The sequence below is a fragment of the Lepus europaeus genome (genome assembly GCF_033115175.1).
Source record: "Lepus europaeus isolate LE1 chromosome 23 unlocalized genomic scaffold, mLepTim1.pri SUPER_23_unloc_1, whole genome shotgun sequence".
Taxonomy (NCBI): Eukaryota; Metazoa; Chordata; class Mammalia; order Lagomorpha; family Leporidae; genus Lepus; species Lepus europaeus.
This window is the reverse complement of record NW_026909015.1, coordinates 453,781-597,959: the sequence shown is the minus strand read 5'-3', so window position 1 is coordinate 597,959 and position 144,179 is coordinate 453,781. Positions and strand designations below refer to the sequence as shown.

The 144,179-nt window shown below is 40.4% G+C and overlaps 1 protein-coding gene and 1 pseudogene across 4 annotated transcripts; one reads left to right on the top strand and one right to left on the bottom strand.

The window, feature by feature from the left end:
• The first annotated feature begins 59,894 nt into the window (after positions 1-59,894).
• LOC133754364 (zinc finger protein 260-like) lies at positions 59,895-125,078 on the top strand. 4 transcript variants are annotated; one of them, XR_009865226.1, is made up of 6 exons: positions 59,895-60,110; positions 86,147-86,273; positions 86,516-86,608; positions 87,818-89,566; positions 118,164-118,369; positions 118,459-125,078. XR_009865226.1 is itself a non-coding variant. In XM_062184853.1 (6 exons), the coding sequence occupies exons 2-5, from the start codon at positions 86,150-86,152 to the stop codon at positions 118,196-118,198; spliced, it is 2,001 nt and encodes a 666-aa protein (XP_062040837.1). In that variant the 5' UTR covers positions 59,895-60,110; positions 86,147-86,149; the 3' UTR covers positions 118,199-118,246; positions 118,459-125,078. The 4 variants fall into 4 exon arrangements, 3 of the variants coding, with proteins under 3 accessions (XP_062040837.1, XP_062040836.1, XP_062040838.1); XM_062184853.1 differs by having other exon boundaries at positions 118,164-118,246; XM_062184852.1 differs by lacking the exons at positions 118,164-118,369; positions 118,459-125,078 and adding an exon at positions 105,535-106,168.
• LOC133754365 (vasculin-like protein 1) lies at positions 79,454-81,395 on the bottom strand (annotated as a pseudogene).
• Positions 125,079-144,179: the final 19,101 nt, after the last annotated feature.

The window sequence follows — 144,179 nt, the reverse complement described above, 5'->3', positions numbered from 1 at the left end:
TGACTCCACATTGGATCCAGCTCTCTGCTATAGCTTGGGAAAGCAATGGAAGATGGTTCAAGTCATTGGGCCCCTCTACCCATGTGGGAGAGCTGGAGGAAGCTCTTGCCTCCTGGCTTCCAATTGGTGCAGCTCTGGGCATTGTGGCCATCTGGAATGAAACAGCAGATGGATGACCTCTCTCTCTCTCTGCCTCTGCTTTTCAAATAAATAAATAAACCTTTGAAAAATGTTTGATATAACTCATTAGTGAAACCATCAATCACTGAGCTTATTTTTGTGGGAAGACTTTACTGGTGACTTCATCTCAACCTTGTTCATTGGTCTACTCAGATTTTCAACGTGTTCATGCATCAGTTTTGGTGTATATTTTATAAGGAACTGAAGGAGAGAGGCTACTATTGTAAGTAAAGTGATGGGGAGGTAGGGAGGCTGATTGCTTGCTTTGATCAATTCACACTGTGTTTATGCATAGAAATATTGCACTGTATCTATAAAGGTTTTTGATTCAATAAAAACTTTTGCTAAAAAAGAGTTTTTATTGAGGTTTTAATGAGAAGCAGTGGAAACACCAGGATAAACATGCTATGGAGGTTTAGGATTGGCTCTTTATATTAACTCTCATGTAAGGCTAGAATATAGAGGCTAGGTGTTCCAGGTTTTCTGTCACGTGCTTTGGAGGTATTTAGCAGAGGAATGGTGGACTGAAATTTGAAAGTCCTATATAGAAGGAAAGTGGTGCTTTGGACTCTGAATTGTTGAGTTTACCAACAAAGCTGCACTCACAGAGAAGCCCGTTGCCATCTCAATGAATCAGCTAACTGTGAGAACAGTTCCTTCCTGAGCAACACAGTCTCACATACTAATTTATGTGTTCAGTTTGTCTATTTCATGTAAGTTGTCACTTTTGCAGAAATATGTTCATCATATTACCTTATATTATGCCTCTCCCTATCTGTAGGGGTGATATCTGTTTTACTTCCTGACACATTGAAATTATGTCAACCATGTCCTTTCTTCATGTACAGTGTCACTGTTCAGTGATCCAATTTGTTGATGTTCTTAAGGACAGATTTCCATATCTTTAGATTTCTATATCATTTTCTGTCTTCTATTTCATTAGTTTCCAAAGTGATTCATATGATTTCCTTTCTCATATTTACATTTTATTTAATTTGTTTTCCTCTTTATATTTTAAGATTGATGGACACTTTTTCAATTTTAAAACATTGATTTTTCAAATGATTGAATTGAAAATTTTATCTTTAGTCAAAGATCCTCTCAACAAAGTGACTATTTTATTGTTTTTACCCAGAAGCCTTTTATTTAAGGAATACAAACTTCATTTCATAAATCCAACTTTAGGAACATAGTGATTCTTACCACCCTGCAAGCCGCAAGCCCTCTCACCCATTTTTTACCCATCTTTTTCCTCCTCCTTCTCCTATTTCCATTCTTACTGTTTTAATAACATTCATTTTCAATTAACTTAGTGCACATAAGATTAAATCTGTACTAAGTAAGGAGTTCAATAAATAGTATGAAGAAAAAACTCTTCCTCAACAGTCGAGACAAGGGCTCTTCAAAGTCATCACATCTTAAAGTGTAAATTTCACTTCTAAAGATTAACTTTTAGGTTCTCTACTAGTTGCCACAAATCAGGGAAATCATATGCTATTTGTCCTTTTGAGAGTGGCTTATTTCATTAAGTATAATGTTTTCCAGTTTCATCCATTGTTGCAAATGACAGGATTTCATTTTTTACTGCTCTGTAATACTCTGTGGTGTACATATTGAATGGGTAAAAGTCAGAAGCATTCCCACTAAGATCTGGAACCAGACAAGGATGCTCACTCTCACCATTGCTCTTCAGGATGAGGGTCAAGGTGAGTGTAAAGAGTTTGTTCTGGGATTAATGTAAAGACTAGGATTAGTGCTAGGGTGAAAGCTAGGATTAGGAAGAGGGTAAGGATTTGTTTTAGAATAAAAGTTATGAATTTGGTTATGGTTAGGGATAGGGACAGAGCAGGCTCAGGGTTAAAATTGGATTTTGGTCTGTGGTTAGAACAGATGTTAAAGTTAGGATTAAATTTAGGGTGAGTGTTAGTGCTAGGTTTTTAGTTTTAGCCTTATGGGTTAGATTTATAATTGTGGTAGCCTGGGCCAGGTTTGAATGAGATTTTTGTTTCTAGTTAGATCTAGGGCAGGTTCTATGGTTTGGATTAGGGTTAAACCTGACACTAACACTAGGGCTTGCTTATATTTAGGGTTAGGATTATAAGTAGGACTAGATTTATGCATAATACTGGGGTTGGGGTTAGAGCTGGGTTTAGGTTGAATATGAGGGTTAGGGCTAGAACTAGGTTTTGTCGGAGGCTAGGGATATGACTGCCTTTAGTGTTAGGGTTAGTGTTAGTATCAAGTTAGGTATATATTTAGATTTGGACTTAATGCTATGGCTATGGCTAGACCTAGTACTAAGTTTAGAGTCATTGTGAAAGCTAGGTCTAAGGTTAGGTCTAGGCTTTGGGATGAGGATTATTACTGGAAATAGGGTAGACTTTAGAGTTGGGTATAGGGCTAGAACTGAGGTAAAGCTTAGGGATCAAGATAGGGTTAGCATTACTCCTAGGATTAGATTTACAACTATGGTTAGGACTGGTGATAGTTGTAGGCATCAAGCTAGAGTCAGAGGACTAGGGTTAGTTTTAATAGCATTGTGAGTAGAGTGAGGGTAAATGCTACTATGGGGTTTAGGATTTTGTTTAGTGTGGCATTATGGCTAAGGTTAGGATTATGCCTAGTATAACCCTATGAGTAGGCTTAGTGGTTGGGTTGAAGCCACTGATAAGGTTAGGTTAATGCATTGCAACAGGTATAGCATCAAAACTGAATCTATGATTATAATTAGGGCTAAGGCTACAGTTAGGGTTGGGGTTACTGTTCAGGCTATTGTAAATTCAAAACTAATGATCAGAGTAAGGGTTAGGGTTAGAATTAGCACTATGCTATGTCTTTGGTGAGGTTCCAGGCTAGAGACAGTATTATGATTATGGTTAGAATTATAGTTAGGGTCATTATTTGAACTACAATTCAGATTATGTTTTGGGTCAGTGTTAAGGCTGTGGTTAGGGGGCTGGTGCTGTGGCATAGCAGGTAAAGCCATCACCTGCAGTGCCAATGTCCCATATGGGCACTGGTTCTAGTCTTGACTGCTCCATTTCTGATCCAGCTCTCTGCTCTGGCCTGGGAAAGCAGTAGTAATGGCCCAAGTACTTGGGCCCCTGAACCCACATAGAAGACTTGAAAGAAACTCCTTGCTCCTGGCTTCCGTTTGGCACAGCTCTGGCCATTGCAGCCAATTTGGAGGTGAGCCAGTGGATGGAAGACCTCTCTCTCTCTTTCTCTCTGCCTCTCCTTCTCCTCTGTGTAATTCTGACTTTCAAATTAGTAAATAAATTTTTTTAAAAAGGCTGTGGTTAGGGTTTGAGTAAAGGTTAAGTCTAGATTTAGGGTTAGAGCTAGAGATCTGATTACAGCTAGAGTTGAGGTTACAATTCAAATACAATTTGAAATACATTTAATTTTACAGTTAGGAATAGGTTAATACTGTGGGTTTTTTTTTTTTTTGACAAGCAGAGTGGACAGTGAGAGAGAGACAGAGAGAAAGGTCTTCCTTTGCCGTTGGTTCACCCTCCAATGGCTGCTGCGGCTGGCACGCTGCGGCCGCCACAGCACGCTGATCCAATGGCAGGAGCCAGGTGCTTCTCCTGGTCTCCCATTGGGTGCTGGGCCCAAGCACTTGGGCCATCCTCCCCTGCACTCCCGGGCCATAGCAGAGAGCTGGCCTGGAAGAGGGGCAACCGGGACAGAATCCGGTGCCCCAACCGGGACTAGAACATGGTGTGCCAGCACCGCAAGGTGGAGGATTAGCCTAGTGAGCCATGGTGCCGGCCTAATACTGTGGTTATTAATAAGATTATAGTTGCAATTAGGTTAAGGTAGGGCTAGTGTTAGGTTAATGACTAGTGCTAGGGTTAGGTTAAGGAGTAAGTTTAATTTTATGGATAGTGGGTTGGGTAGAGTTCTGTTACATATTATAACCTTTTGTTATTGCTAGGATTTGGCCTACAACTAGGATTAGATCTAATGTTATGGTGGTGTTAGAGTTAGTATTAGATTTGGAGCTAGGATTGGAGTTAAGATTAGAGTTGGGTGGCAACACTGTGGTGTAGCAGGTAAAAGCTGCTGCCTGCAGTGCTGGCATCCCATATGGGCACTGGTTCGAGTCCCAGCTGCTCCACTTCTGATCCAGCTCTCTATTGTGGCCTAGGAAAGCAGTAGAAAATGTCCCAGGTCCTTTGACCCCTGCACCCACATGGAAGACCCAGAATTGAAAGAAGCTCATGGCTCCTGGTTTCAGATCGGCCCAGCTCTGCCCATTGCAGCCATTTGGGGAGTGAGCCAGCATATGGAAGATCTCTCTCTCTCTCTCTCTCTCTCTCCCCCTGCCTCTGCTTCCCTGTAACTCTGCCTTTCAAATACATAGATAATTTTTAAAAAGATTAGAGTGGGGCTGGCGCCATGGCTCACTTGGTTAATCCTCTGCCTGCAGTGCCAGCATCCCATATGGGCACCAGGTTCTAGTCCCAGTTGCTCTTCTTCCAGTCCAACTCCCTGCTGTGTCCTGGGAAGGCAGTGGAGATGGCGCAAGTGCTTGAGCCCCTGCACCACGTGGGAGACCAGGAAGAAGCACCTGGCTCCTGGCTTCAGATTGGTGTAGCTCTGGCCATAGCGGCCATTTGGGGGATGAACCAACAGAAAGAAGACCTTACTCTCTGTATCTCTCACTATCTAACTCTATCTATCAAATAAATAAATAAATAGAAGGTTAGAGTTAGTATTTGGGTTAAGGCTAGGTTTGGGACTAGGGATAGGCTTTGGCTTAGTGTTGTTGCTAGTGGTAGAGTTAGGGCCATGATTAATGTCAAGGCTAGGGTAATGTCTAGGATAGAACTATTATTAACAATACCAGTGAGACTTGTGTTACTATTATTTATGGTTAGGGTTTTCAATACCTCAAACACCATTTAATGCACCATTTTGGAAAAAACTGTTGTGCCTTAAGTAATTTCAAAAAGTAGAGTTAGTTTCTCAATTAGATCAGCAATACAACAATGAATTTTCTGTTGATTGATTGCTTTATGTACTGAGGCCTTCATACACAACACTGTGCTTAGTATGTAGACATTTAATGTTTCAAATGTCATGTACATGAGCCACATTACAAAACCTGTTGTGCATGATGTCACTTCAAAGAATATTATTACTCAATAAGAACATTGTTGCTACACTGAGATTTCTCTATATGTTCATGGTTGCTTTAGATATATAGGTTGCACTTAAAAATAAATATATCAAATAAGTATATGAATGTTTCCATAAAATGCTGATTTTGTTGAAGATCTCTCTAGCTCTGGAGTTTATATCTAGTCTATTACAGGATTACAATCAGCTTTCATTTTGTCTTAACACTAGATGCACTGAGTAAGCAATGTGATTCCAGTGCTTCAAATAGCATAAACATAAATTATAGAAATAGCTATTGTGCCTGAAGTTATTTCGAGGAATAGAATTAAGTACTCACATATACTTTGATTGCTCCATTGATTTCTGTCTGTATTTCTGCTGATTACTTTAGTTACACAGACCCTCAAATGCAATAAGTTTATACACTTGACAGTAGAGGAGAATTGAATGCTATAGGAAAGGAGTGTTTTCCATCAATTTTTTGTCAAGGAATAGAATTTATGCCAGTGTAGTGGAAGGGTTCATTAATTTTCCTTGCCAACTCATGAGAAAGCTCAACAATAAATGTCCTTAGTCAGCATTGTGCTGTCCAGTAAAGAAATGTACTGTACATGTGTTATACCAGGAAGATATGCTAAGTTTAAAGGTACTACAAAGAAGGCAGTTGAAATATACATTATCCCAGGCTTACAATTTTTGTTTTCCTAAAAATGTTAAGTGAATCCCCTGCTTTAAGTGCATAGGCATCAATAATACATTTCCAATGGTTCAAATGCAGAGTAGTTGAATCATACTTGAAAGAGTAGTGGTACCTGAAGCTACCAGAATTTGTGTCTCAATTGGAACCCACTAGCAACCTTGAGATTTCTTTACGGGTTCTTTGATCGATCTCTCTTTCTCTCTTTACTTTCTCTCTATATATAATCATAAGCAATGATTGTACAAATGTCAGAATGCAGTTTATGTGAGTGTTGATTCAAAAGACTGTTTTGCCTGAACTTCTCTCAAGAAGTGGAGTTTATACTCTGTTTAAACCTTGTTTAATATGAGCTTAAAAGGTTAGGTTTCAATGCCAATTTAAGAGAATGCTTGCCTTAACCATATGAACACTTCAAATATAAAGACACACATACATGTGGAATACTTGAAATATGTGATGTGGGGGGTGGAGACAAGATGGCGGATAGTGAGGATGTGCACCGTAGTTTGGGAAAATAAAGTTTCATAAAAGTGGAATTACTGTAGCCTCAGGAAAAGACTCAAGAAAAAAACTGCAGAGGAAACGCTTCCGGTTCTAGTGGATGTGACACAGAGGACCTACAGGGAGCCCACCACGTGGAAACTCAACCGCGGGAGAGGAGCCACAGAATCTAGCCAGCACGAGAACGGGAGGGAGGTAAGAAAAAGACAGCAGACCCGAGACATGGGGGGGGGGGGAAGCAGAGGCCTCTCTTGTCACTCAACCAGCAAAACAAAGAGCAGGAGCCATTTTACATATCTAAAGCGCAGCCACAAACTCAGTAACTTTGGAATTTGGTGAATCTTGAACACATTGAGGGCTGCATAAACTCTTTGTGTGGTCCCAGGGGTAGATCAAAGCGATAGTGACAAAAAACCACAATGAAATGAAGAACTCAATAGATCAAATGACAAACGCATTAGAGAGCCTTAAAAACAGAATGGGTGAAACAGAAGAGAGAATATCGGAATTAGAAGACAGAGAACAGGAAAGGAAACAGTCAAATCAAAGAAAAGAAGAAGAAATCAGAAATCTAAAAAATACTGTCAGGAATCTACAGGATACTCTTAAAAACCTAACATTCGGGTTCTAGGAGTTCCTGAAGGCATGGAGAGGGAGAAAGGATTAGAAGGCCTTTTTAGTGAGATACTAGCAGAAAATTTCCCAGGTTTGGAGAAGGACAGAGACATCCTAGTACAGGAAGCTCATAGAACCCCTAATAAACATGATCAAAAGAGATCCTCACCACGACACGTCGTAATCAAACTCACCACAGTGAAACATAAAGAAAAGATCCTAAAATGTGCAAGAGAGAAACGTCAGATTACTCTCAGAGGATCTCCAATTAGACTCACAGCTGACTTCTCATCACCCTACAAGCTAGGAGAGAATGGCGAGATATAGCCCAGGTACTAAGAGAGAAAAACTGCCAGCCCAGAATAGTATATCCTGCAAAGCTCTCATTTGTGAATGAAGGTGAAATAAAGACCTTTCACAGCAAACAGAAATTGAAACAATTTGTCGCCACTCGTCCAGCCCTGCAAAAGATGCTTAAAGATGTGTTACATACAGAAACACAGAAACACAGTCACCAATATGAAAGAAGGTAAAGGAAGGAAACCTCACAGCAAAAGATCACAGGAGTCTCAAACCATATATTAGAAAAAATCTTTGGCAAATGACAGGGCAAAGTTACTCCTTCTCAATAGTCACATTGAATGTTAATGGCCTGAACTGTCCAGTTAAAAGACACCGATTGGCTGATTGGGTTAAGGAACAAAACCCATCTTTTTGCTGCTTACAAGAAACTCATCTTTCCAACAATGATGCATACAGACTGAAAGTGAAAGGCTGGAAAAAGATATACCATGCCAACAGAAATGAAAAAAGAGCGGGCGTAGCCATCTTAATATCGGACAACATAAACTTCACCACAAAAACTGTTAGGAGAGACAAAGAGGGGCACTATTTAATGATTAAGGGATCCATTCAACAGGAAGATATAACGGTTATCAATGTATATGCACCTAATTACAGGGCACCAGCTTATTTAAAAGACTTGTTAAGGGACTTAAAGGGAGACTTAGACACCAATACAATAGTACTGGGGGACTTCAATACTCCACTCTCAGAGATAGACAAATCAACAGGACAGAATATCAACAGGAGACAGTAGATTTAAATGACACTATAGCCCAAATGGATCTAACAGATATCTACAGAACATTTCATCCTACATCTAAGGACTTTACATTCTTCTCAGCAGTACATGGAACCTTCTCTAGGATTGACCACATACTAGGCCATAAAGCAAGTCTCAGCAAAGTCAAAAGAATTAGAATCATACCATGCAGCTTCTCAGACCACAAAGGAATGAAATTGGAAATTAGCAACTCGGGAATCCCTAGAACATGTGCAAACACATGGAGACTGAACAACATGCTCCTGAATGAACAATGGGTCATAGAAGAAATTAAAAGAGAAATCAAAAATGTTCTGGAAGTAAATGAGGATAACAGCACAACATACCAAAACCTATGGGATACAACAAAAGCAGTGTTAAGAGGAAAGTTTATATCAATAGGTGCCTATATCAAGAAATTAGAAAGGCACCAAATAGATGAGCTTTCAAGTCATCTCAAGGATCTAGAAAATCTGCAGCAAACCAAACCCAAACCCAGTAGAAGAAGAGAAATAATTAAAATCAAAGAAGAAATAAACAGGATTGAATCCAAAAAAAATTACAAAAAATCAGCCAAACAAGAAGCTGGTTTTTTGAAAAAATAAACAAAATTGACACCCCATTGGCCCAACTCACTAAAAAAAGAAGAGAAAAGACCCAAATCAATAGGATCAGAGATGAAAAGGGAAACATAACAACAGACGCCACAGAAATAAAAAGAATCATCAGAAATTACTACAAGGACTTGTATGCCAGCAAACAGGGAAATCTATCAGAAATGGACAGATTCTTGGACACATACAACCTACCTAAATTGAGCCAGGAAGGCATAGAAAACCTAAACAGACCCATAACTGACACAGAAATTGAAACAGTAATAAAGGCCCTCCCAACAAAGAAAGGCCCAGGACCAGATGGATTCACTGCTGAGTTCTACCAGTCATTTAGAGAAGAACTAACTCCAATTCTTCTCAAACTATTCAAAACAATAGAAAAAGACGGAATCCTCCCAAATTCTTTCTATGAAGCCAGCATCACCTTAATTCCTAAGCCGGAAAAAGATGCAGCATTGAAAGAGAATTACAGACCAATATCCCTGATGAACATAGATGCAAAAATCCTCAATAAAATTCTGGCCAATAGAATGCAACATCACATTAGAAAGATCATCCACCCAGACCAAGTGGGATTTATCCCTGGTATGCAGGGATGGTTCAACGTTCGCAAAACAATCAACGTGATACACCACATTAACAGACTGCAGAAGAAAAACCATATGATTCTCTCAATAGATGCAGAGAAAGCATTTGATAAAATACAACACCCTTTCATGATGAAAACTCTAAGCAAACTGGGTATGGAAGGAACATTCCTCAATTAAATCAAAGCAATATATGAAAAGCCCACGGCCAACATCCTATTGAATGGGGAAAAGCTGGAAGCATTTCCGCTGAGATCTGGTACCAGACAGGGATGCCCACTCTCACCACTGCTCTTCAATATAGTTCTGGAAGTTCTAGCCAGAGCTGTTAGGAAAGAAAAAGAAATTAAAGGGATACAAATTGGGAAGGAAGAACTCAAACTATCCCTTTTTGTGGATGATATGATTCTTTATTTAGAGGACCCAAAGAACTCTACTAAGAGACTACTGGAACTCATCGAAGAGTTTGGCAAAGTAGCAGGATATAAAATCAATGCACAAAAATCAACAGCCTTTGTATACACAGGCAATGCCACGGCTGAGGAAGAACTTCTAAGATCAATCCCATTCACAATAGCTACAAAAACAATCAAATACCTTGGAATAAACTTAACCAAGGACATTAAAGATCTCTACGATGAAAACTACAAAACCTTACAGAAAGAAATAGAAGAGGATACCAAAAAATGGAGAAATCTTCCATGCTCATGGATTGGAAGAATCAATATCATCAAAATGTCTATTCTCCCAAAAGCAATTTATACATTCAATGCAATACCAATCAAGATACCGAAGACCTTCTTCTCAGATCTGGAAAAAATGATGCTGAAATTCATATGGAGACACAGAAGACCTCCAATAGCCAAAGCAATCTTGTACAACAAAAACAAAGCTGGAGGCATCACAATACCAGATTTCAGGACATACTACAGGGCAGTTGTTATCAAAACAGCATGGCACTGGTACAGAAACAGAAGGATAGACCAATGGAACAGAAAGGAAACACCAGAAATCAATCCAAACATCTACAGCCAACTTATATTTGATCAAAGAGCCAAAACTAATCCCTGGAATAAGGACAGCCTATTCAATAAATGGTGCTGGGAAAATTGGATTTCCATGTGCAGAAGCTTGAAGCAAGACCCCTACCTTTCACCTTACACAAAAATTCACTCAACATGGATTAAAGACTTAAATCTACGACCCAAAACCATCAAATTATTAGAGAGCATGGGAGAAACCCTGCAAGATATAGGTACTGGCTAAGACTTCTTGGAAAAGACCCCAGGAGCACAGGCAGTCAAAACCAAAATTAACATTTGGGATTGCATCAAATTGAGAAGTTTCTGTACTTCAAAAGAAACAGTCAGGAAAGTGAAGAGGCAACCGACAGAATGGGAAAAAATATTTGCAAACTATACTACACATAAAGGGTTGATAACCAGAATCTACAAAGAAATCAAGAAAATCCACAACAACAGAACAAACAACCCACTTAAGAGATGGGCCAAGGACCTCAAGAGACATTTTTCAAAAGAGGAAAATCAAATGGCCAACAGACACATGAAAAAATGTTCAAGATCACTAGCCATCAGAGAAATGCAAATCAAAACCACAATGAGGTTTCACCTCACCCCGGTGAGAATGGCTCACATTCAGAAATCTACCAACAACAGATGCTGGAGAGGATGTGGGGAAAAAGGGACACTAACGCACTGTTGGTGGGAATGCAAACTGGTTAAGCCACTATGGAAGTCAGTCTGGAGATTCCTCAGAAACCTGAACATAACCCTACCATACAACCCAGCCATCCCACTCCTTGGAATTTACCCAAAGGAAATTAATTTGGCTAATAAAAAAGCCATCTGCACATTAATGTTTATTGCAGCTCAATTCACAATAGCTAAGACCTGGAACCAACCCAAATGCCCATCAACAGTAGACTGGATAAAGAAATTATGGGACATGTACTCCATAGAATACTATACAGCAGTAAGGAACAATGAAACCCAGTCATTTGCAACAAGATGGAGGAATCTGGAAAACATCATGCTGAGTGAATTAAGCCAGTCCCAAAGAGACAAATATCATTTGTTTTCCCTGATCGGTGACAACTAACTGAGCACCAAAGGGGAAACCTGTGTAAGTGAAATGGACACTATAAGAAACAATGACCTGATCAGCTCTTGTCCTGACTCTAGATGTACAATGTAATACTTTATCCTTTTTAGTATTTGTTGTTGTTGTTGTTGTTGTTCTAGTACTAGTGGTTGAACTCTGTAATTAACACACAATTATTCTTAGGTGTTTAAATTTTAACTGAAAAGTGATCCATGTTAAATTTGAGAGTGGAAAAAGAGAGGGAGGAGATGCACAGTTTGGGACATGCACAATCAGTCTTGCCCCAAATGGTGGAGTTAGAAATGTGCCAGGGGATTCCAATACAATCCCATCAAGGTGGCATGTACCAATGCCATCTCACTATTCCAAGTGATCAATATCAGTTCATATTCGATGGCTCTGATAGGTCTAAGAATCAAAGGGATCACACAAACAAGACAAGTGTCTGCTAATACTAACTGATAGAATCAAAAAGGGAGAAAAAGTTCCAACATGGGAAATGGGATACATAGCAGACTCATAGAATGGCAGACGTCCTAAACAACACTCTGGCCTCAGAATCAGCCCTTAAGGCATTCGGATCTGGCTGAAGAGCCCATGAGAGTATTGTAGGCATGGAAAGCCAAGATACCATGGAAAAGAAAAAAAAGAAGAAGACCTAAATGAAAGATCTCTGTGAGTGAGATCCCAGTGGAAAGAACGGGGCCATCAAAGAAGGAGGTACCTTTCTCTGAAGGGAGGAGAGAACTTCCACTTTGACTATGACCCTATTGGAATAAGATCAAAGTCAGCGAACTCTAAAGGCTTCCATAGCCTTGGCAACTCATGACTAGAGCCTAGGGAGAATACTGACGCCATGAACAAGAGTGTCAAATTGTTAAGTCAGCAACAGAAGTCACTGTGTACTTACATCCCATGTGGGATCTGTCCTTAATGTGTTGTCTAATGTGCAGTGATGCTATAACTAGTACTGAAACAGTATTTTTACACTTTGTGTTTCTGCGTGGGTACAAACTGATGAGATCTTTACTAATTATATACTGAATCGATCTTCTGTATATCAAGATAATTGGAAATGAAAAAAACAACAACCTGGTGTTAAATTGGAAATGGCATAGAAAATTAATTTTTAAAAAAAAATATTATGTAGGATCTCTGTCTTTAATGTGCTGTACACTCTTATTTAATGCTATAACTAGTGCTCCAACAGTATTTTTTTTCACTATGTGTTGCTATATGGGGGCAAACTTTTGAAATCTTTACCTAATATATACTAAACTGATCTTCTGTATATAAAGAGAATTGAAAATGAATCTTGATGTGAATGGAAAGAGAGAGGGAGTGGGAAAGGGCAGGGTTGTGGGTGGGAGGGAAGTTATGGGAGGGGGGAAGCCATTGTAACCCATGAGCTGTACTTTGGAAATTTATATTCATTAAATAAAAGTTTAATAAATGAAAAAAAAAGAATTGCTATAATCCAAAAGCTGTACCTATGAAATTTATATTAAATAAAAGCTTTATTAAAACAAACAAAAATATATCATACTTCCATGGTAAGCTCCTAATCAATTGTGTCATCAATTTACCATTGTGCTATCATTAAAATTGTGATGTCATAATCCAACCATTGTAATTTCATAATAAATTTTGATGTCATGAATCAACATTGTAGTGCCATTTAATGCATTGTGATGTTGTAACTAATAGGTTTACTTTACATCACAATTCTAATGTCACATACTACAAATATTGTGCTGCTATAATCAATGTTGATGTCATAAACCACATTTTTTAAAAAAAGATTTATTTTTTTTAAAGTCAGAGTTACACAGAAAGAGTAGGAGAGGCAGAAAGAGAAAGAGAAAGAGGTCTTCCATCCTCTGGTTCACTCCCCCAACTGGCTGCAACAGCTGGAGATGTACAGATCTGAAGCAAGGAGCCAGGAGCATTTTCCAGGTCTCCCACATGGGTGCAGGGGCCCAAGGACTGGACCATCCTCTGCTGTTTCCAGGCCTTAACAGAAAGCTGGATTGGAAGTGGAGTAGCTGGGTCTCAATTCGGCACCCACATGGTGCAGCTTTACCTGCTATGCCACGACACTGGCCCCATAAACCACCTTTGTATTGCCATAACATTATGGTATCAAATAATTTGTTAATAATAAATCTTTCTTTTAATATCATAAGCATATTTTCATAATGTCATTTTCATAGTGTCATAAACTAATGATTGGCCATCATAATCATTTTTGATGTCATATGCCATGGTTGTGTAGTCATAAAAAACATTCTGAAGACATAATCTATTAGATTGTGATAAACCACCATTCTAATATACTAAATCTACCATTATGATGTCATCAGCAGTTCCTATGTCAAGAATCTATCATTGTGCCATCCAAAAATAATGATAAATATAATAGTCATAAACAAACCACAGTGGCTTCACAATTTTGATGTCATACAACTCTCATTGTATTGACATTTAACACATCAAGATGTCATAACCACTTGGTTTGTTTTAGTCCCCCTTTCTGATTTAAGCTTGCCACTGTGCTGTCATAATCAATTATGATATCAAACATCAAAATATGCTATCATAATCAATTATATTGTCATAATACAACATTGTACTATCATAATTACACAGCAATGCCATTTTGGTATCACAAGCCATCTATTGTGATATCACAGTCAAGTATGTTGTCATAAACCATCTATTATGCCATCCTAACCACCTGTCCTATCAGAAACCACCATAAAATATTTCAGAAATGTGATGTCCTAATCAATTATTATATGATATGCACTATTATGATATAATAAACTTACTGGTGCGCCATCACAAATAGTTATGATGACATAAAACTACTGTTGTGCTATCATAATCAATTTTGATGTCATAAACCAAGATTTAATATCATAATATTGAGGTATCATAATCTATTATCTTCTTATAAACCACATTTTTATATCATAAACATACCATTGCGATGTCATTATCAATAGTGATGTCATACATAAACTATTGTGCCATCGTAATCAATTGGATAAACATACACAATCATTGTATTGTGTCACTGTGTACTTACATCCCATGTGGGATCTGTCCTTAATGTGTTGTCTAATGTGCAGTGATGCTATAACTAGTACTGAAACAGTATTTTTACACTTTGTGTTTCTGCGTGGGTACAAACTGATGTGATCTTTACTAATTATATACTGAATCGATCTTCTGTATATAAAGATAATTGGAAATGAAAAAAAAAACCCTGGTGTTAAATTGGAAATGGCATAGAAAATTAATTAATTAATTTAAAAAAATATTATGTAGGACCTCTGTCTTTAATGTGCTGTACACTCTTATTTAATGCTATAACTAGTACTCCAACAGTATTTTTTTTCACTATGTGTTGCTATATGGCGGCAAACTGTTGAAATCGTTACCTAATATATACTAAACTGATCTTCTGTATATAAAGAGAATTGAAAATGAATCCATGATGTGATTGGAAGGGGAGAGGGAGCAGGAAATGGGAGGGTTGTGGGTGGGAGGGAAGTTTTGGGAGGGGGAAGCCATTGTAACCCATGAGCTGTACTTTGGAAATTTATATTCATTAAATAAAAGTTTAATTTAAAAAAAAACATGATATAATCTATGTTCTGTGATAAACTGCCATTCTGTTACTTTAGTGCTATAACTGTGATGTCCAACTAATTCTGATGTCATATACCAATTGTTAAGATGTCATCATAGGGACCGGCACTGTGGTGTAGCAGGTAAAGCTGGTGTCTACAGTGCCAGCATTCCATGTGGGCACCAGTTCAAGTCCTGGCTGCTCCATTTCTCATCCAGCTCTAAGCTATGGCCTGGGAAAGCAGTGGAAGTTGACCCAAGTCCTCAAGCCCCTGCACCCAATGGGAGACCTGGAAAAAGCTCCTGGCTTCAGATCAGTGCAGTTCTGGCCATTGTGGCCAATTGGGAAGTGAGCCAGAGGATGGAAGACCTCTCTCTCTCTCTCCCTCTCTTCATCTCCTTCTTTCTCTGTGTAACTCTGACTTTCAAATAAATCTATAAATAAATAAATAAATAACCAAACAAACAAATCTTTAAAAACAGATGTCATCATAAATTTTGGTACTATAAATCTACCAAGGTGATATCATAATCAATTGTGATATCAAAAATTAACTTTCTTTTGTCATAGAAATTGTGATATACTCAATTGGTATCTGACAGTTATTCTGTAATTATAAATCTATCAATCTGATACCCTATAGTTTGTGACATCACAAACTAAACATTGTTCCATCATAATCAATTTTAATAAAATAAAACATAATTATAAAACTGTTGTGAAAAGCATTTTGTGGGGCTAGCACTGTGGTGCAGTAGGTAAATTTGCTTCTTAAAGTGTTGGCATTCCATATGGGTGCCAGTTTGAGTCCTGGTTGCTCCATTTCTGATCCAGCTCTCTGTTATGGCCTTGGAAAACAGAAAAAGTTGACCCAAGTCCTTGGACCCCTGCACCTGTGTCAGAGACTCAGAAGAAACTCCTGGTTCCTTGCTTTGGATCAGCCCAGCTCCAGCTGTTGCAGCCATTTGGGGAGTGAACCAGTGGATGGAAGATCCCTCCTGTAACTCTGCCTTTCAAATAATAAATAACTGAATCTTTTTATAAAAAGCAATTGATCAGCCTTTGTCCTGTCGAGGAACAACTCAATACTTTATTCTTTTTATTATTTTTTGTTCTACTTAATACCATTGGTTGAACTCTTTAATGAACACAAAATGATTCTTAGGTGTTTTAATTTAACTGAAAAGTGATCCCTGATAAATATAAGAGTGGGAAAAAGAGAGGGAGGAGATGTACAGTTTGGCACATGCTCAACTGGACTTACCCATAATGGTAGAGTTAGAAACGTGCCAGGGGATTCCAATTCAATCCGATCAAGGTGGCATGTACCAATTCCATATCACTAGTCAAAGTGATCAATTTCAGTTCATAATATATCATCATAATGATAGGATTAAGTGTCAAAGGGACCACATAATCAAGACTGGTGTCTGCTAATACTGACAGAATTAAAAAGGAGAGAAAAATCCAACATGGGAAGTGGGATACACAGCAGACTCATAGAATGGCAGATGTCCTAAACAGCACTCTGAGCTCAGAATCAGCCCTTAAGGCATTCGAAGCTGGCTAAAAAGCCCATGAGAGTATTTTATGCTGGAAAGTCAAGACACTGTGGCAAAAGAAATGATCCCAGTGGAAAGAACGGGGCCATCAAAGAAGGAGGTACCTTTCTCTGAAGAGAGGAGAGAGCTTCCACTTTGATTATGGCCTTGTCTAAATGAAATCGGAGTTGGCAAACTCAAGAGGCTTCCATAGCCTTGGCAGCTCATGACAAGATCCTCGGTAATTACTGACATCATAAATAGGAGTGTCAATTGTTAAATCAACAACAGGAGTAACTGCAATTACTCCCCATGTCGGATCTCTGTCCTTACTGTGTTGTACTATGTGAATTAATGGTATAACTAGTACTCAAACAGTACTTTATACTTTGTGTGTCTGTGTGAGTGCAAACTGTTGAAATCTTAGTATATACTAAATTGATCTTCTGTACATAAAGATAATTGAAAATGAATCTTGATGTGAATGAGATGGGAGAGGGAGTGGGAGATGGGATGGTTGCTGGTGGGAGGGTGGTTATTGGGGAGGAAAGCTGCTATAACCCAAAAGTTGCACTTTGGAAATTTATATTTATTAAATAAAAGTTAAAAAAGCAATTGGTATGTGATAAATCATCATTCTGGTATCATAGATGAGCATTGTGCTGTCATAATCAATTGTGATATCATAGTCCTACCATTGTGCCATCATAACCCATCATCATACTGTTATAAAACACACTGTGATATCCTAATGAATTTTCAAATGATGAACCACTATTCTAAGAATCCCCTTTTGCCAATATAATCAGTTCTGATGTCAAAATCCTGCTGTTGTGCTGTCATAAAGTAATGTGATGTAATCAGCCAGAGCATTATGCCATCATAACTAATTTTGATGCTGTAAATCACCATTGTATTTTCATAAGAAATTTTGATGTTATAATCAATTGCTATGTGGTAAACCATCATTCTGATATAAAATACCATTGTGATGTCAGTCAATTGCTATGTCATTAACCTACCATTGTGTCATCATAAAAGTTCCAATGTTATAAAACAATCATTTTACTACATCTAACAATTTTAATGTCATAAACAACTGTTGTATTGTCATTTAACATGTTTTAAGATTACAATGTTTGTTGTGTTAAACCTCATTTCTGTTATCATGAGCCTGGCATTGATATCATAATTAATTATGTTATCATAATGAAAAAATATGTGACCATAATAAATTGTTATGTCACAGATCAACATTATACTGTCATAAAAACATTGCAGTATAATCAAATGGTATGAATAAAAAACTATTCTGATATCATAAACCTACATTTGTGATATCATTACCAAAAGTGATATCATCCTTTCTGTCTTCATAACCAATTTTGATGTCATGTACCACCTTTATTGTCATAAAACATCATGATATAATGTATTGGTTTGTGATAAGCTATCATTCTGATACCATAATTTTACATTTTTGATTGTGATGTCAACAAATCTGATGTCATATCTCATACTTTGTGATGTCATAATTAATGAATTCATGAATCTGCCACTGTGATATACCAATTCTGATATGTTTGTGATGTCATAATAAATTTTGATATTAGAAACTTACCATTTTGGTGTTCTAATTGATTGTGATGTGATAATCCAAATTGTAAAATCATAGTTAATTTTGATGTCAGAAATCAATGATATCATAATTGTTTGGTTTCTGATAAACATTCATTCTGATATCATAAACCTACCATTGTGAAGTTCTAATAATTTGTGATGTCATAATCCAAATTTTATGACATCATAATGAGTTTTGAAATCATAAAATGCCATTGTATTATCATAAAAAAAATTATGTTGTCATAACCAGTTGATACATGATCAATTATAGTTCTCATGTCATATACATACCAGTGTGCTATTATAACAAATTGTGATATCATAAACCTACCATTGTTCTTTCATAAACAACTTTGGTGTCATCATGATATTGTCATAAGACACATTGTGAAATTGTTATCACTTTTTATGTTTTAATCTATTGTTCTGATATCAACCTAACATTCTGCCATAATATTCAATTCTGATATTATAAATTTTTCTGACGTCATAATTAGTTGTGATGTCATAAACAAACATTATGCCATATAATCAATTTGGATGTAATAAACCCCCTTTATATTGCCATAATAACATACTATCATACAGTCTGATATCAGAAACATATCCTTAATATGTCAATGTCATAATAAACATTGTTCTATCATAATCAATTTGGATATAATAAAGCTACAATTTTGCTTCTATAAACTTTTTTATTAAATCATCAAACATTGTGTCATAATAAAATTTGATGTCACAACTACCATTGCTTTGTCAAAAAAAATAATGTTGAAATCAAATGTTAAGTGATAAAACACCATGCTGGGGGCTGGCACTGTGGCACAGTAGGTTAATCCTCTTCCTATGGTGCCGGCATCCCATCTGGGTGCCCATCAGAGTCCTGGCTGCTCCTCTTCTAATTTATCTCTCTGCTATGGCCTGGAAAGGCAGTGGAAGATGGCTCAAGTCCTTTGGACCCTGTACCTGCATGGGAGATGGGAAGAAGCTCCTGGCTCCTGGCTTCAGATCAGTGCAGCGCCGGCCATTTGGGAGTGAACCAATGGAAGGAAGACTTTTCTCTCTGTCTGTCTCACACTGTCTATAACTCTACCTCTCAAATAAAAAATTATTTAAAAAATCCACCATTCTGCTATCATAAAACTGTCTTTATGATCTCATAATCAGTTGTGATTTTATAAACCATGTGCCATAATAACTAATTTTGATGGCATATACTTTCTTTCATTGTCATAGAAAAAATCATGGAGGCATGCATTGTAGCATAATGGATTAAATTGCCATGTGCCAAGCAAAACATCCCATATGGGCACTGGTTCAAGCCCCAGCTGTCCCAGTTCCAATCTGTCTCCCTGCTAATGAGCTTGGGAAAGCAGCAGAGGACAGTCCAAGTCCTTGGTCCCTGTTCCCATGTGAGAGACCTGGATAAAGCTCCTGGCTCCTGTCTTTGAACTGGCACAGCTTTGGCCATTTTAGCCACTTGGGGAATGAACCAGTGGATAGAATATCCCTCTCTATGTCTGCCTTTCAAAAAATTACATAAATCTTTTTTCTAAGTTGTGATATCAGTCTATTAGTTTGGATAAGCCACCCTTCTAATATCATAAACTTACCTTTTTGTTGCCATATTCAAATTGTGATGACATAAAAATACTACATGCCATCATAATCAATGTTGATGTCATAAACGACCATTATATTGTCATAAAACACTGTAATGTGATTTTTTCCAACCTTAGCCTCCCTCACACCCACATTCCCACACTTCTTCCTCTTCTCTCTGCTATTCCTATTCTGATTTTTTACAAAGATCTATTTTCAATTAACTTTATTTTTTAAAAAATTTATTTATTTGAGAAGTAGAGTTACAAACAGTGAGAGGGAGAGACAGAAAGGACTTCCATTCACTGGTTCACTCCTCAAATGGCTGCAATGATCAGAAGTGAGCCAATCTGAAGCCTCATGTCATAGCCATAGAGGAAAGCTGGATTGGAAAAAGGAGCAGCTGGGACTGTAACTGGTGCCCATATGGAATGCTGGTGCTGCAGGTAGAGGATTAGCATACTGCACCACAGAACCAGCCCCTCAACTTTATACTCATAAGATTAACCCTACAATATAAAAGAGTTCTACAAATAGTATAAAAAAAACTATCTCTCAACAATTGTGACAAGAGCTGTTTAAAATCATTGCATCTAAAAGTGGCAATTTCACTTCTATAGATTACCTTTTAGGTACTCTATTAGTTTCCACAGATCAGGGAGAAAATATGGCATTTGTCCTCTTGGGGATGGCTTATTTCATTAAGTATAATGGTTTCCAGTTCCATCTGTTTTGTCGTAGGTGTTTTTTTTTTTAATCACTGTGTAGTATTCCATAGTGCATATATAAAATAATGTATTTATCTCGTCTTTAGTTGATGGACATCTGTGTCCATCTTAGCTATTATGAGCTACGATGACCAAACATTTTGCCATCACAATCAATGTGGATGTCATAAACCATGATAGTCTGTCAGAAAAAAACATTGTGTAGCCATAATCAATTGTTATATGATAAAACAACATTATCATATCATAAACCATTGTGCAATCTTTGTCAATTGTGCTGCCATAAAAATACTACCATGCCCTATTGTGCATTCACAATATATTGTAATGTCAAAAACCAAGGAACCATCATGAAATCATCATGTCATTAAACACCACTGGATTATAATAAAAAATTTTGTCAAATCAGTTTGTGATAAACCACCATTCTGATAACATAAAACTACCTCTGCAGGCCGGCGCCGTGGCTTAACAGGCTAATCCTCCACCTTGCGGCACTGGCACACTGGTTCTAGTCCCAGTTGGGGCACCAGATTCTATCCCGGTTGCCCCTCTTCCAGGCCAGCTCTCTGCTATGGCCCGGGAAGGCAGTGGAGGATGGCCCAAGTTCTTGGGCCCTGCACCCACATGGGAGACCAGGAGAAGCACCTGGCTCCTGGCTTCGGATCAGTGAGATGCGCCAGCCACAGTGGCCATTGGAGAGTGAACCAATGGCAAAAAGGAAGACCTTTCTCTCTGTCTCTCCTCTCTCTCTCACTATCCACTCTGCCTGTCAAAAAAAAAAACTACCTCTGCGACATCATAATGTATTGTGTTGTCATAAAAACCACTTTGTCATCATAATCAATTTTGATACCATAACCATCACTGTAATATCAAAGTCAACTGTGGCGCCATAATACCATTGTGATGCCCTAATCAATTGTGATGTCATAGAAGATTGTTGTCATAAACTAATGTTGAGATGCCACAAGTTATCATTGTCATAAACCAACCATTGTAATGTCATAATCAAATTTGAAATTAAAAAGTTGACATAATCAATTTTGGTGTGTTAACCATCATTGTGAAGTTTTAGCCGATTGCGATGACATAAAAACCATGGTGATGTCATAATCAATGTGAAGTCATAAAAACAATTTTGATGTCACACACTAATATTTAGATGCAATATGCAACACTTTGTCATATAATAAACCAACTGTTTATTGTGAACACACAAAAACACTGACATCATAAACTTCCAATTGACATCATAAACTGAGCATTGTGATGACCTAAACCAATGATTATATTTCAAAATGAATTTTAAGTCCATAAAACCATTGTAATTTAACATACCATTGTGATACCATAATCAATTAGGTGTTACTCATTGTGACATCAAAAAATTCCCATTGCAGTTTTACAATAAATTATGATGTCATAAATTATCCCTTTCAATGTATAAAAGGAGTATTGTGATGCCATAATACAATGTGATGTCATAAAGCCATTACAAGGCCAGCGCTGTGGCTCACTAGGCTAATCCTCCGCCTTGCAGCGCCAGCACACCGGGTTCTAGTCCCAGTCGGGGCACCGATATTGTCCCGGTTGCCCCTCTTCCAGGCCAGCTCTCTGCTGTGGCCAGGGAGTGCAGTGGAGGATGGCCCAAGTGCTTGGGCCCTGCACCCCATGGGAGACCAGGAGAAGCACCTGGCTCCTGCCATCGGATCAGCGCGGTGCGCCGGCTGCAGCACGCCTACCGCGGCGGCCATTGGAGGGTGAACCAACGGCAAAAGGAAGACCTCTCTCCCTGTCTCTCTCTCACTGTCCAGTCTGCCTGTCAAAATAAATAAATAAATAAGGCATTACAATCCATAAATCAGTGTGATATTATGATTAACTGTTGTCACAAATCATAATTTTGAAGTCATAAAGCACAATTGTGATTTTTTACAGCTAATTGTTGTGTCAAAAACCATAGTAATGTCTTCCTGGTTCAATTTAGGTAGGTTGTATGTGTCCAAGAATCTGTCCATTTCTGATAGATTTCCCTGTTTGCTGGCATACAAGTCCTTGTAGTAATTTCTGATGATTCTTTTTATTTCTGTGGTGTCTGTTGTTATGTTTCCCTTTTCATCTCTGATCCTATTGAATTGGGTCTTTTTCTTATTTTTTTAGTTAGTTGGGCCAATGGGGTGTCAATTTTGTTTATTTTTTCAAAAAACCAGCTCCTCATTTGGCTGATTTTTTGTAATTTTTTTTTGGATTCAATCCTGTTGATTTCTTCTTTGATTTTAATTATTTCTCTTCTCCTACTAGCTTTGGGTCTGGTTTGCTGCTGATTTTCTAGATCCTTGAGATGACTTGAAAGTTCATCTATTTGGTGCCTTTCCAATTTCTTGATGTAGGCACCTATTGATATAAATTTTCCTCTTAACACTGCTTTTGTTGTATCCCAGAGGTTTTGGTATGATGTGCTGTTATCCTCATTTACTTCCAGAAAATTTTTGATTTCTCTTTTAATTTCTTCTATGACCCATTGTTCATTCAGGAGCATGTTGTTCAGTCTCCATGTGTTTGTACGTGCTCTAGGGATTCCTGAGTTGCTAATTTCCAACTTCATTCCTTTGTGGTCTGAGAAGCTGCATGGTATGATTCTAATTCTTTTGAATTTGCTGAGACTTGCTTTATGGCCTAGCATGTGGTCAATCCTAGAGAAGGTTCCATGTACTGCTGAGAAGAATGTAAAATCATTCTGTGTAGGATAAAAAGTTCTGTAGATATCTGTTAGGTCCATTTGAGCTATAGTGTCATTTAAATCTACTGTCTCCTTGTTGGTCTTCTGTCCTGTTGATCTGTCTATCTCTGAGAGTGGAGTATTGAAGTCCCCCAGTACTATTGTATTGGGGTCTAAGTCTCCCTTTAAGTCCCTTAACAAGTCTTTTAAATAAACCGGTACCTTGTAATTAGGTGCATATACATTGATAATCGTTATATCTTCCTGTTGAATGGATCCCTTAATCATTATATAGTGTCCCTCTTTGTCTCTCCTAATAGTTTTTGTAGTAAAATTTATGGTATCTGATATTAAGATGGCTACTCCCGCTCTTTTTTCATTTCTGTTGGCATGGTATATCTTTTTCCAGCCTTTCACTTTCAGTCTGTGTGCATCTTTGTTAGAAAGATGTGTTTCTTGTATGCAGCAGATAGATGGGTTTTGTTTTTTTACCCAATCAGCCAATCGGTGTCTTTTAACTGCATTGTTCAAGCCTTTAACGTTTAATGTGACTACAAATAAGTAGTAACTTTGCACTATCATTTTTGGGTTTCCTGTGATCTTTTGCTGTGAGGTTTCCTTCCCTTACCTTCTTTCATATTGGTGACTGCGTTTCTGTGTTTCTGCATGTATCACATCTTTAAGGATCTTTTGCAGGGCTGGACGAGTGGCGATGAATTCTTTCAGTTTCTGTTTGCTGTGAAAGGTCCTTCTTTCACCTTCATTCACAAATGAGAGCTTTGCAGGATATAATATTCTGGGCTGGCAGTTTTTCTCTCTTAGTACCTGGGCTATATCTCGCCATTCTCTCCTAGCTTGTAGGGTTTCTGATGAGAAGTCAGCTGTGAGTCTAATTGAGGATCCTCTGAGAGTGGTCTGATGTTTCTCTCTTGCGCATTTTAAGATCTTTTCTTTATGTTTCACTGTGGTGAGTTTAATTACAATGTGTCATGGTGAGGATCTCTTTTGATCATGTTTATTAGGGGTTCTATAAGCTTCCTGTACTAGGATGTCTCTGTCCTTCTCCAAACTTATGGGAAATTTTCTGCTAGTATCTCACTAAAAAGGCCTTCTAATCCTTTCTCCCTCTCCATGCCTTCAGGAACTCCTAGGACCCGAATGTTAGGTTTTTTAATAGTATCCTGTAGATTCCCAACAACATTTTTTAGGTTTCTAATTTCCTCTTCTTTTCTTTGGTTTGCCTGTTTCCTTTCCTGTTCTCTGTCTTCCAAGTCCGATATTCTCTCTTCTGCTTCACCCATTCTGTTTTTAAGGTTCTTTAATGTGTTTGTCATTTGATCTATTGAATTCTTCATTTCATTATGGTTTCTCGTCACTATCACTGTTTCTTGTTCTACTAATTGTTTCATTTCATTTTGATTCCTCCTTAATATTTCATTTTCACGAGAGAGATTTTCTATCTTGTCCATTAATGATTTCTGTAGTTCAAGAATTTGTTTTTGAGAGCTTCTTAATGATCTTACCAATTTTTTGAGATCTGCTTCTTGCATTTCTTCTATCTCATCATCTTCATAATCAAGAATTGGGGTGTCTTTTTCATTTGGGGGCTTTATAGTGTCTTGCCTGCTCTTGTTACCTTGGTTTCTATGTTTGTTTGGCATCTTGGAGAGTGCAGAGAGAGGCTAGTGTCCCAGCTGGTTCCCCCTTTTTTTTTTCTTCCAGTAAGCCTGGTGTAGTTCCCCTCCCCCCCCCCCCTGCGTGAGCTCAGACCAGGATCTAACCTTCGCGGCCAATTCTCTGGTTACCTGTGCTTCCAGCGCCGGGGCTCAAGTTCTGTGGGTGGGCTTCTGTAGCTGGGCTCGTTGTTTTCCCAACTCTAGTGGCCCCCGTGTACGTGGTGCGACTCAGTGCGGGTCGGGTCGGGTTGGCGCGGCATGGCTGGGCGCTGCTAGGTGCGGCTCAGCGCGCGGCTCCGTGCGGCTCGGCAGGGCTGGGTGCGGCGCGGCAGTGGGTCACCTTACTCCCCCCGTAGGTCCTCCGTGTCACATCCACTCGATCCGGAAGAGTTTCCTCTGCAGTTTTATCCCCTGAGTCTCTTCTTAAGGGTGCTGTAACTCCACCCTTGTTAAAATTTCTTTTCCCAAACTGTTGTGTGCGCCCTCACTCTTCCACCACTTCAGGGATGCCCACTCTCACCACTGCTATTCAATAGAGTTCTTGTGGTTTTAGCCAGAGCCATTAGGCAAAAAATAAAAAGAAATTAAAGGGTTACAAATTGGGAAGGAAGAACTCAAACAATTCCTCTTTGCAGATGATATGATTCTTTGTTTAGGGGATCCAAAGAGCTCTACTCTGAGACTATCGGAACCCATAGAAGAGTTTGGCTTATAATTTATTAAGACTTGACCATAGTTTATGATTTCATAATGGTATTAGCAACTCACACTTAATTATGACATAATTGATTGAATTATGACATAACATTGGTTGATTTAATGCATCTCAATATGTGTCTCTGACATCACAGTTCATGATATCACAATTGTAACTTATGGCTTGATAGCATATTATGACATACACAATGGTGAGTTTATGACATTTCAATTGTTTCTGTGACATCACAATTTATAATAGTATCACAATTGTAGGTATATGACATGAAAATTATGGTTTACACACTGAGTTGAACATGATGTCACAAGGGTATGTTTATCGCATCACAATTTTAGTTTATGACATTACTATGATTTTTTTTATTTAGTGAATATAAATTTCCAAAGTACAGCTTATGAATTACAAAGGCTTCCCCCCCACAACCCCCCCTGCAACCCTCCCCCTTCCCACTCGCTCTCCCCTTCCATTCCCATCAAGATTCATTTTCAATTCTCTTTATATATAGAAAATCACTTTAGTATATATATATATAGATTTCAACAGTTTGCCCTCCCATAGCAACACAAAGTGAAAAAAAATACTGTTGGAGTAGTAGTTATAGCATTAAATAACAGTTTACATCACATTAATGACCGAGATTCTGCAAAATAATTTAAAAAAAAAAGATTGATTATTTTTCTATGTAATTTCCAATTTAAAAAACCAAGGTTTTGTTGGTTTTTTTTTTCATTTTCAATTATCTTTATATACAGGAGATCGCTTCAGTATATTCTAAGTAAAAATTTCATCAGTTTGCACTCACACATAACCACAACGTGTAAGAATATTGTTTCAGTACTAGCTATATCATTACTTCACCTTGGACAACCTATTAAGGACAGATCCCACATGGGACGTAAGTACACAGTGACTCCTGATGTTGTTTTAACAATTTAACACTTTTGTTTATGGCATCAGTAATCTCCCTAGGCTCTAGCCATGAGTTGCTGAGGCTATGGAAGCCTTTAGGATTCGCCGTCTTCGATCCCATTCCGACAAGGCCATAGTCAAAGTGGAAGTTCTCTCCTCCCTTCAGAGAAAGGTACCTCCTACTTTGATGGCCCCATTCTTTCCACTGGGATCACACTCGCTGAGATCCTTCATTTAGGTCTTCTTCTTCTTCTTCATATTTTTTCCCCAGTGTGTCTTGGCTTTCCATGCCTAAAATACTGTCATAGGTTCTTCAGCCAGATCCAATTGCCTTAAGGGCTGATTCTGAGGCCAGAGTGCTATTTAGGACATCTGCCATTCTATGAGTATGCTGTGTCTCCCACTTCCCATGTTGGATCCTTCTCTCCCCTTTTTTTTTAATCAGTTAGTATTAGCAGACATTAATCTTGCTTGTGTGATCCCTTTGACTCTTAGGCCTATCAGTGTGATCAGTTGTGAACTGAAATTGATCACTTGGACTAGTGAGATGGCATTGGTACATGCCACCTTGATGGGATTGTATTGGAATCCCCTGGGACTTTTCTAACTCCATCATTTGGGGCAAATCCAATTGAGCATGTCCCCTATTATACATCTCCTCCCTCTCCTTTTCTCATTCTTATATTTAACCGGGATCGCTTTTCAGTTAAGATTTAGACACCTGAGAATAATTGTGTGTTAATTACAGAGTTTGCAAAAAAATACTAAAATGGATAAAGTGTTACATTGTACATCGTCAGCACCATAGCTTATCAAGTCACTATTTCTCATAGTGTCCATTACACTTCAACAGGTTACCCTTTGGTGCTCAGTTAGTTGTCGCCGATCAGGAGAAACAAATGATATTTGTTTCTTTGGGACTGGCTTAATTCTCTTAGCATGATGCTTTCCAGATTGCTCCATCTTGTTGCAAATGACTGGGTTTCATTATTTTTGATTGCTGTATAGTATTCCATAGAGTACATGTCCCATAGTTTCTTTATCCAGTCTACTGTTGATGGGCATTTGGGTTGGTTCCAGGTCTTAGCTATTGTGAATTGAGCTGCAATAAACATTAATGTGCAGATGGCTTTTTTGTTTGCCAATTTAATTTCTTTTGGGTAAATTCCAAGGAGTGGGATGGCTGGGTTGTATGGTAGGGTTATGTTCAGGTTTCTGAGGAATCTCCAGACTGACTTCCATAGTGGCTTAACCAGTTTACATTCCCACCAACAGTGGGTTAGTGTCCCTTTTTCCCCACATCCTCTCCAGCATCTATTTTTGGTAAATTTCTGAATGTGGGCCTTTCTAACCGAGGTGAGGTGAAACCTCATTGTGGTTTTGATTTGCATTTCCTGATTGCTAGTGATCTTGAACATTTTATCATGTGTCTGTTGGCCATTTGGATTTCCTCTTTGAAAAGATGTCTGTAGAGGTCTTTGGCCCATCTCTTAAGTGGATTGTTTGTTTTGATGTTGTAGAGTTTCTTGATTTCTTTGTAGATTCTGGTTATCAACCCTTTATGTGTAGTATAGTTTGCAAATATTTTTTCCCATTCTGTTGGTTTCCTATTCACTTTCCTGACTGTTTCTTTTGAAGTACAGAAACTTCTCAGTTTGATGCAATCCCAATAGTTAATTTTGGCTTTGACTGCCTGTGCTCCTGGGGTATTTTCCAAGAAGTCTTTCCCTGTGCCTATATCTTGAAGGGTTTCTCCAATGCTCTCTAATAATTTGATGGTGTCTGGTCGTAGATTTAAGTTTTTGATCCATGTTGAGTGGATTTTTGTGTAAGGTGAAAGGTAGGGATCTTGCTTCATGATTCTGCATGGGGAAATCCAATTTTCCCAGCACCATTTATTGAATAGACTGTCTTTACTCTAGGGATTGGTTTTGGATCCTTGATCAAATATGAGTTGGCTGTAGATGTTTGGGTTGATTTCTGGTATTTCTATTCTGTTCCATTGGTCTATCCATCTGTTTCTGTACCAGGACCATGCTGTTTTGATAACTACTGCCCTGTAGTATGTCCTGAAATCTGGTATTGTGATGCCTCCGGTTTTGTTATTGTTCTACAAGATTGCTTTAGCTATTCAAGGTCTCCTGTGTCTCCATATGAATTTCAGCATCATTTTTTCCAGATCTGAGAAGAATGTCTTTGGTATTTTGATTGGTATTGCATTGAATGTATAAATTGCTTTTGGGAGAATGGACATTTTGATGATATTGATTCTTCCAATCCATGAGCATGGAAGATTCCTCCATTTTTTGGTATCCTCTTCTATTTCTTTCATTAAGGTTTGTAATTTTCATCGTAGAGATCTTTAACATCCTTGGTTAAGTTTATTCCAAGGTATTTGTTTCTTTTTGTAGCTATTGAGAATGGGATTGAACTTACAAGTTCTTTCTCAGCCGTGGCATTGTCTGTGTATACAAAGGCTGTTGATTTTTGTGCATTGATTTTATATCCTGCTACTTTGCCAAACTCATCTATGAGTTCCAATAGTCTCTTAGTAGAGTTCTTTGGATCCCCTAAATAAAGAATCATATCGTCTGCAAAGAGGGATAGTTTGAGTTCTTCCTTCCCAATTTGTATCCCTTTAATTTCTTTTTCTTGCCTAATAGCTCTGGCTAAGACTTCCAGAACTATATCGAAGAGCAGTGGTGAGAGTGGGCATCCCTGTCTGGTACCAGATCTCACTGGAAATGCTTCCAGCTTTTCCCCATTCAATAGGATACTGGCCATGGGTTTTTCATAAATTGCTTTGATTGTATTGAGGAATGTTCCTTTTATACCCAGTTTGCTTAGAGTTTTCATCATGAAAGGGTGTTGTATTTTATCAAATGCTTTCTCTGCATCTATTGAGAGAATCATATGGTTTTTCTTCTGCAGTCTGTTAATGTGGTGTATCACGTTGATTGTTTTGCGAACATTGAACCATCCCTGCATACCAGGGATAAATCCCACTTGGTCTGGGTGGATGATCTTTCTAATGTGATGTTGCATTCTATTGGCCAGAATTTTATTGAGGATTTTTGCATCTATTTTCATCAGGGATATTGGTCTGTAATTCTCTTTCAATGCTGCATCTTTTTCTGGTTTAGGGATTAAGGTGATGCTGGCTTCATAGAAAGAGTTTGGGAGGATTCCCTCTTTTTAGATTGCCCTGAATAGTTTGAGGAGAATTGGGGTTAATTCTTCTCTAAATGTCTGGTAGAATTCAGCAGTGAATCCATCTGGTCCTGGGCTTTTCTTTGTTGAGAGCGCCTTTATCACTGTTTCAATTTCTGTCTCAGTTATGGGTCTGTTTAGGTTTTCTATGTCTTCCTGGTTCAATTTAGGTAGGTTGTATGTGTCCAAGAATCTATCCATTTCTGATAGATTTCCCTGTTTGCTGGCATACAAGTCCTTATAGTAATTTCTGATGATTTTTTTTATTTCTGTGTTGTCTGTTGTTATCTTTCCTTTTTCAAAAAGCCACCTCTTCAATTGGCTGATTTTTTGTAATGTTTTTTTGGATTCAGTCCTGTTGATTTCTTCTCTGATTTTAATTATTTCTCTTCTCCTACTAGATTTGGGTTTGGTTTGCTGTAGTCTTTCTAGATCCTTGAGATGCATTGAAAGCTCATTTATTTGGTGCCTTTCCAATTTCTTGATGTAGGCACCTATTGCTATAAACTTTCCTCTCAACACTGCTTTTGCTGTATCCCATAAGTTTTGATACGTTGTGCTTTTATCCTCATTTACTTCCAGAAATTTGATTTCTCTTTTAATTTCTTCTATGACCCATTGTTCATTAAGGAGCATGTTGTTCAGTCTCAATCTGTTTGTATATGCTCTAGGGATTCCTGAGTTGCTAATTTCCAGCTTCATTCCACTGTGGTCTGAGAAAATGCATCGTATGATTCCTATTCTTTTGAATTTTTTGAAACTTGCTTTATGGCCTCATATGTAGTCAATCCTAGAGTAGTTTACATGTACTGCTGAGAAGAATGTAAATTCTTTATGTAGGATGAAAAGTTCTGTAGATATCTGTTAGATCCATTTCAGCTATAGTGTCGATTAAATCTGCTGTTTCCTTGTTGATCTGTCTGGTTGATCTGTCTATTTCTGAAAGTGGAGTATTGAAGTCCCCCAATGCTATTGTATTGGAGTCTAAGTCTCCCTTTATATCCCTTAACATATCTTTTAAATAAACCGGTGCCCTCATCAAAGTAGGAGGTACCTTTCTCTGAAGGGAGGAGAGAACTTCCACTATGACTATGGCCCTGTCGGAATAGGATCGAAGTCAGCGAACCCTAAAGGTTTCCATAGCCTCGGCAACTCATGGCTAGAGCCTAGGGAGATTACTGATGCCATAAACAAAAGTGTTAAATTGTTAAATCAACATCAGGAGTCACTGTGTACTTACGTCCCATGTGGGATCTGTCCTTAATAGGTTGTCCAAGGTGAAGTAATGATATAGCTAGTACTGAAACAGTATTTTTACACTTTGTGGTTATGTGTGGGTGCAAACTGATGAAATTTTTACTTAGTATATACTGAAGCAATCTTCTGTATATAAAGATAATTGAAAATGAAAAAAAACACTTGGTGTTAAATTGGAAATTACATAGAAAAGTAATCAATCTTTTTAAAAATATATCATGCAGGATCTCTGTCATTAATGTGATGTACACTGTTATTTAATGCTCTAACTAGCACTCCAACAGTATTTTTTCACTTTGTGAGGGCAAACTGTTGAAATCTTTATATATACTACACTTATTTTTCTGTATATAAAGAGAATTGAAAATGAATCTTGATGGGAATGGAAGGGGAGAGCGAGTGCGAAAGGGGAGGGTTGTAGGTGGAGGGGAAGTTGTGAGGGGGAAGCCTTTGTAATCCATAAGCTGTACTTTGGAAATTTATATTCATTAAATACAAAAATAATATAAAAGAGAAAAAAAATGAAAAATAAATAAATAAACCGGTGCCCTGTAATTAGGTTCATATACATTGATAATAGTTACATATCCCTGTTGAATTAATCCCTGAATCATTATATAGTGCCCCTCTTTGTCTCTCATAATAGTTTTTGTATAAAGTTTATTTTGTCTGATATTAAGATGGCTACACCCAATCTTTTTTTCATTTCTGTTGGCATGGTATATCTTTTTCCAACCTTTCACTTTCAATCTGCATGCATCATTGTTGGAAAGATGAGTTTCTTGTAAGCAGCAAAAAGATGGGTTTTGTTCCTTAACCCAATCAGTCAGCCTGTGACTTTTAACTGGAGACTTGAGACCATTAACATTCAATGTGACTACTGGTATGTAGTAACTTTGCCCTGCCATTTTCCCAAAGATATTTTTAATATATGCTTTGAATTTTATGTGATCTTTTACAAGGAGGTTTTCTTCTTTTTTTTCATTTATTAAACTTTTATTTAATGAATATAAATTTCCAAAGTACAGCTTATGGGTTACAATGGCTTCCCCCCTCCCATAACTTCCCTCCCACCCACAACCCTCCCCTTTCCCACTGCCTCTCCCATTCCATTCACATCAAGATTCATTTTCAATTCTCTTTATATACAGAAGATCAGTTTAGTATATATTAGGTAAAGATTTCAACAGTTTGCCCCATAAAGCAACACAAAGTGAAAAAACTACCGTTGGAGTACTAGTTATAGCATTAAATAACAGTGTACAGCACATTAAAGACAGAGAACCTACATAATATTTTTTAAAATTAATTAATTTTCTATGCCATTTCCAATTTAACACCAGGTTGTTGTTTTTTTCATTTCCAATTATCTTGATATACAGAAGATCAATTCGGTATATAATTAGTAAAGACCTCATCAGTTTGTACCCTCGCAGAAACACAAAGTATAAAAATACTGTTCCAGTACTAGTTATAGCATCACTGCACATTAGACAACACATTAAGGACAGATCCCATATGGGATGTAAGTACACAGTGACTCCTGTTGCTGACTTAACAATTTGACACTCCTGTTCATGGCATCAGTAATCTCCCTAGGCTCTAGTCATGAGTTGCCAGGGCTATGGAAGCCTTTAGAGTTCACTGACTTTGATCTTATCCCGATAGGGTCATAGTCAAAGTGGAAGTTCTCTCCTCCCTTCGGAGAAAGGTACCTCTTTCTTTGATGGCCCCGGTCTTTCCACTGGGATCTCACTCACAGAGATCTTTCATTTAGGTCTTTTTTTTTTTCATGGTATCTTGGCTTTCCATACCTACAATACTCTCATGGGCTCTTCAGCCAGATCCGAATGCCTTAAGGGCTGATTCTGAGGCCAGAGTGTTGTTTAGAACATCTGCCATTCTATGAGTCTGCTGTGTATCCCATTTCCCATGTTGGATCCTTCCCTCCCTTTTTGATTCTATCAGTTAGTATTAGCAGACACTTGTCTTGTGTGATCCCTTTGACTCTTAGACCTATCCAAGTCATCGAATGTGAACTGAAATTGACCACTTGGACTAGTGAGATGGCATTGGTACATGCCACCTTGATGGGATTGTGTTGGAATCCTCTGGCACATTTCTAACTCCACCATTTGGGGCAAGTCCGATTGAGCATGTCCCAAATTGTACATCAGCTCCCTCTCTTTTTCCACTCTTAAATTTAACCGGGATCACTTTTCAGTTACAATTTAAACACCTAAGAATAATTGTGTGTTAATTACAGAGTTCAACCACTAGTACTAGAACAACAACAACAACAAATATTAAAAAGGATAAAGTATTACATTGTACATCTAGAGTCAGGACAAGAGCTGATCAGGTCATTGTTTCTTATAGTGTCCATTTCACTTAGCAGGTTTCCCCTTTGGTGCTCAGTTGTCGCCAATCAGGGAAAACAAATGATATTTGTCTCTTTGGGACTGGCTTAATTCACTCAGCATGATGTTTTCCAGATCCCTCCATCTTGTTGTAAATGACTGGGTTTCAGTGTTCCTTACTGCTGTATAGTATTCTATGGAGTACATGTTCCATAATTTCTTCATCCAGTTTACTGTTGATGGGCATTTGGGTTGGTTCCAGGTCTTAGCTATTGTGAATTGAGCTGCAATAAACATTAATGTGCAGATGGCTTTTTTATTTGCCAAACTTCTTACATATTGATGACCGCGTTTCTGTGTTTCTGTGTGTAACACATCTTTAAGCATCTTTTGCAGGGCTGGACCAGTGGTGACAAATTCTTTCAATTTCTGTTTGCTATGAAAGGTCTTTATTTCACCTTCATTCACAAATGAGAGCTTTGCAGGATATAATATTCTGGGCTGGAAGTTTTTTTTTCTCTAAGTACTTGGGCTATATCTCACCATTCCCTCCTAGACTGAGGGTTTCTGATGAGAAGTCTTCTGTTAGTCTAATTGGAGATCCTCTGAGTGTAATCTGATGTTTCTCTCTTGCACATTTTAGAATCTCTTCTTTATGTGTCACTGTGGTGAGTTTGATTACAACGTGTCATGTTGAGGATCACTTTTGGTCATGTTTATTGGAGATTCTATGTGCTTCCTGCACTTGGATGTCTCTTTCTTTCTCCAAACCTCGGAAGTTTTATACTAGTATCTCATTAAAAAGGACTTATAGCCGGCGCCGTGGCTCAACAGGCTAATCCTCTGCCTTGCGGCGCCGGCACACCGGGTTCTAGCCCCGGTCGGGGCACCGGATCCTGTCCTGGTTGCCCCTCTTCCAGGCCAGCTCTCTGCTGTGGCCAGGGAGTGCAGTGGAGGATGGCCCAAGTGCTTGGGCTCTGCATCCCATGGGAGACCAGAATAAGCACCTGGCTCCTGCCATCAGAACAGCACGGTGCGCCGGCCGCAGCGCGCTACCGCAGCGGCCATTGGAGGGTGAACCAATGGCAAAAGGAAGACCTTTCTCTCTGTCTCTCTCTCACTGTCCACTCTGCCTGTCAAAAAAAAATGGACTTATAATCCTTTCTCTCTCCATGCCCTCAGGAACACCTAGAACCCAAATGTTGGTTTTTTTTAATAATATCCTGTAGATTCCCAACAATATTTTTTAGATTTCTAATTTCCTCTTCTTTTCTTTGGTTTGACTGTATACTTTCCTGTGCTTTCTCTTCTAAGTCTGATATTCTCTCTCCTGCTTCACTGATTCTGTTTTTAAGGCTCTCAAATGTGTTTGTCATTTGTTCCATTAAATTCTTCATTTCATTTCAATTTCTCTTCAATATCACAATTTCATGTCCTACTAAATTCCTCATTTCATTTTGATTCTTCCTTAAGGTTTCATTTTCATGAGAGAGATTTTCTATCCTGTCCAGTAAGGATTTCTGTAGTTCATGAATTTATTTTTGATAACTTCTAAATGTTCTTATCATAAATTTTTTTATATCCATATCTTGCATTTCTTCCATCTCATCATCTTCATAATCTTGTATTGGAGTGTCATGTTCATTTTGGGGGTGTCATAATGTCCTCCTTGTTCCTGTTTCCTCAGTTTCTGCATTTGTTGTTTGGAATTGTGGAGATATTCTTTGGTTTCTTCTTTTTTTCCTCACTGTGGTGGCTTTTCTCATTATACTATGACTCTAGATTAAGTGGACTGCCCGCTTTTGGTGAATCTCTAGAGGCTTGTGGTGGGTGTGGCCAGAGAGCTCTGTTCAGTTCTGTTCATCAGGGTCATAGGTGTGCCAAAGGTGACACACCCAGGTTTGGTGTGGTAAATCTTCCATTTTTTTATTCAGAAGGGAAGTAATTCCACCAAGCTGAGCTATTCTCCTTGAAGGCAATCGGTGCCTGAGTGCTAGCCCCAGTGGGTATAATATTCATCTGCTCTGTCCCAAGGACCACACAAAGGATCTGTACAGTCCTCAGTGTAAGCTCAGATTCCTCTGCAATGTCTCTCCCCATGTTGCCAAGGTTACTAAGTTTGTGGCATCTCCCACCAAGAGTACTCACATCTCAGGCACTCCATCAGTTCTCCCCTATACCCTCAGTTTTTTTTCACAGTCCCAGCTTATAAGCTCCACTCATAGAAGAGTTTGGCAAAGTAGCAGGATATAAAATCAATGCACAAAAATCAACAGCCTTTGATACACAGGCAATGCCACTGCTAGGAAAGAACTTTTAGATCAATCCCATTCACAATAGCCACAAAAACAATCAAATACCTTGGAATAAACTTAGCCAAGGACATTAAAGATCTCTTTGATGAGAATTAAAAAATCTTAAAGAAAGAAATAGAAGAGGATGCCAAAAAGTGGAAAAATCTTCCAGGCTCATGGATTGGAAGAATCAATATCATCAAAATGTCCATTCTCCCAAAAGCAATTTCTAGATTCAATGTGATACCAATCAAGATACCGAAGACCTTCTTCTCAGATCTGGAAAAAAATGATGCTGAAATTCATATGGAGGCATAGAAGACCTCAAATAGTTAAAGCAATCTTGTACAACAAAAACAAAGCCGGAGGCATCACAATACCAGATTTCAGGACATACTACAGGACAGTTGTAATCAAAACAGCATGGCACTGGTACAGATGGATAGACCAATGGAACAGAATAGAAATACCAGAAATCAACCCAAACATCTATAGCCAACTTATATTTGATCAAGGATCTAAAACCAATTCCTGGAGCAAGGCCAATCTATTCAATAAATGGTGCTGGGAAAACTGGATTTCCACATGCAGAAGCTTGAAGCAAGACCCCTACCTAACACCTTACACAAAAATCCCCATGTAGGATCTCTGTCCTTAATGTGTTGTACAATGTGAATCAATGGTATAACTAGTACTCAAACAATACTTTACACTTTTTGTTTCGTGTGGGTGCAAACTGTTGAAATCTTTACTTAATATACACTAAATTGATGTTTTGTATATAAAAATAATTGAAAATAAATCTTGATGTGAATGTAATGGGAGAGGTTGTGGGAGATGGGAGGGTTATGGGTGTGAGGGAAGTTATGGGGGGGAGAAAGCCACTGTAATCCAAAAGCTGTACTTTGGAAATTTATATTTATTAAATAAAAGTTTTTAAAAAAGAGTCAAAGGGATCACACAAACAAGACAAGTGTTTCCTAATACTCACTGATAGAATTAAAAAGGAACGAATGATCCAACGTGGGAAGTGGGATACACAGCAGACTCATGGTATGGCAGATGTCCTAAACAGCACTCTGGCCTCAGAATCAGTCCTTAAGGCATTCAGATCCGGATGAAAAGCCCATGAGAGTATTTCAGGCATGGAAAGCCAAGATACCATGGAAAAGAAAAACCTAAATGAAAGATCTCTGCAAGTGAGATCCCAGTGGAAAGAAAAGGTCATCAAAGAAGGAGGTACCTTTATCTGAAGGCAGGAGAGAACTTCCACTTTGACTATGACCTTGTCTAAATGAGATCAAAGTTGGTAAACTCAAAAGGTTTCCCTAGCCTTGGCAACTCATGACAAGAGCCTTGGGTGATTACTGATGCCATAAACAAGAATATCAATTTGTTTTGTCAACAACTTGAGTCACTGTGCAATTACTCCTATGTAGGATCTCTGTCCTTAATGTGTTGTACAGTGTGAATTAATGCTGTAACTAGTACTCAAAAAGTATTTTACACTTTGTGTTTCTGTGTGTGGGCACAAACTGTTGAAATCTTTACTTAATAAATACTAAATTAATCTTCTGTATATAAAGATAATTGAAAATGAATCTTTATGTGAATGGAATGGGAGGAGTGGGAGATGGGAGGGTTGTGGTTGGGAGGGAAGTTAAGGGGGGAAAAAGCCATTGTAATCCATAAACTGTACTTTGGAAATTTATATTTATGAAATAAAAGTTTAAAAAATAACTATCTTAAATGTAAATGGCTTAAATTAATAAATATTAATATTATTAAATTTATTATTAATAGAGTGACTGGATGAATAAAAAAAAACTGCCTATAAGAAAATCACCTTGAAGCACATGCACAAACTGAAAGTGAAGGAAGAGATGGAAAATTCCATGTAAATTCAATGAAAGTTGGCTTAGTCATACTTAGGTCAGATGAAATAAATTTAAAATTAAAGGTAATACAAATACAGAAAAGGTCATTTCATAATAATGTAAAGGTCTGTCCAGCAGGAGGAAATAATACTTGAAAAATATATATACACCCTGGGGCAGGCATTGTGGTACAGTTGATTAAGCTTCCAATTGGGATGACTGCATCCCATGTTAGTGCTTGTTCTAGTCTCCACTACTGAGATTTTGACTTCACATAAAAGGAAACAATCATCCAGTAAAGAGATAATCAAAATAGTAGAAAAAATATTTGCAAGCTATTTGTAAGGTATTCATCTGACAAAGGAATAAAATCTACAATACTGTAGGAACTCAAGGAATTTTTTTTTAAATTAAGGAATGAGAAAAGGATATGAATATGCATGTCTCAAAATAATAAATATAAGTGATGAAAATATGTATAAAAGTCTCTATCACTATCCATCATCAAAATTCAAGTCAAAAGTACAATGGGACATTTTACATCAGCTAAAATGGACAATACCAACAAGACAAAACAAAGTCTAGTGAAGATGTAGAGAACAATGAACCTTTATACACTGTGGGTTTGATTTCAAATTTGTACAGACATTAGGAGGATGGTATGGAGGTTCCTCAAAGAAACAAAAAACAAATCTATTATGTGACCCAGCTATCCTGCTTGTCTTTATATGTAATCCAGAGGTAATGAATTCAGGATTTGGAAAAGACATGTGCACTCCCATATTCACTATAGCACTATTAGCAACAGCCAAGATTTGAAATCAATCTAGGGGTCCATCAGTGGATGACTAGGTAATGTGGTATATACACACAATAGAGTTTTGTTCAGCTACAGATACGAAAGAAATTCATGGGGGCCAGCACCGTGGCTCCCTTGGTTAATCCTCCGCCTGCGGTGCTGGCATCCCATATGGGTGCCAGGTTCTAGTCCCAGTTGCACCTCTTCCAGTCCAGCTTTCTGCTCTGGCCCATGAAGGCAGTGAAGGATGGCCCAAGTACGTGGGCCCCTGTACCCACATGGGAGACCAGGAAGGAGCACCTGGCTACTGGCTTCGGATCGGCATAGCTCCAGCCATAGTGGCCATTTGGGGGCTTAACCAATGGAAGGAAGACCTTTCTCTCTGCTCTGTCTCCCTCTCTCACTAACTCTGTCACATATAGAAAAAAGAAAGAAATCCTGATATGTGTAGCAAATGTATAGAACTGGAGGTCATTAGGTTATATGAAATAAGTCAGACACAGAAGGCAAATAAAATACATTCTGCCTCATATATGGATGCTTAAAAATGATGATCTGGCCAGTGCATGGCTCACTTGGCTAATCCTCAACCTTCGGCTCTGGCACACCAGGTTCTAGTCCCGGTCGGGGCACCAGATTCTGTCCTGGTTGCTCCTCTTCCAGTCCAGCTCTCTGCTGTGGCCCGGAAATGCAGTGGAGGATGGCCCAAGACCTTGGGCCCTGCACCCACGTGGGAGACCAGGAGAAGCACCTGGGAGCTGCACCAATACAAAGCCAGGAGCCAGGTGCCTTTCCTGGTCTCCCATGTGGGTGCAGGCACCCAAGCACCTGAGCCATCCTCCACTGACTTCCCGTGCCACAGCAGAGAGCTGGACTGGAAGAGCAGCAGCCAGGACTAGAACCCAGTGCCCATATGGGATGCCAGCACCACAGGCAGAGGATTAACCAAGTAAGCCATGGCGCTCGCCCCAGAAAATATACTACAAACAACTGCAAAGATTTTCAAAAAAAAATTTGTGCTAAAACTTTAAATTTAGGCTTTTTTATTTGAAAGACAGAGGTAGAGGGAGTAGGGAAGAGGGAGGGAAAGAAGGAAGGAGAGACCGAGATCTTCTATTTACTGGTTCACACCCCCAAATGCTCAAAACAGCTGAGACTGGGCTTGGTCATAACCAAGAGCCAGGAACTGTATCTGGGTCTCCCATGTTGGTGGCAAGGAACCATGTACTTGGGCTATCGCCTGCTGCCTCCCAGGATGTGCATTAACAGGAAGAGGGGTTGGAAACAAAGGCAAGACTCAAATCTAGGCACTCCAATATGAGATATGGGAGTCATAGTGATGTCCTAATTGCTTTGGCACAATGTCCATCCCTAACATTATCTTTTAATTCCATTTCCATAAACTTTTTTAAATTATCTCATACACCTTAGGAACAGAATAGAGGGCCTAAAGGTAAATTCAAACATCTCTAGCTAACTGACTTTCAACAAAAGTGCTAAGAATATGCATTGCAGAAAGGACAGTCTTCTCAAAAAACAGTGCTTGGAATATTGAATATCCACATGTAGAAGAATGAAACTAGACCTTACTTCTCACTGTGTACAAAAAAATAACTCAGGGATATTTATTTATCCTAGCGATTAAGATGCTGGTACTTCATATTAGAGTACCTCAGATGTTTCACCTCAACCCAGTTAGAATAGCTTTCATATAGAAATCAAAAAGTAACAAATGCTCTCTTTGTGCCCTTCCTACTCCACTCCTCCTTCCTCTCCTCTCCCTCCTTCTTCCTCTTACTTCCCCTCCTCCTTCCTCTCCTTTCCCTTTCCTCCTTCCTCTCCCCTCCCCCTTTCCCTCCCTACCCCTCTCTCCCCCTCCTTCTATCTGTAATTCTCTGTCACTCTGTGTTTCTGCCTTTCAAATAAATAAATACTTTTTTTAAAAAAGAACAAAATAGAAATATTGGAGATGAAATTGTCAATCAGTGAAATAAAAAATGAAGGAGAGCATTTTTTAAAAATGTATTTGAAAATTAGAATTGCAGAAAGAGAGAGAGAAAGAAAGAGAGAGAGAATCTTCCACCTGTTAGTTCACTCTCCAAAGGGCTGCAATTTCCGGTGCTGGGCTGGGCCATAGCCAGGAGCCTGAAGCTTCATTCAGGTGTGCTGTGTGGGTTAAGGGCACAAGGACTGGTGTCATCTCCTGCTCTTTTCCCAGGCACATTAGTAAAGAGCTAGATCAGATGTGGAGCAGCCAGGATTCCCACTGTTGCCCATATGAGATGCTGGCACTGCAGATGTAGTTTAACCCATGTGAGTACAACTCTGGCTCCTGATTGAGAACTTTAACAGTAGAATAGGCCAAGTGGAAGAAAGAGTTTTTGAACTTGAGGACAAGAATTTTGAAACAATGCAATCAGACAAAAATAAACAGAAAAGAAATAAAAAGAATGAAGTCTATGTGAAATAAGGGATCCCATAAATGACTAAATATTCATATTATATGTACTCCTGAAGGAGGAGCAAAGAAAAAAGGTGTTGAGAACCTTCTAAATGAAATAGTTGAAGATTTTCCATGTCTTGAAATAGACATGGACCTCCAGTTATAAGAAGCTCAAAGAACCCCAAGCAGATACAAACAATAAAGGTCTTCTCCACAGCATATTGTTACCAAACTGTCAAAAGCTAAAGACAGGAGAAAGTTCTAAAGACAGTAAGAGAAAAGCATCATTACAGATAAAGGAAAATGCATTAGATTGACATCAAACTCCTCAGCAGAAACCCTACAGGCCAGAAGAGAGTGATATGATTTATTCAAAGTCTTAAAAGAAAGAAAACATTTCAACCCAAGAATATTATATCCAGTGAAGCTATACTTTAAAAGTGAAGGAGAAATAAAGTATTTTCCAGATAAGCAAAAACAGAGAATTCACCACCCCAGACCAGACTTACAAGAAATTCTGAAGGGTGCCCTTGCCTTAGAAGTAACCATGTAAACACATGACACCACCTAATTCACCAACAGAGCAGATAAAATAATTATCTAATCAACAAATAACAGCTATTAGTTCTTATTTATCAATACTAACTTGGAATGTAAATGTTAAATTAAATTCACCAACAAAAGACGTAGTTTGGTTAAACAGATAAAAACCACAACCCCACTATATGCTGCCTACAAGAAAATCACTTCACAAAGATACACACAGACTGAAAGTGAAGGGTTGGAAAAAGATATACTAGGCAAATGGAAATCAAAAGCGAGCTTGTTTAGCTATCCTGGTATCAGGTAAAACATACTTTAAATCAAAAAATAAATAAAGAAGGACATTATATTTTGATTAAAGGCTCAATTCAGCAAGAAAACATATCATATATATATATATATATATATATACATATATATACCTGACACAAGACCATCCATATATATATGAAAAATACCATTAGATCTAAAGGGAGTGATACATTCCAGTGTAATAATATATGTTGATAGACAATAAAGGAATAAGACCAGAAAGAAACAATAGAACACTCACAATATTTGGAAATCAAACATTTTCTAGGATATCATATTGAGTGAAATAAGCTGGACCTAGAAAGACAAAATTCCAGATGTTCTGCCTTACATGTGGGAGCTAAAATTTTTTTAAAAAGAAATTTCTATGTGTTACCAGTATTGCAGCAAATATAGTTTTCTAAAACTTTGTCCTATACCTTTGTCAAACCAATGGTTAGGAATGTTATACTACTGTAGTCTTAAGGATCTGTGATTACTTTAAGCTTTACTGTATATGGGTGAAATGGTCATTTTTCTGTTCAAGTATTATTTATAGCCATTGTCTATATTACCATTAAGTTAGGGTCTTTTTGCTTTTTACTTGTTAAATTTCATATTGGTGAAGTATTAAGCCTTTTTATTGTAAAGTTTAAAATATGTTATCTCAAAAACTAAAAAAAAGGTGGTGAAGGAAGGTGGTAGAAAGAATGGTGAGAGGGATGAAAGGAGGTAGAAAGGAAGAGAATATCTTTTTGTTATTAGAATTGTGTCTATGAATCATTGAATGTGTTAAAAGCTAACTAAAAATTAAAATTAAACAATTAAAAAGAAGATGAAACAGGGGCTGATGTTGTGGCACTGCAGGTTAAGCCATGACCTGTGACACCAGCATTCCATATTGTAGTGGAATGAGAAGGCCATGCGAAGGTGGCCACTGGCAAGCGAGCATCAGTTACTCAGGAATGGCTTTGAAACCCACCTGGCTTTGGAAACTGCCTGGCGACAGGCTGTGATTGGATGGCTCTGGAAACTGCCTGGCGACAGGCTGTGATTGGATGGATCTGAAACTGCCTGGCGACAGGCTGTGATTGGATGGCTATGGAAACTGCCTGGCAACAGGCTGTGATTGGTTGGGGTATAGACCGCCCTTGACCAGATTGGCTGGTCTTGGCTATATAAGCTGTTGTACCAACTGTAATAAACGAGTCTGCTGGCTGCTCGCCTCGAGCCTGCTTTCACCTGACTCCCGGGGTCTGTGTGTTGACTCCGCGCCTCTTGCCCCCACCACGCTGCTCCTCTCAGAAATGAACCCACTGCAACATTGTGGAGAAATCAACTGCAACACCATATGAGCACCAGTTCAAGTCCCAACTGGTCTACTTTCCATCCAGCTCCATGCTATTTTGCCTTGGAAAGCAGCAACATATTGTCCAAGTTCTTGGGCTCCTGCCACCCATGTGGGATCTTGTTGGATGTCCAGGCTCTGGCTTCAGCCTGACTACAGGGACCATGTAGGAAATGAACCAGAAAATGGAAGATTTCTCTCTTTCTCTCTTTTTTAACTCTGCCTTTCATATAAATAAATCTTTTTAAGGAATTGCATGCAAATTTTACAAAGAGCTTGTAAAATTCAATAAAAGAAGGAAATTCCCCAATTTAAATACTGATAGAATACACAGACACTTTAAACATATATATGTTTAGATGTATACACATATTAAAAATAAGCAAATAAAGCATTCTGAATATTAAGAGAATTATTAGAAAGTTAAATGCACTGTACATTAAGGACAAGCATATTTGAATAGCAATAAGATGGACACATCATGTATTAGGATGGTTTTATTTAAAAAGTCAACATGATAACAAAATTTTTGCAAGAATATAGAATAGCAGTATAGCTCATTCATTACTGGTGAGAATGCATAGTGGGACAGCCATTTTATCAGACATCTTGATGTGTTATTAGAAATCCAACCATAGTGTCACCATATCATACAGCATACAGGTTCCAATATCTTTAAAATGAGTAGATAAAAACTGATGTGAGGGGCCAGTGCTGCAACAAGTCCTGGCCTGAAGTGCCAGCATCCCATATGGATGCCAGTTCTAGTCCCAGCTGCTCCTCTTTGATCCAGCTCTCTGCTGTGGCCTGGGAAAACAGTAGAAGATGGCCCAAGTCCTTGGGCCTCTGCATCCGTGTGGGAGACCCATAAAAACTTTCTGTCTCCTGACTTTGGATCAGCTCAGCTCCATCCTTTGCAGCCATCTGGGGAGTGAACCAGTGGGTGGAATACCTCTTTCTCTTTCTTTACCTCTACCTCTCTCTGTAACTCTGTCTTTCAAATAAATAAAATAAATCTTTAAAAAAATAAAAACTGATGGGAAATAATATATAGCAACTTTATTCACAATGGCTAAAACTCATATAGAATCAATTTGTTCTTCAGTAGTTAACCAGAAAACCAAATATTCAAAGTGGGTAGAGACCCTGGGAGAAAAGCAGGAGATACAGACATATGGGATGCTTAAGTTATGGTTATTGGGTGTGGGGACATAGAGAAAAACCTGGCTGCAATCAGAGGCATTCCAGAAGCCTAAGCATGACAGGGGTTCAAGCAAAGAGCAGAGAGGTGCATAAAGGTTACAATGAGCTGGAAGCACAGGCAATGAAGTTACTCCAGGGTAGTAGAAAGATTACTCCGGAGAAGGAAAGCAGACAGTTGAGGGAAGATCTTGGCTTCATGTAAGAGGAGCTGAAGGACATGATGATTTGCATGGTACAGGGAGACACTCAAGGAAAGATGTGCTGGAGATGCAGGGAATGGAGACTCATGCAGTTGGCATATGCTGCAGGCACAAGAACTAGGGAATGTTGAAAGCTGACATGAAAGTCAGAGATTTTATAAATGGCAACATACCAAGGGTGAATAGTGGTCACAGTTAAATAAGAGATAGACACTGGAGAAAATACATGGGTTTCAGACATAGGACTGGAGACATATGGAGACTGATATGGCTGCAGGCACAGTGGGGATGGAGATAGTTGGGCAGACAGGATCTGCACATACAGGGTTTGGAAATGTGAGAAAATTAAGGGATTGCAGAAAAATCAGTGCTGAGAGAAAATCCGCATCCTTAAGTGAATGTATTAGGACACACAAATCATCCCAGCTTCCTTCTTAAGAAATAAAAAAGAAAAATATTTGAAGAATATTTAAATAAAGTCAAGGAAAAGGTAATAGCAACCATCAATAAAATGCTGGTTTCACAAAAGTACTACAGAAACATATAAGCAAGGAAAAACATTTTTAAAAATATTAAGAAAATTGGTTGTGTGAGTGCAGTCTGTTGAAATCTTTGCTTAGTATATACTAAGTTGATCTTCTGTATATAAAGATAATTGAAAATGAAACTCGATGAAGGGTGGGATGGGAGAGGGGGGTGGGAGAGGAGAGGGCCATGGGAGGGAGGGAGGTTGGGGGGGAAAGCCACAATAATACAAAAATTGCACTTTGTAAATTCACATTTATTAAATAAAAAAGAAAAAATTAAGAAAATTAATAAGCCATCAACCAATTTTAAGATTAAAACATCAGGCCGATGTAGTGGCTCACTTGGTTAATCCTCCACCTGCGGCACTGGTATCCCATATGGGCACCGGGTTCTAGTCCCAGTTGCTCCTCTTCCAGTCCAGCTCTCTGCTGTGGCCTGGGAAGGCAGTGGAGGATGGCCCAAGTGCTTGGGCCCTGCACCCACATGGGAGACCAGGAGGAAGCACCAGGCTTCTGGCTTCGGATTGGCACAGCACCAGCAAGAGCGACCATTTGGGGAGTGAACCATTGGATGGAAGACCTTTCTCTCTCTCTTTCTCTCTCTCTCTCTCACTGTCTATAACTCTACCTGTAAAAAAGAGAGAGAGAGAGAGAGAGAGAGAGATTAAAACATGGAGGCCGGTGCTGTGGTGCAGTGAGTTAAAGCTGGGCCTGCAGCACTGGCATCCCATATGGGCGCTGGTTCAAGTCCCAGTTGCTCCACTTCTGATCCAGCACTCTGCTATGTCCTGGGAAAGGGGCCAAGTGCTTGGGCCCCTTCTCCCACATGGGAGACCCAGAAAACACTCCTTGCGCCTTGCTTTGGATCAACTCAGCTCTGGCCATTGCAGTTGTTTGGGGAGTGAATCAGTGGATGGAAGACCTCTCTCATTCTCTAGCTCTACCTCTTGCTGTAACTGTCTTTCAAATAAATAAAATACATCTTTAAAAACAAAGAAAAAGAAATTAAAACAGTGCTGTTCCTTACAGAGCTTATAGAACTCACCAAGATATTAAGATTCTGTTAAATTCTTATGAGTAAAAATTTGACTCCAAAGAGACAACTTACAGAATGGGAGAAAATATTTCCAAACTATGTAACTGATAAACTCAACAACAACAACAAAGCAAACAATCCAGTTAAGAAATGGTTCAAAGGACTTGAACAGATATTTTTTCAAATAGCCAATAGGCACATGAAAAAATGATTATAGGCCAGCGCTATGGCTTAACAGGCTAATCCTCCGCCTTGCGGTGCCGGCACACCAGGTTCTAGTCCCAGTTGGGGTGCCGGATTCTATCCCGGTTGCCTTCCTTCCAGGCCAGCTCTCTGCTATGGCCCAAGTGCTTGGGCCCTGCACCCACATGGGAGACCAGGAGAAGCACCTGGCTCCTGGCTTCGGATCAGCGCGATGTGCCGGCCGCAGCAGCCATTGGAGGGTGAACCAATGGCAAAAAGGAAGACCTTTCTCTCTGTCTCTCTCTCTCACTATCCATTCTGCCTGTCAAAAAAAATGCTTATGATCACTAGCCATCAAGGAACTGAAAATAAAAACCACAATGAGGTTTTACCTCACCACAGTTTGAACAGCTTCATATAGCAAAGAAACAATAAATGCTAGTAGGGATGTGGGGGGAAAATACACTCTTCTTGGAATGTAAACTAGGACAGCTGTTGTGGAAAACAGTATGGAGATTCTTCAGAAATCTGAACATAGATCTACTATATGACCCAGCCATCCTACTCCTGGGAATTTACCCAAATGAAATAAAATCAGCTTGTGAAAGTTATCTGTACCTCCATGTTTACTGCAGCTCAATTCACAATAACTAAGATATGGAATCAACCTAGTTGTACATCAACTACTGACTGGATAAAGAAAATGTGTTATATATACACTATGAACTACTACTCAGCTATAAAAAATAATGAAATTCTCTCCTTTGCAGTAAAATGATGCAACTGGAAGTCATTGTACTCAATGAAAAAAGCCAGTCCCTAAAATACAAATATATTATGTTTTCCCTGATCTGTAATAATAAAGAGAACAAAAAATGTAATATATATGAATGAAACTGATGTTTTGATATCTGATTATTGTCTACAACCCTTATCTCTACTGTTGAGGAATTGGATTTTTTTCTTACTGTTGAATTCTTTACTTAGTGTTAGGGTAAGTTTATGAATATAAAATAAACTGAAAATGTGTCACTGTAAAAATTAAATGAAAGAATATGACAGGAATCAGGAGGGAGGATGGCAGCATGAATGGGAGGGAGGGTAGGGTGGAAAGTAGCACTATGATCCTAAATCTGTACATATGAAATTTATTCACCTTATATAAGTAGAAAATTATTTAAAAATTGACTTCAGATTCCAAAATCTGCTACATTTTGAAATCCAATTTCCAAAAGCACAAATATAAGATGAAATAGGAAAATTCCTATATAATTTAATAAGTTGAATCAATATTTGGAAATCCAAACCAACCAATCAAAAAAAATGTTCCACGAGCAAAAACCTGGGTCCAGACTTTTGGAACATTATACACTTCTAAGAGAAAAAACACTGAATTTCCCTGACTTGTTCCAAGTGGACATACACAGAATGTTTTTGAATCTGTTTTGGGAAGCCAATGTGCAAATGAGACCAGGATATGCAATGAAAATGAAATCAAAAAGCATGTCTTTCCTAAACTGAGGTACATATATTCTAAGCAAAATATGATTATATGAATTCAATCACATAGGAAAGCATACCAGATCAATAACAAGTGAGCTACACTAAAAAGTAAAGATTTTTAGCATTCTCAAACAAACCCTATAAATCATCCAGATAGGTGAAAAATATGATGAAATTACACGATCATTTAGATTAAATATTAAAAAACATTTAATAAAATTCAATATCCAACCAGAAAATAAATCAACTTGTAGCAGAATAGGAAAACACAGTGACTTCCTTCATGTGATCAAGATAGTATAAAATGGACCACAGCGCGCTGCTTAATACAGGGCAGTGAAAGCCTTCTTCCTGGGAACAGACCAGGACATAACTGGCTTCCTCCCCATCGCTCTTCAACACTATACTGGAGGAGTGGTCAGGGAAATCAACAACAAAGAAACAAAGTTTAAATATCACCTTTTAAGCAATAAAACTCAATATATGAGGGTGACACCATTACATGGAGAGATAATTCCATCTAACCCCAAGCCAAATACAACCGGTTAGTGAATTTAGCAAGACTACCAGGTAGACAATCATTATAAGTCATAGCAAGAAACAGACAGGCAATATTAAAGGACAAAAGGCAAACTAGCGAACACATATCTACAAGAGAAATTTAAATTATGTAATATGTTTAAACATTATTGAAATGCATATTAAACACACAGGCACACACACAAACGACACAACAGAGAAATAACTCCAGAACATGGAGAGAAGCAAAGACCCAGAAGTCAATAAAATACCAGTAGGTCCGGAAATTGTATCTTACCTGAATGCGGTTTTATATCACAAGAGCTGTGCCAGGGACACTGAAGTGATGGCGTCCACCTCTGGGGAGTCCAGTAGTAGAGGAGGCGGCTTCAGACCCCAGCCGCAGCTCTCCTCACCTGGCAACAGTCCCCCACTATGCCAGGGAGCATACTGATTGGCTATGGCTTTATGACGTCATCCATGCCCATCCCCACCCCCCTTTGCAAACTGTCCAACCAGGCACACCTCGAGGGAGGGGAAACCATGTAATCTCGCGAGATCATCACGTCACTGTCCCTTCCAGGCTGCACTGGTCAAAGTGTCCGTGTGGTGGCGCATCTTTCTCCCCATGCAAAGAGGAAGCCGGACACTTGAGAAGCAAGAAAGGCGGAGTGCTTAGAGTCAGGTGTCTGAGAAGGGAGAGGTGGAACTGCTGGATCCTGACGGAACTGATTGTCCAGTGACTCAGACTTCCCCATGGTGAGTTCTTGAATCTGCAGACTCCGGAGGTGAGGGCTGGGCTGGCCCTGGAATATGGATGACATGCCTTGTCCATGCACACAGCAACTGTTAAATCGGATTGGAAAAGCCTTTGGCACTGCTGTTTCTCCAACCTCATTCTAGTGGTTGGCCAGTCTGCAGAAGGGGCATCAGACCAGCCAGGGGTTAGAGCAGAAGGAAAGGCAACTTCCCCAGCAGGAGCCAAGGCTGGCTCACCCTCACAGACGCACACAGCCACACCTTCTCACAGGGAGGGGGCCATCCAGGGAAACAGTCCCTGGTTCCATCCCCAGGATGCTGGTAAAGACCACGGCCCTGTGCTCTGGCAGCAGGTCTGTGTTTGCAAAACAGCTCTCCCCCCTCCTCCTTCCTGCAACAGTCTCTTAGGGGCAGCCCAGCTTTCCAGCATTGCTTCTATTTTAAAGCACCCTGACAGCTGGGCTAACACTAGCACAGCCTTCTGTGAGACTCAGGAGAATGCAGCTGACTGGGGGCAGTCCATCTGCCCACCAGCCCACCTGCCCACCCACCCATGGAGGGGAGAAAGCCCAGCCTGTGGCCAACACCCCATGGTCTGGGTCCTGCCTGACCCCTGGCACCTCACATTCATATAGCCATACTGCCTGAGGCTTGACTCAGCCTCAGGGTTGGAATGGAGCCAAATTTTTATCCTACATCACTTTCTAGGTGTGTAACCTTGGGCAAGTCAGAGCCTCTCCACCTGTCATTTCTCTGAAGCTCCAATATGGGAAAGGCATACCCTGCCTGGCATCATGGTGAGGACTGAGGATGCTGGCACCACAGTCCATGACTTTACTAGCTATGCCATAGCATTGGCCCCCTAAATAAAATTTTAAGATATAAACAACACACATATATCTAAGATTTGATAGTATTTAGACAGTCCCTTGAATTTAAACATAATAAAAAATGACCACATATAATAAACCAAGGATGAGATTTTTGAGTCTCATTCCTTTTTGAAATAACTTTAATCCTATGTGGTTATGTTTGGTTATCATTTCAGCTAGTCTTCCTTTCTCTCACCGTTTTTCCCCAGCTGAGAAATCTCAAAGTTTAGAAATTGAGCCAAAAGACAAACGGATGATTTCTTAAACCACTATTAGATTTTGCTTAGCCTCTCTTCTATCCTTTGTAACCATATTCCAGTGGACAAACTGTGAAAAACCATTTTTACTTCATTTTTCTTTTTGTAAACTTGTGATAATAGTGCCCCAGAATTAATCCAAGGATTGGATGAGATGGTATTTAGCATTTACTCCCTTAATCTGGCTTCTAGAAGATACTGAGTTATGGTCTCTATTCAGTTCCCCTGAAGATGGTGTAAAATAATTTGAAAAAAAAATCCAGGAATAAAAGTATGATTTTTCCAGAAGAAGACATAGTTTATGGAGATAACAGGATTTGGCTGGCATTTAGCAGCAGTGGTGTCACTCTTAAAGACTTTGGTTCAAATCAGGAAAAAGAGCACCAACCAATCCAATCAGATTTTTGTTGATGAATGGGATGGAAGGATGGGTGTTAATACAACAAAATCCTTTCTAGTTTCCATTCTGTCTCCACCTGCTGGAGGATTTGAAACTCTTAGGGAAGGCCCATAGGTCAGGTCTCTAGGAAATGCTCATAGACTCCATTTCTCAGAGTTCTTAGGTGTCCTAACACATTCCAAGCTCAGAGGGAGAGAGAGAGAGAGAATATGTGTGTGTGTATGTCTATGTGTGTGTGAATGTGGGAGGACACATGTGCTTACTTGTGGCTCTGAGTTCCCGAGACAGTGGAAGTTCAATCACTGATGACAGCCAGCCTTCAGAGGCAGTGCTGCTCCTAATCCCAAATTTGCAAGCAAACACCTGGCTGGCTCCCTGCCTCTTCCACTTCCTCTGCTACTGCCTCTGTAGCTTCTGCCAGCTCCAGGCACCAGGGACATTTCATAACCTACCTTGCTCCCAGCCTGTCCTGAAGAAAACAGCCAGCTCCCCAGGTATTTCCATGACAAATAAGAATACCAGGAAAGAATGCAGATTGCAGGTGATTGAGAGACAAGACGTGTGAGTGCAAGGGAGAGAGGTGCATCTTGTGTGCTAAGACACTCAAACTTTCCTTCATGTGTTTTATTTGTGGAGGCTCAAGGTGAAGTAGGTTGGACTCTGTAATTAATACACAATTATTCTTAAGTGTTGAAACTTAACTGAAAAGTGATCCCTGTTAAATATAAGAGTAGAGAAAAGAGAGGTAGGAGATGTACAATTTGGGACATGCTCAATCGGACTTGCCCCAAATGGTAGTTAGAAACCTGCCAGGGGATTCCAATTCAACCCCATCAAGGTGGTTTGTACCAATGCCATCTCAATAGTCCAAGTGATCAATTTCTGTTCACAATTGATCATAATCATAGGATTAAGAGTCAAAGGGATCACATAAACAAGACTAGTGTCTGAAAATACTAACTGATAGAATAAAAAAGGGAGAGAACGATCCAACATGGGAAGTGGGATACACAGCAGACTCATAGAATGGCAGATGTCCTAAACAGCACTCTGGCCTCAGAATCAGCCCTTAAGGCATTCAGATCTGGCTGAAGAGCCCATAAGGGTATTTCAGGCATGGAAAGCCAAGGCACTCTGGCAAAAAAAAAAAAAAAAACCTAAATGAAAGATCTCTGCAAGTGAGATCCCTGTGGAAAGAACGGGCCATCAAAGAAGGAGGTACCTTTCTTTGAAGGGAGGAAAGAACTTCCACTTTGACTGTGACCTTGTCTAAATAAGATCAGAGTCAGTGAACTCAAAAGGCCTCCATAGCCTTAGCAACTCATGACTAGAGCCTAGGGAGATTACTGACGCCATAAACAAGAGTGTCAATTTGTTAAGTCAACAACAGGAGTCACTGTGTACTTACTTCTCATGTAGGATCTCTGTCCTTAATGTACTGTACATTGTGATTTAATGCTATAACTAATACTCAAACAGTATTTTACACTTTGTGTTTCTGTGTGGGTGTAAACTGTTGAAAGCTTTACTTAATATATGCTAATAGATCTTCTGTATATAAAGATAATTGAAAATGAATCTTGATGTGAATGGAAGGGGAGAAGGAGCAGGAGAGGGGAGGGTTGCGGTTGGGAGGGAAGTTATGAGGAGGAAAAAGCCATTGTAATCCATAAACTGTACTTTGGAAATTTATTTTCATTAAATAAAAGTTTTTTGTTTTTTTTTTTTTAATGTGAAGTAGGCAGGCATACAAGTTAAAATTGATTAGGTTTGTGAGCTGGAAGGCCACTCCTTCGCCACTGCCCCTGTGTGACCTCACGCCCTACCTGATACCTTCACCACACCCTTGTGTGACCTCATCCCCTACCAGCCACACCTGGGTGCCCACCAGCCAATCAGGTTAATTAACCACTCCCCTTTGGAAATGGGTTAAAAGCCTGGGACACGGTATGTCCTGGGCTTTCTCTTTTCCCTGGCCTCTTGCCAGGAGGAGGCTTGCTGCAGCCCTGTGCCTCCATGTTCTCATGGAGGACACATGTTCTTCCCCAAAGGCCACACACCCTAGGCTTCCTGGCCCAGATACTCCTCCACGTGGCTGGTTCCTGGTACTCGATATGAACCCATATTTACCTCTCTCTCTTAAATAAAGCACTCTGCCTCTGCTTTGCTGCCAGTGATAAGAAGTGGATAGAAGTTCAAGGTGCTTGCTGCACGTGGCTTTTGGCCTGCTCTCTGGTACGGATGCTACCTTATTTCCCAGACTTTCCTCTCTCCAACCTGAACTAATACCCTCACTTTCCTAGATACCTCTCACACTAAATAAAAGCTTAAAATGTACCATGCTGCCTCGTTTATCCGTGCCAGTATTTAGAATTCTTCTCTAAATATTAGGCAAGAACCCTCTTGGGCTAATTAATATTGGAGATTTAGTAATAATCCCACGGTGAAATCATATAGCACCCCAAATTCTGGTAGCACGTGTGACACCCCAGATAGCACTTCTGGGGAACTTTAAAGGGCCACATGTCAGTGCAGATTTTAGTAGGTCATGTCTGATTTCAAAGGGAGAGGGACCTGACAGGGGAACTTGACAAGAGGGCAGGCCAGAAGATGGAGAAGGCAGGTGATGGGACACATGTTCTCCATATTTTTATTAACTCCATTGCCATTGTGGATCTGTAGCAAGAATGCTCTCTGGCCCAACTTCCGGGTGTATTCCATGGTGTTTCTTGCAGGGCTTGGAGGCCCTCAGCAGGGCGCCCAAGGTGGTCAGCAGGATGGGGAAGGAAGAGATGAGGATGTGAGGAAGTGATTAGCTGAGTACTCCGAGGACTTTCTCAATGGGAGTTAAGGGCAGGGTGTGCTGTGGCTTTGTGGATTGATGCCTCCTCCTTGCTGGTTGTTGTTGTTGTTTTTCTTAATATTGAGTGAGGCTGTGGAAAAGTAGCTGATGATCTGTTTGGCTGCTTTCCAATTTCTGTTTTCAGCCTTTCTTTCTTCTTTTCTCAGGGATGTCAACTGTGTTGTTGTTGTTGTTGTTGTTGTTGTTGTTTTGACAGACAGATTTAGATAGTGAGAGAGAGGACAGAGACAGAGTGAAAGATCTTCCTTCCATTGGTTCACCCCCCAAATAGCCATTACAGCTGGCATGCTGCGCCGATCCAAAGCCAGGAGCCAGGTGCTTCCTCTTGGTCTCCCATGCCTATGCAGGGCCCAAGCACTTGTACCATCCTCCACTGCCTTCCCACTGCCACAGCAGAGAGCTGGACAGAGGAGCAACCAGGACAGAATTTGGCACCCCAACCAGGACTAGAACCCAGGGTGCCGGCACCACAGGTGGAGGATTAGCCTAGTGAGTTGCGGCCTTGTCAACTGTTTTTACTTCTACTGATCCCTTTGTAAAGTGAGATTAACTGAAGTTAATGCACTCGACTAGTTGGCTCAATAAGTGGAGCTGTTTTCATCTGGATTTGCATGAAGTGCTAAGCTACAAAAACACCCAGGCAGAAAAATCACACTTTCCCTTTGCCCAAAACTCCACCCAGCAGGTTATCATACAATCTATCATTTTTAATTAAGAGGGTCAGTTTTATTTTGTATTCCGTGTTTAAGCCCATGAGTTTTTGACATCAGTAACCTATGATGGTTGATAGAACAAGGACAAAAAGCCTTAGGTCCTTGTTGATCTCACCTAGGTTACAACAAGCAGGCCTCCACTTCTCTGCCCTGCTAATACAGCCCCACCGTGCCTTGTCCAGCTCCACTCTGCCTAGACTGCTGGAAATAACACTATGGGAAGAGTCCAGCTGTCAGCCTGAGCTCTCCCCACTCCTCCCAAGCTTTCTGTCCCCAACTCACCAGCTCAGCCTCAGCACAAACCCCTCCCAGCTCACACTGTAACATGACAGGACCTTTAGAATTAGTCCAAGTTCTCCCTCTATGTTGGCCACCCAGCTTTAGTTCACACACCCAAGCATTCTCCTGCCACTTTGAACAATATAAACCACAAGTCTGTAAGGGAAGGGACTCTCTGTCACGTGTTCACTGGCAAGTCTCTGCCATGTGTTCACCTGAGACTGAACCTCTCCCAGGCTTTACTCTCCTGACAACTCTCATCTCCTGAAGGCTCTGTACTAGTTATCCCTGTGAAGGAGTGGACTGAGAAGGAAACAGGAACAAAAATTCCTCCCTTTCCCCATGGAGCTGCCCACAAAATACAGTAAAAAGAAATGTGGCCTTGAGGGACCGGCATGGTGACTTAGCGGGGAAGGCCATCACCGGTAGTGCTGGCATCCCATATGGGCACCTGGCTGCTCCACTTCTGATCCAGCTCTCTGCTATGGCCTGGGAAAGCAGTAGAAGATGGCCCAAGTCCTTGGGCCCTTGAACCCACATGGGAGACCTGGATGAAACTCCTGGCTCCTGGCTTTGGATCAGCACAGCTCCAGCAGTTGCAGTCAACTGGGGAGTGAACTAGCAAATAAAAGACCTCTCTCTCTCTCTCTCTCTCTCTCTCTCCTTCTCTTTGTGTGCAGCTCTGACTTTCAAGTAAATAAATAAATCTTTAAAAAAAAAGAAATGTGGCCTTGAAAAATATGACTGCCTTATTTTTAGTGTGATGTTTTCACATGAATAACCTGGCTTATTTATATAGTACAAACTGGCTGGACGGGGCTTGAAGGTCTGAGCTAAAGCTGAGTTGCTGAGACAGATTCAGGCTGAGGCTGTACTCTGAGGCTGAGCTGCTGAGATGGGGAAACAGCTTGAGAGATCTGAGGCTGACAGCAGGGGTCTTCAGATAGTGCTGTGTAAAGGCAGGGTGGGGCTATATTAACATGGCAAAGAAAGAAGAGCTTGTTTGTTGTTATGTAGGTGAGGGGTCAATATTGGATCTAAGACTTTTTGTCCTTGCTCCATCATTGTGTATGATAATATCAGAATAAAGCAGACTTTGATGAAGGTAATTTCTGGTAGAAACCCTATAATGAAAATTTGGCCAATCAGACTCTATTGCAGTTCAGATAGATTTAACACTTTAGCTGATAGGATTCATGTTTGGTGCCTTTCAACTGGGAACCTGAGGAAATGTCTAATAAAGGTGAATGCCCTGGGAGTGGCCAGACACTCTGGTAGAGACAATGATGTGCACCAACAGTAGCAAAAGCCAGCCCTAATGACAGAACTCCAAATCCCCAATGAGGGCCACATAGATAGCATCTTTCAAGTCAGCAAGGACTACTTAGATTTTACAAGAACTCTCAGTCAAGCCTCAAGCTACATGTATTCCTATTTTTGTCTTAAGGAAATATCATTTGCTGGACCTTTTGGTGGAAAGACAAGCAGAAAGTTAGCCACATTAGGCACTTCATTCACAACTTCCAACATCACTACTATCACCAACTCAGGTTTAAGAAGAGGTCAGCTGATAACCTTTGGTGTGCATCCTAATGAAGGGGCAAAGGAGATGTACTGTCTGCTATCTCTTTGCTCCATTTCTAGCCTGTACTCTTCTCCTCCCCTTCTCTTGTAGTCCCAGGTACGAAGTAGTCTGCTTCACTTGCTCTCCAGTCTGTCTTGCAAATCCCATGCCCCACTCTCCCTCTGTCCGACCCTCAGAGTAGCTGTGTGGGTGAGTACATGGGTCAGCACCCAACATTGCGTATACTGTTGACACTATGACCCATAACCTGCATACATTAACCAGAATGTCATCTGGTGGCTTCTCAGCATCACTCACACAGGTTGTTATGCTCAAACCAGGCTCATCTAAGTTCAGAGGTGTATAAGGGAAAGGACATGGGGTAAGGAGGCCAGTCCCCTTCCCAGAGCTGTCCCTGCTACTTCACCTCATGAAAATGCCATCTCTATGGTGACCCTCCAGCCTTAAGGCCAGTGCATCAGACTTCTTTGGACTGTAGATCCCTATAAATCCCTTGGCCTCAGCAGGTGCAGACTTGGTCCATGCATACTGCAGTGCTGGACAGAGGCAGGGCTAACTCAAACACGGCATATACCACCCCTTCCTAGTGTGTCAACAGCTGCAGCCAGCACCGTGAGCCCATAACACAACTTCACAGCCTCTGTGCCTGGCCTACCATGTGGCAAGTGTATGATGACTCTGGTCTCTGAGGCGTCCACTGAATCTTTTGACCAGTGGACTCTGGAGGGGCAGGGCTTTTTCTCCTCAAATGCTTTCTTTCTTTCTTTTTTTTATTTAGTAAATATAAATTTCCAAAATACAGTTTATAAATTACAATGGCTTTCCCCCCCAATAAATTCCCTCCCACTCGCACCCCTCCCATCTCCAGCTCCCTCTCCCATTCCATTCACATCAAGATTCATTTTCAATTATCTTTATATACAGAAACACAAAGTGTAAAATCCTGCTTCAGTACTAGTTATAGCATTACTTCACATTGGACAACACATTAAGGACAGATCCCACATGAGAAGTAAGTACACAGTGACTCCTGCTGTTGACTTAACAATTTGACACTCTTGTTTATGGCATGGGTAATCTCCCTAGGCTCTAGTCATGAGTTGCCAAGGCTATGGAAACCTTTTGAGTTCACCGACTTAAATCTTATTCCGATAGGGTCATAGTCAAAGTGGAAGTTCTCTCCTCCCTTCAAAGAAAGGTACCTCCTTCTTTGATGGCCCCATTCTTTCCACTGGGATCTCACTTGCAGAGATCTTTCATTTACGTCTTCTTTTTTTTTTCCAGAGTGTCTTGGCTTTCCATGCCTAAAATAAGCCCTTAAGGCATTCAGATATGGCTGAAGAGCCCATGAGAGTATTTTAGGCATGGAAAGTCAAATGCTTTCTATAATATTAAGAGAGTGACTGCCAGACTCTGGTCTTAGGGGATTTGTCATTTTCCAGGAGCAAGTACTCAGGAGATGGGTAGTTGCGCATTCTGAGCTGTGTTGAAATCCTGTTCATTCTACCTTGTAGATCCCACTGTAATGCTTTACTTCTTCTTTGTTCCCACTGCCACAGTACCTATTAAATTTCCTGTTATAGACCCATTATTTGACCTCCCTGCCTTTTGTCTTCCTTACCTTGGTGTCCAAAACCTTTTGTGATTCAGTCCACTCTCCCTGCCTATATTTGATTGCTCAGTGTCTCTTACTACAATTTCTGGGGAAATCAAATGGCTGCTAGTTCTTTTCACACATCACACAAAAGATTGCTCAATAAATGATTAATAAATAAATGAATAAAATGCCTTACACAGCCAGGGTGAACATTTAATCTGATTGGCCCTGAATAGTTCCTGTTTATGCACTTCAACCCTGTGTAGTCATTATTACATTCCTTTTATGATCAAATTTGTCTCAAAACAACAAATTATATATTCACCCAATTGTGACAGTCATTAAATAGATTTCCATTTCCTTGTCTCCTCTACTTGGAAGTTCTTGGGGGTCAAAATCTTTTTTATTTTTTATCCTCATTTATGTATTCAACTAAGGGACTGACTCAAGATGCTGAGTTTTAATGTTCAAGCAAACAAGCTTCTTGCCTCATGAAGTTTTCAAGCTGTCAAGAAACAACAATCTACACAAAGAATACTAACTGATATAGGAAATACTAGTACAAAGTCAATGGGTAGAGTTAAGCATTCTGGGGGCTGATGCTGTGGCATAGTGGGTAAAGACACTGCCTCCAGTGCCGGCATCTCATTTGGCTCTGGTTCAAGTCCCAGCTGCTCCACTTCCAATCCAGCTCTCTGCTATGGCCTGAGAAGGTGGTAGAAGATGGCCCAAGTGTTTGGGCCCCTGCATCCATGTGGGAGAACCAGAGGAAGCTCCTTGCTCCTGGTTTTGGATCAGCACAGCTCTGGTTGTTGTGGCCTACTGAGTAATAAACCAGTGGATCTCTCTCTCTCTCTCTCTCTCTCTCTCTCTCTGCCTCTGCTCTCTCTGTGTAACTCTGACTTTCAAAAAAAAAAAAAGAAAGAACACACATATATCTAAGAATGCATAATATTTATATGTTATCTTGATGTTAAGCATAAGAAAAAATGACTATGGAATAATAGCAAGTTTGCATATCCTATCTTTTTTAAGATAAGTTATAATTCTGTGTGATTCTCTACAGTGTAGATTACTGTTGTAGGTACTCTTCCTCTCTCTCACTGTTTTTTTCTGAATGAGAAATCTATGATTTAAAAACAGAGCCTCAAGGAAAAGGAAGATTTCTTAAACCAGTATTAGGTTTCAGTTGGCCTTTAACCTAGACTTTTTTTGCTAAAGCTTTTATTTAATGAATACAGTTTTCATAGGTACAACTTTGGGAATATAGTGATTTTCCCCCCATACCCACCCTCCCTCTCTCACTCTTATCCCACCTCTTACTCCCCCATCCCATTCTTCTTTAAGATTCATTTTTAATTAACTTTATATATAGAAGACCAACTCTATACTAAGTAAAGATTTCAACAGTTTGCCACATACCTGTCAGCGATGTAAGAAATACTGTTTGAGGATATGTTTTGCAGTTAATTCTCATAGTACAACCCATTGAGGACAGAGGTCCTACATGGGGAGTAAGTGCACAGTGACTTCTGTTTACATAGACTTTTAACGATATTGCCATGGGCAAATACTAAACTTTTTCTACCTCAGTTTTGTCTTTGTGAACTCCTGATAATACTGTCTCCGGGATTAATCTAAGGTATAAATAATACAATGTAAGGAATTCTCAGAAGGTACTCAGTAATGTTAGTTCTGTATCCAATTCCCCTGTTTATTTCTGTATTTGGTGACTTAAGAATACTGTGAAATGATTTGCAAGGAACTATAAGCATCAATAAAACACAAATTAAAATTATTTTCTCAAATCTGGATGTTAAACTATGCCCTCTGCACCTCTGCTAAAAGTTAAACTGTATTCATAGTCATTTATTACTTAAGAGTCGTTTCCATGAACAAAGCAGCAAGTAAGATTTTTCTGGAAGGAGACAGAGTTTCTGAAGGAGCAAGGATTTGGGTGTCAGTTAGCAGCGGTGGGTGTCACTGTTTAAGATTTTGGTTCAGGAAAGACGGAGCGCCAACTGATCTTTGAGATTTTTGGGGTGGGAAGGAAGGGAAGGAGGGATGTAAACAAAAGCAGATGCCCTGTTCTCCTGTCTGTCTCCATCTGCTGCAGACAGAAGCCCTTGGGGAGGCCCATCTGGTCTGTTTGGGAAAGCCCCGGCCTGGACTCCATTTCCCAGAGTGCTAGGTGAGCTGACGTACTACGTGCTCCGAGTGCGCATGCTCCAAGTTTGGGCGCCCGGAAGTGCGTTCGGCGCGCTGAGTCAGCTCTACATGGCCGCGCTGCTGCTTCTCCGGCGTTCGCTGCGTCTCGTGCCGGCAGTCACCAACCGGGCAGTTTGAGCGCACAAAGCCCCAGCCTGCCACCCGCTGCGTCTGTGCTTCAGCTTCTGCCGCCTGTGGGTCCCACGTGCCGGGGACTTTCCCTGCCCCCACACGCCGCTTCACTCCACGTGTGACCTGCTCCGGGGCTTTGCACGGCAAGTATGGAGGGAATGTGTTTGCGGGGCAGGGGTTTGGTGTGAGGTGGCTGGCGGCTCCCAGACCGGGCTCCCTGGTTTCTTAGCGATCCTGGCAGCTTTTCCTGGCAAGGCTGGGGCTGGGGCCCTGGCTGCCCTGTCTCCCACTGCCGCTTCCCAGCCCCCAGCGCCCAGCCCGTCCGGCCGGCTACTTTGCTCCAATTTTCCTGAATGTGCTTTATTTAGTGGTTACAAGAGAAGGCACCGGTGGGGGAAATTGCACAAGCAGGGCCGGCGAGAGGACAGCGAAGGAAGGCAGACATTCCAGTTCTCTACATTTAAATAAGCTCAGTTCCCACTTAGGGTGGGTCGCTGAATGCCTTCAGGCTGAGCCTCTGGCTGTGTCCCCGGGGTGCTTCTGGCGGGGCGGGGCTTGGAAGCCTAAAGCCTGGAGCCTGGGGCAGCAGGGGGCTGGGGAAGGAGGGTCAGGCTAGGATCTACTCCAGGGACCCCATCCTGCTTCTTATTGATTGGCCCTGTGGGGTCCCTGGCGAATGCATCTGGCAGCTGTGGTCCTGTGTGTTTGGCTTTTTCCCGATGGGAGCAGCGTGAAGGGCGTGCAGTAGCTTTGTGGATTGATCCCTCTTCGTTAAGTTAACAGACTTTTTTCAGTCTGGAGTTTGAGGCCATGGAAGCATAGTTGATGATTTATTTGGCTGCTTTATGATTTCTGTCTTCAGCCTTTCTTTGTTCTCCTGTTAGCAAGGATGTCAACTGTTATCTGCCACTGATCCCTTTGCAAAATCAGAAGTGAACTGAAGTTAATGCAGATCTGTGTGTGTCAATAACGTGGAGTTAGTTTAATCTGGATTTGCATAAAGTGGAGAACTATAAAAAGCATACATGCAAAAAAATAACTCTGCCCCGTTCTTTACAGTCACCTTGCCAAGCTATCTTAAGTCCATATAGTTTTAATTAAGAGGGCCTTGTTGGCCGGCGCCACAGCTCAATAGGCTAATCCTCCGCCTAGCGGCGCCGGCACACCGGGTTGTAGTCCATGTCGGGGCGCCGGATTCTGTCCCGGTTGCCCCTCTTCCAGGCCAGCTCTCTGCTGTGGCCCGGGAGTGCAGTGGAGGATGGCCCAAGTACTTGGGTCCTGCACCCCATGGGAGACCAGGAGAAGCACCTGGCTCCTGCCATCAGATCAGCGTGGTGCGCCGGCTGCAGCGCGCCGGCCGCGGTGGCCATTGGAGGGCGAACCAACGGCAAAGGAAGACCTTTCTCTCTGTCTCTCTCACTGTGCACTCTGCCTGTCAAAAAAAAAAAAAAAAAAAAGAGGGCCTTGTCTTACTTTGGGTTCTGTGTTTAAGCCCATGACACTTTTGACATGGGAGGATACTAGTTCCACATTTTCATAATCACTGTGTTCTCTGGAAATATCCATGGAAGTCACTAATGTGAGGAGGCTAAGAAGAGGAAAAACAAAAGTGTCCCTTTCCCCCCAGAGATTGCCCACATAATGGAGTAGAAGATGTGGCCTTGAAAACTATTGCTGACTGACTTTTAGTGTAATGGAGTTTTCACATAAATAATTTTGAGTGATTCAAATGTTCTATTAGAATGGTGTTGTCACCAGATTACTAATTTATGAAACTCATTTAGAATAATGCAGCCATCTGGGAAGTAAAACTAGAAAGTGACTCGTAAGTAGAGCCTCAAACACTGTTTGGGACTCCCATGTGGGTGGCAGGGACCCAAGTTTTGGGCTATCTTCTGCCTTTCCCAGGCATATTAGTAGGGAACTCTATTGGAAGTGGAGCAGCTGAGGCTTGAACTGGTGCTCATATGAGATGTTGGCATTGTGGGAGGTAGCTTAACACATTGCATTACAATACTAGCCCATCAATAGACATTTTGGGTGGAATCAGTGGCTATGAAAATGCACAACCTAAAGTTACAAGGGAAGTGGAAAGAAGTTTCTTCTAACTGCAGTTGGTTCCAGGGGCCTTTATTGCACATCAGCTCTGACGGGGCCAGTAAGTGAAGAGTAAGAAGTCAGAACCTTAGTTTTACTCTAAATCAGGGATGGGGAACATCCAGCCTGTGGGCCATTTAGGGTCCATGAAATCATTTGTTCTGGACCTGCCAAGGCAACTGCATGTTGGATTGGATAATCACTCTACAGCATGCTAATTTTTAATTCAGTAATTTTGTATAGTCCATGAATGATGTTATAAATCTCCAAATGGCCTTGGCAGAAAAAACATTCCCACCCCTGCAAAATGTTAATGGCAAATCCAAGGCAACTTACAAATCTGTTTAAGAGTGAATGAATAGCTATAATTACCAATCCTGTGAAAGACAGACACTTCTAGACAACACATTCCAGACATCGGTTATGTTTCTACACACTGCCAGAGATGCCAGGCATGTTGTTGACATGGCTTTATTCCTTCTTAGAAAACAGAAGTGGGAATCCTGTGTGATGAGATAGGCATGTGCATAAAAAATAATGTTGCTGTCATTAGCTCATATAGAATATGTTTCTGGAAACAGTGTTAGGTTGCATATGGAGATGCATGTTTGTGCATGCAGTGTGCATGAGGTATCCATGTATACAATTTATACCAACTCGTACGTACAGATGTTCTTTTCTGTATGCACATTATGTAGAAAGAAGAGACAATGCACATGTGAAGAAATTGCATAGCTCAAAACTGTTCTTTGTATGTGTATGAGGCCTGCCATGAGTGGTGCTGCTTTAAAATATAGATTCCTCCACCTACTCTATTGGGTGACTTGGCTTTGCAAAGTTCATTTGCCATGAAATAGTATATTTGAAGGTTTTATAAGTCTGTTTCTTTGCTTAACTTGGGTGCATTTCACCCAGAATGTGTACAGACCCAAGTCAGCTATGTATAGACAACAAGAAGCTGTCTGACTTTTCTGAGTGACCATGGAGTGTTGCTGCTGCCGAGTGGTTCTTAAAGCCTGTGGTGGCTCTTGGCTGAGCATCTGTAAGCCAGAAAGATGGAGTCTGTACCACGTGGAGTTTCCATATTTTTCTCTGGACTTTCTTCCCCCTCTTTCTCTTTGCTGTTTCTGCTGGTCTGCAAAGGGGATGATTCCCCAGCAATAGTCATTGCCTTGATCTAACATGCTACTTGGCCTGCCTTCTTAGGAAGACTATTTATTGTGTGACAGTGGGCATTGAAAGAGACTGATTGGTCACCTTCAAGGTGGACAACTTGTCATGCGTTCATTCCAACCCTTTGGCAGTGGAGTGAATGACACTACATTAGCAAATGTAGGTTTCTAAGGAATTTGATGGAGGAAAGGGGCTGAAGACACTCATCCATCCCTCATTTCATTGCTTTTCTTGTTATACTTCTCTAGTCTTGGGATCATTTTCAGGTTTTTCCATTAATTCACATCCAGTAGACTGCATGTGATTCTATTTTCCTAACTCTCAGCCCTTGTCGACATCAGGCTATTCTTCAGAGAAGGGCAAAGTGTTTTCAGTCACCATGAAGCATTTTAAGTAGTTGTGTTTTCCTTGTGACTGCAGGACTAACAAGCTGACTTCTCTTGGGACCTAACAGGTTTGCTGTGTGCTTATCCTGGGGCTCACATTTAGCACCTGAAAATGTTTTCCTGTGTGACTGCTTCATATTTCACATTCTTTGTTGTGGAAAAGCTTTTCTCATGTTCTCAGTGCCTGGTTGGGCTACCTCTTCCCATAGTGGAAACTTAAGGACATTTTTTTGGCACTTGGAGACTCAGATTGCTGAGTGTAGTGATCTTCTGCATTCATTTAATCAGAAAATGTGTTTTAAAATATTTGGTCTGAGGGTAAGCAAGGCAGCTTTCCTGGATCCTGGTGAGAGCTGATGAACTGATGGTGTTTTCCAACCCACATTATGTTCTGAGACTTACTTCATTTTATTTTCTTAAGAAAACTATATCTGAGCTTTGCTCTCCCCCTTCTGAAATTCTTGTGCTTCCATCATGTTTATAACCACAGACATGAGTACACTTTTTTCCTTCTCTTTATGATGCTGAGATGAGCAATGGAGACAATTCAGCTCTCTCCCCTGTCAGCACAGGCTGACTCCTTGAATTAGGCACTGGGATAACTTGGCTGCACCAAAAAGCTTCTGCTTACACTCAGCATAATTTTTCACTAAAAGGCATCCTAAAATCAACCTGCCTTGAAAACCTCTCCTCTGTTATTTTGAAATATGCTGTGAGTGTGTCTTTTATGTCAATGTCTGTAAGCTGGAGACTTCCCACTTGGAGCAGAAGGCTGCTGAGGGACAGCACAACTGTAGCCTGGCTCTGTTGTTTGGATGTGGCTTCTTTTTCACCCCCCCCCCTTTTTTTTTAGTACGTTTTAAAATTTTTACTTTAAATTTGTACTTTAAAGGCAGATTTACAGAGAAAGACAGAAGGCTGAGGATCTTGCATCTGCTGCTTCACTCCTCAAATGGCCACAGTGAACAGGGCTGGGCACGTTAATAGCCTGGATCCTAGGACTCCATCCATGTCTTTTATGTGATACATGATCCATGGATGGCCCTAAAAGTGGTTTTTTAAAAAAGCTTATTTATTTGAAAGGCAGAATTGAAGAGAGGGAAAGACACTCTCCTCCACACACACACACTCAGAGAGAGAGAGAGAGAGATCAATCTTCTTCCATCCACTGGTTCACTTCTTCAGTGACCACAGTACTAAGTGCTGAGGATTCATTCAAGTTTCCCTTGAAGGAGCAGGGATACAAGTACTTGGGCTATTCTCTGGTGCTTTTCCAGGCTCATGACTAGGGAGCTGGATTAGAAGTAGGGTAACTAGGACATGAACCACAGCCCATGTTGAATCCAGTGTCACAGGCAGTGGCTTTACCTAAGATTCCACAATGCTGGCCCCACATATGCTGGCAACATATTTAAGGGATATTAGAAGGCCTGTGTATTGCCATTAGATGGCATTCAGCCCTGTCTTTCTGAGCCATTTTGAAATAAGTAACATTTCTGCAGCAGTCCTGTAGACTGCTCCAAAGGGAGTGGCTTCAGGGCCATGTGGGGCAGTGATGCAGAAAGGAGGTGAGGGGAAGGCCAGAAGGGAGATCGGGAAGTATTCAAAAGCACAGATAAGACATAGGTCATTTGTGCAGATTACCAAAATTAAACTTCTATCTTTTAGGCTTTTAGTTTTTTTTTTTTTTTTTAATTTAGAGTTAATTTCTAAAATAGTTTGATATAGTTGACTCACTTTTCAATATTCTTACATTGCTATTTCTATAAGCAGTAGAGAACTGGTGTAATTAAATGTGAAAAGACAATCCTAAATAAACAGCATGCAACAGAATTTTGTAGGGAAAGGGTTGAATATGGCTGTGTGTGTGTCCTTTGCTAGGAGCAGAAGTTTGATGATTGCATCTGAGGTCATTGAAATCAGTTTTATGGAAACACTGACCACTTTCACTGCTGCAGTTACTCCTGACTCACACTCCACATTCCTGTGCAAATAGTCCACCTGTGAGCACAGTCAAAGGGGGTGCAGACCTGGAATAATGCACATGTGCCCTTTGCTTAAACTAGCGGATTGATAGCCTGGAGTTCTTTATTTCAGTTTTCATTTTGTGTGTGTGTGTGTGTAGAGTGAAATACAGCAATTTGGGTTAAGTGTATAAGAGAAGTTGCTTGTAAAAAGAGGTTCCTTGGGGATGCATAACTCTCTATGAATGGGACTGAAATAATCACCTTTGATTGTCCCTTCTTGAGGTAGTTCCTGATGGTCATTGCTCAGAGAAATAATATTTATAGTCCAGTTATGAGTAGTCCATGTATGTTTTACAGACAAAGTGTTAACAAATATGTTTTCCAAAGCCTTTAAAATAAAAGAAGGGAACTTTACAACAAAAGAGAAGGTTGGCATGGTCTGCTATCTTGGGCTAAAATCTGTGCCTTTATTACCCCCTTAGCACTCTGGCTAACTCCTGTTTTGTGCATCTCTTTGTGGTGGTTCTTTTTAGGCCACTCCTGTGTCCAGATTCCTGAATGGGTGACACAATCTTTGGCCAGGATGCTGGTCTGTTCCCTCAGCCTAAATGTGAGTTGGCTAGTTTTTGTACCCACTCCAGGGTCAAGGGGGCCCAGAACTGCCCATGACTGGCGTTGCCTCCTTGCTCACTCCAGAGATGGACTCTGCACAGGTCCCAAGTGGCTTTGCTTGGGCCTCTTTCCTTGGTCTCCCTAGTGACCAGGCTGATTCTTAGGTAGGCAGGAAACCTGTTGATTCACATCAGCCTTTGGAACAATGTCTTCTCATCTGTGATGAGATCTCAAAACCATTCAAGAAGGGGTGTTATTTTATACTAAGATGTATCTATATAAAAGTAGGTATCACTGAGGACTGTGTGTCTTCAGGATCAGTTGAACTCACCCAGGCCTGGATGGAGTTCCAGAGTCCTGGCTTCAGGCTGGTGCATTCCCGGCTGTTGTGCGCATTTGGGATGTACCAGCAACGGAAATCTCTCTCCTTCTCCCTCTCCTTCTCTCCCTGCCTATCAAATGAAATGAAAAAATAAATGGATAAAATTGGGGGAAAAATGTTGTTCTTTGTGTCCTAAGGGGGAAAAATTACATTTACTGTATGTAGAACTCATTTTACAGTTTGCAAATATTCATAAATCTCAACTTAAAGGCTGCTTGACCACTTCTGTCTGGGCTGGCTACTTTAGCTCCCATTCTGGGATCCATCTCCTTCCATCATCTGTAGTTCAATGTGAGTGCTCATAAACCACAAAAATGCCTCCCAACTTTTCATTCTTGTGTTCTTTATACATAGCTTGGCCATAATCTCACTTTCTTTAGCAGCATGCTAATTCCTAAGATGTGTCATGGGCAAGGAGACAGTGAGGTCATTGATTTTTCTCCAAGTGTTCCCCGTCACAGGTTTATTTTATGAAGTTGATTCTGGGTAGTTGGTAGACCTTGGCTGGATCTGAAGTTGGGATGCAGAGTTTGCTGTTAGAGAAATAGGGCTGTCACTGGCCCTTCCACTGTGCCCCAACCTGCAACTGATGCCTGCCTTGGGATTCTGTTTTTAGAGTGCTGGGATGAGGCAGTAGTGACACAGTAAAAGACAAAAAAAACTTTTAATTTTTAAACAGTTTTATTTTTATTAATATAAAGAGAACAGATTCCATATTTTTCATGGATACAATTCTAAGAACATAACCATACTTCCTTACCTATTTCCCCCTTCTTCCTTTCTGTTTTTAAGGATTTACAAAGTTGGCTTTTATTCTTAACCTAATGTTTACAATCTCAACTCTAGCCTTCCTGTCCATTTGTTCCTTCTTTCAATCTAGTACTTTAGATGTTTAGATTTTTCCTTTCTTTCCTCTGTATTTTTGATTACTCCCAGTTCCACAGAAGGAATAATGAATAATTATCATGAACTATTGATTCAAATACAGGAATACTATCTAGTATGCAATATGGAAAAAAAAGATTCAATTTTTTAAACGATTTATTTATTTATTTGAAAGAGTTACACAGAGAGAGGAGGAGAGGCAGAGAGAAAGAGATAGGTCTTCCATCTGATGATTCACTCCCCAGTTGGTTGCAATGGCCAGAGATGTGCTGATCTGAAGCTAGGAACCTGGAGCTTTTAGATCTCCCACATGGGTGCAGGGGCCCAACCACTTAGGCCATCTTTCATTGTTTTCCCAGGCCATAGCAGAGAGCTGGATCAGTTGTGGAGCAGCTGGGACTCCAAACAGTGCCCACAGGGGTTGCTGGCACTGCAGTCACAGAACTATGTCACAGAACTGACCCACGCATTGATTTTTTTGTTTTGTTTTGTTTTTGGACAGGCAGAGTTAGTGAGAGAGAGAGACAGAGAGAAAGGTCTTCCTTCCACTGGTTCATCCCCCAAATGACCGGTGCGCTGTGCTGATCTGAAGCCAGAGCCAGGTGCTTCCCCCTGGTCTCCCACACAGGTGCAGGGCCCAAGCACTTGGGCCATCCTCCACTGCCTTCCCAGGGTGGAAGAGGAGCAACCAGGACAGAACCGGTGCCCCAACCAGGACTAGAACCTGGTGTGCCAGCGCCGCAGGCTGAGGATTAGCCTACTGAGCCACAGCACCGGCCCCTGCATTGATTTTTAAGTTACTTGTAATTTCTTTTTCTTTTTTAAAAGTTTATTTGTTTATTTGAAAGGCAGAGTTACAGAAAAGGAGAGGCAGAGGCAGAGGCAGAAAGAGATCTTTCCTCTGGTCATTCACTGCCCCAAATGACCACAATGATCAGGCAGGCCTAAACTGATGCCAGGAGCTAGGATTACATCCACGTCTCCCATATGGAAAGAGGGACCCGAGCACCTAGGCCATCCTCTGCTTCTTTCTGAGGCTCATTAGCCAGGACTGGATTAGAAGTGAAGTAGGCACCCATATGGAATCCAGCACTGCAGGTGGCAGCTTTACTTGCTAAGCCACAGTGTCAGCTCCAGATTCCATTTTAACAAAAGACAATACAGAATTCTTCTAGATGACTTTTCCCCATGGCTACACCAATAGGAATTCATTTCTTGTTATAATGTGACCCTGATAAATTATTTCCATGTTCTCTGATTAACATTCTCTGTTGGTTGAGGAGGCTGGCAGGTTGGGAGACCAGGGAAAGAGTACCTATTTTGTGTTTACTTGTGCTGAGCTTCAGGGAGGCTATTCAGGAAGTTTGTGAGCAGGAAAACTGAGGTTGGAGGTGTGAAACAAGGCAGCATAGAGGGTAAATATAGAGGAAATAAGCGCAAGGCCACATTCAGAGAGAAGTTTGGTAAGAAAGCCAAGTGTGATCTGAGAGCTAAAAAGCAGGAAGGGAAATTTGAAGATAGAGATCAGAAGAAATGTGAAATTGGAAGCATCTGAAGGAATTCTGACCCTGATCACACAGACTTGTTGAAGGTGTGGGGACACAGGCTCTTGCATTCATATTGGTAGGAATGTAATGCAGTAGAGTCTCTTTGGAGGATAATTTGGGAGATCTCTCTACAAAATACTTGAAATGCAAATGTCCCTTAGTATGATTCAGTTGTAGAAACTCACCTTACATAAATTTGGTCAAATGCATAAAGACTGTAAGTTGTTTGTAATACTGTTCATGATGGGATTAAAACAGAAACAACCTAAATGTATATTGATTGGGAATTGATAAACCCATACAACCCAATGTTAAATATGTAATTGTTCTGAAAAATGATTTAAAGACAGATTGCTTATGTAATACAAGGTACAGAAAAAATGCCCCCTTCTAAAGAAAAAAAGACACATGGGTATATATCTCATTTTAAATTTTATTTACTGGCCGGTGCTGTGGCTCACTTGGCTAATCCTCCGCCTGTGGTGCCAGCACCCCAGGTTCTATCCCAGTTGGCGCATCAGTACTAGTCCAAGTTGCTCCTCTTCCAGTCCAGCTCTCTGCTGTGGCCCAGGAAGGCAGTGGAGAATGGCCCAAGTGCTTGGGCACTGCACCCACATGAGAGACCAGGAGGAAGCACCTGGCTCTTGGCTTCAGATTGGCGCAGTGTGTCGACTGTAGCTGCCATTTGGTGGGGGGGGTGAACCAACGGAAAAGGAAGACCTTTCTCTCTGTCTCTCTCTCCCTCATTGTTTAACTCTGCCTGTGAAAAAATATTATTTAATTATTTTCATTTTATTCATAAAGCAGAGAGACAGGCTGGAAGAGATTTCTGCCTGCTAGTTCACTCCCCAAATGAATGCAATTGTTGGGACTTGGACAGGCCAAGCCAGGAGCCAGGAGCTTTAACTGGGTCTTCCACATGGGTACAGTAACCAAGGATTTCAGCCATCTTTCACTGCTTTGCCAGGCACATTAGCAGGGAGTTGGATCAGAAGTGGAACAGCCAGACACAAACCAGTGCCCATAAGGAATGCCAGCATCAAAGAAGGTATTTTGCCACAATACCAGCTCCCTAAATATGTCTATTACGAATGCACTTCAAAAGGATCATGGAAAATGGAGCTAAAAGATGACATTATTTTGGTGTGAATATTGAAATTCATTCTTTTTTATAACACATAGTACATAAATGTTTTTAAAACCTTCCAAAATTTATTACAGCAAGACAGACTTTTTAATGACACTATAAAGTACCCTTGTTTACATGTGTATAGATGTCTCGGAAGATAATATAGGATACTTTTAAGAGAAATATGTTCTGGGGGGCTGGCGCTCTGGTGCAGCATGTTAAAGCCCTGGTCTGAAGTGCCGGCATCCCAAAAGGGCACCAGTTCTAGTCCCAGCTGCTCCTCTTCCAATCCAGCTCTCTGCTGTGGCCTGGGAAAGCCGTGGAGGATGGCTCAAGTCCTTGGGCCCTGTACCCACATGGGAGACACGGAAGAAGCTCCTGTCTCCTGGCTTCAGATTGGTGCAGCTCTGGTCATTGCGGTCAATTGGGGAGTAAACCAGCAAATGGAAGACTTCTCTCTCTCTCTCTGCCTCTCTTTGTGTAACTCTGACTTTCAGGTAAATAAATCTTTAAAAAAAAAAAAAAGAGTAATGTGTTCTGGGAAATATAGTATAGAAAGAAGGGGTAATGTTTTTATTTTAGGCTCTTCTGCAGTATTTAATAGCTAGTATGTGCATTATTGCTAAACATGTATTTTTTTATGATAGAGAGAGGGAGAGAGAAATCTCCAATTATTGGTTTATTCCCCCAAATGGTTGTGACATCTAGGGTAGCCCAGGATGAAGCCAGGGACAAGAAACCCTATCTGGGTCTCCAACATAGGTTGTGGGGATCCAAGCACTTGGGCCATCTTCTGCTGCCTTCTCAGGTGCATTATCAGGAAGCTGGGTTACCAGGAAGCTGGAACAGAAGAGTAGCCAAGACTGATATCAGGCTTTCTGTTATGGGATGCTGGCGTTGCAAGCAACAGCTTAACCTGCAGAATCACCATTCTGCCTTCATACATCATTTTTATAATGTCTTCCTTTAGATCCATTAACATCTCTTAAATTGTCAGGTGTCCTGTAATTGGGTGTATGTATATTTATTATAGTTACATCTTCCTGTTGAATTGACCCCTTAATCTTAGTGCCCTTTTTTTCCCCTTTTAATGGTTTTTGTGATAAAGTCTATTTTGTCTGAAATTAGGGTGATTACACTTACTCATTTTTGGTTTCCATAAGCATGTATACCTTTTCCATCCTTTCACTTTCTGACTGTGGGTTTCTTGGTGAGATGTGTTTCTTGTAGGCAGCAAATAGATGGATCTTGTTTTTTAATCCATTTGGTCTGTCTGCCTCTTTTGGAGAGTAGAGACCACTTATATTCAAGGGTACTATTGATAAGTGATGACTTAGCCCTGCAATTTTTCATAAATATTTCCATTGTTTCCTTTGGATTTCCCTTACAATTTTACCAGGAGAGTTTCTGCCTGTACATTCTTTCACAATGATGACCATTATCTCACTAAAATGTCATCCATTTTGTCATTCCACACCTTCAGGAACTCCTAAGACCCATATCTTTGGTCATTTAATATTATTCCATAAATCGCCATCCTGTTTTTTAATCTCTCTCTCTCTCTCTCCCTCCCTTCCTTCCTTCCTTCCTTCCTCTCTCTCTGTCTCTCTCTTTCTCTTTCTCTTTCTATCCATCTTTCTTTTCTTTTTTTTTTTTTTTTTGGGGGGGGGGGGTTGTTGAATGCCCAGTCAGCCTAAGCCCTGGAGCCAGTGATGTCCTTGGAGTCTTGGGGCACCTCACAGTCTTACATGGGTGTGCAATCCCCTGTCAGTCCTACCAACCAGACTCAGATGCCTCCTCTCAGCTAGTTGCTGGGCTTGTGGATACAAGCTGTTGCAGTTTTCTTCTTAACTCCTCCCTGAGATTGCACTCTTTATACTTTTCTTAAACTTTCTTCCCCTAGACTAGAGCACTAAGCTCCCTACCTATTCTGCCATCTTGGAATCTCATGGTATTATCTTTAGATTTTTAACTCACCATGAGTTGACTTTTCTATAATGTAAGAGGTGTGGGAGTATATTTTCAGCCTTCAGTATATGGTTAGTCACTTTCTTTACTACTTGCTAAAGAAATTCTTCTTTTTCCAAGCATTTTGGTTCCTTTGTTAAAGATGAGTTGCCTTTGGAAATGTGGGTTTATTTCTGCGCTGTCTATTCTGTATTCTGTTACACTGAACTATGTGTCTTTTTTTTTTTTTTTTGGCAGGCAGAGTTAGACAGTGAGAGAGAGAGACAGAGAGAAAGGTATTCCTTCTGTTGGTTCACGCCCCAAATGGCTATCACGGCCAGTGTGCTGCGCTGATCCAAAGCCAAGAGCCAGGTGCTTCTTCCTGGTCTCCTATGCGGGTGCAGGGCTCAAGCACTTGGGCCATCCTCCACTGCCTTCCCAGGCCACAGCAGAGAGCTGGACTGGAAGAGGAACAACCAGGACAGAATCCAGCACCCCAACTGGGACTAGAACCTGGGTGCTGGTCCTACAGGCAGAGGATTATCTTAGTGAGCTGTGGTACCGGCCTATGTGTTTTTATGCCAGTGCTTTCTTGTTTCTGTAATATGTCTTGAAATCAGATACTGTAATTCCTTCAGATTTATTATGTTTTTAAAGATTGCTTGGACCATTTGAGGGTTTTCTTGTTTCAAATGAATTTTTAGTTTGCTTTTAGAGCTAAAAAGCAGGAAGGAAAATTTGAAGAATTTATTTTCTTTTTAAGAAGATTTATTTATTTCAAAGGCAGAGTGACAGAGAGATATAGTAAATGAGTTCTTGAATCTGCTAGTACACTTCCCAAATAGCAACCATTGCTGGGGTTGAGCCAGGTCAAATCCAGCATCTGGAGCTCCACCTAGGTTTCTCACATTGTTGGCAGGGATCCAGGAAGTTGGGTCATCTTTTGCTGCTTTTCCAAGCACATTAACAGGGTGTCGGATCAAAAGTATAGCTGTCAAGACTTGAACACTTGTTCTGATATGGGATACTGGCATTGCAAGTGGCAGCTTAACACATTGTGTCAAAGTGTTAAGCCCTCTATGAAGGATTTCATTGATGCTTTGATGATAATTGCATCAAATGTGTACATTATATTGGACAGTATAAAAATTTCAAAGATACAGTTTTTTCAGTATTGGAATGTGAGACATCTTTCCAATTGTTACATATTTAATTTCTTTCATCATTGCTTTGTGATTTTGTTGTAGGAGGCTTTCAAATCCTTAGTTGAATTGATTGTAAGATATTTTATGTTCTTGTCACAATTGTAAATATATTCTTATAATTTTTCCCAATGAGTTCCCTGTTATGTACAAAAGTCCTACTGATTTTGTTTTTATATTGTATTGCCAATTTTACTGAATTCATTTATCAGTTCCAGTTCTCCATTTTCCTAATAGACCTATGTTATCTACAACCAGAAATATAAATTTGAATTCTTATTTTCCTGTTTGAATAGGTACTGTTCTTCTCTGATTTCATTCATTTGAATCATTTCCTATTTTTGTTAGTCTAGCCAGAGAATTATTTTTTCTTTTCAAAGAATCAGCTCTTCATTTTCATCAGTTTTAATATGCTTAAGATTCTTCCTTGTTTACTTCTGCTGTGATAATTATTATTCACTTTTCTCTACTGCCCTTCGATTTGACTCATTCTTGTTTTTTTCTGGGTCTTAGAGAAGGATAATAGTTGCTTATCTGGTTTCTTTCTTGGGTTTCTAGAAGTTTTAGCCATTTGAAGTTGTAGTTTGTAGTTTCTACATTTTAGTTTCTACATTTCTCTGATAATTAGACCTATATGACTGCAGGACATGGTGGAAGCAATGAGGACGTATTGATTTACTAATAAACTACCACAGAGGATATGATTTAAGTCATGGAAAATTACTTCTCAGTGCTGTGGAGGTTGCAAATGTAAGATCAAATTCACAAGAGGCTTGATTTTTCCATATGCCATGTTCCCGATGGGCTTCACACATATGATGCTGTGTATGATGTTGCATTAGTTGTTAGCACTTCAAGGTATGAGTTTTTATGGAGGCACATTTCAGTTCATGACCATAAAAGGGCCCTATGTTTTACTTCATAGACAGCCATCTCTGGAGGGGACAGAAAATTTGAAGTGGGTGTTAGGATTTCTCATAATATTACTTTCAATACTATCTCATCAAAAGTTGTACTTGCATGTACATATACAAACACAAAAATACTTGTATACATGAACACATACTACAGAGGAAATGCCTGATGGCTGTGTACAGGTAGCATCAATACAATAATCCATAAGATTATCTTATTGGCAGACATTAAAAAGCAAATTAGAAGGAATGACAACAAAATCTACAGTTCCATAATATATACATATATATATATATATGTATAATATTCAGTGTTTATAGTTGTTAAAGAATAAATAATAACATGTGGGACATAAAACCTAAATCTATCTTACATTGTTACACACTAGTCTACGTGAAGGATGTCTCCCTAAAACCTTTTCCTAGGCCAATGCTGTGAGCTAAGTTAAGCCTCCACCTGTAGCACTGGTGTCACATGGGCGCCAATTCATGTCCCTGCCATTGCACTTCTGATCCAGCTCTTTGCTAATGGTCTGGGAAAGAAGTGGAATATGGCCCAAGTGCCTGAGCTCCTGCATCCATGTGGGAGACCCAGAGGAACCTCCTAGCTCCTGGCTTCAGATCAGCCCACCTCCAGCTGTTGTGGCCATTTGGGGAGTGAATCAGTGGGTAGAAGACCTCTGTTCTCTGTCTCTTCATCTCTGTGTCTGTAACTCTGCCTCTCCAATTAATAAATAAATCTTTAAAAAGCAAAAGAGAAAACCTTTCACATCTTATAATTTCTGGCACGAAAAATTTACACAGGACTACAGTACACATAGGAAAGATACATTCTGAAAATCATAAATCTAGTTCATTGTAGCAGAAATTTTAACAAATACTTTTGATTTTCTCAACATTGTATTCTAAATTAATGACATAGTTAGTCATTGTGGGTTTTTCAGCTCTTTGGCAGCCACTCATACTACTTAACAGCTTTTCTAAATTTATCACTATGCATGTTTTTTAACACATGCATTGGATTTTACCAGTTTAGTGAACATTACAGGATTTTTAAAAATTACATTTTAATGATACATGTAGTCAACATCTTCATAGTCTCCAAAACAACTAAATAATAACATGAATCAGTTTTAAGACTGACATTTGATTGTCATTAGCTAATTCAGCTATTTTGTCATTAGTATACTGTAATTACAAACATAATTAATAATTAGCTAAGCATGTAAGTATTAAAATTGAATGATTCATAGAATGTAGGCATGCCAGTGAGTAACAGTAGGGACACTTGTTAGTAAAATTTGTGAGAATTACTTAAAATCTAAACAATAAGCTAGTAAAGTCCCAAAGATGTATAAGAAGCAAAGAAATACCACAGAAAATGTAAGATTCAATAAGAATAAGAGACTTGGTGCTCTCTGAACACAGGTCTGCTTATTTCTCCCGTATCCTGACACAGTGAAATGGAAACACCAGGACCCCTCTCCTGTCTGCTGCCCATTTGGGGGCAATCTATCCTCATTTGCTCTCTCTCCAGTTATCTGTTGCCAATAATATGCTCTGGGTGAATGTGGCTGAGAGGTAGGGTCTTGTCCTATCTGAATTATGGAATCTCTTTGTTTGGTAAGATAACACATAGATCCCATCTTCCATTACATGTCATATTCAAAATAAGCATATCTACAGAAACATCACATTTTTAGTAACTTTAGACTGGAAGACATGGGGATAGGGAAGATTCTCTCTCTCTCTCTCTCTCTCTCTCTTTCAAATAAGTAATTTTATTTAGAAAAATAAATATACCCCAGTCTCCAACATGTCTCTAAAGCTCCCACCTACTTGATCCCTTGATTCCCAGATTGTGTTCTTCAGGGTGTGCTTTCACAGAAAACTGGAATTGTATCTGGAGTGGAGTTGGCACTCAAATCTGTGCATTGTGGAATGTGAGTGTCCATAGCAGCATCTTAAAAACTTGGTCAAATGCCCACTTTCAAATTTGCTTCAGGATGGACAACAATGTTCTGTTGTTGAGAGTGGTGATATTTACACATAAGTAAAATCCATGTAAAATATGGCTTCCCTTTCCTAGGATACATTGCATCTTTTATGGAAAATCTGAATATTAATTCATGAGAAATTAATAGAGTAGTAGAAGGTGGTTCTAAAAGAATGACTCTGGATGGCCTTGTTAGGAATGGTGACATAAAATGTATCTGTCTTTTTAAAGAATGTAATTATAAAATAAGTAAATATAAAACTAAGTATGGTCAGACATGAGTGAAGACTAATACTTTTAATAGTGATGAATCAGAAAAATCTGATTTCAGGTTTTCTTTTTCTAGTATGAAGTTTATTTTTTATGTCTTCTTCTATTTCTTTAATGTTTTGCAATTTTCATTGTAGAGATCTTTCACCTGGTTGCTTAAATTTATTCCAAGATATTTGATTTTCTTTGGAGCTATTGTGAATGGTACTGATCTTATAAGTTCTTTCTCATGCATGGCGTTGTGTATGTATTGAATTTCTGTGTTAGTTTTATATCCTGCCACTTCACCACTATTTTGAGTTTCAAAAGTCTTCTTTAAATGTTTGGTAGAATTCAGCAGTGAAGCCATCTGGCCCTGGGCTTTTCTTTGTTAGGAGGGTCTTTATTACTAATTCAGTCTCTATCTTGGTTACTGGTCCATTTAGATTTTCTATATCTTCATGACTAATTTTGGTAGATTGTATTTTTCTAGGACTCTACCCATTTCCTCTATTGATTTGGTTCTTTTTTTGTTAGTTGCACCATGATGTATCAATTTTATTTGTTTTTAAAAAATCAACTTCTCAGCCGGCGCCGCGGCTCACTAGGCTAATCCTCCGCCTTGCGGCGCCGGCACACCGGGTTCTAGTCCCGGTCGGGGCACCTATCCTGTCCCGGTTGCCCCTCTTCCAGGCCAGCTCTCTGCTGTGGCTAGGGAGTGCAGTGGAGGATGGCCCAAGTCCTTGGGTCCTGCACCCCATGGGAGACCAGAAGAAGCACCTGGCTCCTGCCTTCGGAACAGTGCGGTGCGCCGGCCGCAGCGCGCTACCGCGGCGGCCATTGGAGGGTGAACCAGCGGCAAAAGGAAGACCTTTCTCTCTGTCTCTCTCTCTCACTGTCCACTCTGCCTGTCAAAAAAAAAAAAATCAACTTCTCATTTCACTGATTTTTTGTGTTCTTTTATTGGTTTTGATTTTGTTTATTCTTTTTAAATTTATGCATGTATTCTAATAGTCTCTTTGTGGAGCCTTTTGGTTTCCCTATATATAAGGCTATGTTATCTGCAAACAGGGAAAATTTTAGTTTCTCCATTCTAATTTGTGTTTCTTTGATTTCCTTTATGTTTTTTATTTTTGCTCTGGTTAAAACTTTCACAGTTGTATTGAATAGCAGTGGTGAGAGTGAGCAACTTCATCTGGTTCCAGTTTTCAGTGGAGATGCTTCCAATTTTTCTCATTAAATATGATACTGTTGAAGATTTGCCGTATATGGCCTTGATTTTGTTAAGGAATGTTCTTTCTACACCCAATATGTTTACAGTTTTTATAATGAAAGAATTTTGTGTTTTATAAAATGCTTTTTATGCCTCTATTGAAATCATTATATGGTTTTCATTCAGTTTGTTAATGTGATGTATCACATTTATTGTTTTGCTTATATTGAGCTATATTCCCTCATACCAGTGATAAGTCCTTCTTGGTCTGTGTGAATGATCTTTCTTATGTGTTGCTGGATTCAATAAGCAAGAACTTTGAAGAGGATTTTTGCATCTGTGTTCATCAGTGGTATTGTTCTTTATTTATCTTTCTGTATTGTATATTTTTTTTCTAATTTGGGAATGGAGGTAATACAGGTCTCATCAAGGAGACCTGAAGTCAGGAGACTGGAGCTTCTTTCATGTCTCTCACAGGGGTTCAGTGTCCCAAGCATTTGGCCCATTCTATGCTGCCTTCCTAAACACATTAGCAGTGAGCTGAATCAGTTTGAAGCATTAATGTTATGATACTATCCTTGTAGTTCAAGGATATAGAACCCATCTGGTACAAAGTCCCTTTTGTGGGTGGGCCTTGAGAACTAGTGGACTTCGCCTATGTTCCAGGTAATTTAAAAGGCATGTGAGCCCCTAGAATGAAGAAGACACAGAGAGCACTAAGGATAGCACCTATAGAATTTATTTGGATTGGTTTTAGTACCTTTCATTGGAGAGGGTTCCATAAAAGTAGGGCTAATTTGTAGTATTAGTGACAATTAAGTTTTGAAATGAGGCATTCATTGCACCAGAACCCAAGAAGCATTGTAAGATATTAGCCTTGTATGTTCTTCACAAGTGTGTCAAATAGTCTTCTTCAGTAAGCATGTATCTTGTGCTCCTAATAAAAGTTGGGTGCAGTTAAATTCTTTGCAAAAATTGAGTCTGATGCCAAACTCAATGAGGTGCCCATGTATACCCTAGAAGAAATGTCTTTTCAAGGTGAAAGCAAACTGAGCCTGAGGGGCTTTTGGGAAAGTGAACAAAACACAATTGCCATGCTTGTAATAGCCAAGACATGTCATTTATTTATTGAGAGGCATCAGGTATGTTAATATTAGATATAAGGCATTGTAGACATAATGGATGCCATATAACATTAAGATTTTAGTCACCTACCATGAGGTGCCATATATTTTTTTCCAGATTTAAGTGGTAAATTAGTTTGCCAAATCGTGAATTTTGGAAGAAAAACCTTATTTTTTCTTTTTTCCAAACTGATGCAAAATATTCCAAGTAAGTTATTTTATGCAGTAGTTTTCCCCCTCAACAGACCTGTGATAACCACATCTTTTAAATCTGTAAATAATGTTATCAAAATAATCCTAATCTTTGAAATCTCACAAAAATTTATATTTTACAATCCACCCTGTATATCAAGGCTGCAAGAATAACACATTTCCTATATCCAAATATTTTACAGCTGTACCCAAAAAGAAAAACAAAAAACCACATATGCTTGGTTAAGGGCTAAAGTTACCCAAGCAGCCAAAAATAAAATAAAATATCCAAATTATTAGCATTAATTTAATACAATTATAACTTCAATAGTTACTTTGTCATTGACAATGATTGCTTGAGCACAGGGTTGCATGCCCCAGGGCTGGTAGTAGAAGCTGTTGCTGCAGACCAGTGTCTCCTCTACATCTCTGCACTGCCAGCTCCCACCGTGTACACTGGGTGTATGTACACATATACTTTAAAAATCTTTCCTCCACACAAACTTCTTTCTATTAAGCAGATAACATGGAAGAACAATGACAAAAGCTAAACAAGCCAATCGCTTTCTCTTTGGGTTACAATTATTTCCCTTGTGCATGAAGAAGTCAATGAAAACATAAGGAAAGGAAAAGAACGATTTCTCTCGTACACTCCCTAAACACACAGGCCGAGTTTGCTGGGTCAGAAATGACTGTGAGCATTTCTATGTCTACTTCCAGGCATCATCATCTGATGTTTCACTGCTACTGGTTTCTGTGTCTGAGTCCTCCTCAAACTCTGCTTTACCAGTGCTTCTCCAGGGGAGAACAGGCCGGAACTGCGGCTCTGCAAGAAGCCATTTTTCCTGAAGCCATTTCTTCTCAGCTGCTCTGTCTTCCTGTGGAACTCTTTGAGCTCATCTTCTGTGAGGGGAAGGCAATTCTCATCATTTTCAGGGTATTCCTGCCATCCCATTGCTTTCAGTAACCTGTGCTCTGCTTCCAGGGAATGTGAGAGGACCTCTCCTTCTTCCACTACAGGGAGAGAAAGACCATTCTGATGACAGCCTTCCTCTCCATTTTCCTTTGGTTCAGGTGTGCTGTTGTCCTCCAAATCCTCAGGTTTGTCACAGTCTCTGCTCTCTGAGAAGTCTCCATTTCGGTCATCCTTCAGAGTCTTCAGGAACTCACTCTTCCTGTCAGTGGTTCGGCGGCTCAACTTGGTCAGATGAGAGGATCTGATCTCAATTGGAGGGGTGGTGCTGGAGGGACTCTCTTTGGGAGAGTTTAGAACTGCAGCACCAGCCAGTGCCACTGGCTTAGTAACAGAGATTGGACTGGTAAAAGCAGACTCCCGGCTAGAGGAAAGGGATCCTGATTTGTGTTCCAATCTGTTAGCTTTCCATGCATTGGGCTTGGAAGGAGGTGGTGCATGCTTAGCAACCAAGTTCTTATAGACACTTGGAGTGATGGTTGATGCTTTGTTCCCACTTGCATGCTGAGATCCTGGTGAGGTGAATGCAGCAGAGAAGGCAGCAGCAGGATCCTTTTGGGAAATTTTTTTGATGACTAACATCTTGGAAAGTTGCTTGGCACTAGGTGGGTTTTCCCACAATCCAGAAAGGGTCCCAATAGGTCTGCATGGCTGATTCTGTGTGCCAGCTTCTGGATTCAACGAAGGAAAATCTTCCTCTTCAAATTGTAGTTTTTCCACCTTGTCTTCTTTCTTTTCTTCCCTAATCTCTGTTGGAGGCTTTTCCTGAAAGGCACAGCCTTTCCGGATATGCAAGCTGCTATTCCAGTGTCTGGTTTCCTGCTCCACCTCCACTCCGCTGGCTCACACCATCGTGCTGACCTCGCGAAGAGCCATGCCAACCAGATGTGTTCCCTGTGATTCCAGCATATGCTCCTTTAGAGACACCAGAGTCCACAGAATCATGGTGGAACAGGGAGGGCTGGTGCCAGGAATCTGTAGTTCATAGGGGTCCATTGTTAAAAAAACCATCAGAGGAATTGTGTCAATGGCAGCTTACTCCAAATCTACCTTCTCCTCAGGGAAGATGTTCTCTGTGTTTTTCAAAGGTGGCTGTAGGTGACTTAGCTGACTGTGGTGTTGAGAAATTTGGCCAAGCAGGAACAAAGTCATGCTGCGCCATTTAGGTCCAGAGTCTCTTTTTAGCAAGGTGAGGCATCCAACCTCATGGCCAGGATCCCAGAGTGTAACCTCTGTGGTCCTGTTCTTGAACTCCTTGAGTCTGCCAGCTGGATCTCCCACGAGATTTTCTTGTGAAAAGGGTGCTTAAGTAGCCTGGCCAGCAGCATGCCTTGTGATGAAGCACAGAAAATGCCAGGCTCCGCGTGGATCTCTCTCAGTCCCTTCAATTGTTCATCTTAAACTATCTAGTTTCTGACACGTTTCCAAATGGGGGGAAGGGGGAAGAGGAAGGAGGAAGGGGGCCATAAAAAGTATTTGTTACATTTAAAAAAGGGGGGAAGGGGAAAGAGCTATGTCTACATTCACCTCATTCAACTTCCTTGAGTAATGGCACTATGATGTTGCTTAAATGGGTAATACATGGGCATTTGAACAGTGAGTGCAAACACTGTTCATAACAAGGTCATAGCTAGAGAGACAGGTAAGCTCATATGTGGGCAAACACTGTCATTAAGGTGATAAATGAAAAATAAAATATTAAAGCACTATAAAAGATCTTCTGAGTAGTCAACTCCAGTGGCAAAATATCCACATGACAAAGCCCTTAAAACATAAATCTCATTATTCTCACACAACTACTAAAAAGTGTGCAGATATATATTTATACTTGTCTTAACCTTCAAAATCTAAGGATAGGAGAAATTTTGTTTATAAAGTTTTAAAAAAATCAGGAACTTGATATACTTTTCCCTCTAAGGAATAGCAGCTTTCAAGGCAAATTTCTTGGTATAAAGCTCCTAAATGTATATTCTATTTCTTTGTTCTTCATAAATTCAGAGCAAAATTCAAATAAGTAAAAAGAGAGGAGTAAAGGATAGACAAGGAGAAAGACAGTTCCAAAATGAGGTTTGCTTCTCTTCTGGTTTCTTTATTTTACTTGCTCTGCTCCTTCCCCTAAACTGTATCCAGCTCCTGGAAGGTGATTCAAAGAATCTTCAATGCTTCAGTAGAGAAATCACTTATTATTTTGGATCCATTTCAGTCATTAAAAAGGCCACACAAATTCACCACTCGGGCAGTGGCAGGGCTACAACAGGGATGAGACGTGGCGTCTGAAGACAGGGGCCCCAGCCTCTCGACCTGCCAGAGGTGACTAGCCCACAACCATAACAAAGCTCTTCCCAAAATGGCTGCCCGGCCCACAAGGCTCAGGAGGGGTAGAGCGGCTGGAGGAGGAGGAGCAACGACCAGCCTGGGTCCCCCTCCCCAACCAACCCCCGGAATAAAAACCTTCTTATTAATTAAGTCTAATGTAGTACTTTTTCCCCAGAAAACTTTTATTTAAGGAATACAAATTTTATATATTTAATAATTAGAACTTTAGGATCATGTTGATTCTTCCCACTGTACCCACCATCCCACCCACTCTCCCACTGCTCCTCCTCCTCCCTCTCCTCTTCCAAGTCTGATTTTTTTTTTTGGGGGGGGGGGCGGCAGAGTGGACAGTGAGAGACAAAGAGAAATGTCTTCCTTTTCTGTTGGTTCACCCCCGAATGACTGCTGCAGCCGGCGCACCACACTGATCCACAGCCAGGAGCCAGGTGCTTCTCCTGGTCTCTCATGCAGGTGCAGAGCCCAAGGACCTGGGCCATCCTCCACTGCACTCCCCAGCCACAGCAGAGAGCTGGACTGGAAGAGGAGCAACCGGGACAGAATTCAGTGCCCTGACTGGGACTAGAACCTGGGGTGCTGGCACCACAGGTGGAGGATTAGCCTATTGAGCCACGGCGCCAGCCACTAATATCTATTTTTAAATTAACTTCATACACATAATATAAGAGCTCAAAATATAGTATGGAAAAAATTAATTGTTCCTAAGTAGTTGAGAAAAGGGCTTTTCAAATTCACTACTTCTCAAAGTGTCACTTTGTCTTCTATAGATTACAATTTTGGTGCTCTATTTGTTATCAAAGGTCAGGCAGAACGTATGGTATTTGACCTTTTGGGACTGGCTTATTTCACTCAGTATGATTTCCAGCTTCCTCCATTTGCTACAAATGACTAAGTTTTTTTGTTTATTTTGTTTTGTTTTTTGTTTTTTAACTCTGTGTAGTACTCCATAGTGTCAATATTCCATAACTTCTTTATCCAGTCTTCATTTGAATGACACTTGGGTTGCTTCTATGTCTTACTTATTGTTAATTCAGCTAGCTTCAATAAACATGGGAATACAGATAACTCTTTTATATGCTGATTTCATTTCCTTTGAGTAAATTCCCAGAAATAGAATGCTTCTGTCATATGATTGGTCTATATTCAGATTTCTGAGGTATCTCCAAACTGTCATCCATAGTGGCTTTACCAGTTTACATTCCCACCCAAAGTGAATTAGGGTACCTTTTTTCCCACATCCTTGTCAGCATTTGTTTGTTGCTTTCTGTATGAAAGCCATTGTAATGGAGATGAGATGAAACCTCCTTGTGGTTTTTATTTGCATTTCCCTGGCAGCTAATGATTCTGGGCATTTTTTCATGGTCTCTTGGTCATTTGGATTTCCTCTTTTGAAAAATGCCAATTTGGGTGCTGACACTGTGGCAGAGTGGGTAAGGCTGCTGCCTGCAGTGCTTGCATCCCATATGGGCACCAGTTTGAATCCCGATTGCTACACTTCCAATCCAGCTCTCTGCTATGGCCTGGAAAATAGTAGAAGATGGCCCAAGTCCGTGGGTCCCTGCACCCATGTGGGTGGGAGACCTGGAAGAATCTACTGGCTTCTGGATTTGGATCTGCAAAGCTCTGGCTGTTTTAGCCATCTGGGGAATGAACCAATGAATGGAAATCCTCTCTCTCTCTCTCTGCCTCTCTTGAACTCTTTCAAATAAAATAATATAATAATTTTTTTTTTTTCAAAAAAGAGAAAGATGCCTGCTTAAGTCCTTACCTCATTTCTTAACTGGATTGTTTGTTTTGTTGTTGTTAAGTTTCTTGATCTCTTTATATATTCTGGTAATTAATCCTTTATCAGTTTCATAGTTTGCAAATAATATTTCTCATTCTGTTGGTTGCCTCTTCACTTTGCTGAGTAGAAATGTTTCCCATGCCAATGTTTTGCAGGGTTTCCCCAATGTTATGTGATTATTTGATGGTATCCAGTCATAGATTTACATCCATTTTGGGTGGATTTTTAATGTAATAAAATTTAATACCTGAAGACATTGAGTTTCCATTTATCAGGCCATTTAGGTAATTTATTTTGGGAATCTATGAATTCCTATTTTCTCTAGACAAGTTCTGACTTAAGAGCTATATTTTATTACTCTTTCCTTTAAACTATCTCTTCCAGCTGTCAGATTGTTTTACTACACTTAACTATTAAAAATTAGGCAATACTATAGTTAAAGTGAGATATACCAAGTAAACTATTTTTCTTCTGATGCACATTTTAGAACTTATGAAAAATTTATATTGAGTACCCTGTTTAAATTCAGTAGGATCCTAGGGTAAGACTATTGTATACACTACTGATTATACCTTTGAAACTTTGTGAATAAGTGCATGCAGAACCAGAGAAAGTTGATGTATATTTCATGCTGTCAAGAATAAGAATCAGCATCTTTGTTATCTTTTTTAATTATACCATTTAAAAATAAATTTTAGATTTCCAAATACATCAAATTATACACTTTTTAGAAATATATACATATATACAAGTGTAGTTTATACCTTTTTCATTTTTCTGATTTATCTAGACTTTTAAAAAGATTTATTGGGGCCAGTGCTGTGGTGCTGCAGTTAAAGCCTCCACCTGTGGTGGCAGCATCCCATATGGGTAGTGATTCATGTCCCAGCTCATCATTTCCAATCCAGCTCCATGGTAAAGTGTCTGGGAAAATAGGTCCCAAGTCCTTTAGCTTATTCACCCATGTAGGAGATGCAGAAGAAACCCCTGGCTGCGGGCTTCAGATTGTCCCAGCTCCACATGGCAGCTATATGGGCTGTGAACAAGCACATGAATGATCCTTATTTCTCTCTCTCTCTTGAAATCTGCCATTCAAATAAGTAACGTTTAAAGAATATTTATGTAATTGAAATAAATAGTTATGAGATCTTCCATCCATTGATTCTCTCCCCAAAATAGCTACTATGGCCAGAGGTGGGCCAGGCTGAATCTAAGAGGTGTGTCTGGGTCTGCCGTGTGGGTGGCAGAGGTGCACACACTTGTGCCATCTTTTGCTGCTTTCCCAGGAGCAGTGGCAGGGAGCTGGCTCAGAAGTGGAGCAACTAATACACAAACTTGCACACATATGGGTTGTCAGCATTGTTCATTCCCCTCATAGTGTCACATAAGGTTTCTAGTCTTTCCCGCTGAACACTTCTACATTCTTCTCCTTAACATTGCTCATTTATGGGTCAATATTGTCCCTCTTTCAGCCTGCCCTGCAATCCCCCTTGACAGATTCTGGCCATTTGTGACCTGAAACTCCTGTTCCTTGAAGTGGGTATTTTTTACAGTCTTTAGAACATAGTTTGACTCCCTGTTGAATGCTTTTGTGTGGCTGCCCAATGCTCAATAAGTCTAAAAAGAAACCAGATCCTTGGGGCCGGTGCTGTGGCATAGAGTGTAAAGCCGCCACCTGCAGTGCTAGCATCCAAAATGGGTGTCGGTATGAGACACAGTGGTTCCACTTCTGATCCAGCTCTTTGCTATGGCCTGGCAAAGCAGTAGAAGATGGCCCAAGTGCTTGGGCCCCTGCACCCTTGTGGGAGACTCAGAAGAAACTCCTTGCTTCTGGGTTTGGATCGGTGCAGCTCTGGCCATTGCGGTCACCTGAGGAGTGAACCAGTGGATAGAAGAACTCTCCTCCCTCTCTCTCTGCCTCTTCTTCTCTCTCTGTATAACTCTGACTTTAAAAAGAAAAAGAAAAAAGAAATATCCTTAATTCCTCCTTCATACCCATGTAGAAAATACACAACTGTGAGTGTTGTTATGTGACAGAATTGATATGTTGACCAAAAGTGTTCTATCACAGGTGATGATAACATTTGAAGACCTCGCTGTGTACTTTACCTGGGAAGAATGGCAGAATATGAACAAAGCTCAGAAAATCCTGTACAAGGATGTGATGCTAGAAACTTACAGCAGTCTGTTCTCCTTGGGTGAGTGACATCCATCACAAGCTGAATGGCAATATTTTCTTGCTATTTGACAAATAAGTGATCACTTCATAAAATTTAATAATGCGCAGGTATAGAATTTAAGTCCATGAATAATCTGAAAACCTGCCATCGAGGAAAGGATTCACATTGGAACATCTGCTGCATAGCTCCTAGACCAAGCTGTACTCCTCTAGTTAACCCAAAATAGATTTCACAAAGTCTTACATTGTTTCCATTAATAGGAAAATGCATTAGCAAACCTGACTTGATCTTCAAGTTGGAGCAAGGTGCAGAGCCATGGATGATGGAAGAATGTCTAAATCAGAGCCTTCCAGGTCAGTTTGCTCATAATGGGCAGGGGGGCCAAGGCAGAAAGAGTGCAACAGGTCTTGACTGGTGCTCTTTCCATGAATTATTACCAAGTCTTACTCCTGATGACAGCTGGTTTTGTGCACCAGACACTCAGACACAGAATATCTATGGCTACCAGTATTTCTCCAACTCTTTTATTCTTGGATGAAGATGTTCTTTGATTTCAAAAAGACAAACAAAACCCTTCCAGTCCTCCTCTGATGTTACTAATGCACTTTTCTAGTTTAGATACATTCCACAAATGCTAATTTGTCCTTCTATACACTTTCATAACTTTTCCTTCATTAAGCTATTAATTCCTTTGGTGCTCATTAACTGGGTAACTTATAGAAATTTGTTACTCATCACTCAGATTGAGTTCCAATCATGTTTTCCTGGACAGGAAACTTGCTATTTTAGCATCTCAGGACTGAACCAGTAAATACTTTCTCTTTCTTTGTCTCTTTTAATTTTTTTCTCTCTCTGTGACTCAGATAAATAAGAAAATGATAGGTTGTTGGAAACATTTGAGAAGTGAGCCAGAGGCTGACAACCCCCTGTTTCATTCTCTTTTTGTGTCTCATTCTCTGTCTCTCTGATTCTCAAGTGAGTAAATAAGTAAGTAAAGGGCACATGATGGTCAGGAGTAAGCCTCTATGCTGTGATGTCATAAATCATGGAATTAAGCATGAAAAGCATGAAGCTAAGCATGCAAATAAGTGATTCTAGACTCATTAAGACAGTCGTGAGATTCTGAGTATCAAGGTCACGTTCTTTCTGACGTACTATAGGGGATCAAGCACATGAACCATCATTTACTGCCTTCCAGTTTACATAAGCAGATGTATTGGAAGCAGAGTAGCCAGGGCTGAAACTCGCACTGTTTTTGGTTGCAGGCATCCTAAGCAGTGACTTAACACATGTTGCCACAAAACCCATTCTGCCATACTTGAAAAAAAATTCAGTTAGTAAACAAGATTATGTTGAACTTTGGGTTATATATTGGAACAAATTAAAATATCCATGTATTAGGGAGTAAAAACAATATAATTGTCATGAATTAGTATCTTGAACTAATATTGTAAAAATCTTATGCTACTTGGATAACAAGTAACTTCATTTCCTTTACATGAATATGCTAGAAGAAACAGTTATATGTGATTCAGTGACATAGTTATATTTTATTCTTACAGTTTCCATGAAAAGGGGTGACCTGCCTAGGATCAACCAGGAAAGTCAGGACAAAAATCTGAATCAGAATGTAATGAAAAATAATAAGACATCAACTCCCAAGAGAGTTGAATTAAGAAAAACACTTAATTTAAGTTCAAGCCATATTCCAAAACTGATTATTGAAAAGAGAAATAGTGAGCATGGAAAAGCTACGTTCCGTAAATCATACCTCATCATGCATCAGAAAATTCACACAGAGGTTAAACCTCATAAATGTGATGACTGTGGAAAAGCCTTTTATAGTAAGTCACAAGTCATCAGTCATCAGAGAATCCACACAGGGGAGAAACCTTATGAATGTAATGACTGTGGAAAAGCCTTTAGCCGGAAGACAAACCTCATAATGCATCAGAGAATTCACACAGGGGAGAAACCGTATGAATGTAATGACTGTGGAAAAGCCTTTGCTAGTAAGTCACAACTCTTCAGACATCAGAGAATTCACACAGGGGAGAAACCTTATGAATGTAATGAGTGTGGAAAAGCCTTTGTCCAGAAGTCACAAGTCATCAATCATCAGAGAATTCACACAGGGGAGAAACCTTATGAATGTAATGACTGTGGAAAAGCCTTTGTCCAGAAGTCACAAGTCATCAATCATCAGAGAATCCACACAGGTGAGAAACCTTATGAATGTAATGACTGTGGAAAAGCCTTTGCTAGTAAGTCACAACTCTTCAGACATCAGAGAATTCACACAGGGGAGAAACCGTATGAATGTAATGAGTGTGGAAAAGCCTTTGTCCAGAAGTCACAAGTCATCAGACATCAGAGAATCCACACAGGGGAGAAACCTTATGAATGTAATGAGTGTGGAAAAGCCTTTGTCCAGAAGTCACAAGTCATCAGTCATCAGAGAATCCACACAGGGGAGAAACCTTATGAATGTAATGACTGTGGAAAAGCCTTTGCTAATAAGTCACAACTCTTCATACATCAGAGAATTCACACAAGGGAGAAACCGTATGAATGCAAGGACTGTGGAAAAGCCTTTGTCCGGAAGTCACAAGTCATCAATCATCAGAGAATCCACACAGGGGAGAAACCTTATGAATGTAATGACTGTGGAAAAGCCTTTGCTAGTAAGACACAACTCTTCAGACATCAGAGAATTCACACAGGGGAGAAACCGTATGAATGTAATGAGTGTGGAAAAGCCTTTGTCCAGAAGTCACAAGTCATCAGACATCAGAGAATCCACACAGGGGAGAAACCTTATGAATGTAATGAGTGTGGAAAAGCCTTTGTCCAGAAGTCACAAGTCATCAGACATCAGAGAATTCACACAGAGGAGAAATCGTATGAATGTAATGAGTGTGGAAAAGCCTTTGCTAGTAAGTCACAAGTTATCAGTCATCAGAGAATTCACACAGGTGAGAAACCGTATGAATGCAATGACTGTGGAAAAGCCTTTGTCCAGAAGTCACGCGTCATCAGACATCAGAGAATCCACACAGGGGAGAAACCTTATGAATGTAATGACTGTGGAAAAGCCTTTGCTAATAAGTCACACCTCATCAGGCATCAGAGAATCCACACAGGGGAGAAACCGTATGAATGTAATGACTGTGGAAAAGCATATGGCCATAAATCAGACCTCAGAACACATCAGAGAATTCACACAGAGGAGAATCCTTATGAATGTCATGACTGTGGAAAAGGCTTTGCAGCTAAGTCGGACCTCATCAAACATCAGAGAATTCACACAGGTGAGAAACCTTATGAATATGACTGGAAAAGCCTTGGCCAGAAATCAAAACTTAGAATGCATTAGAGAATTCACACAGGGGATAAACCTTATAAATGTAATTCCTGTGGGAAAGCCTTTGGCTAGAAGTCACAACTCATAATGCATTGGAGAATTCCCCCAGGGGAGAAACCTTATGAATGAGATGATTGTGAAAAATCAGCCTTTGGCCAGAAATCAAACCTCATAATGCATCTGAATATTCAGATAGGGGAGTATTCTTCTATATGTAATGACTATGTGAAACCCGTTGACTGTAAGTCAGAATTCTTCATCACAGAATTCATACATGGGTTGTTGCAGTTGATTTCTCAACAATGTTGCAGTAGATTCATTTCTGAGAGGAGGTGCGTGGTGGGGGCAAGAGGTGTGGGGTCACCACACAGACCCCGGGCATCAGATGAAAGCAGGCTTGAGGCAAGCAGCCCACAGACTCATTTATTTCAGTTCGTACAACAGCTTATATAGCCAAGACCAGCCTGTCCTGTCAATGGGCGCTGTATGCCCCAACCAATCACAGCCTGTTGCCAGGCCAGCTCCATTGCCAGGTGGGTTTCAAAGCCATTCCTGAGTACCTGACGCTGGCTTGCCAGCGACCATCTTCTCATTCCACCACAAAGGGGAAAACCTCATGAATGTAATGATTGTGGGAAAGTGTTTTGCTATCAATTTTAGCACCTAAGACATCAGAGAATTCACAAGCAATTTCCCTCACAGTCACAAAAGGGAGAACCTTATGAATAGAACAAGTGTAGAAAACCCTTTTGCTGTAAATCATACCTCTTTAAACCTAAGAAAATTTACATGAGGAGAAATTTTATGGGCTGTAATTACTTAGAAAGCCGTAATTCAACCCGCATTGCACATCATGAAATTCATATAGATTGTAGGATGTCTGGCTGTAATGTTTTTGGAAAGCTGTGGCTGCTGGTGGCAGGATAGCTGGTATTGGCACTACAGCCAGGGATGCTGCTGTTCTTGCTGCTGTTGCTGCTGCCCCTGAGGGTGTCTGAGTAGGGCTATGCCTGGGTGGTAGCTGCAACTGCCATGATATTGACCATTTCCAAGTTGTAACAGCCTCAATTTCTGAGTTCTTGTTACGCTGGCTATTGGCTATAAACCCAGCAGTTTTGGATGTATTTATTACCTTCACTGAATTGGAGAACTCCTAGGTGGTCATCTCCTCCACCACTATATCCACCTTGGTTCTGAAAGCCTCCTTGGTTACCTCTATGTCTTCAGTTGAATATACTTGACTTTTTTCAAGCTAGCAAAAATTGTTAGATTTTTATGACAAACATACAGACAACTTATAGCTTCTAAATCTGTGTTTTCACTGAACTAGTTTTTAGGTTCAGATTTTAGGTTCAGATTTTGGGATGTCGGCACTTCAGGCCAGGTCATTAACCCACTGCACAACAGTGCTGACCCCTGATTTTGTATCTTGCTACTTTACCAAAATCTTCTATAAATTCCAATAATATCTTGGAGCAGATTTTTGAATTTCATGAAAGAGAAGTCATTGTCGGCAAATAGGAATAGTTTGATTTCTTCCTTCCCAGTTTGTATCCCTTTGATTTATTTTTCTTGACTAATGGCTATGGCTAAAACTTCCAGTACTATATTGAATAGCAATGATGAGAGTGGGCATCCCTCTCTGGTGCCGGATCTCAGTGGGAATGCATCCAACTTTTTCTCATTGAATTTGACGCTGGCTGTGCATTTGTCATAAGTTGCCTTGATTTTGTTGAGGAATGTTCCTTCTATACCCAATTTCTTTATAGTTTTCATCATGAAAGGGTGTTGTATTGTATCAAATATTTTCTCCACATCTATTGAGATAATCATATGATTTTTCTTCTGCAGTTTGTTGAGGTGGTGTATCTCATTGATAAATTTACCAATGTTGAGGCCGGCGCCGCGGCTCACTAGGCTAATCCTCCGCCTTGCGGCGCCGGCACACCGGGTTCTAGTCCTGGTCGGGGCGCCGGATTCTGTCCCGGTTGCCCCTCTTCCAGGCCAGCTCTCTGCTGTGGCCCGGGAGTGCAGTGGAGGATGGCCCAAGTACTTGGGCCCTGCACCCCATGGGAGACCAGGATAAACACCTGGCTCCTGCCATCAGATCAGCGTGGTGCGCCGGCCGCAGCGCGCCAACTGTGGCGGCCATTGGAGGGTGAATCAATGGCAAAGGAAGACGTTTCTGTCTCTCTCTCTCACTATCCACTCTGCCTGTCAAAAAAAAAAAAAAAATTTACCAATGTTGAACCATCCCTGCATATCAGGGGTAAATCCCAATTTGTCTGGGTGGATTACCTTTCTAGTGTGTTGTTGAATTCTATTGGCTAGAATTTTATTAGGATTTTTGCATCTATGTTCATCAGGGAAACTGGTCTATAATTCTCTTTCTCTGCTGCATCTTTTCCAGGTTTAGGGATTAAGGTGATGCTGGCTTTGTAGAAAGAATTTGGGAGGATTTCCTCTCTTTCAATTGTTTTGAATAGTTTGAGAATAATATGAGTTAGTTCTTTAAATGTCTGATAGAATTCAGCACTGAATCCATCCAGTCCTGGGCTTTACTTTGTTGGGAGAGCCTTTATTACTGATTATGGGTCTGTTTAGGTTTTCTATGTCTTCATGGTTCAATTTAGGTAGGTTGTATGTGTCCAGGAATCTAGGCCATTTCGGCTAGATTTCCCAGTTTGTTAGCATACAACCCTTTGTAGTAGTTACTGATGACTTTTTTTATTTCTGTGGTGTCTGTTGTTACATTCCCTTTTTCATTTCTAATTGTATTTATTTGGTCTTTTTCTACTCTTTTTGGTTTGTTGGGCCAATGGTGTGTAAATTTTGCTTATTTTTTCAAAAAAACAGCTCTTCATTTTGCCAATCACTTGTAATGCTGTTTTGGGTTCAATTTTGTTGATTTCTTCTCTAATTTTAATGATTTCTCTTCTACTAGCTTTGTGTTTGGTTTGCTCTAATTTTTCTAGATCTTTGAAATTCATTGATAGTTCATTTATTTGGTGCTTTTCGAATTTCTTGATGTAGGCAACTTTTGCTATAAGCTTTTCTCTTAACACTTCTTTGGCTATATTCCATAAGTTTTTTTTTCCCCCCCAAGGGAAAGGGTTTATTGGGAAAAACCCAGCAGACCAGAGGGAAGGGCTGAAGAAGGAAAAGGAGAGAGAAGGAGGGTGGACTGGCTTGTTGGGTCTCCTTGAGGTCTGCCACCTATCTTTACATTTCTGATGCCTAGTTTTCATTTCCTCCTAATTTTTGTTAAAACAGACCAGAGGATGCAATCAAGGGAGTGCTCAAGTCCCATCTCTAATCTTTGTGGCCTAAACTAGAAGCCTACAGTCACAGGCATGTTCTGCAGTGGTTTTTCTGAGGTAGACAATGCCCATAAGGAAAACTATGTTCTTACTTTAAAACTTTCTTTCCCTTTGGTCTGAAAGGGAGGTTTTCCCTGTTTACTGTTTACTTTGCTGATGGTGAAGTAAATCTAGCTATGAAATTATAATTAAAGTTCTCATTTTGGCTTTGCTATTACATAAGAATGTTAACCATCTCTTTTATAAGGTCTAAAGATTTCTTTGTGCATCCTAGAGAGTCCTTCCACGTAGCCAGTTTCCTACCTTGAAGAGAACAGATAAATGAGAAAACAAGTCAGGCTTAGAATAGAGAAATGAGGGAGTAAGTCCTAGATTGCCTACTGACAATAACAATATCAAATGAAAACTTAGCAAGTGATTTCAACCATTAGATAACAACGTAGGAAAACATTTACCAGAAGGTCCAATGCCTTCTGTAAATGTTAAGAATACATGTATTTGGAAACATCTCTTATATATTTAATGTGGTGTAACTCGTTTAACCAGCAAATTCAAGCAGAAGCATATAAAATGTTTCTAGTTTCTTTCTACCAACACTTTTAAAACATGATACAGAGATTCAAGTCACATGAATCAAAATGCATCTTTGATTCATTTCAGCTGTTTAAATTCATGGGCACTCTTTTACCTATAAGTCAATTAAAATAAAAATGAATTTTTCCATGTATACATGCAATATGTGTACACATATAACCTACAAGATAGAACAATAAAGCGTTTTCAGAATAGCTTTTTAAAAAAAATCTTTAACTCCTTTTTGTAAATTGCCAGTTGACTCAAATTACTTTCTGCTCTTAGTAAACTTAGTTAACCATACTTTCTGTCAGTTGGTACCTGTAATACATTATTGGCTTCATCTGTCTACAGAGCAATTCCAAATTACTGAATACAACAAAAGTGGCTGGAAAAAGTCCATCAGGACCTATAGGAGGAGGACAGCTAAACACAGAACCAACAAGAAATCTGATATATAAAACTGTGGATGACAAGACCTTAAATAATCATGATTAAAATTATAATTACATTAACCAACAAGAGGCACTTGCTTACTTCACACAGTATTTTTTAAAGCACCTGTAGGATTTTACAAAGCATTTAACTCTTTTAGGCCTCTGGGGCTTTCTCATTAAAATAACCGTCGCATCTAGTAACACAAGGTCATTAGACTTTTTAATCAGACCATTTTATTTTATAGAAACTTAAAATTTAGCACCACTTCACATCTTGACAGTACTTCTAATATAGTCCAAGTAGCCTGATTAGTTGGTGTCTCTACAAGATGAGAGACATGTATGTCCTTTGATTTTTTTCCACTTCAGCCCAAACTGGAAAAACTGAAGTCCAAAATTTACTCGAAATTTCAATCCAAATTCTTTGGAACTGTGATTTTTGATTTTTTGCATGTCTGTCAAGGATGCCAAGAAGGCTCAAAATCCAAAATATGTGGTTTAAATAAGATTTCTTTACATGACATAATAGAGACCAAATCTGACATTGTTAAAAGGTGATTATTCAAATGTTTGAAAATAAGCACGTATTTAAATAACCCATAGATCTTCATAAAAACTCAGCTGTTTTCAAACAATTAGAATTTAACAGAGACATCAAAAGAAGATAATAGATTTCTTTCACTCATTGGTTTAAGAGAATCAGATTTTAATTCTATGTCAAAGAGAAATAGATTAGTGTACTTGTGATGTTTTCCATCTGCCAATGTCCTTGATGTACATTTTGAAATAACCTGTTAAAAATCTCCAGATTAAGATTAAGGTAACACAGCACATTTCAGCCTAAGTTACTCTAAGCAATGTTGAACTATTTTCATAGACAGTGTATAAACTAACCCAAATAGTTTTTTTATACAATATAACATGCTGAGTATACAAAAGTTTACATTTAGATGCATTTATTTCATTTACCTTTACCCCATTTAAATTAGTAGTTACACCTAAATGACTTAGGATGCTGTTATTATATATCTGTCTGAATTTGATTAAAATTAAAATTGCATTAATCTAAAACAAGTACTAATTACCCATTGCTGATTACCCAGAAACCTGTTAAAATAAATTGCAAAAATAAGTGCAGTAAGTTACAAGCAATATTTTTAAAGGTAGTGATCGTCCTAGATTCAAAGAGAAATTCCTTCAAACTCAGTGTCTAGTTATTTGCCTTTTACTTAAGAACACCTTAGGCCCAGGACATCATAGTCAGCCACTTGGGACTGCATCAAGTCAGTTCCCAAAGGTGACAGTGGGCCAGAGGTCGATGCACCAAAAATAAGAAGTGGAATTCAGAAGACGTGATTTTCCTGTCTGGCTTGCTTATGATAAAACAAAAGAGCCATCAGAAGGGTGGGATACCTAATTTGTTTCACAGTAAGCAGGGAGCCCAAAAGGATGGGATTACTACTCCCTTGCTATTCTTATGGTAAAACTGCAACAAGAGAGAGAGGGACACAAGGACAGTTGGAGGACAAGGGCTGGAGAGTGAAAGCATGGAGACAATCATTCCCAAACTGTTAAGACAGAGAGAGTAGACTTTGGACCAGGCCTGGATCTAGGACCAGTCCTGGTTCTAAGATAAAGTCCAAATTCTAGCGAGAAGAGAAGAGAGTGAGCAGAAAGTAGTGAGATGAAAGGGGGAGAGGAGAGGAGAGCCAATAGCATAGAGAAGAGAGAGCAAGAGAGAGAGAGAAGAGCCATGCAGTGCATCTTTAAAGATTCAAAACCAGAAATGCTCTTGTCTCTATAGCAGCATTCAGATAGAGTTCTTTAGAGTTTAAATAAAACCCAAGAGGTGCATGTGTCTGGGGCAAGGGTTAAGACCCAACTAGGAATGCACACACACCCTGCTAGGTGTCTGTGTCCCCATCTGGCACTGCATTTGATTTCACATTCCTACTCCCACACATTCTAGAAAGGGAGCAGGTGAGCACCCAAGTCCTTGGGTCCCTGACACCCAATATGGGAGACCCAGATTCAGTTTGAGATACTGGTTTTGTGACTCGGGCCTGCTCACTTCTCAGGGAGGAAAGAGCACATGCAAAGGCCCAGAGGTGGCTCAATATCTGTGTCTAACAAGGGCATCCAATGTGTGCAGAGGGATAGATGGGCAGGAGGGCAGGTGAGTGAAGGTCTCCAATGTGAGGAGAGGAGCTGAGTCCTGCCCTGAAGGGGACAGAGCCTGGTATGGGTTTTAAGGACAGCAATGCTGGGAGTCCACACTTTGGGCTGCTGGGCATAAAGAAAATCCACACCAGGGAGCAGATGGGGGCAACAAGCCTGCCACCTCATCCCCTGCCTGCTTGCTTCCTCAGCCCTGCCCCCAGGTGAAGGACAATCACCTGAATGAGGAGAACCCAGGTCTATACCTGGCCAATGACAGCTGTAGGTCAATGCAAAGGAAAGACTTGCCCAGAGAAAGTTCCAGAGGCACTTTCCCAACCACACATTCACTGCCTCTCATGGAAATACAGGTGACTGGGATTTGAAACCTGACTTAGCAAAAGCACCTGCCCACTAGCCCCTCAGGGCTGCTGTGTTTAAGTATCAATCTCCCTTCTGGCACCCAGGGTCCAGGGAACCTGAGTGGTAAGTGGCAAAGACTCACAGATTTGTTCAAGGCCACAGATTGGGGAGAACACGTCTTAGGGAAGGGGCTGTGATACTGGACATGACCAGTTATGGAATGAGAAGCAAGATCAGGAGAACCAAGCCCACTGCAGGCCCAACCTAGGCCACCTCTGTGACACTCAACTGCAGCCGCTTCTTGGGGGACTTGTCATGGTGTTGTGGACTTAGGGCAGGTGCATGCATGCCAGCAGGACCTGTGTTCCCATTGCACCTCTGACATCAGTAGCCAGATCACATGTGTGCTGGGAACTCACACAGAAAATCTGTGTGTCTGCCCTGCATGTGGCTCACAGCCTTAAACATCATGATCACCATGAACCATTTATCACTCTTGGAGGTGACCTTGAGATTTCTCTGAAATCATTTTCTACTGTAACTTCCCAGAGCTCCTCCAAGAATAGCCTGACCACTGCTCAAGCTGAAGCACTCACAGTCCTGATTCTGTCCTGGAAAGAGGCTGAACACCAAAAGGGCTGTGATCCATCTTGGTGGAGCATCCATGTTACCTTCAGATTTGAAAGAAATGATCATGATCTAAGAATAATCTGAAGTCCCCCAGAAACATGGAGTTAAGACATGTAAATGGGTGTGGAGAGCTTCCCTGGGTGGAACCCGAGGGGCCCTCTCTACAGGCAGCCCCCAGCTTTCCTTTCTGCTCCCTCCTGTTTCAAAGGTACTTTTTGAAGGCCAGGGTGTGGCCAGGTGCCCCATTGTCCTGACATTTGCAGAGAAAACCCCAGTACAGGGCCTGCCATGTTCTTTGCTAAACCCAGGCCACAGTTAGAATTCCTGCCCAGCCTGGCCATTCCTGTACACTGTGATATGATGAACTTTGGCCTTCAGAGGTGGGGTCTTGTTCTCCATTGGCAATGCAGGTGGACTTTGGGAATAGACACTCTCAGCTCTGCCTCAATGCACATCACTAATGGCAGGACCTCCCTGCTGTGTCACAGTTGCATGGACCCTCCTTCCTGTGCAGGAGCAACTGAGCAGGTTTGAGCCTCTCCCTACCATCATTGACTCCCTCCCCCTCACAAGCCTCACCATGATCACCTCTAACCCCTTAAAATCCCACACCCCAGACACTCCACACTCCCACCTTGCCCTAAACCTCACACCCAATCCCCCACCCACCACTAGCCCCCATCAGCCCCCCCCCCCCCCAGCCAGCTTCTGGGAACCATTGCTCTCATCTCAGGGCCAGGAGGTCAGCCTTTGTGTTAGCCCCAGAGCAACGAGAGGGGTCTGTACTTGTTCAGGTGAGATCCATCTGGTAGTCAACTCCATCCAACCATGCCAAGGTGAACACCGGATGCTCAGGCATCTCAGCTTACACACTGAGGTAGGCTACCTGAGGACCACAATTCAGCTGCGGGGGCCAGGGCTACTGACTGGGCTGACAGACAGCAACCACACAGGAGGAATCTGAGGATCCTCCTGCCCAGCCCCTGCCAGCCCTTGCTCAGGACAGAGGCCAATGCTGATGTCCCAGACTCAGCTGCTGGGAATTCTGGTACCACCAGGTGTAAACTGCTCCTGGGCTGGGTCTGGGGGTGGAGAGGGCAGCCACAGGGATGGGCTCAGGGCTTGGGCTTGTGCCCAGGCTCCTCTCCTGCACCTGTCTAGGGAAGGAAAATACAACCACTGGGGCAGCAACAGCAGCCTTCGGCTCCAGCTCTGGTAGTGACTCCAACTCTGGCTCTTATTCAAGATGCTACACGGACTCCAGCTCTGAATCTGAATCTGACTCTGACTCCAGCTCAGGCTTGTGCTCTCTCTGTTTCTGAGGTGACAGGGGAGAGTAGGTGATAAGGACAGGTGCACTCTGTACCTCCCTCATGCCCACAAAATGATGAGGCTGTGCGGAAAGACCACTGCCAGAACCACGCTCTGCCAACAGGGCTGTACCTGCTACAGGCTCCACCGTTCCAATGGCAGGGACATCCAGCTGGATCCTCCAGGGCCAGATGGCTCTGAGGCTCCAGCGTCTGGCAGCAGACCCATGCCCACCACGTACTCCTGGGCCTCTGGGTCCTCGGGAACCCCCAGGGGCTGCACTACGGTCACCTCCTTGACCTCAGCTCCTGCTTATAAGGGGTTAAACCACCATTACTGGTTGGAGATTTCTGGTGTAGGCCTGCTGCAGGGGTCCGGGCTGAGCAGCCAGCTCAGGAGCTCCTCCAAGGCTGGGCACAAGCACAAAGAAAGATGGGTCCAAGTCATATAGGTCACCGAAATAACTCCCTGGTAAAGCAGACAAAAACCTGGGTCTTGCAGCCACTTAGGTAGGCATGTGGAATTCTGTTGTCATAGGGCTCCTTATGAAGTCAGATTGAGAAATGGACCAATGGCAGTCTGGCGGGGACTTGCATGAATTTCTATTTTATGGGAGTTGGTCCTTATGAAGTCAGAGATGGGCAGGGACCGATCAGCCACAGCTAATCCTTGGGGCTTCCTCTTAATATCAAAGACCCCAAGAGCTTTTGCTCAGATTGGTGATACAGACTGATGTTCATAATTTGAACATTAAACACGTAGGATGTACCTATGGCCTTTTCATTTCTAGTATAATGAGTGATAACAATTGTTGGGTCTTTAAGACCTCTGATTGTCTACATGAAGAGACACATCCCATTTTCTTGAACCTTTGAATGATAGGTCTCAGAATAATGTTACAACTTTTCTGGCATCAGGATAACCTTGACAAAGTGTTCTGTTACCCATGACACCACCAGGCACATTATTCACATGGGCAGAGCTGAGAGGAAGGGATCTTTTATCATCCTTTTCCACTAAGATCCTCAACAGATTTATTAGAAACCCTAGGGGACCAGAAGGTAGCTGGGTTGGTATAGTCCAGTTGTGGAAGGCCATCCAAGTGTCAACTGAGAGAGCTGCAGCCTCCAAATTGTCCTTAGAATCGGAGGGAGAAATTGAGGCATTTCCTGATGTCTCAGGGTTCCTAGGCTACTCTAACAAAGTGTCTTGAACTGAGACATTGAAAAAGAACTGAAATTCTTTCCTCAGTGTTTGTTCTGGAGGCTGGAAGATGAAGGTCAGAGCTCCAGCAGACTTGATGTCTGGAAGGAACTCAATCTGCTGCTGGCCTGTCTTCATGGGGTGTCTTCAGATTTTGAAAGCACAGACCTCACCCCATCTAGCCCTTTAGACAGACAGGTAGCCTGTGGCCTACACTGGGATCCAGATTAAACCCTGCTACATCAGCATCCCATGTGGCACTGGGGGAGGCCTGGCTCCACTTCCAAACCAGCTCTCTACTATATTCCCAGGGTAAGCAACAGAAGATGGCCCATGGGGAGACCTGGATGGAGTTCTAGTCTCCTGGCTTTGGCCTGACCCAGAGGTGGCAATTGTGACTATTTGGGGAGTGAACCAGCAGTTGGAAGCTATCTCTCCCTCTTCTTCCCTCAGTCTTGCCACCTTTTCTCTCTGTCTCCTGCCTTCACTCTCTATAACTGTGACTTTCAAATAAATAAATGTCTTTTTTTTTTTTTTTTTTAGAAAACAGAAACTCATTCATCCTGTAAAAGAGATTGGAGCCCTAGTCCTGTGTTCCCCACCTCTGTATACTGTAGCATGGACCTTGAAGTTCGATCATGAAGTTTGCAGGGATACGGAGTTTCACCACTAGATCTGCTCTGCATAAAAGGGATCTTTGTGGTTGTACAGCAGGAACCCAGACTGGAAGCCAAAGCCATAAAGAAAGATCTCTGGGAAGGCTGATTGTCTGGTAGGATCACATTGTGCTGGGTATGTGTTAGAATAGTGTACTTTGGCCCTTAAGTCTACAAGTATTGCATGCTACTCCCAAATTTAAAAATATTCTTCAATTTCTTAAATCTATGAGTTTTAAGCTTTGTTTTAGAGATCTTTTGTTTCCTTGGTTACATTTATTCTTGGGCATTCTTTTTCTTTATTGTAGCTATTCAGCATGGAATTGCTCTCTAGGTTTCTTTTCCAGATGATTCACTATCAGTGTATAACAGTGCTACTGGTTTTGTACATCGACCTTTTTGCAGCTTTGCACAATGTCTTAGTTCTATCAGGTTTTTGGTTGAACCTTAGGGGTTTTCTAAGATCACGTCATTTGCCAACAGTGATGATTTGACTTCTCCTTTCCAATTTGGAGGTCTGTTATTTTTCTTGCCCAATTTCTTTAGCTAGGCCTTCCAGTACATGTTGACTAAAATTTCAAAAAATAATTTATGTGTATTTTATGTTTTAAAAATTTATTTGACAGGTAGAGTTAGAGAGAGAGAGAGAGAAAGTTCTTTCTTCCATTGGTTCACTCCCCAAATGGCCACTGTGGCTGGCACTGCGCGAATCCAAAGCCAGGAGCCAGGCAATTTCTCCTGGTCTCCCATGCAGGTGCAGGGGCCCAAGCACTTGGGCCATCCTCCACTGCCCTCCTGGGGCACAGTAGAGAGCCGGACTGGAAGAGGACAACCGGGACTAGAACCAGCACTCATATGGGATGCCAGCACCACAGGCGGACCGCCGGCACCCCTTGTGTATATTTTACTGCCTTTTAGCATTTATCTGTAATTTGCAATGTCTAGAAATAGATTGTTATTCCAATGCATATTGTTAATTTTTAACCTGAAAATCTATAAGGAGTTATAGAAATCAAATTATGATAGATAGAATTAAAGAGGAGAGAATTATCCAACACAGGAAGTAGGCTACACAGCCGACTCAGAATGACAAACGCACTTAGCAGCAGTCTGACCTCAGAATCAGCCCTTCAGGCATTTGGATCTGGCGGAAACGCCCATGAGAGCATTTCAGGCGTGGGAAGCCAAGAAACTGTTGCAAAAAAATGATCACGTGAAAGATCTGTGAATGAGATCCCAGTGGAAAGAAGTGGCCATCAAAGAAGGAGGTACTTTTTTCTGAAGAGAGGAGAGAACTTTCACTTTATTTATGACTCTGTCTATGCACTGACAGAGTTTGTAGACTCAAAGGGCTTCCATGGCCTTGGCAGCTCATGACAAGAGTCTTGGGTGATCACTGATGTCATGAATAAGTGCATCAATTCTTAAATCAACAACAGGAGTCACTGTACACTTACTCCCCATGTAGGCCTTCTGTCCTTAATGAGTTGTAATATGAGAATTAATGGTAACACTTGTTTCCAAAGAATATTTTATATTGTGTGTGGGGGGAGTGCAAACTGTTGAGATCTTTACTTAGAGTTGGTCTTTGTATATAAAGATAATTAAAAATGAATCTTAATGAATAGTGGGATGGGAGAGGGTTTAGGAGGTGGGACAGGAGTTGAGGGTGGGAGTATGGCTATGGGAGGAAGAACTGCTATGTTTTCCTAAAACTTTACCTATGAAATTTGTATTCATTAAATAAAAGCTTTCTAAAAAAACATGTAAAACAAAATCTCAGGGAGAATTATTGTATAAGTTTTTATGTAAACATTAAAACATTTTATTAACAGTAAAAAAGAAATGTATAATAAAATAATAAAAATAATAAAGAAGTCATCCTCTGAAAGCTGAAGAATGGCCAATTCTGGTGGAGTCACCAGTCCAAGTTCAAAGAATCAGGGGAACATCAGTGTGTAGGTTGTGGTCTGTGTGCAAAGGCTGAGTTGTAGGGGCAGGATAAGAAGAATGCCCTATGTGTGTCTCTTTGTTGCATTCATATGGCCAGTGTCCTCCTTCAGGAAGTGCCCAAATATAATGCAGAATGTCCTTCAAACCAGCCCCGAGACATCTCATCCTCTGTTGATCACAGCGAACTTCTCAAGTGACCACAGGCAGAGTCTGGAGCAGGGAAGACAGAGTGGCAGCAGTGGGGACCAGGGGCATTTGGGCCAGTTCTCCCTGTAACTTGCTTGTGTCTCCAGGGTCTGCTCAGAGTGGATGAGGAGTATTCAGCTTGATGAGAGCATGTTGCTGTGCACACCCAGTGGCTTGCTGTGTCAGATGGCACCCAGTTCATGATGGGCCTTTGAGACAGAGCACCAAGTGGGCAGCCAACTTTTCTATCTATGGAAACTTGAATCTCTCCTCTTGATCACTGTCTTTCCCAAAAACCTTTTAGCTTTCCTCATCATTTTATAAGGAAAAATATATATCTAGTGGACATCATGGATCAAGGTCCTCCTAGTATGTGAAAACTTGTCTTTGTGCATGGCTTCTTTGGCATGAATTATTTTTATATATAAAAGACTTATTTGTTTATTTGAAAGGCAGAGTTGGGGGGGGGGGGGACTTCAATCTGCTGTTTCATTTCCCAAATTGCTGCAATGGCCAGAGCTGGGTCTGTACAAAGCTAGGATCCAGGAGCTTCATGCAAGTCTCCAATGGGGATGCAAGGCTCCAGGAACTTGGGGCATATTCTGCAGCTTTCCCTGGCTATTTGTAGAGAGCTAGATCAGAAGTATAGCAGCTGGGACTTAAACCAGCACCCATATGGGATGATGCAACTGCAGGCAGTGGCTTTACCCATTACACCACAGTGCCAGCCCCTGAAAATTATTTTTAAAGTGTAAGAATGGTGATGCTTTAGTTGACAATGGGAATTTGAGATAATATAATAATTGGTAGGCAGTGGAAGGTATTTACTACTCCCTTTCCTTAGATGTAAGTTCTAGCGGTGCTTTAGTAACACACACAAATATAAAAGCAGACTTTTATGGAAAGTAGTTATGGTTAACCTTGCCTATATAAAATGAAAGAATAATATTTTAAAAGGCTAACAAGCCAGTGAAATAGTGATCATTCACAAAGACTTGCTGATATGGATGAGGAAATTCCATTTTTCTCAGTACTCAGTTATTTCAAGATTTAAACATATATTAGCTGAGGTGAAATCATTAACAACTAAATTGTGTAATTAAATCTGGAATTAAACACAAACTATGTTTTATTTAACTTTTCTCCAACTAGGAGACATAAATGTTAAAATTAGCATTTTGGAAAGTATTAAATTTACCTATTATTTGATAGCAAAAAAGAGGGAGAGGAGAGGGAATGAGAGAGAGATAAAGAGATCATCTGCTAATTGATTCACTCCTTAAAGACCAGCAACAACTGGGACAGGGACAGGCTGAAGCCATGAGCTGGTTACTGCATCTAGTCTCCCATGTGGGTGGCAGGGACTCAGGTACTTGATCCATGACCTGTTGCCTTCTAGGGTGCATATTGACAGGAAGCTGGAGTTGGAAGTAGAGCTAGGAGTCCAGTACGGAATGGGGGCATCTTTTCTTTTTTATCTTTTTTTTTTAACTTTTATTTACTAAATATACATTTCCAAAGTACAGTTTATGGAATAAAATGCCCCCCCATAACTTCCCTCTCACTCGCTCCCCTCCCATTGCCCACTCCCTCTCCCATTCCATTCACATCAAGATTCATTTTCGCCGGCGCCGCGGCTCAATAGGCTAATCCTCCGCCTAGCGGCGCCGGCACACCAGGTTCTAGTCCCGGTCGGGGCACCGATCCTGTCCCGGTTGCCCCTCTTCCAGGCCAGCTCTCTGCTGTGGCCAGGGAGTGCAGTGGAGGATGGCCCAAGTGCTTGGGCCCTGCACCCCATGGGAGACCAGGATAAACACCTGGCTCCTGCCATCGGATCAGCGCGGTGCGCCGGCCGCAGCGCGCCAACTGCGGCGGCCATTGGAGGGTGAACCAACGGCAAAAGGAAGACCTTTCTCTCTGTCTCTCTCTCTCACTGTCCACTCTGCCTGTCAAAAAAAAAAAAAAAGATTCATTTTCAATTATCTTTATATACAGAAGATCAATTTAGTATATATTAAGTAAAGATTTCATCAGTTTGCACTCACACAGAAACACAAAGTGCAAAATACTGTTTCAGTACTAGTTATAGCATTACTTCACATTGGACAACACATTTAGGACAGATCCCACATGAGAAGTAAGTACACAGTGACTCCTGTTGTTGACTTAACAATTTGACACTCTTGTTTATAGTGTCAGAAATCTCCCTAGGCTCTAGTCATGAGTTTCCAAGGGTTTGGAAGCCTCTTGAGTTCATGGACATTGATCTTATTTAGACAAGGTCATAGTCAAAGTGGAAGTCCTCCCCTCCCTTCAGAGAAAGGTACCTCCTTTGATGGCTCATTCTTTCTACAGGGATCTCACTTGCAGAGAGATTTCATTTAGGTGTTTTTTGTTTTGTTTTATTTTTGTTTTTTTGTTTTTTTGCCAGTGTCTTGGCTTTCCATGCCTAAAATACTCTCATGGGCTCTTCAGCCAGATCCAATTGCCTTAAGGGCTGATTCTGAGGCCAGAGTGCTATTTAGGTCTGCCTTTCTATGAGGCTGCTGTGTATCCCACTTTCCATGTTGGATCATTCTCTCCCTTTTTTATTCTATCAGTTAGTATTAGCAGACACTAGTCTTGTTTGTGTGATCCCTTTGACTCTTAAACTTATCAGTGTGATCAATTGTGAACTGAAATTGATCACTTGGACTAGTGAGATGGCATTGGTACATGCCACCTTGATAGGATTGTATTGGAATCCCGTGGCACGTTTCTAACTCCACCATTTGGGGCAAGTCCGATTGAACATGTCCCAAATTGTACATCTCCTCTCTTTTTTCCTGCTCTTATATTTAACAGGGATCACGTTTCCATTAAAATTTAAACACCTAAGAATAATTTTGTTTTAATTACAGAGTTCAACCAATAGTACTAGAACAAAAAAATACTAAAAGGAATAAAGTATTACATTGTACATCAACAGTCAGAACAAGGGCTGATCAAGTCACTGTTTCTCATAGTGTCCATTTCACTTCAACAGGTTTCCCCTTTGGTGCTCAGTTAGTTGTCGCCGATCAGGGAGAACATATGATGTTTGTCTCTTTGGGACTTGCTTAATTCACTCAGCATAATGTTTTCCAGATTCCTCCATCTTGTTGCAAATGACCAGATTTCAGGAAAGTGAAGAGGCAACTGATAGAATGGGAAAAAAGATTTGCAAACTATGCAACAGATAAAGGGTTGATAACCAGAATCTACAAAGAAATCAAGAAACTCTACAACAACAAAACAAACAACCCACCTAAGAGATGGGCCAAGGACCTCAATAGACATTTTTCAAACGAGGAAATCCAAATGGCCAACAGACACATTAAAAAACGTTCAAGATCACTAGCAATCAGGGAAATGCAAATCAAAACCACAATGAGGTTTCACCTACCCAGGTTAGAATGGCTCACATTCAGAAATCTACCAACAATAGATGCTGGAGAGGATGTGGGTAGAAAGGGACACTAACCCACTGTTGGTGGGAATGCAAACTGGTTAAGCCACTATGGAAGTCAGTCTGGAGATTCCTCAGGAACCTGAACATAACCCTACCATACAACTCAGCCATCCCACTCCTTGGAATTTACCCAAAGGGCTTTAAATTGGCAAACAAAAAAGCTGTCTGCACATTGTTAGCATCTGAAAATCTTACTCAACTGTTTAATTGTTTACAGATAACATGGTTATTTTCTTGGTGATAAAGTACATAAATATATGTTCATTATAACTCATAGTCTAATTATAAAAATTATAAGAAAATTATGAAACATTTTAGGATATAATACACGAATATTCACTAATCCCATCAACCAGTTATGGGATTTAATTGTTGTCCTTTTGAGTGTATATTTGATGTCAAATATCTATTTAAATTATATATAAAAACACATAATGTGAATGCACTTCAATTATTTTATACATAGGCTTGAAACCTACTCTTGGCTTCATGTGATGACCAACTTTTCATATTCTTCCTTATTTTAGATGTGATTTTTAGGACTTGCAGTGCATTTATAATAATTTACCTTGCCGTGTTTAATCAATTTTTACTGTTTGACACATATTAATATGATAATACTTCAGATACACAGAGAATTATTTCAATATGTTTGATCATTTACATTTAATATATTGATTCATCTGGAATTAGTAGAATTTGATGTGCTGCTAATTCCTCTTGGAGATGCATTTTACATATTATCTCACTAGTAGTGAATGTGATTTATAATTTTCCTAAGCCTCTGCTACTACCACCTATTGTGGTTTGACTTTGTCAGATTAGTAACTGGTAAGCACTATCCGTTTGACTTGTTATACCACTGCGAGTGAGGCTGCAATAGTTTTCTTCTGCTCATTGTTTATATTTCTTCACTAAATAAGGGATTCCTGTCCTTCACCTCCTTTTCCAATAGTCACTCTGATTTACTGGCAGTGAATACCATGGGATTCAGTTTGCTTAGAACTACTGAATAATATTTTATTGTTCAGACTTTATAGAGCTGTTCTACACATAGACTTTGAAAAAATTATTTAGTTATTTCCATGGGAAAGAGAGAAAGGGAGAGAAGCGTTCCATTCCGCTGGTTCACTCTCCAGATTCCTGCAATGACGAACTGAGCCAAACTCTAAACCAGTAGCCAAGAACTCAATCCAGATCTCCCGTGTAAGTGGCAGGTATCCAACCACTTCAGGTATTCTGTCTGCCTCCCACAGTCTGCATTGTCAGGAAGCTGGAATCAAGAGCCAGAGCCGGGAATTAAGCCCACATGATCAGGTGCAGGATGTGGGCTTCTTAACTAGTGTCTTGCTGCCATGGCAAAAGTCCATCCAGATATGTATTTCTTATTTGACTCTTAATTCATATTCAAGTGGAGTAATGGACCTTGAAAACCTAGCTATGACTTTTTTGTGGGCATTGGAGAGATGAGTAGTTTTCAAGTTGCATCCAGATTCATTATCTTCCTTGTAGTTGCTAGACATGAACCTGTAATAGGTGTGAAGAAGGGAAACCACTGCAAAAGAACTCGGGGACCCTTTTACTGCGTCTTCTGCAGCAGCTGTGCATCCCACAGTCTTTGTCACAGCTGGATTCCATCACAAATTCAAGTGGCAAAAACAGATCTTCTTATAACCAAGGCTTGGAAACAACTTTAGAACTTCTCCTGTGTTCGTTTTAAATTACTTTCTTCTAGTATATTTTATCATGAACCTTTCTAGAACTAGGAAGGTTCAGTTATAAATTAGTATGTACTTTAGTCAGTAGTAATTAGTATGAGCAGCTTATATAAGTTCGCTGTATAAATCAAGCATATATTATGTAAATATATGTTAAATCCCAAATTCTGTGTTGTTTAAGGGGCTTTTTATTTTATTGTTAGTATGCCTGATTTTTTGGACTTAAGGGAGTTGAATATGACATTGAAAATGAACATACAATTTGTCTGTCTCACTAAATCTCTTTTGTCAGCATACTGTTCATCATCTGATAGCCAAAGGCTAGGTCCAGTAAAACCTACAATCACAAGAGTCAAATAGCACTGAAAAGTCATTCCAAAGTGCTATAGGCTTGCAACAGTGTGTCTTCTTCCTGGGAATCTAATAGTCCTTTTGAGATGGGTTAGAAGCAGGATTCACTCAATCTAGCCCTTCCTGACCTGACCTGGATGCATTGCCAGCTCCAGACCCATCAGAAGCAAGCACTGTCCAGAACCTTTCTGTAAAAGACTGCTTGTGTGTTCATACATAAGCTCCCATTAAACCTTGTCTGAGTTGCACATTGGCCTCTTATCAATTTCCATTACAAGGAAGTCAAGTAACTTGGGAACAGTATAACTTTTGGCCACATGGAGCATATTGTCAGTCATCTCAAACCCAAGATTCTATATGCTGAGAACTTTTGTTTTAATCTTATTTTGAAACAAATATAAAAATAAAATGAAACATGCACAATCTAAATGTATGGTAATTACATTAAAAGTGTTGGGATAATTTAAGTTATTTTTTCATGAGTGCATTATTTACTCCCTCAAAATTTTAGAATTAATTTTGTCCTAGCCAGTATGTCTCAAAGTATTGTACAATCGGCCGGCGCCGCGGCTCACTAGGCTAATCCTCCGCCTTGCAGCGACAGCACACTGGGTTCTAGTCCCCGTCGGGGCACTGGTTCTGTCCCGGCTGCCCCTCTTCCAGGCCAGCTCTCTGCTGTGGCCAGGGAGTGCAGTGGAGGATGGCTCAAGAGCTTGGGCCCTGCATCCCATGGGAGACCAGGATAGGCACCTGGCTCCTGCCATCGGATCAGCGCGGTGCGCCGGCCGCAGTGTGGCAACCGCGGCAGCCATTGGAGGGTGAACCAATGGCAAAGGAAGACCTTTCTCTCTGTCTCTCTCACTGTCCACTCTGCCTGTCAAAAAAATAAATAAATAAATACAATAAAAAAAATTTTTTTAAAGTATTGTATACTAATTGAGAGAAGATGGAATGGATCATTAGATATAAGTAAAAATTCAAAACTTATTTTACACCTTTAGACAAACTATGGCTCTTTTTATACAGAACAAGAACAATGGAACTAATGATATTGATTATAATATAAGTTATGATAACAATAACATCTGAGGCTGGCACCTTGGCTCACTTGGAGAATCCTTCGCCTGCGGCACCAGTATCCCATGTGGGCACTGGGTTCTAATCCTGGTTGCTCCTCTTCCAGGCCAGCTCTCTACTGTGGCCCAGGAGGGCAGTGGAGGATGGCCCAAGTGCATATATTATGTAAATAGAAGTTAAATCCCAAATTTAACTCCACACGGGAGACCAGGAAGAAGCACCTGGCTCCTAGCTTCAGATCCCTGTGGTGAACATTTGGGGAGTGAACCAACAGAAGGAAGACCTTTCTCTGCCTCTCTCTGTCTATAACTCTACCTGTCAAATAAATAAAAATTAAAAAATTTAAATACAGGCCAAGATGGCAGATAGTGAGGGCGTGCACCAATAGTCCGCGAAAAGATAGTTTAATAAAAGTGGAATTACTGTAGCCTCAGGAAAAGTCTCAGGAAAAAACTGCAGAGGGAACTCTTTCAGATCTAGTGGATGTGACACAGAGGACCTATGGGGAGAGCAAGGTTGCCCACCGTGTGGAAGCCGAGCCATGGGAGCCAAGCCACAGAATCTGTGTGCCAGCACTGGAAGGGGAGGTAAGACAAAAACCTCAGAAACCTGAGACATTGGTGGGGAAGGGCAGAATGAGGCCTGAGGCCCCACTGGGGAAAGTTTGCCAGGCTGACTGGAGGAGAGAAAAAAATGAATAAATGAGGGGAACCAGCACAGACACTAGCCTCTCTCTCCTCTCACCTTACTAAACCAAGCAAGACAAAGAGCAGGCGCCATTTTACATATGTAAAGTGGCAACCACCAGCAGCCAAGCAGAAAAACTTGACTCTGGTTGGGAGAAATAACAGGAGGTTAGAATCTGGTGAAAATAGGTGTAGTTAATGATCTGTGACTGTGAAAATCAAAGGGGGGTGGGGGGCAAGAGAACTCACCGAGTACACAAACTCAGTAACCTTGGCAACCCAGTGAGAGACTGTGGAGAAATTTGAGAACACACTGAGGGCTGCATAAACTCTTTGTGTGGTCCTAGGGGTAGATCAAACAAATACCCACAGAGGCCAGATTTCAACTACCCTCAATTCCACTCAGCTATGCAGAATTACTTCCCAACTCAGTCAAAAAAAAAAAAAAAAAAAGCGAGTGATGGAGAGAACAATCTTGATGAGTCACCTTTGGCACACCCTTAACCCTGAAGAATCAAACAGAGCTCTCTGGCCATACCCATCACAGCCTCTAAGGATCTATCAAAGCCGACAGCCCACTTAATCTAGAGTCATAGTATAATGAGAAAAAAACACCACAGCAAAGAAACCAAAGAATATCTCCAATATGCCAAACAGAAAATGCAGAAACCGAGGTAACAAGAGCAAGGAAGACACTATGATGCACCCAAATGAACAAGACACCACAATTCAAGATTATAAAGATGAAGAGATAGAGGAAATGCAAAAAGCGGATCTCAAAAAGTTGATAAGAACATTAAGAAGTTCTCAAAAACAAATTCTTGAGTTACAGAAATCCTTAATGGACAAGATAGAAAATCTCTCAGTGAACATGAAACATTAAGGAGCAATCAAAATGAAATGAAACAACTAGTAGAACATGAAACTGTGGTAGTGACAAGAAACCATAATGAGATGAAGAACTCAATAGATCAAATGACAAACATATTAGAGAGCCTTAAAAACAGAATGGGTGAAGCAGATGAGAGAATATCAGAAGACAGAGAACAGGAAAGGAAACAGTCAAATCAAACAAAGAAGAGCAAATCAGAAATCTAAAAAATATTGTCGGGAATCTACAGGATACTATCAAAAAACCCAGCATTCGTGTTCTAGGAGTTCCTGAAGGCATGGAGAGGGAGAAAGAACTAAAAGGCCTTTTTAGTGAGATATTAGCAGAAAATTTCCCAGGTTTGGAGGAGGACAGAGACATCCTAGTACAGGAAGCTCATAGAACCCCTAATAAACATGACCAAAAGAGATCCTAACCATGACACGTCGTAATCAAACTCACTACAGTGAAACATAAAGAAAAGGTCCTAAAATGTGCAAGAGAGAAACATCAGATTACTCTCAGAGGATCTCCAATTAGACTCACAGCTGACCTCTCATCAGAAACCCTACAAGCTAGGAGGGAATGTGAGATATAGCCGAGGTACTAAGAGAAAAACTGCAAGCCCAGAATATTATATCCTGCAAAGCTCTCATTTATGAAGGAAGGTGAAATAAAGACCTTTCACAGCAAACAGAAATTGAAAGAATTTGTCGCCACTCGTCCAGCCCTGCAAAAGATGCTTAAAGATGTGTTACACACAGAAACACAGAAACACGGTCATCAATATGAAAGAAGGTAAAGGAAGGAAACCTCACAGCAAAAGATCACAGGAATCTCAAACCATATATTAGAAAATAGCTTTGGCAAATGACAGGGCAAAGTTAGTCCTTCGCAATAGTCACCTTGAACGTTAATGGCCTGAACTGTCCAGTTAAAAGACAAAGATTGGCTGATTGGATTAATGAACAAAACCCATCTATTTGTTGCTTACAAGAAACACATCTTTCCAACAAAGATGCATACAGACTGAAAGTGAAAGGCTGGAAAAAGATATACCAAGCCAACAGAAATGAAAAAAGAGCGGGGGTAGCCATCTTAATATCGGACAACATAAACTTCACCACAAAAACTGTTAGGAGAGACAAAGAGGGGCACTATTTAATGATTAATGGATCCATTCAACAGGAAAATATAATGATTTTCAATGTATATGCACCTAATTACAGGGCACCAGTTTATTTAAAATATTTGTTAAACGACTTAAAGGGAGACTTAGACACCAATACAATAGTACTGGAGGACTTCAACACTCCACTCTCAGAGATAGACAGATCAACAGGACAGAAGATCAACAAGGAGACAGCAGATTTAAAGGACACTATAGCCCAAATGGATCTAACAGATCTCTACAGAACTTTCCATCCTACACATAAAGCATTTGCATTCTCAGCAGTACATGGAACCTTCTCTGGGATTGACCACATACTAGGCCATAAAGCAAGTCTCAGCAAAGTTAAAAGAATTAGAATCATACCATGCAGCTTCTCAGACCACAAAGGAATGAAGTTGGAAATTAGCAACTCGGGAATCACTAGAGCATATGCAAACACATGCAGACTGAACATGCTCCTGAATGAACAATGGGTCATAGAAGAAATCAAAAGAGAAATCAAACATTTTCTGGAAGTAATGAGGATAACAGCACATAATAGCAAAACTTATGGGATACAACAAAAGCAGTGTTAAGAGGGAAGTTTATATCAATAGGTGCCTACATCAAGAAATTGGAAAGGCACCAAATAGATGAGCTTTCAATTCATCTCGAGGATCTAGAAAATCTGCAGCAAACCAGACCCAAAGCTAGTAGGAGAGAGAAATAATTAAAATCAGAGAAAAAATCAACAGGATTGAATCAAAAAAAAAAAATTACAAAAAATCAGCCAAATGAGGAGCTGGTTTTTTGAAAAAATAAACAAAATTGGCACCCCATTGGCCCAACTAACTAAAAAAAGAAAAGACCCAAATCAATAAAATCAGAGATGAAAAAGGAAATGTAACAACAGACACCACAGAAATAGAAAGAATCACCAGAAATTACTACAAGGACTTGTATGCGAGCAAGCAGGGAAATCTATCAGAGATGGACAGATTCTTGGACACATACAACCTACCTAAATTGAGCCAGGAAGACATAAAACCTAAACAGACCCACAACTGACACAGAAATTGAAACAGTAATAAAGGCCCTTCCAACAAGGAAAGCCCAGGACCAGATGGATTCAGGGCTGAATTCTAACAGACATTTAAAGAAGAACTGACTCCAATTCTTCTCAAACTATTCAGAGCAATCAAAAAGAGGGAATCCTCCTAAATTCTTTCTATGAAGCCAGCATCACCATATTTCCTAAGCCGGAATTGAAAGAGAATTACATGCCGGCACAAGGCTCAACAGGCTAATCCTCCACCATGCGGCGCTGCCACATCGGGTTCTACTCCCGGCAAGGGCACCGGATTCTGTCCCTGTTGCCCCTCTTCCAGGCCAGCTCTCTGCTGTGGCCCGGGAGTGCAGTGGAGGATGGCCCCAGTGCTTGGGCACTGCACACCATGGGAGACCAGGGGAAGCACCTGGCTCCTCGCTTCGGATTAGCGCGGTGCACTGGCCGCAACGCGCCGGCCACGGCAGCCATTGGAAGGTGAACCAATGGCAAAAGGAAGACCTTTCTCTCTGTCTCTCTCTTTCACTGTCCACTCTGCCTTTCAAAAAAAAAGAGAGAGAGAGAGAGAATTACAGACCTATATCCCTGAAGAACACAGATGCAAAAATCCTCAATAAAATTCTGACCAATAGAATGCAACAACACCTGAGAAAGATCATCCACACAGACCAAGTGGGATTTATCCCTGGTATGCAGGGATGGTACAGTGTTCACAAAACAGTCAACGTGATACACCACATTAACAGACTGAAGAAGAAAAACCATATGATTCTCTCAATAGACGCAGAGAAAGCATTTGATAAAATACAACACCCTTTCATGATGAAAACTCTAAGCAAACTGGGTATGGAAGGAACATTCCTCAATACAATCAAAGCAATATATGAAAAACCCATGGCCAACATCCTATTGAATGGGGAAAAGTTGGAAGCATTTCCACTGAGATCTGGTACCAGACAGGGATGCCCACTCTCACCACTGCTCTTCAATATAGTTCTGGAAGTTTTAGCCAGAGCTATTAGGCAAGAAAAGAAATTAAAGGGATACAAATTGGGAAGGAAGAACTCAAACTATCCCTCTCTGCAGATGATATGATTCTGTATTTAGGGGACCCAAATAACTCTACTAAGAGACTGCTGGAACTCATCGAAGAGTTTGGCAAAGTCGCAGGATATAAAATCAATGCACAAAAATCAAGAGCCTTTGTATACACAGGCAATGCCATGGCTGAGGAAGAGCTTCTAAGATTAATCGCATTCACAATAGCTACAAAACCAATCAAATACCTTGGAATAAACTTAACCAAGGACATTAAAAATCTCTAAGATGAAAATTATAAACCTTAAAGAAAGAAATAGGGTACCAAAAAATGGAGAAATCTTCCATGCTCATGGATTGGAAGAATCAATATCATCAAAATGTCCATTCTCCCAAAAAGCAATTTATACATTCAATGCAATACCAATCAAGATACCAAAGACATTCTTCTCAGATCTGGAAAAAAATGATGCTGAAATTCATATGGAGACACAGGAGACCTCGCATAGCCAAAGCAATCTTGTACAACAAAAACAAAGCCGGAGGCATCACAATACCAGATGTCAGGACATACTACAGGGCAGTTGTTATTAAAACAGCATGGTACTGGTACAGAAACAGATGGATGGACCAATGGAACAGAATGGAAACACCAGAAATCAACCCAAACATCTAGGGCCAACTTATATTTGATCAAAGATCCAAAACGAATCCCTGGAATAAGGACAGTCGATTCAATAAATGGTGCTGGGAAAATTGGATTTCCACATGCAGAATCATGAAGCAAGGCCCCTACCTTTCACCTTACACAAAAATCCACTCAACATGGATTAAAGACTTAAATCTATGACCTGACACTATCAAATTATTAGAGAGCATTGGAGAAACCCTGCAAGATATAGGTACAGGCAAAGACTTCTTGGAAAATACTCCAGCAGCACAGGCAGTCAAAACCAAAATAACCATTTGGGATTGCATCAAATTGAGAAGTTTCTGTACTTCAAAAGAAACAGTCAGGAAAGTGAAGAGGCAATGACAGAATGGGAAAAATATTTGCAAACTATACTACAGATAAAGGGTTGATAACCAGAATCTACAAAGAAACCAAGAAACTCCACAACATCAAAACAAACAACCCACGTAAGAGATGGACCAAGGACCTCAATAGACATGTTCCCAAAGAGGAAATCCAAATGGCCAACAGACACATGAAAAAATGTTCAAAATCACTAGCCATCAGGGAAATGCAAATCAAAACCAGAATGATGTTTCACTTCACCCCGGTTAGAATGGCCCACATTCAGAAATTTACCAACAATAGATGCTGGAGAGGATGTGGGGAAAAAGGGACACTAACGCACTGTTGGTGGGAATGCAAACTGGTTAATCCACTATGGATGTCAGTCTGGAGATTCCTCAGAAACCTGAACATAACCCTACTATACAACCCAGCCATCCCACTACTTTAATTTACCCAAAGGAAATTAAACTGGTAAACAAAAAGCCATCTGCACATTAATGTTTATTGCAGCTCAATTCACAATAGCTAAGACCTGGAACCAACCCAAATGCCCATCAATAGTAGACTGGATAAAGAAATTATGGGACATGTACTCTATAGAATACTATACAGCAGTCAAAAATAATGAAATTTGTCATTTGCAACAAGATGGATCAATCTGGAAAACATTGTGCTGAGTGAATTAAGCAAGTCCCAAAGAGACGAATATCATTTGTCTTCCTGATCAGCGACAACTAACGGAGCACCAAAGGAGAAACCTGTTAGGTGAATTGGACACTATAAGAAACAGTGACATGATCATCTCCTTCCTGACTGTTGGTGTAAAATGTAATACTTTATCCTTTTTCGTTTTTTTGTTGTTGTTGTTGTTGTTGTTCTAGTACTAGTGGCTGAACTGTGTAACACACAGTTATTCTTAGGTGTTTAAATTTTAACTGAAAAGTGATCCCTGTTAAATATAAGAGTGGGAATAAGAGAGGGAGGAGATGTACAATTTGGGACATGCTCAATCGGACTTGCCCCAAATGGTGGAGTTAGAAACGTGCCACGGGATTCCAATACAATCCCATCAAGGTGGCATGTACCAATGCCATCTCACTAGTCCAAGTGATCAATTTCATTTCACAGTTGATCACACTGATGGGTCTAAGAGTCAAAGGGATCACACAAACAAGACTAGTGTCTGCTAATACTAACTGATAGAATCAAAAAAAGGAAGGAACGATCCAACATGGGAAGTGGGATACACAGCAGACTCATAGAATGGCAGATGTCCTAAATAGCACTCTGGCCTCAGAATCAGCCCTTAAGGCATTCAGATATGGCTCAAGAGCCCATGAGAGTATTTTAGGCATGGAAAGCCAAGACACTGGCAAAAAAAAAAAAAAGAAAAAAGAAAAAGACCTAAATGAAAGATCTGTGTGAGTGAGATCCTAGTGGAAAGAACGGGGCCATCAAAGAAAGAGGTACCTTTCTCTGAAGGGATGGGAGGACTCCCACTTTGACTATGACCCTGTCAGAATAAGATCAAAGTCGGTGACCCTAAAGGCTTCCATAGTCTTGGCAACTCAAGACTTGAGCCTAGGGAGATTACTGACGCCTTAAACAAGAGTGTTAAATTGTTAAATCAACAACAGGAGTCACTGTGTACTTTCATCTCATGTGGGATCTGTCCTTAATGTGTTGTCCAATGAGAAGTAATGCTATAACTAGTACTAAAACAGTATTTTTACACTTTGTGTTTCTGTGCGGGTGCAAACGGTGGAAATCTTCTGTATATAAAGATAATTGAAAATGAAAAAAAAAACTTGGTGTTAAATTGGAAATTGCATGGAAAATTAATTAATTTTTTTAAAATATCATGTCCTTAATCTCTGTCCTTAATGTGTTGTACATTGTGATTTAATGCTATAACTAGTACTCCAACAGTATTTTTCACTTTGTGTTGCTATGTGGGGGCAAACTGTTGAAATCTTTACTTAATATATACTAAATTGATCTTATCTATTTAAAGAGAATTGAAAATGAATCTTGATGGGAATGGAAGGGGAGAGGGAGTGGAAAGGTGAGGGTTGTGGGTGGGAGGGAAGTTATGGGGATGAAGCCATTGTAATCCATAAGATGTACTTTGGAAATTTATATTCATTAAATAAAACTTAAAAAATTTAAATACAATAATATCTAACATTTATAGAACCACATAATTTTATTCACTAGTAGAATTACATATATACAGTGTAATTTAATTGTTAATATGAAGCTATAGAAATAAACATCTTTTATTTTTAAAAATTTATTTACGTATTCATTTCTAAGGTAAAAAAGAGAGAGAGAGAGAGAAAGGGAATGAGAGAGAGAGAGAGGGAGAGAGAGAATCTTCCTTCATCTCCCTCACACTGCAGATAGCCAGGGCTGTACCATGCAGAAGTCAGGAACCAGGAATTTGTCCAGGTCTAACGTGTGGGTAGAAGGAACACAAGATATTGGGCCATGATTTGCTACATTAGTAGAATGCTTAACTGGAGGCAGAGTGTGACTCAGTCACAAGCATTCCAATATCGGATGGATATTTCCTAAGCAGGAGTTCAAACAGCAGCCTCACTACACATTCACCACAGCAGATTTAATTTTGGGGATGAGAAAACCTAGATGCAAAGATAATAAGTACTAGTAAGTGACAAACACAAAGGACAACTCAAGATACTATCTTCAGAGTCCACACTGTGAGTCAACGATGAGAGAATTTATGATATTTTTAGCAAACAAAATAGAATATCTGATAAGGAATGACTCTGATTTGCACCCAGAGAGATTGGTGCTATACCATAGATGCAGATTCTTGTGCATGAAATCCCCTAGAATTTGAACCTCTGCCCTTGCAAATGAACACATTCATTGTTCTAGCTTCAAAGAAAACTAGGAATGGTCTTCTGCTCCACAGTAAAACCACAGCAAAGCAAACAAAACAAGACCAAAAATGAGAAACAAACAAAAAAACTCAAAAAATGGAAGCTGGATGAGTTGTAGTTGTAGCTGCAGATGGATTTCCTGATGATGCAGCAGCCACCTGGCAGCTAAAGTGTGATGATTCAGTGCACCTTGTGGACTTACATGCTCCACAGAGTGTACTTGCACTGAGTGTTTGGTCTGTGTCAGACATTACACTAGAATAAAGCAACATAAGAATGCTGGAATAACTCAGGAAATGTGCAGTGCCATGGCAGAAATGTTTAATGCCCTCCACATGGCTATGTGATCCAGAATATTTTCAAATTCTCTTGCAGGTCTACACAGCTTTGTTCTGGTCCCTGAGTTGTGAGCACAGAAATGACACATTTTACCTTGGCATCGAAGAATAGGAGAGCAGGTATGTGACCCTCCACCTCTGTCTTCCCCTGCTGTGCTATCCAGGAGACACACTGAGATGACGAATTCACTGGGGCCAACTGCTGCCCTGAGGGCCAGCCAGCTTGCATCAAAATCTGCAGGAGTAAGAACTGAATTTTTCTAAGCCAGTAAGATGTAGAGTGTAACAATGGTGACAGCATTTTCCAGTGCATCCCTCTCCTTTCTCCTCAGAGACCACTATTGGACCAACTCTTTCAAGCAGCTCAACTCTGATGCCCAGAGGAATAACTGAACAGCTTCAAGTAGGATGTTTTGCTGCTCCAGGAAGTTCCTGTGTTTCCTTGAGCTCTTCTCTGGAGGTTTCCAGGTGTGGTGCCACATGGTGAAGCTTCTCATCATAGGGTCAAGGGGATCAACTTACACAGGGATTCTGGCCCTACATCATTTTGACAGATATATGTGTAATTTGGTACCTATTTTCAAGGGAAGGAAGAAAGAGGGAAAAAAAGTAAATGACATTCTCTAGTACAGCATTGTCCAAGAGAATTATAATTCAAGCCACATATGTCATTTTCAATTTTCCACTCACTAAGGAAGGAAAATGAAAGGGATGCGATGAATAGTAACAATATACTTTATTTAGCTCAGTGTTCCAACTGTAACCATTTGCATTGTAATCAATATAAATTTGTTAATTTCCAGTGAATTCTTTAAAGTTAGATGTGCGTTTAATCTTAAAGTGAAACTCTATTTGGAACAGCCAATTTTAAGATAGCACTAAAACCATTTGTCTATTGAACAGTGCAGCATTGAAGGTAACAAACTTACTCAGTGTTTGTTTAGCTTTATTAGAATTGTGATAGCCACATTGCAATATTGTCATTTATTAGAATACTACTTTGTGTTAACAAATGGGTATACTCCCAGAATTAGAAAGTGTCAGAGCTAAGATCCTAACCAATTCTCTGCCCTCCCTTGGGCTACTCCAGTACCGTGGGATTTCTCTGTAATTCAAGCCAGAAGGGTGACACCCTCAAATAAAATCATGACACTGGTGATGGAGAGAAGGCTGTAGTTAATGAATATTAAAGAACTCTACTTGCGAATACTCTTCTTGATGATTGATTGTGTCTGTGTGAGGGAGGAAAAAAAGCAGTTTCTGTAGGGTGGCCTCCCACTTCTGACTCAAGCAACGGAGTTGTCCCTAGTGGGAAGGAGAGAGACACTGTCACAGCATTTGTTCAACAGAAATTGAAATTTAGCAAATTTTGATCATTGGAATTACTAGTACAGTATGACGAACTAAACCCGATTTTTGTTTTAACTGTGACTCCTTTATATGTGGCACAAATGCCAGGTGACAACTATTGGATGAGCACTACTTATGTAAAAAAGGCATCTATGTAACAGAATGATGCCTGGATGCACGGATTGGTGTGTTTGTAATACTGTTATAGAAAGAACACCCATAGCTAATTCAACAGCCTTAAATTTACAGTGCATAATATTTGCAAGCTTTAATGGATTTCTTTATATCTCTTCTATAGATACTCATTCAGCTCTGAGCCACCACACACACAATAGGGAAGAGCTTTGAGGAACTCTGTAATTATGAGCTAATCTTTGCTTCTGAAAGAATGCCAAGTGATAGCACTTGGGCCTGAGCCATCTACCTGGGCAGAATTCATCCAATTATGCTATGCCACATACTTTGGAAGATCTGATCTTAAAAATCCAAAGGCTACAAGAGGTGACTAAGAAGAGAACTTGTAGGAATTCAAGCATCTCTTAAGCTATTGACAGGTGCTATTGCCTTACGAATGATAACTATGAAGGGAAAAATGAAAACAAATTATGCTGGAAAGTCATAAATATGGTATTTTAATTTGTTTACATTTACCATTTCTGAAGCATATTCTTAAAAGTTATTTGTGATCAACAGCATTATGCTGTTTGATTATTGATCAATTTATTCAATTTGACCTTGGGTATATATCTTCACAGAAAGGTTCGTCTCACTATAACCAGCACACTTAATCTGTTTAATAAATTTTGTTGCCAAAATGCTGCTACAGAGCAGTACAGATGCCCTAAATGACAGGAAAGGACTGTCCAGTTTCTCCTCACCCCTGAGTCCATGTTTGACATCAGCTGCGAGTTTATTATTTTTTATCTTGAATGATTTCAGGATAATTTTCACTTTTTCAGTCCCTGCTGCTGTCCTGTGCTCTGGTCATTTATACTCACAGCAGTCAGTGGTTGGAAATGTGGAATGGGACCAAAGCATGGGGTGACCACAGGACAGGGATCATATAAAATGAGTGTATTGTGGGAGGATGGGTCTTCTGTTGTCTCTCTCCCTGGTGGAAGAGTCTCCTTTAGTATTTGTATGTTATGTGGTTCCCAGGGAGCTTTGTTTGGTTCAGACAAGTCACCCTGTGGGTGAAAGTGACTCAGACCATAGGAGCACTTGTATTTTCTGGGCCCCTGGACTGGAGCTGGAATTCCCTCTGAGCTCTGTTTAGCACTGCGTTCTACCAGAATTCCCTTGCTTGTTCCCTGAAGTTCTGTAGGGTGAAGCTGGCACAAAACATTTGAAAAATTTAACTCAGCCACTGACAGTTGCTGAAAACCTTCCAATACATGTATATGCTCTTATCTCAGCTTTGCAAAAGCCATGCCCTAAAAATAAATACAATTTAGAAAAAAAAAATACATTGAACTAGAGTGGGTTTCAGGTAACCAAGCTGTGAGACAAAAAGGCAGGGATCATTCAGACCTTTAGGCTTTAGGTGGTGTGTGCTTGTCCAGGCATCAGCAAGGCCTTTACCCAGGGTTCCCACTAGACATGAGTAATTATTTAAAATTTTAATCAAAATATGTATACTCTGTGGTTAAATGCAGGACCATTTCTGATCACTTAATTTTTTTAAGACTTACTATTTATTTGAAAGAGTTACACAGAGAGAGGAGAGGCAGAGAGAATGAATGAGAGAGAGAGAGGTCTTCCATCTGATGGCTCACTCCCCAATTGGCCACAATGGCTGGAGCTGCACCGATCCAAAGCCAGGAGCCAGGAGCTTCTTCTGGGTCTCCCACGCTGGTGCAGGGGCCCACGGCTAGGGCCATCTTCTACTGCTTTCCCAGGACATAGCAGAGAGCTGGATGGGAAGTGGAGCAGCCATGACTAGAACCGGCACCCATATGAGATCCTGGTGCTTCAGGCCAGGGTTTTAACACACTGTGCCACAGTGCCAGCCCCTGATCACTTAATTTTTTAACTGAGATGTGTTCCTGAGATCTTTTACTATTAACATATGCATGTAGCTAATGTCTTAAAAATTAGATATTTTTTTCCTGTAGCTTTCAACTGATCTTTCTTTTTGCCTTTTCACTTGCTAAACACTGTTTTCTGGTTTCCTTTGGCCTAATCTGATATCCTATAATCTTTTTTTGTTGAAGATTTATTTTATTTATTTGAAGTGTTGCAGAGAGAGGCAGAGGCAGAGGGAGAGGTCCTCCATCCGCTGGCTCACTCCTCAGATGACCCCAATAGTCTGAACTGTGCGGATCCAAAGGCAGGAGCTAGGAGCTCCTCCCTGGTCTCCCGTGTGGGTGCAGAGGCCCAAGGACCTGGGCCATCCTCCAATGCCATCCTAGGTCACAGCAGAGAGCTGGATCTGAAGAGGAGCAGCCACTCTAGAACCAGACCCTTATGGGATGCCAGCCCTTCAGGCCAGGGCTCCAACCGGCCCCCTCCTATAATCTCTGAATTCTCAGGTCAATGGAGACACAGGCTGAGAGTTGTGATTTAGTCATTTTCCTCCTTGTTTTCATCCATGTCTCTGGGCCCTTGCCATGTATAAAATATTCCATAGCAATTCTCAAAATCTTTAAAACTCTAAGCTTTATAAATTAAGTACTAACATTAAACTTTGAAAAATATTTTTATGAGAGATCCTGTATTTGGCCATAACTTCCACTTTGTACGCTATGCAAATGCAGAACTTCCTCTTTTGTGTCTCTAAACAAGAAGGCTGACATCAAAGGCAGCTGGCCTTTCCTTGCTGAGTCTGGCTCCTATAAAAATAGAGTGGTGTAGGGAAATATTTGGAGGCACTTACTAACACAACTTACACAGGAGGGCTTTAGCGATTCAAATAATAAACCTAAACTCACAAGGGTAAAGCTAATTTGAGAATGAAACATACAACAAATGGATGAAGTATGAAAAATAAAAACACACACAAAAAATGATCTAAGCACTAAGATGACAACAGGCAGGCTCAGTTCTTCAAGTTGGAAAACTTTGAGGACTAAGGTTTTACCTGTAATTCCCATCTTTAGTTTCCACCGAGTTTTTGCTGTCTAAATTTATTAACTTGATCTAAATTCAACCCATTTTAAAGGATCGCATTACTTTTTATGACCTGGGAGCAGTAAATGTAGAATTTCCTTAAATTGTGGATAGAAATGGAATGGTCATGAGTTTGAACTTGTGGAATTTATAATGTATTATTTAGCTATACATGGCATTTTATTATAGAGAGAGAGAGAAGAGGCAATTTTCAACTACAGAATTTTGAAAATATCTAAAAGTATCAATAAAAATAAGAAGAGCTGGGGTGAATTCAAATTAAAATGTAGGAATCCTAAGCAATTATTCCCATTTGCACCATGAAGAGCTGACTGTGCACTAAGTCTGGATTTAAAACAGGTGGACTGAAGGAAGTGCACTTAGAAGTCTGAGAAATCTGAGGGCAGTCACTGTCCTCCCTATGTTACTGCTGCCCACTAAGAGAAGAACAAAAAACGAATGAAAGAAAAAGATGAAATGCATGAATGCTTGTAGAAAGCATTGGAAGTACGGAGGACTGTCTATGTTTCGAATGTTCAGTGAAATCTTTTACATTTGATTTTACCAGTGATCATTTTTATTTCGTGCTGGTTTTCTGAAGATTATTGGTTTTTAGTCCTGGTTGGGGTGCTGGATTCTGTTCCGGTTGCTCCTCTTCCAGTCCAGCTGCTCTCTGCTGTGGCCCAGGAGTGCAGTGGAAGAAGGCCCAAGTCCTTGGGCCCTTCACCTGCATGGGAGACCAGGAGAGGAACCTGGTTCCTGGCTTCGGATCAGTGCGGGGCATCAGCCGCAGTGGCCATTGTGGGGTGAACTAATGGAAAAGGAAGACCTTTCTCTCTGTCTCTCTCTCTCTCACTGTCCACTCTGCCTGTCAAAAAAAAGTTTGCATTATTTTGACACATTGTGTTTTGTCTCATTGCTTTAGGCATAGAGTTATATTTACTATTTCATGCAGTATTGTTTACTATAAGGCACTGAATTAAAATGAAGAAAATCACCAATTTCTGAAAGAAACCATAAATCTAAATGCAGGAGGAGCTAGAAGTTAGAAAAAAAAAAAAAAACAAGTATGTTGGATATTGCTTGAAATTTCAGAGGTATCACATTTATTTCTTATAGTATATGTAGAAATACAGCAAGTTTTATTGTGAAAGCATCAGTCAGTGGTATGTGAAAATAGTAGCATTTAAAAATTCTGGTAAAGTATGAAACAATCACAGATGGAAGTGTGCATTGGTATTGCTTTGCAGCAATGCTACCGATCTTTCTTCAGTTTAGCTTGCGCTGGATTTCTTTCGACTTTTACTTTCCAGGGTCAGGGGTGAGCCATTAATGCCCCATCACAAATTAGTTGATATCTAAGAAAATTACCAGTGATGTCACTCATTTTTAATGGATTTTACTAACTACAAATGAAACTCTCTTAAGACCAGCTGAAAGGTTAATCCCTGCAAGAAGGTTTCCATCTTCATTATTTAAAGCCAAATAAACAAACAAGGGCCAGTGTTAGACTGCAATGGCCCTTGCATAGACTGAGTGCTGGATATCAGTGTTGGTGTGGAAGCGGTGGCAGTTCAGGCAGTTCAGGTTGACGAGAACAATCCTGCAGGAACTAGAATCTCTGAGCGGCCCTTCTCACTTTCCGTGGCAGAAACTGGGTGGTGGGCTCCCTCCTCAGGTGTCCCGAAACAGGCCCTGCTATGAGTGTCTTAGGGCAAATCCGACTTTCATAGGGGCAAGTGTGATTTTGTCTGGGGCAGACAGAAAAAGTGGAATGCAAAACTGATACCCATGAATTGTTTCAATGAAACTTAAAAATAAAAAAAAAAATTGGCCTCCTTTAATGTTCCTTAGCTCCTCTCTCATGAATGGGAAATTAGCCACATAAGAAAGGAAAATTCAATTTTACATGTTGAAGCTGATATTTAGGTCCCTGAAAAGCAAGCCTAGTAAAAGTTTGTGTAATCTGCATAAATATTGATAGATTACAACCTGAGTGGAAAATCCACTCAGCCATCACCAGGATGAAATCACTGGGGACTTTAGATGAGGGTTTTGGTGGAAGGTACGTTCTAGTAGAATCCGACTACCAGGAAACATCACAACAGTTTCTGGCTCAATCTGTTTATGGTACAATTATTGAAATTAAACTTAATTTGCCGATTTTAGCCTCTGAGTTAATATTGACTAGACATTTAGGTAGATTTAAATTTAAGCTTCCATAGCCTTGGCAACTTATGACGACAGCCTAGGGTGGTTACTGGTGCCATAAACTAGAGTGTCAATTTGTTGGGTCAACAACAGGAGCCACTGTGCGCTTGCTCCTGATGTGGGATCTCTGTCCTTAATGTACTGTACATTTTGATTTAATGCTATAACTAGTACTCAAACAGTATGTTTCACTTTGTGTTTCTATGTGGGTGCAAACTGTTGAAATCTTTATACTAAATTGATCTTCTGTATATAAATAGAATTGAAAATGAATCTTGATGTGAATGGAAAGGGAGAGGGAGCGGGAGAGGGGAGGGTTGCGGGTGGGAGGGAAATTATGGGAAGGGGAAGCCATTGTAATCCATAAGTTGTATACTGGAAATTTATATTCATTAAATAAAAGTTAAAAAAAATAAATTTAAGATACCTTTCTCCTATATTGCATTCGGTTTTCCATAATTTATGTTAGAATTTATCATGCTCCTTAGTGTGATAAGGGCTTCTTGACATAGCAGAAACTGAAGCAACAGTAGAAATATTTCTTATCCTGGTCTATTCTTATCATGCATGTTAATATTATAACTCTTGCTTTATAGCACAGTTTTAATATTGCAATATTTCTAAAACCTAAAATGAAGTTGATTTCTGAACTCTGAAAAGTTGAAATTGTGTTAAGTGAAATGCAGATCATGCATTGTGGAGATCATGTTCATTGGTCATAAAGTTTATAATCACTGTCTAGTTATAGTGGAGAGTGAACACGATGCATACAACCACAGCCAAGTCCGAACTCCTGCATCTAACATCAAACTGTACATGTAGTGTTTGTGACCATGCTAAATTCTAACAGATTTGAATCACTACAAAATATTGAAAAGCAGCCCAAATATTTATAAACCTCACATCTATATCCTTAGCAATGATGTTAAAAGTACAATATGTAACATTTCCCAGTATGAATTTATATGCATTTCCCCTTCACAAACACACATGAACGCACACTAGTGCAAATCATGGATGCTTAAGGGTTTAGAAGCAAATATTTATGGACTTTAGGCCTCCATTATAGTTTACTGACAATTGAAAATAACAAAGTTTAATATATTTTATAAGTGTTAACATTTTTATAATTTTGAACTTGCTGTGCTTTCTAGCATTATTAGCAAGCCAACATCTGCTACATCTTCAAAGGGACTCCTAAAAATTGAAAGTTTACAATGGTGCTTCAAACAATACAAAGCAGGTGATCTTGAGCAATGTCTATAAATAGTGTCAATTGCTTGGCTTCAATTACATTTTATTGTCTCTATGCAGTGTGGGAACAGGGTATAAACTGCCCACTTTCAGTTAAAATAACTAAAAGTTATTAATCGGTGTAATGTCAGGTTTTTTTTGTGGGAGACATACAATATATATATTGTAAATATATTCTTTCAAATTAGTATTCCTGAAAGTCAGAACTTAATCCAAAACAGGGCATGATTTGGGGACATGAATTTTATTAGATGTTGCATTATATTAGATTCTTGTAGAATGGCAAATATTTTATTTATAGCCACCAATTCATAAAACATTTGTTATGGAATAGTGTTTGTCCATATGCTTGGCATTACAGAAAGACAAGTACCCACTGCATTTAATAAACTGAAGTTAAACCTAAAGTTACATCTCAAACAAATTGTACATCATATTGTAATTTTTCCTAGATATTCTATCACTGTGTTTTATTATTCATTTCTGTTACTGAGTTGTGTTTTTTTAGTATTAGCTTTAGAATAGAAAAAACACTCTATTGGATCTCAAAGATTAAGGAGAATGTTGAACAATTTAAAAGTCTCAAAACTATAGAATGCACCACTTTCAGTCTTTTTCTTGGAGTAGTAGATTAATTTTTGGGTAAGAACTCATTGAAATGAAGATGCCTTGTTGTTGAAAGTCATCAATGAATTAGGGGCTGGCGCTGTGGTACAGTGGGTTAACACCCTGGCCTGAAGTGTTGGCATCCCATATGGGCACTGGTTCTAAACCCGGCTGTTCCACTTCCCATCCAGCTCTCTGTTATGGCCTGGGAAAGCAGTACAAGATAGCCCAACTCCTTGGGCCCCTGCACCTGTGTGGAAGACCTAGAAGAAGCTCCTGGCTCCTGGCTTCAGATCAGCACAGCTCCAGTCATTGCAGCCAACTGGGGAGTGAATCTTCAGATGGAAGACTTCTCTTTCTCTGCCTCTCCTCTCTGTGTAACTCTGACTTTCAAAAAAATAAAATCTTTTTAAAAAAGAAAGTCATTAATGAATTAAAGGAAGAATGTAAATAAAATAGGAATATTTCTAGTTCTGTGCAAATCTTTATAACATTTCAATAGTAAGATGATTAAGTGTAAGACATGACAACATATAAGCTTTCCCTCAGGTTAGAAATTGCTAAATATTTAACATTTAATCATTATTTAATAGTAACTGTCAATGGAGGCCATTATGTTGATGTAAGCTGATTTCCACTCTTAAACTGAAAAAGACCATGTTTTTTTCCATTACCCCTCTCCCCTCTGTGCCTGAAAACATTGGCCTTTATCACAATGCTGGAAGTCACAACTTATAATATTTGCTATAAGGCCTAATCATTCAAAGAAATTAGTTTTAAATGATAATAAATAAAACACCAGAAAGGATCAATTCTCTCTCTTATACTTATGGAAATTTGAGAGGCTAATTTCAAAGATAATGGAAGAACTAGTGCTTTTTTCATTTGAAGATGTCAGCCTATAGATGAACTAATAGCTGAATCGTGTGTAAATTCCCTATATATAAATGTATTGCATTTCTTTGGTCTGGTAATGTAGTCTTGGTTGGACAATTTTATTTATTTAGTTGTCTTAAAATGGTAGTATGAAATACAGAGCAAAGATGTGAGTGCTGTTTATATTTCCATTTCCAATGAGAAAAATCAATATTATATGACAACATATTTAAGCCTTAGACTGCACTCTCTTCAGTAATTTATTTCTGAAATTTCAGAGCCTATTGTTTTTACAAGCATTGTATTGAGGGTTCCAAAAATCTATTATCAATAAATGCTACTTAGATTAAAAAATTGGAAAACAGGTATTACAAAATTATTTAATTAACATTGGTTGAGATCATAGCTGTGTATAAGCCATCTTTCCCAAATATTCTGTATTTTTACACACTGATTTTTATAACAATGAAGCATTTTGTGAGGAAGATATATTAGTACATGAAGTGAGATGATCAAGAGTAACATTTCCCCCATAGCTGTAATCCTAAAATAAGAAGGATCCGCTATTGATTTACCAACTACATTGCATTTCTTGACTTATATTTGTGACCAATTCCAGTGGTTAAAAATCAAAAGGAACAAAGATAAAATACAGACCAAAGACAAATCACAAAACAGAAATTGAGGTAGGTACAACACGTCTCTCCTACAACATAATTCTACAACAAGACCCATTTTATCATCACTATTTATTTCTCTATATCATGTATTGTAGCTGTTAACACAGCTTATTGAATAATACAGAGGTTTCTTTTTTTCTTTTGCAAAGGTTGTAAAGATAATGAAGCACTCAATTTTTTATATTTGGTTTGGCTGGGACTGTTTCTTTAAATAGCTTTACTTGAACAGAGGCCTCCAATTGAAACAGAAATAGCATAAAGAAAAATGAGTTGCAAAACTCTTCACACTACTCCTACATCATGAAGTGCAAAACTGAACTGGGGAAAAACTTATGGATTACTTTATTGCTTTGATGTAGTGAAATGTATTAGGGTAAAGGTCATTCACAGCTCAGCTTTTGTTGATACTATCTGTTTTGCCACAGAATTAATCTAAATGGGATGCTCTTTACCCAAGTGGTTCTTCCTGTTTTACATACATTATCAGAGTATAGACAAGTTATTTTCCCTGTAAGAAAATGATGATAAGTAATATTTTCTGATAGAAAATAATCAGTAACATTAATATAAATACCGTAAAATCGATGAGTATAAATACCAGACATTGTTTTTACATTTTTTAAATTATTTGTTTGACAGGTAGAGTTATAGACAGTGAGAGAGAGAGACAGAGAGAAAGGTCTTTCATCTGTTGGTTCACTCCTCAAATGGCCACCATGGCAGGTGCTGCACTGATCCGAAGCCAGGAGCCAGGAGCTTTCTCCTGGTCTCCCATGTGGGTGCAGATGCCCAAGCACTTGGGCCATCCTCCACTGCCTTCCCAGGCCACAGCAGAGAGCTGGACCAGAAGAGGAGCAGCAGGGACTAGAACCCGGTACCCATATGGGATGCCGGTGCCGCAGGCAGAGGATTCACCAAGTGAGCCACGACACTGGCCCCAGCAATGTTTTTATGTTTCAGAATAAATATTTCTACTTAAAAATCTTTTGACATGTGCATTACTGAATTAATTGATAAGTGTATAAATCTACAGAAAATAACTTGGTGTCTAAAGTGTGATTGAATGGGCTAATAATTTCTGTCTATACTTAAAATCTTAAATACACAATAACAAAGTATCCAACTATTCATGAAACTTTCATTTATAATGTTGTTTCCCACAGCAATATAATATTTCTGAATTTATACATAGTACTGTTTTCAAGCTGAGTACTGTGTTTCAGACTATTGGTTTTTACATTTTGTAATATGTTTTTGGGTCTCATATCTGCATATGAATAAAATGATCAAATAAAATCTATAGTGTAACTATTCATTTTTGGGGGAAAGCATTTGTATAAAATAAGAAGACATTTGAAAGTATACACTTTGCTTTCTCCATATCATATACATTTAAAAGCTACTAAATTGGCTCTTCAACTTACAGGATATTATTGTAGTGTTATTTTTTTAATAGCATTTATTCAAAAGCAAGGAATCTGAGATATTTGTGTGCATCGATGGCTTCACTTTTTACCTCCTTGACACTTTTACTTTCATTGCAAATATACAATAATATGTAATACCTCAGTGGTACAAATTTCAGGTTTTGATTGCAGCTTTAAATTCACAAGTTGTGGCTCCTCAGAATTTCATAGAATCAATTAAGTTCCAATATTTCAAATATATTTAAATATTTTGTGTGTGTGCTTTTATAGGCTATACATACCTTTTCTGATGCTCACATAGCATATAGGGGTTGAAATTCTCAATACAAAGTGTTTATTTTATGGTGTTTGGTTTTTATCATATTTTGGTGTAAAGTTCAGTAGCAAAGAGAGGATAACAATGAGGATACTGAATTAATTAACATCTGGCACTATACATAAAATAATTCCTTTATAGACAATCTTAATATTTGCATATATGTACCTGAATAGGTCAATGGAAATCCAAATTAAATTTCTTCATAACAGTAAGTCTGAATTAGAGTAACTATATTAAATGCTGAAATATGATGTTAAGTGCTACAATCACAAAGTAAAATATTAAGCTTGCATGATATACAGCTGTGTGGAGAGATCGAGCAGGCTGGAAGTGAGGATGAATGACAGTTATGAAAGTCAAGCCTGCCAGGTCCCCTGTAGGTTTTATTTTTTTTTTTTTTTGGTTTTTTTTTCTTTCTCTTGCCATTACTTTCTACAGTCTTCAAGAGACTTCCATTTTCTACAAGAAAACATATCCAGTTATCTTCCTTGAGTGTGGGCATGAGAATGATATAGGTTAAGTCATCTCTGAGGCTCTGCTGAAACCCAGAGGAGGGTGCAGCCGAGGCTGGTGGAGGCCAGTTGTATTTTGAAGCCTTGTAGTTTTCTTCTTTAAAATTCAGCCTTCAAGCTTTGCTAGAAATGACACCCAAATAAAAGTGTACTTTTGAAAATTGGTAGTTATTTGTGAATGCAGCAGTGTATTCAATATCCATAGAGGCAGCTTTTTACACTGGACTGCTCAGCAAACATTTGTATTATTCTTAGCTACCTGAAAAACTAGCAAATAAAACTGAGGCATATTCTTATTAATTGAAGAAAAATAACAAAATGATCAGTGACTTATCAAGTCGATATGACTGCAAAGTAAAAGTCACACATCACTGGTTTATTTTGGTAGCTGAAATACGTGGTCCATGAAAATAGAATTGTGTTTTCAAATGCTTAGTGGAAACCGAATGGATAAAACTTTGCTTTAATTTTGTAAGACACCAGTAATTTGGCAAACAGCTTTCACAATTCAAGGACCATGTGCACAGTGCTTTACCATTAACTGGGTGAATTTAAATCGAGTGACATCTATCCTTATTTGATATTTTTCAACTGTAAAATCAGATTTGAATATGTTTGCTTCCTTTAACATCAAAATCTCTTCCAAGCATATACTATGTTTACATGGGCTTTCTTTTTCTTATTTGAAATATAAATGGATCTGGATGCATCCTCATCACGACACATCGTAATTAAACTCACCACAGTGAAACATAAAGAAAAGATCCTAAAATGTGCAAGAGAGAAACGTCAGATTACTCTCAGAGGATCTCCAATTAGACTCACAGCTGACCTCTCATCAGAAACCCTACAAGCTAGGAGGTAATGCGAGATATAGCCCAGGTACTAAGAGAAAAATTGCCAGCCCAGAATATTATATCAGCAAAGCTCTCATTTATGAATGAAGGTGAAATAAAGACCTTTCACAGCAAACAGAAATTGAAAGAATTTGTCGCCACTCATCCAGCCCTGCAAAAGATGCTTAAAGATGTGTTACACACAGAAACACAGAAACACGGTCATCAATATGAAAGAAGGTAAAGGAAGGAAACCTCACAGCAAAAGATCACAGGAATCTCAAACCATATATTAGAAAATAGCTTTGGCAAATGACAGGGCAAAGTTAGTCCTTCGCAATAGTCACCTTGAACGTTAATGGCCTGAACTGTCCAGTTAAAAGACAAAGATTGGCTGATTGGATTAATGAACAAAACCCATCTATTTGCTGCTTACAAGAAACACATCTTTCCAACAAAGATGCATACAGACTGAAAGTGAAAGGCTGGAAAAAGATATACCAAGCCAACAGAAATGAAAAAAGAGCAGGCGTAGCCATCTTAATATCAGACGACATAAACTTCACCACAAAAACTGTCAGGAGAGACAAAGAGGGGCACTATATAATGATTAATGGATCCATTCAACAGGAAAATATAATGATTTTCAATGTATATGCACCTAATTACAGGGCACCAGTTTATTTAAAATATTTGCTAAACGACTTAAAGGGAGACTTAGACACCAATACAATAGTACTGGAGGACTTCAACACTCCACTCTCAGAGATAGACAGATCAACAGGACAGAAGATCAACAAGGAGATAGTAGATTTAAATGACACTATAGCCCAAATGGATCTAACAGATCTCTACAGAACTTTCCATCCTACACATAAAGCATTTGCATTCTCAGCAGTACATGGAACCTTCTCTGGGATTGACCACATACTAGGCCATAAAGCAAGTCTCAGCAAAGTTAAAAGAATTAGAATCATACCATGCAGCTTCTCAGACCACAAAGGAATAAAGTTGGAAATTAGCAACTCGGGAATCCCTAGAGCATATGCAAACACATGGAGACTGAACATGCTCCTGAATGAACAATGGGTCATAGAAGAAATTAAAAGAGAAATCAAACATTTTCTGGAAGTAATCAGGATAACAGCACATCATAGCAAAACCTATGGGATACAGCAAAAGCAGTGTTAAGAGGAAAGTTTATATCAATAGGTGTCTACATCAAGAAATTGGAAAGGCACCAAATAGATGAGCTTTCAAGTCATCTCGAGGATCTAGAAAATCAGCAGCAAACCAGACGCAAAGCTAGTAGGAGAAGAGAAATAATTAAAATCAAAGAAGAAATCAACAGGATTGAATAAAAAACATTACAAAAAATCGGCCAAACGAGGAGCTGGTTTTTTGAAAAAATAAATAAAATGGACACCCCATTGGCCCAACTAACTAAAAAAAGAAGAGAAAAGACCCAAATCAATAAAATCAGAGATGACAAAGGAAATGTAACAACAGACACCACAGAAATAAAGAAAATCATCAGAAATTACTACAAGGACTTGTATGCCATCAATCAGGGAAATCTATCAGAAATGGATAGATTCCTAGACACATAAAACATACCTAAATTGAACCAGGAAGACATAGAAAACCTAAACAGACCCATAACTGAGACAGAAATTGAAACAGTAATAAAGGCCCTACCAACAAAAGAAAAGCCCAGGACCAGATGGATTCATGCTAAATTCTACCAGACACTTAGAGAAGAACTAACTGCAATTCTTCTCAAACTATTCAGAACAATCGTAAAAGAGGGAATCCTCCCAAATTCTTTCTATGAAGCCAGCATCACCTTAATTCCTAAGCTGGAAAAAGATGCAGCATTGAAAGAGAATTACAGACCAATATCCCTGATGAACACAAATGCAAAAATCCTCAATAAAATTCTGACCAATAGAATGCAACAACACATGAGAAAGATCATTCACCCAGACCAAGTGGGATTTATCTCTGGTATGCAGGGATGGTTCAGTGTTCACAAAACAGTCAACGTGATACACCACATTAACAGACTGAAGAAGAAAAACCATATGATTCTCTCAATAGACGCAGAGAAAGCATTTGATAAAATACAACACCCTTTCATGATCAAAACTCTAAGCAAACTGGGTATGGAAGGAACATTCCTTAATACAATCAAAGCAATATATGAAAAACCCATGGCCAACATCCTATTGAATGGGGAAAAGTTGGAAGCATTTCCACTGAGATCTGGTACCAGACAGGGATGCCCGCTCTCACCACTGCTATTCAATATGGTTCTGGAGGTTTTAGCCAGAGCTATTAAGCAAGAAAAGAAATTAAAGGGATACAAATTGGGAAGGAAGAACTCAAACTATCCCTCTCTGCAGATGATATGATTCTGTATTTAGGGGACCCAAATAACTCTACTAAGAGACTGCTGGAACTCATCGAAGAGTTTGGCAAAGTCGCAGGATATAAAATCAATGCACAAAAATCAAGAGCCTTTGTATACACAGGCAATGCCATGGCTGAGGAAGAGCTTCTAAGATTAATCCCATTCACAATAGCTACAAAACCAATCAAATACCTTGGAATAAACTTAACCAAGGACGTTAAAAATCTCTAAGATGAAAATTATAAACCTTAAAGAAAGAAATAGGGTACCAAAAAATGGAGAAATCTTCCATGCTCATGGATTGGAAGAATCAATATCATCAAAATGTCCATTCTCCCAAAAAGCAATTTATACATTCAATGCAATACCAATCAAAATACCAAAGACATTCTTCTCAGATCTGGAAAAAATGATGCTGAAATTCATATGGAGACACAGGAGACCTCGCATAGCCACAGCAACCTTGTACAACAAAAACAAAGCTGGAGGCATCACAATACCAGATTTCAGGACATACTACAGGGCAGTTGTTATTAAAACACATGATACTGGTACAGAAACAGATGGATGGACCAATGGAACAGAATGGAAACAACAGAAATCAACCCAAACATCTAGGGCCAACTTATATTTGATCAAAGATCCAAAACTAATCCCTAGAGTAAGGCCAGTCCATTCAATAAATGGTGCTGGGAAAATTGGATTTCCACATGCAGAATCATGAAGCAAGGCCCCTACCTTTCACCTTACACAAAAATCCACTCAACATGGATTAAAGACTTAAATCTATGACCTGACACTATCAAATTATTAGAGAGCATTGGAGAAACCCTGCATTTATGGGTACTGGCAAAGACTTCTGGGAAAATACTCCAGCAGCACAGGCAGTCAAACCAAAATTAACATTTGGGATTGCATCAAATTGAGAAGTTTCTGTACTTCAAAAGAAACAGTCAGGAAAGTGAAGAGGCAACTGACAGAATGGGAAAAATATTTGCAAACTATGCTACAGATAAAGGGTTGTTAACCATAATCTACAAAGTAATCAAAAAACTCCACAACATCAAAACAAACAACCCACTTAAGAGATGGACCAAGGACCTCAATAGACATTTTCCCAAAGAGGAAATCCAAATGTCCAACAGACATATGAAAACATGTTTAAGATCACTAGCCATCAGTGAAATGCAAATCAAAACCAGAATGATGTTTCACGTCACCCCGGTTAGAATGGCTCACATTCAGAAATCTACCAACAACAGATGCTGGAGAGGATGTGGAGAAAAAGGGACACTAACTCACTGTTGGTGGGAATGCAAACTGGTTAATCCACTATGGAAGTCAGTCTGGAGATTCCTCAGAAACCTGAACATAACCCTACTATACAACCCAGCCATCCCACTACTTTAATTTACCCAAAGGAAATTAAACTGGCAAACAAAAAAGCCATCTGCACATTAATGTTTATTGCAGCTCAATTCACAATAGCTAAGACCTGGAACCAACCCAAATGCCCATCAATAGTAGACTGGATAAAGAAATTATGGGACATGTACTCTATAGAATACTATACAGCAGTCAAAAACAATGAAATCTGGTCATTTGCAACAAGATGGATCAATCTGGAAAACATTATGCTGAGTGAATTAAGTCCCAAAGAGACAAATATCGTTTTTTTTTCCTGATCAGTGACAACTAACGGAGCACCAAAGGGGAAACCTATTGAAGTGAAATGGACACTATGAGAAATTTGATCAGCTCCTGTCCTGACTGTTGGTGTACAATGTAGTACTTTATGCATTTTAGTATTTTTTTTCTAGTACTGGTGGCTGAACTCTGTAATTAACACACAATTATTCTTAGGTGTTTAAATTTTAACTGAAAAGTGATCCCTGTTAAATATAAGAATGAGAAAAAGAGAGGGAGGAGATGTACAATAGGGGACATGCTCAATCGGACTTGCCCCAAATGGTGGAGTTAGAAACGTGCCAGGGATTCCAATACAATCCCATCAAGGTGGCATGTAGCAATGCCATCTCACTAGTCCAAGTGATCAATTTCAGCTCACAATTGATGGCTCTGATAGGTCTAAGAGTCAAAGGGATCACACAAACAAGACTAGTGTCTGCTAATACTAACTGATAGAATCAAAAAGAGAGAGAAAAATCCAACATGGGAAGCGGGATACACAGCAGACCCATAGAATAGCAGATGTCCTAAATAGCACTCTGGCCTCAGAATCAGCCCTTACGGCATTCAGATCTGGCTGAAGAGCCCATGAGAGTATTTTAGGCATGGAAAGCCAAGATACGCTGGGGAAAAAAAAAGTCCTAAATGAAAGATCTGCAAGTGAGATCCCAGTGGAAAGAACAGCGCCATCAAAGAAGGAGGTAACTTTCTCTGAAGGGAGGAGAGAACTTCTAATTTGACTATGACCCTATCGGAATAAGATCGAAGTCGGCGAACCCTAAAGGCTTCCATAGTCTTGGCAACTCATGACTAGAGCCTAGGGAGATTACTGACGCCATAAACAAGAGTGTCAAATTGTTAACTCAACAACAGGAGTCACTGTGTACTTACGTCTCATGTGGGATCTGTCCTTAATTTGTTGTCCAATGTGAAGTGATGCTATAACTAGTACTGAAACAGTATTTTTACACTTTGTGGTGATGTGTGGGTGCAAATTGATGAAATCCCTACTTAGTATATACTGAATCGATCTTCTGTATATAAAGATAATTGGAAATGAAAAAAAAAACCTGGTGTTAAATTGGAAATGGCATAGAAAATTAATCAATTTTTTAAAAATATGTAGGAAATCTGTCCTTAATGTGCTGTACATTGTGATTTAATGCTATAACTAGTACTCCAACAGTATTTTTCACTTTGTGTTGCTATGTGGGGGCAAACTGTTGAAATCATTGCTTAATATATACTGAACTGATCTTCTGTATATAAAGAGAATTGAAAATAAATCTTGATGTGAATGGAAGGGGAGAGGGAACGGGAAAGGGGATGGTTGTGGGTGGGAGGGAAGTTTGGGGGGAGGAAAGCCATTGTAATCCATAAGCTGTACTTTGGAAATTTATATTCATTAAATAATAGTTAACAAAAAAAATAAAAAAGCACTTAGAACAACCTGTGAGTCAGGGAGGATCAGGGACTATCTTTGCCATGGATCAGTGGAAGTGCAATGATCTTCTGAGTTGCACTGTCTTAAAATATTGTCTTATGGTCCCTCTTGATGTTTTGCTAAAAGACTTTGGTAAGGTGTTGCTTGCCTACGTTATTGCTAAGGATATGAAAAAAAACCTGTACTGATTATTTTAGCCAGTTGTGAATTTAATGATTTGCATGATATTTTCATAAAATGTGGAGTGAATTTTAGCCAAGTTATATAACAGCTTCAAGTTGCCTTCTCTGCCCTTACACTTCTCAGCCTCTTTTGCTTGGGGATTCCCTAGGCTCCTCTTCAAAGTGTCTCTTGCCACTTCTCCATCAAAATCTGTTTTGCTGGGAGAGCATATGTAGAATAAAATAAAGAATAAAATTCTGTCTAATAAAGAAAGGAATGTACAGAGAGACAATTAGTCAAGAAGAACAGAACTTAAAGCCTCAAAGATGACAATGACATTTCATGTGTTTGTTTTAGCTGTTAACCAGGAAGGCAGGCATGACATTTCCTGCTCTGATATGAAGTGTACTGCAGAGAAAATATACATCCTGGAGGTCATTGGTATTTTTAGAAGTTGTATGGGAGACTTTCATGAATGGTAACTATGCAAATACAGGTAAAGAATAAAAATGTATTATATCCCTGGGCCGGCGCCATGGCTCACAAGGCTAATCTCCACCTTTCGGCACTGGCACACCAGGTTCTAGTCCCAGTCGGGGTGCCAGTTCTGTCCCGGTTGCCCCGCTTCTAGGCCAACTCTCTGCTGTGGCCAGGGAGTGCAGTGGAGGATGGCCCAAGTGCTTGGGTCCTGCACCCGCATGGGAGACCAGGAGAAGCACCTGGCTCCTGCCATTGGATCAGCGCGGTGCGCTGGCCGCAGCGCACCAGCCACAGCGGCCATTGGAGGGTGAACCAACAGCAAAGGAAGACCTTCCTCTCTGACTCTCTCTCACTATCCACTCTGCCTGTTAAAAAAAATGTATTATATCCCTGAATACATGAATAAAAACATGTTTCGATTTGGAGAAAGTGACTTTTTACAAAGACAATGTGTATTCAACCAATTCTCAAGAAACATTGCTCAGGTTGAGGCCTCAGAGAACACTAAAACTCCCAGGGAACAGTCCTGGGAAACTGACTCTGTTCACTTCCTAGACATTCACCATACAATGCGGAGGACTGGGAAATTTATTTCAGAGAAATTCTAAATTATTATAGGTGATGGTCATCAGCAGTTGATTTTGAATAAGTAATTTAATAAAATACTATACCAAAATCCAGAATACAGAGTTGACTCTTTTGGACTTCTCAGAGTCACAACAATGTGAGCCCTAGCATGAGGAAAATGGAAAGGGCCAATGGTTACTTTTCTTCTAGGTATTGAAAGAACAGGGAAGGAGTGGGGAGAACAGAATGTGAAATGATCAGTAGTATGCAGAAGTGACTAGTAAGACTCAGCCACATCCACTATTTCATTAACTCCCTGATTTCAGGATATATCTGCTCTGTCATCATTTTCTTAATGAGGTATAGCTTATAATCAGACGAATCCTGAGACTCAGAAGTATCCGCTACTAGAAGAGACTCAGGTACTACTCATTTCCATGAATGCATTTTCTGGATGAGGGAATGTACCCAGAGAAGTGAAGTAATGTCTGCCCATTCTGCCAAGGAGTGGCAACTGAACTGCCATAGCCTGACTGCAACCTAGTGCCCTTAAAAGGAAAATCTCATAAAATATTTTGAAAGCTTCCATTTTTTTAAAGATTTATTTATTTATTTATTTATTTGACAGTCAGAGTTACACAGAGAGAGGAGAGGCAGAGAGACAGAGAGAGAGAGAGAGAGGTCTTCCACGAGAGAGAGAGAGAGAGAGAGAGAGAGAGAGAGAGGTCTTCCACCCGATGGTTTACTCCCCAACTGGCTGCAATGGCTGGAACTGCGCCAATAAGCCAGGAGCCAGGAGCCTCCTCCAGGTCTCCCCCGTGGGTGCAGGGGCCCAAGGACTTGAGCCATCTTCTACTGCTTTCCTAGGCCATAGCAGAGAGCTGGATCAGAAGTCGAGCAGCCAGGACTCAAACCAATACCCATATTGAAACCTTAAGTTTTTAGCCTTCCCAACAAAAATAAATCTCAGCACCATTTGAAATGTTGGCTACTGCCTGAGTGAACACAATGCAATTTGACAAAACACTTTACTTGGGTGTAAAATACCATCCTCTGAATCAGAGTTTATGATTACCAAAGTCATTTTGATCCTCATCTTATGAAAGTAAGCGCTGATTAAATTTCTTCGCTTCAGTTTTCTAACATGTAAGTGATGTAGCTGCTGCTAACAAAGTACCTGAATATTTTTGACACCTCTTGAAAAATATCATAGCCTTTTAATGCTTCATATCTGGTCATATACACATGGGATCTATTAGAGATATTTTTTATATATAGAATCACATTTTGGATAATCATTGATGAATTGAAGAATCTATTGCCGGCCGGCGCCGTGGCTCAATAGGCTAATCCTCTGCCTGTGGTGCTGGCACACCGGGTTCTAGTCCCGGTTGGGGTGCCGATTGCCCCTCTTCCAGGCCAGCTCTCGGCTGTGGCCAGGGAAGGCAGTGGAGGATGGCCCAAGTGCTTGGGCCCTGCATCTCATGGGAGACTAGGAGAAGCATCTGGATCCTGCTTTTGGATCAGAGTGGTGCGCTAGCCGTGGCGGCCATTGTAGGGTGAACCAACAGCAAAAGCAAGACCTTTCTCTCTGTCTCTCTCTCACTGTTCACTCTGCCTATCAAAAAAAAAAGAATCTATTTCCTGTTCTAAAATTTTTAATTTAAGGCAATTTTGTGAAGTTGAATTCTACCTATAGTTTTGTCTTTGTGTCCAGATAAAGTAATAAATAAAATAACTCCAATTATACCAAGCAACCCTTCCTTGTCTCTAGTACTTAACTTCTCTCTGCATTCTTAGATAACTGCTGGTTTCTTAAATTGAACAGTCATCTTGTCCAGCAGCTGCTCAAGCACATTTGTGATTGGCCATTTTGTTTGCACTAAGCAAACATGCTTTCCTTCTTTCTCCCCCTCTCTGGTCCACATCATCTTCCCATCACCTGTGCACCCATCTGTTCCTTCCTCCTCCAATAAATCACTGAACCCTGCAAAGACCCTAACTCTGACCTCTCATGGTTATTCCAGATCCTTGTTTTTTCAAGACTCTCAAAACAAAATCAAGTATGGAAAATAAGGTTGATTATTCCACATTTTTTGTCTAATCATGACTCTAATCTCAAACACACACATAAAAATGCCTGCTTATACAACTAATTTTCATTTGCTTTCGAAATTTCTTCCCATTAATTATCTCTGTTGGTGACTCTTCATCTACACTTACATTCGGTCCTCAGTACCATGGCTTTATCCTACTCAGAATGGACTAAATGCACTCTGTTTGACATCATCCTTTATTTTTTTCCTATTGCCACTTTAGTGTCTCTCAAATTTAATGTATTCCCTTCCCCATAGAACTCCTAAGTTAATTGTCTTCTGAGCATTTTCATCTGTTTTTATTCTTCCCTAGTGGTATTTTATAGGATTTCTTTACTATAACACACAGTAATATGTTGACTTGATCTGGAAAGGAAAGTTGGTGGTAAATCTACTTGTGCAACACAGTTAGCATTATTTTCTGTAAGGTAGTTAAGATAATGCACATGGCAATGCATTTCAGTCAGTCTTTTTATTTCTTTTTATAAAAGATTATTCATCTACTAATTTGAAAGACAGAGTGACAGAGAGGAAAAAGAAAGACATAGAGAGGTTTTGCATGTACTGGGTCACTTCCCAAATACCCAAAGCATCCAGGGCTGGGCCAGGCAGAAGCCAGCCACCAGGAGCCAGGAATTCCTTTCTTTTTTTTTGACAGGCAGAGTGGATAGTGAGAGAGAGAGAGAGAGAAAGGTCTTCCTTTTTGCAGTTGGTTCACCCTCCAATGGCCGCTGTGGCCAGCGCACCGCGCTGATCCGAAGCCAGGAGCCAGGCGCTTCTCCTGGTCTCCCATGTGGGTGCAGGGCCCAAGGACTTGGGCCATCCTCCACTGCCTTCCCAGGCCATAGCAGAGAGTTGGCCTGGAAGAGGGGCAACTGGGATAAAATCCGGCGCCCCAACCGGGACTAGAACCTGGTGTGCCAGCACCACAAGGTGGAGGATTAGCCTGTTAAGCCACGGTGCCAGCCGAGGAATTCCTTTCTAGTCTGCCACATGGGTAGCAGAAGCCCAGGTACTTGGACCATCAGGTGCATTAACAGGAAGCTGGATAGAAGCAGAGCAGTTGAAACTGAAACCTGCACTCTGATATGGGATGCCAATGTCACCAGCAGTGGCTTAAACAGCCTACTCCTTGATGAGTGTTTTTTTTTAATAAATATTGTTTTCCATCACTCTGCTATTGATTCCTTTTTTCTGATCTCTTCAGATCTTAAGGAAAGTTAGTTCATATTCTCTGTGCATCAGGACTTCTTCATAAACCAGTATCTCTCAAACTTTGTGAGCATTGAAGTAATACAGGCAGGCCCTTTCCAAAGATACAGAAGCCCCTTGCATTACAATTAAGTTCATCTAGAGTGGAGCTGCAATTTGTTAAATTTGACAATACATGGAAATCGTAGCATGAAATGGGAGAACGGAGTATGGGACGTGTGCACGGCCTGTTCAGTGTTTATCAGCACGTGATAAATGCCAACTCATTTCTGCCATCCTGTCTCTGCTCCCATTGTTCCCAGCAGTTTGATGCAAATACCAAGTGTTTCATCATTTCATCAGGACACTGCCAGCCTACGAAAAGTCCCAGGTGATTCCTATACACCATCAGAGTTGAGAATTCCAAGACAAGAAGAGTCTTATTTCTCAATGAGAAGTCCTAAGACACAATCACTTGTCCTCTGGATGTCATTCTTTTCAACATGACTGTCCAACAAAGCATTACAGATTTACTACAAGGCAGGCTTGTCTCTGTGGCTATCAGCAGTAATTGTAGTATTCCCTTTTATAAAAATATTTAATTTTATGTATTTGAAAGGCAGAGGAACAGAGAGACAGACACAGGCAGAATGTGATCTCTTATTTATTGATTCATTCTGCAAATGGCTGCCACAGCTGTGTTTGGGTCTGGCAAAGCCAGGAGCCTGGAACTCCATCTAGGTCTCCCGTGTGGGTGTCCCTGACTTAGCTTTTCATTTGTTACCTGCTGCCTCCCTACCCTGTCCTAGCCCTACTGTTAGCCCTACCCATAAACCTAAACCTAGCCCTAGCTCTAACCCAAGCCCTAGCCTGAACCCTAACCATATCCCCTGTCCCTAGCCCTAACCCTAACCCTAACCATAAAGTTAGCCCTAGACCTGACCCTAAACCTAAACCTAGCCATAGCTCTAGACCTAACCCTAACATTGCCCCTAACACTAACCCTAACCCTAACATCAACCTTAACACTTGCCCTAGACCTAGCCCTAAAGATAATACTAACCCTAAACATAGCTGTAAGCCCTCACCTGAGCCCTAGCCCTATACTTAGCCCTTGTCCTATCCCTAACACTAAACCTAATGCTAGCCCTAGCCCTAGCCCAGTCTCCCACATGGGGCTGTAGGTGTCAGGCCAAGTGGGGGCAGGCACAGGGGCTGTGTCTTCCACGTGGGGCTGTGGGTCCCAGGTCGAATGTGTGCGGGCATGGGAGCTGTGTGTCCTGCATCAGGCTGCGGGTGGCTGGCCATGTGACACTCTCACCAGTCCATGCAATCCAATACAGAGTATGCATTTAATGTAGTGTTATGTTTTTTTATCATTTACTTCAACTTAAAAAAAAAGGTAGATGTTTAGTAACATACAACATTGCCAAAAGTTACTTTACTTTCAGACACACTTATTAAGATCATGTATCATCAGAAATGTGGAACTACACAGGTATAAAACCAGAAATATGAGAAAGTAACACTCCTGGCCTGCTCCTTCTCCTCAAGTCTCTCATCAGAGGCATGAGGGGCACCGGACCAGGAGCTCAGCTCACCTGTCATAAGCAAAGGCTGTACCATGCCCTAGCAGCCACCTCTCCCCCACTTGCACGCTGCCCTCCCAGCACTCCAGAGGCCAGGCCCCACTCCCCACCCTGCCCTCCAGGGCCTGGGTCCCACTCCCCTCCCAACACTCCAGGGCCAAGCCCCTCTCTCCTCAGGCACAGGTCTCCTCACACTCCAGGGCCTGAGCCCTACTTCTCTCAGCATCCTCCAGGGCCAGGCCCTGCTCCCCTCAGGCTTGGCCCTTTCCACCCTCCAGGGCCAGGCTGGTGCTCCTTTAGCCACCCGCCAGAGCCCTGCCCCACTCCCCTCAGGCACGGCCTTCCCTGCCCTCCAAGGTTGGGCACCACTCCCCTCCTTGCCCTCCAGGACCTGGGCCCCACTCTGCTCACCACCTCCAGGGCCAGGCCCTGTTCTCAGGCACAGGCCTTGCTGCCCACTATGGCCGACCCTGCTCCCCTTCTTGCCTGCTGCCCTCAGGTGCGGTGCTCACCAGACTCCTGGGCCTGTCGTGTGCTCCCCTCCTTGTCCTCCAGAGCCCAGACCCAATCCCATAGGGTGCAGCCCTTGCCACCCTCCAGGCCAAGTTCCTCCTCCCCTCTTTGCCCTCCAGGGCCAGGCCCTGCTCCCCTCAGGCATGACCCATGCCACCCTCCAGGGCCTGGCCTCCACTCCTCTCCTCGCTCTCCAGAACTGAGCCCCACTCCCCTTGCCTTCCTCCAGGGCCTGGCCCCACTCTTCTGAGGTGCTGGCATTGCTGCCCTCCAGGGCCTGGCCTTTCCTCCCCTTCTCACCCTCCATGGCCACCCCACACCTCGCTCCCCTCCTCACCATCCAGTGCCACTGCCACCCCCTACTCCTCTCCTTGCTGTCCAGAGTCCAGCCACTGCTCCCCTCAGGCATTGCCCTTGCCACCCTCCAGGGCCAGGCCCTGCTCCCCTCCTCTCCCTCTAGTGCCTGTCCCCTGCTCCCCTCCTCTCCCTCCAAGGCCCAACCCTGCTCCCCTTAAGCGCAGCACTTGCCATCCTCCAGGGCAAGGCCCTGCTCCCGCTATGACCTCCAGGGCCGGCCCCTCACCAGGCTCCCCTCCTTGCCCTCCAGGGCAGGCCCCTCCTTGCCCTCAGGCATGGCCCTTGCCATGGGCCCCTCCAGGGACAGGCCCCAGTCACCTCCCTGCCCTTCATGGCCAACCCCCTAGGCTCCCCTACTTGCCCTCCAGGGCCA

Bases quoted from the DNA above. Each gene is read 5' to 3' on its own strand.
- LOC133754364 (XM_062184852.1), top strand. From the start codon at position 86,150: ATGATAACATTTGAAGACCTCGCTGTGTACTTTACCTGGGAAGAATGG. The intron at 86,609-87,817 runs GTCAGTTTGCTC...TTATTCTTACAG, and splicing joins TCTAAATCAGAGCCTTCCAG to TTTCCATGAAAAGGGGTGAC. The intron at 89,567-105,534 runs GTGAGAAACCTT...AATGTTTTCCAG, and splicing joins ACATCAGAGAATTCACACAG to ATTCCTCCATCTTGTTGCAA.